The sequence below is a fragment of the Puntigrus tetrazona genome, chromosome 19 (assembly GCF_018831695.1).
Source record: "Puntigrus tetrazona isolate hp1 chromosome 19, ASM1883169v1, whole genome shotgun sequence".
Taxonomy (NCBI): Eukaryota; Metazoa; Chordata; class Actinopteri; order Cypriniformes; family Cyprinidae; genus Puntigrus; species Puntigrus tetrazona.
In genome coordinates, this window is record NC_056717.1 from 9803694 (window position 1) to 9906751 (window position 103058).

General features: G+C 39.9%; 1 protein-coding gene across 4 annotated transcripts; it reads left to right on the top strand.

Annotated features, from left to right (window-relative positions):
- Nucleotides 1–35150: 35150 nt before the first annotated feature.
- runx1t1 (RUNX1 partner transcriptional co-repressor 1) lies at nt 35151–86780 on the top strand. 4 transcript variants are annotated; one of them, XM_043218066.1, is made up of 11 exons: nt 35151–35604; nt 65119–65256; nt 67350–67591; nt 69838–69927; nt 73521–73702; nt 76613–76863; nt 77957–78054; nt 78538–78739; nt 78898–78966; nt 81564–81754; nt 82767–86780. In XM_043218066.1, the coding sequence occupies exons 1-11, from the start codon at nt 35577–35579 to the stop codon at nt 83043–83045; spliced, it is 1770 nt and encodes a 589-aa protein (XP_043074001.1). In that variant the 5' UTR covers nt 35151–35576; the 3' UTR covers nt 83046–86780. The 4 variants fall into 4 exon arrangements, with proteins under 4 accessions (XP_043074001.1, XP_043074002.1, XP_043074003.1 ...); XM_043218067.1 differs by having other exon boundaries at nt 81567–81754; XM_043218068.1 differs by having other exon boundaries at nt 77957–78045.
- Nucleotides 86781–103058: the final 16278 nt, after the last annotated feature.

Here is a 103058-nt window from a genome sequence, read left to right on the forward strand (position 1 = left end):
TATAGTGGCAGAAAAACACTGTGCTTTTCTTTTCATTTTCACCATACTGCAGCTTTTCTATCATCCTCTGAAAGGCATTAACAATTTAGAGCCAAAAATGCATCTTAAATGCAGAAACAGAAATCTGTGCTTCCAGTATTACTAGAAGCTCTTTGCTATTTATGCCTTACGCGAAATGTTCTGGAATATGCTACGTTTGGCCTGATGATATTATATACTGAGGGAGGAATCACGTAGATTAATCCACCGGTTAACCCAGATCAAAGAGGGAATGTGATAATGCAGTACGGATTTGCATAAAGGCATGATGACTTCTGTTTCACCAGCAAGGCCTAATTAATCATATGTGGTTTATGGAAATATAATCGCAGTTCTTCCTTAAAGTCAGGTTTCATTGATGTTCAATAACCATAAGGTCAAATAAAAAAAAAAATCAGATAACAATTTTGCCCTACATAAGATGTATCATTTGTATATCTTACACAGCGTCGTCTTTGATGTGTTAGTCTATAGCAGTGTGATTTTGTGCAGAAGTCATTGCATATGTGATGTTATAAATAGCTAAAACACCTTTTTAAACTTACAGTAGGGGAGACTGGGATAAGTTGACACATAGGCCAGTTGTTACACAATTTTTTTTTTTTTTTTTTTCAATCACATCCAAGTTTTAGTGATAACGCTCAACATATGCTCAGTGAAGAAGTGTTAAATATATATTTATATCCAGATTGATATTTAAAAGTTAACATCAGTGGCAGCTGATATTGTGCCTGACAGTATTTCATTCGGAGTCAAATTCAATATTAGTTATTAAGTACTAATTTTTTAATTGTTACAGTTACCCCAGTGCATCTTTTATTAAATTCATTATTATTATTTGTTATTTCGTTCTGGTGTTTTAAAGTAATATTGTTCTATTAATCATAAAATAACTTTTTTCATAAATAATGAAAAAAATAATATATTAAGACCAAATTATGTGTATTTTTAAAGTAAAGTGTATTTTTAAGAAATTGGATTTGTGTGTGTGCGTGTATGTAGACAGTTTTAAGATACAGTTTTTGTGTTTTCAATATTTAGATTATTATATATATTTTTCTTCTCATTTAAAGGCATGACTTGTCTGGTTGTTCTTCAATTTTGATGTCAAGTGCTTTCTTTAATCTTTTAATTTCGTGGGGGGGGTGGTGCACTTACTTCCCTGATGAACTCGTCTCACGCTCCTTCTTAGCCTGGTGTCGAGCGCTTTTATCCAAACCTTTTTGCTTTTGTAGCCCTGGCGACTTATATGAATTTGATGTGTATTTCATGTATTTCAATGGGGATGTATTGTCTGGCAGCTGTTTGAGGTCTTGTAGACTGCGGCTTGCTGAAACAGTCTGATTGGAAGTGTATGATCAAAGCGTGGAGCGTCTCCTCCGAGGCCAGGGAAGCATACGGCACAATCCTCATTATTCTTTCCCACTCTTTCTGTCTCTTGCACTGTAGAACCAACGATTCGACTGGATCCTACAAGCGCTCTTCCTTCCCAAGATCCTTCTTCTGTGATCAGTGTCATCCTGACTGGAAGAACTAGCTTCCAAATAAACAAAGAGCTCAAATGAATGTCTTTAATGTCTTTAAACACGTACAGACTGATGGATGTGTGCACAATAAATCTCTTTCATATATTAGGCACAGTTGTCTCATGCCAACAAGCTTATATTTATGCATGTATACGCAAGAAGCATCACGTAAAAGGGAAAATATCCGCATGCGTACAGCAACACATATGTACAAAGATTCAATATCATTAATAACGAGTTCATTTTAGAGGACGTGAGCCTCTGATTAACACACATACAAAATCTATCACATCAGTTAGACTTCATTTCATGTAAGCGAAGGCAATTATTTTGGCTTGAAGTCAATTTGAAATCAAATTGACTAAATTTGCTCACTAATATTTGTGGGCTCCTTTTAATTTTATGTTGAAGGTTTTTTAGAGTTTGTTTCTTGTTTGCTTTTAATCAGAAATGCTGTAAAAACAGTAAAAAATTTATTTGATTTAAAATTAAAAATTTTTCTGTAACCTGAAAATGTATTGAATTTAGTTTTTCAAGGTAAGTGATCAATTTATTTTTATTTTTACATTTATTTATACATTTGAATAAATAAGTTTAGTTGACTAACTTTCAACATTTTTTTATGCATCTAAAATAAATAGCTTGCAACCACGGTTACGGTTATTTTAAGGTGTCCTACAGGTGTTACAGTGTAATATGCATTTAAGTACTTAGTAATATTAATTATTTGCATGCACTTGACTAGATGGTTAGGGTTAGGATTGGGATTTGTCTTAGAGTTACTTTTATGTAATTATGCATAAGATAGTGTTATTCCAATAGAAAGTACGTAAAATAAAGTGTAAGGACCTTAAAATAAAGTGTTACCAAAATAGAGAGTCATTTTTTTTCAGTGTAATTGCAAAATTAATTTTCAGCATTATTACTGTGGTCCTCAGTGTCACCTGATCCTTCAAAAATTGTTTTGCTTCTCAAAAAATATTTCTCATTATGAATAATATCATGAACCATGTGCATGTTTTCAAGTCTTTCATAGATTCAAGAATCAAATTTAGGTTGGTAAAAATGGTCATTTTCACCCATGTTTCAGACAGCAAGGTATGTTTATATATATTATTGCACAACACAAAAGAACTGTCTGTATGTGTGTGTTTTGAGTTTATGTGTGCATAATGTGTGTGTGTGTGTGTGTGTGTGTGTAGTGCTGTCCAGACTGTGTCCACTCTCTATTTGTTTGCCCAGCATCCACAGGTGGTACAAATGACCTTTCATCTGTTTCCCTTTTCATTTTTCTATTTTCCACTCCCACTCTTCATAATACCATTAACCTGTCCGTCCTCAAAAGGATCACTGTAATTTACTTTCTATTATTAAATTCTTCTAATGCTAAGCAAAGCGAATAAGCAGCGATTTTAATGGGGAAGCTGTTGTGAATGTGTCCGTTAATATATAAATATATATCTTAGGTGTTTTTCTTCCGCTCTCAAGGCTGTTGCGTATTAAAAGAAGGGTCTTTTAGAGTAGATAATTGTGTTCACGGAGGTGGAAAATGTGAAGTATGAAGCTTTGAAATCATTCAACATCACCAGCACAAAAGCAAAGTGACAAAGTTCTGCCAAACTATCTAAAAACCCAGCTGAAGGCCAAATATCGCGACACATTTAGCCACGTGTGAAGTAAAAAAAAAAAAAGTACAGCCTTGAAATACTCAAAGTACCTTTCAGGTAAATAAAATCCTTTCTAGGTAGAAAAGCCACATTTAAAAAAATGTTTTAATTAAGAAAGTTAAATCAGCCGAGTTTTAATCACCTAATGGAATATTTAAAACTAATGATAGGCAGTAAAAAATGGTTTGTAAATGTTTAATACTTATGTTAATACATATGTTGTCCTCCTTTAAACAAGGCTTTCTTTTTAGGCACATATGCAAAGAAAAAGAAACATCTTCTGCTGTTTCTCCAGTGACACTAATAAAAACCACACACTTCTGTCCGTGTACTTGCCAAGAAATGGAGAAACTTTGAGATTATTTATTTGTTTTCCAAAGGAAACCAGCACTCACCAGTGTGAGGCCTGAGTCATGCTGCCTGTTTATTTGTAATGGGATCCTTTCTCAACACTGTATTATATTTCATCTCTCTCTGCAAAGAGAGCTCATCTGAAAAGTTGCCTCATCGGAGAACATCACTAGAACATTCATAGCTGATACTGCCTTTAGAACAGTTCAGATGAAAAAACAAACACCTTAAAAATAAAGGTGCTTCACAATGCCATAAAAGAACCTTTTTGTCTAAATGGTTCCATAAAGAACCTTAAACATCTAAAGAACCTTTCTGGTTCATATAAGGTTCTTTGTGGCAAAGGAATGTTTTTCAGATTGGAACATTTTTTTTAAAGAACCTTTGATTGAATGGTTCATTGTGGAACCAAAATGGTTCTTCTATAGCATTGCTTTTTTAATACTTAGACTGACCCTTTTAATTCAGTTTTATAGATCTAATTGTTCACAGTTCATGCTTCATGTTTTAAAATGGTTTTGACTTTGTAAAGTTTAATCAAACACGATCTTCTGGTGAAACATCAGACTTTTCCCTGGTGATGTACGCAAGTCTTATCCAATCATTTAGCTCTTTATAAACTTGCTCCTGCAAGCTGCTGCTCAAATACGCAACACATCCCAAAATCCAATCAAAAACCAATTAACAGAACTTGCCCCGTCCTACATTTCTTCCATTACACAAAAACCGCTACACATCGCAATACTAAAGAAATTATCTATACTATATAACGTTAATAGTTAACGTTAACGCCCCCTAAAAAGCTGTTTTTCTTTCACAGGTCTGGTTTGTGTTGCTTTTGCTGGGAACGGCAAAGAAAGAGTGTTATCTACTTACGCAGAGATTCAAATCTCTGAAGCGCAGCTGTTTTCCCTCGTCGTTTCGGAAAACATCTTGATCCGTTTTAGTCTTCTGGTATCCGTGGATGTTTCTTGCTCACTTCTATTGTGTTTTCTTGAGGGAGAGAGAGACGCAAATAACTGATTCTGGTACTGGCTCTTACAATACAGTAAGCTCATTGTATTAAAACACACTGTCATAGACATCTCTGCCATGTCGGGTTCTTTTCAGGTAATTGCTCCCCTATTAGTTTCTGCCCAGTGCATCTGACAGATATGAATTGGATCTTGCCATGCAACCCGCTGATTAATGACATTTAAAATGGGGTCTTAATTGTTGGGGAAAAGTGTGAGGTGAAGGAGAGGAGTGATGTTCCTATCCGCACACCTGTGATTAGAGAGCGTGAGGTGCGTTTGTGTCTGCCCTCCTCCACACATATAGGACGGGTGACCTGGGGGGAGGCGAGGAGCTCCATGCGGCTTCGGTTGGATTGAGAGGACGAAAGAACAGAATTAATACCGTGTGTGATTTAGTGCGCACATCTGTGGTGCGCAGCAAAAGAGGAATTCTATTAGCGCGTGCACGCGGTCATAATTAACCTGATGCTACGCACAGCTGGCCACCTCTGCTCCGAGAGTGGGTGTCACGGCGGAGGCGCTAAATCAATCTGCGCTAATTGCGGTGGCCTTCTGCGTTCTGCCGCAACAGGGCCGAGCGTCCACGGTCAGTGTGTCGTATTTTTCCTTCTCGAGTGCTTTGAATCAAAGTGGACTACCACAACATGAGATGACTGACATGTTTCCATCTTAAATCAGCTTCCTGGATAGCCATGCCACTTCATCGTGTAGTCTAATGATTAATTGTGCTTGTTCAATCCACAGAATGACTAGGATGGTTGGTTAGGTTTTATTTTTTTAATAGTTCACTTTAGACATTCTACTAACTATAAGCAATTTTGCAGCTATATGTCAATTAATGTGCCATTATATGTCAATTAACTCTTGGGATTATGGATTGCACTCTTATGAATTTCACTGACGTTTTTGTAGAAATGTTGTAACAAGCTAGTCTAAAAGTAAGAAAAGATGCAAAAATATGGTGTATATGTGATACGTTTGAATCAAATAATTCCAGATACTTTACTGTCCCGATTTTTCCATCCAACGACTAAAATTTGCAACATGGATGGCAACAAAAGCAGCAGACGGATACACATGTAAATGTATTCTGCATGACAGTAGGTGGTCTTTGGACAAACCAAAAAATACTGCAGTTATCCAGATAACATGAAAAAAAATATTAATATTAAATATTAATACCTTTTTTAAGAAAGTCAGTTCCTTTTTATTCAACCAGCATGCTCCCTGTCTTTCAAGCTGACATTTCTCTGAGCCCTCAGCGAGTGATGTGAAGACAACACATGCGTGTAGGGTCTAAGGTGAAATGAAATGATATTGTATTCCACTTCAGATGTCCACTTTTCAAAATAATGTATTAGTTTTTTAAACATTACATTACAGTAAGCAGACAGCCTACAAATCATACAGTGAAAAATATGTATAAATGTATTTGAAATACAGAAATGTAGTAAAGACATCATTGATGTAGTCCATGTGACATCAGTGATTCAACTGTAATTTAATGAAGCTACGAAAATATTTTTGTGTGCCCTCTACATCGCTGTGTGCTGCCATTAATGAGAGTACTATGAATATTAAGTAATTAATTGTGGCATAGTTGTTGTATTTTACTAGGGAATGCTCTGATAATAATTGACATGCAGTTGCAAAGTTGCTTATAGTTAGTAGAATGTCCAAAAAAGCGGATTACCAAAAAGTGTAACTAAAACGTTGTCATCAATAAATGCTGCAGTTAGCGCTCAAGCTAAGCAAACCAGTGCCTGAACCTAACTTCCTCCATTGATTTCTCCAGCTTCCGTCAAGAATATTTATATGTTTCAAAATAAAACACAACAGGAAATATGAAAACGTGAACAGATGATCATGCCATACCTTGCTGTGTGAATCATCAGCGAAAATCTAAACGTTTTTTCAACCCATTGAGCGTGATTTTTTGAATCTATGCAGTTTGATAAACATCACATAGGTGACCGTGATTCATTCATTTTGCGCATCCTCTTACGTCAGAGCGCAATCAAAGGAAATGCTTCTTGAGACATTATGGCGCTCATAAAACCTCTCATCTCATTAGCTCGCCTCGCTAACGGCACGGAATATTCATATGCGACTTTACAGAGCACACGTGGATAGAAAGCGAATGACGTGATGTGAGACGCACCTCTATCAATCACTCACCTTCCTAACATGGCAACCACGGCCCTGACCTTCCTGTGAGAGTTTCTGCTCCGAATGAGTCTTTCAGCGTTATTACCGAAAGGGCCTCGTTAGCCATTATCCCGAGGGGGGGAGGAAGATATGGGGAGGAATGAAGACATTTGGTGGAGGTCGACCCCATCCTCACGTGCTTGTGATGGAGCTATGGATTAAACAGCTGGAGGGGGATCCCAGGGGGCCACTGAGAGAGACATTCTGCACTACAGCAGTAAAAATCCATCACACATATTTCAATTGCTCTGGCAGCATTAATAGACACTGCTGTTCTTTAATATTTGATGAACTGGCTGGTTGAACCGTATAACGGCGAGAAGAAAAGGGTAATCAAGAAAAAGGTAATAGAGAAGTGAGAGTGGTCTTGTCATCCATTTTTAATCCTGACAGGGGTAAATAACTCTAAAGCTACATGTAAAAAATACATGCACAGAAGCTTGCGTGTATGTGAATATACTTGCAGGAGAAATAGGAGTATGCGTGTTGCGCAGTTATCACAGGGAATAAAAATGTCTGAACTATGATATGAGACCATTTCTATTTTTCCAGAGTCTAATAATTTCCATGTTTCTGTCATTACATTCAGCCTGCCAGGCTTTTTTTTTTATATATATGTAACTGCTGCAATTAGGGAAAGAGCAAACAAGGTGCTGGCGAGGACCCGTGTCTACATATGGAACCTATTCTAACCCCGCACAGTCGTGCCTATATGCTTCACAAACGCTTACGTCCATTTGCTGAAATTTGTCAAAACTAATATGGAATCAGATTGATTAAAACGTTAACACATGTTCAAAAGATCCAAGCGGCTAATTCACGTGCAAACGGTGGCTGGTAATTGTAGACGGGACAGCAGAGCACATTTTGGAGTTGTTCGTTCTTGACATTGAAGGATGACAGCCGCGTGACATTTTGAACCACACACGTATCATCCTCTGGGTTATAAATGGAAGCGCGCGGTACTTGAAGAACGTGAAAAAAGAAGCACTTGTAAGTTTTGCAGCTTTCACTGATAGCCTATTAACTTTGCGGTTATGCTAGAATACTGCTTAAAAAGTTGTATGTACAAAATTTACACTTGATCTGGGACAGAGAAGATTGACTTCTTCACTTGTATTAGTGTGTTCAATATTTGTTCAATGAAATGTGCTATACAATAAAAATGTAGGTAATATGGCTGGTTCGTGTCTTTGGCACAAAAAAGGCTTTTAGCTGTTCAAAAAAGGCACACGTGATGCCTCAATAGGAAACTGAACAACAACAGGAATAAAAACGGTATTCATCACGGGATCTTTTACAAACAGAAACAGATTTTTTGCATTCTAACCGTGCTTCAGTTTTACATTAGTCATATTTGAAACATGTTAGCCATCAAACACAGGTCTCTCGAGTGCCTATTGTGTCTCCAGTCGGTCAGTGCATCCAGAGCCATCGAGTTTCATAACAATTGAAACTAAATTCTGAACAGGCTCTTTTTACTTCATCTGTAATGTTCCTTGAAGACCATTACACCATGTGTGCTGATGGACACAGTTGTTATTGCATCGGTCTGAGTATTGGTGGAGGCCTGGAGTCTCGTTCACTCTCCCACCGCGCATATCCATGATGCAGCTCAGCCTCCGGGAGAGCTCCACAGAATCGGCCTTTCAGGGAGTGTTTATGTAAACCAGGGCAAATTATTCCACCAATTACAGGGTCGCCAGGGTCAGCGCAGCTTGGAAGGGAGCGCGGAATCCAGGCTGGACCGCGCATAGAGGAGTTCAAAACATCTGCTGTGAGGGTAAGGAGTGGAATAGGAGCTGGAAGCTTTCCCTGGCTAAACAGCCAACCCACATGAAGATGCTTTACTTCTTAACTGATAAATCATAGCCGAGGAAGATTTGCCAAAGTAATGACAAAACGGACTGATTTCGATTCCAGGTGAGATGGGGAGGGGACACAAAGAGAGTGAGGGAAATGGGGGAAGTGTGGGAACTGGGAAAGAAGTACTGAATGGGAATTCACTAAGAATGAATTGCACACGCTGATAGAGGTTGGTTTACTCAGTTAAATTGTGTAAAACAGGTGCAAGCATGCCTCAGTCTTCTACTGTAGTTCAGTTCTCGGTCCTAAGGTATAGCTTGTATTCACTGAATATGAAAATAACTGATAGAACGATTGAAATGATCTGTATGAAATAAGGAATTCTGTTTATCGCCTGCTTTCTGTGGGTGATTATAGCGCAACATTAATTGCGGCAGGCAAATAGTGCCTAATTTACATAGAAATTAGACATGTTTGTGCTGAAAAGAACGGCAGTGACTTTTTAATTGTAGTCTGTTTAAATCAGTGTTGTTTTGTGCGCAATTGAACAAAAGGAAAACAAAAATCAAAATTTGAAAAAAATGTAAGTAAAATACAAATAATAACTAACTGGTACTTCAAAACTAAGTAATATAAAATACAATTAAATGCATTAAACATGACAGTAACACTATAAACTGTGATGAGAACGTCAACATTGTTAAACCTTTTTTTAAATTCATGCCTGTTAGCCTATTTACTACAAAAACTAAAACCAAATTAAAAAGGGAAATTGAGGGTTAAACTATTGCGAATACGCGAAAGAGACACAACTGAATTTGCCCCTCTGTTCAAGTGTAATGATTGGTTTCTCGCTGCTCCAGTGCTTATCTCCGTCTCTCTCTTTTTTACTCTTTTCTCTTTTGCTCCTCTCAGCAGTGCAAGGGGAAAATGTGAGAACCAGATGTGAAGCCTTGACTGCAGATGTGCTCGCTTAGAGGCCAAGAAAAAGCTAATCTCAGGACCTCAAAAAAACACGCACTCACAAACCCTCACGAACAGAGACGCCTAGACAAGGAGCATCTCCGAGGCAATACTCCATTTTGAATAATTCATTTAGGAAATGATAATAGCACTGCACTGCTGTCTAATAAAGAGCGTCAGTCTCTCTTTAAAACCAGATCCTGCTCGCCACATTTTAGCCTCTTCCAGGAATCACAGGAATGAGAGATACTGTGTGCTGATTTATTTACTTAGCAGATGATAACCTCTTACCACACACTCTCTCAACAGAGTTAAAAACATGCTCTCCTCGCTCCCGCAAACAGCCTAATGGGTTTAAATGCTCTCAAATATTAATGCCTGTCCTTCAGACGCTACGAGCCAAGCCCATTATTATAACAAGCAGTGGCCTGGCGGACTGGGACGATGCAGATAGAAAGAACTCAGTATTAATGAAATGAGTGTGAACGGTAAAGTTACGATGGGTGTAGAGTGCTGCCGTTTTCCACATGGACTCTCTAAAAAAAAAGGTACAAAACTCTCACTTTGGCAGTACCGTATGTTTAGAAAGCTATACTGAAGGATACATTATGTTAAAGTTACTTATTAGTACTTCTAAAAGTGCATAATAGTACCTTCAGAAAGCATTTTATTATGGCTGTTGTTTAAATATTTATTATAGTTCCCTAAAATAAAAGAAAATTATTCATTCAAAACCATTTTGTGGTTTAATATTTTGTTAATGAAACAAATCTATATACACCACTGTCCTACTGCAACCAGTTTCTATGCTTTTGTGTTTTTTATCAGTCCATGTTTTGTTTTGTTTTATATCATTTTATTTCTAAAGATTCCGTGGATTTTTAAGTGCTTTGATATGCCATGTAAAAGATGCCAAGCTGTAAAATATAGTACTGGGTTTCAGCCGTACAATATCGAAAAATAAACCTTTCGAATTTATAGTGGAAAGAATATAAAAAAGAGGGGGATGTTTTGATTTATTTATCTACCATAAACAGGCTTGAAATCTAGAAAATGCTCAGAGAGAGAGAGAGAGAGAGAGAGAGAGAGAGAGAGAGAGAGAGAGAGAGAAATGAGCCTTCCACCCAATTCTTCTCCCTCATTACTGTTCTATTCATCCTCTCGCTTCCAATGAGTATTGATTGGGCCACATTTGCTATGGAGTGTGCACCTTATGCTGACAGACTGCCTGGTGTGTGTGTGTGTGTATCATTGTGTGTTGGTGCGTGAATGTTTATGTGTGTGTGTCAGATTTGTGGCAGCTGTCAGCTGGTGTCTCCCCAAGATGAGCTCAACACAGCACAACCCATCTCCAGGACCCTTTGACCCCTGCGTTCTCACTGGGGACCAATAACACGTCCCTTGATTTAGTGCAGAGAGGTTACATGGTACTTATGTTTAATAAGCAGCACACAGAGCTGGGCCTCCCCAGCAGGACTTTGGGGGTAATCACCTCATATCCATCTTAGGCTGGTTTGGGAAGGGAGGAGACAGCCAATGAGAGCTCCTGTGGTGGAGGAAACAAGCTCTTTAGGTTATTGGATATTTTATGATTTTAGTAGAGGAAAGTAATTTATGGTCAATTATGGAAATGTGATTAATCAGATTTCTCCATCCATTTTCAAATCTCTTGGAAAGAAGTGAGCATGTCATTTAAAATTGTTGCCTTTAAAAATTGTGTCTGGCTTTTATGGAATTGTTTTATGGATCTGGAATTTGTTGTATCCTTATGGATACTACGATTCATGGAAAGAAACCTATGACTCTGAGTTCTTACAGCAAAAACTGTCAAACACAATCAATGCGTCACACTTTTACCCTGTACCTCCCAATCAACTCTGCACTTTTTATCCTCGATATGACCCTACTCTATGTACGCCTCTCCTTGTTGACCAGAAATGGTGTAAGTTCACTTAAATGTGATCCTTATTTCTTTTTGAGTGCTTTTTAGTTTAACATATATATATATTACTTGTACAGTTTTTCTATGGGAAAATGCTTTTACCTATGTATCTCTTTGTGTGTACTGTAAATGAATATGTTGTGTGTTCAGAGAAGATGGGCTGGCTGGACCAGTGTGTTGAGATACGCATTCCTCATACTGTCAACATTGTCCAAGTGTAGCGCTGCAGTTTCCTACAAAACTGTCCTGCATGATTTATTACAGTATTTCATGTTTCCTCCTTTTATTAAGCACACTATAAACCTCATCAGACTACTCAATCTCAGACAGTCTCGCATAAATAGAATACAGATGGGGACGATCGGGAAAGAAAGAGTTTTGTTTTTGTTTTTTGGAAAGATATCATTGCCTGATTAAGGTAGTCATTCAGCCTGGTGGCATTCTGGGAAATAAAGTGTTCCTTTAATTAATGGGTGTTCCTTTAAAAAAAAAAAAAAAAAAACATTGTTTGGGTTATATGTGTAGGGACCCCAAGAAATATATATATATTCTGTATTTAATACTATTCAAAAGTATTAATGTATGTATTTTATTTTTTTATGTTGGGAAAAAAATTGCAAATAACCAACGTAGTTGTGTTCGGGTTGTCCAATAGGAAAGTGTGTTCAATGTAGGCATGCTAAAGCCAATGACTGTTAAGCTTAATGTTGCGTGGTGGCGTGAGTCACATAATAAGGAAGAACTCATCGCACATGGTGTGAGTGTGTGTTTCTGCAATCTGTCGTCAGTAACAGTCTATAATTCGTTCGAGACTATTATATTTACTAAAATATAAGACCCAAAGCGCTTTTGTGACTATTCTTTTTTGTTTTGTGTTATTATTTAAAGTGTATATTTTATTTGACGCTTTTATCCCGCGAGTCAACACTCCGACATGCCGCGTGCGTGACGCTGGGCGAGCGCCATAGAAAAGTTAAAATCTGGAACTCTCTTCGTGAATCGACCGAACTTCTTGGTGCGTGAGGGACTGAGGTGACTTTTGTGCTTCGCCGCGAAAGTGGATCGCTCAGTTGCGTTGCTCATCGTGTGTTCCTGACGATCGTGACAGGACGTGGAGTGCGTAAGAACGGCGATTGTTTCACAAATTCTCGCCGGAATAATGTAAGTGCCTTGTTTCCGTGAAGGATTACTGTGAATTCATCGCTTGTTTTAAGTGCACCAACTAACTGGGCCCCAACGAAGTACGATCGATCGAACATTACCACTATTTGACTGTTTTGCATATGGTTTGATTTAATTTGCATATTTGTAACATAATAAATATTTGTTATTCTTTTTCTTACCACTTTGCAAATTTGTATTTTATTGTTTTATCAAGTTAACATATTGGGGAATCGGAAAACTGAGTTTACAATAATTAAAGGGAAAGGAAAACCGACCTAATTCACCAACTAATTGTCGGGGATCCAGGATTCTTCTGGGACAAATATTAAATTAACCCCTTAGGTAAAAGAAGGGTTACATTTTTGGAGGCACCGCTGGGATACATTTTTATCACTTTTTTTTCCCTCCTGTTTATCAGTTTTTTCTTCAATTATGGACCTTGCTAAGACTGTTGAGTGGAGCAGAGAAGAGAATGCAAATCTCTCACGTGCATTGTTTTGAGTAACGCCTCTTTAGGCACTAGTGATGACACTATTCAAAAAGTGTTAAATACAGTAAAAGTATTTGGACGCACAAGAATACGTGGTCGCCGTGGGTGACGTAACTGGCAGATGGCTGTTTATTCTAGTGGAAGCCAGTGCTGACCTGGAACCTGATGTTATCCCTCCTGAGATAGGTATAGAAAATGAAGCTGGACCCTGAGTGTCAACTTGGTGGGCAGCCTAGTAGCTCAGGCTCCTGCCTCTGAAGGTGATCCTTTCCAGCCTGCTGCAAGCATTGTTGCAACAAGAGGGCAAATCTATGGACGAGGTAAAGGCCATAATTATGGGAAAGCAGTCTCCCAAGTCGGATTTCAATATGGACCTTGTTGACGCCATAGGCAAATTAGTAGATCGGTGTAACCAAGCTTCCAGTGATAGTCCTGGGTACAGAAAACTGAGGTTGTTTTCTGGGTTGAAACCTGTCCCTCCAGGTGAAGAAGAGTATGAAAGCTGGATGGAACAGGCCGCTCAAATGATTAGTGAATGGCACTGCTCAGAAGCTGCAAAGAGGCAACGCATCGTAGAGAGTTTGCAGGTCCTGCTGCTGATATAGTTAGGTTTTTAAAAGTGACTTCTCCTTCTGCGACTGCAAATGAGTACTTAGCTGCCCTAGAGACTTCATATGGAACTACTGAGAGTGGGCCTGATCTTATGGCTAGATTTCACACACCTACCAGGAAAGTGGAGAGAAGCTTTCAGCTTTCTTTGTACCGCTTGGATAAACTTCTCCACCGAGCCTTGTTGAAGGGTGGGATTGATGCCGCCAGTATAAATAAAGCCAGAATGGAACAGCTAATTAAAGGAGCACTTACCAACGACATGGTTGCCTTGCGAATCCGAATGACGACACTTTGCAGAGTCCTCCATCTTTCCACAGTTGATGAAGGAAATACGTGAGGAAGAACACTGGGTAGCCGCAAGGGAAAATGTCAAAGCTTCTGTTGCTAATGTTGTCTCTACCCAGGCATCTGTTCCATCTGAATTACAGAACTTGAAGAAGGAAGTTAAAGAGCTGTCTACCCAAGTGAGTCAGTTGTTGAACTTGGCTAGTTTGCCATGTGCTTGATTGTACTCCTCAGAAAATATCCAGTAAACGCTCTGAGGGTGTAACGGATAACTCACAAAAAGTTAAGCCTGCTCAGTCCCCTGTGCCTATGATCTTTTGCTACAAATGTGGTGAAGATGGACATAAGAAATGGGAGTGCAAAGCACCTGAGGATCTCAGAAAAGTGAATCAGAAGCTGATAAAAATGCAGCGCCTGCAGGGAAACTTGACAGGAGCTCAGTGAAGGAACGGCATGGGGCTCCTGAGACAACACGCCCACTTGTGATTCATTCATTCTTGATGCGGATAAGTCAAAATTGCCTGAGGGGTTAGTAGGACCCGTCTCCGAAGTGCCTGTCCAGATAGAAGGCATCTACGCCAAAGCCCTTCTTGACAGTGGTTCGCAGGTTACACTATTATATCGCAGTTTTTATAATACTTATCTTAAACATTTAGATCTTCAGCCTGTGGAAAACCTTGAGATTTGGGGTCTAAGTTCGCATAAATACCCCTATGATGGATACTTGCCCCTTAGATTGGAGTTTACGGAAAGTGTTGCTGGAGTACATCAAGTGATTGATACGCTTGCCATTGTATGCCCAGACCCAGTGAATCGGGAAGGAATAGCTATTTTGCTCGGACTAACACCAGCTTAGTGAAGAAATTGCTTAAGTCTTGTCGTGAACAAGCTGGGGAGAGTTTTTTGAATGTGCTCACCATACATCCTGTAATCAGAGAGGCATATGAGACTATTCAACACACGGATGTTTCACAGGATGACCCCAACAAGCATGGAACCGTTTGGTTTGTGAAGTCAAACCCTGTTGTCTTGACACCAAATCAAGTTTTGCAACTTCCGGGTCTGCTAAAGTTTCCTGGTCAGATGACTGAATCTCTAGTGCTAGTAGACAGAGCAGCATTGGGTGATTCAAGCTCTGATGCCCTGGAGGTGAGGCCTGAACTTCATTCAGCATCTGTTGTCTCCAGTCGCAGAGTCATAGTGACTGTGCGGAACATATCTGCAAAAGACTTCTGGGTGAAGCGAGGAACGCCCCTTGCCCATGTTTTTCCAGTCTCTTTAGTGCCACAGCTTCCCACTAAACAGTCACCCGAGCAAAATATTCTGACCGTTGAATCTTTTGATTTTGCTGATTCTCCAATGCCAAAGGAAGCGAAAGAAAGATTGTGTGAAAAAATGATGCGCAGAAAGGAGGTGTTTTCTTTACATGAGTGGGATGTGGGTTGTTCAAAAAGCATCACTCATGAAATAAGATTGAATGATTCACGCCCTTTTAGAGAAAGATCTCTGCCTCTTGCCCCTGCTGACTTTGAAGATGTTCGATTGCACTTACAAGAACTGCAGAGTAGTGGCATTATATCAGAGTCTCGCAGCCCTTATGCATCGCCCATCGTTGTGGTGCGGAAAAGTCTGGGAAAGTTAGAATGTGTGTGGACTATCGGACTCTCAACCAACGGACTGTACCAGACCAGTATACTGTGCCCCGCATTGAGGATGCTCTACATAGCCTTTCTGGAAGTAGATGGTTTACTGTTCTCGACTTGAGGAGTGGGTACTATCAGATACCCATGAGCGAGGCTGACAAGGAGAAGACTGCGTTCATCTGCCCAGTGGGGTTTTATGAGTTTGAACGTATGCCCCAGGGTATCTGCGGAGCACCCGCCACTTTTCAAAGAGTCATGGAACGTACTGTAGGGGATATGAACTTTTTGGAAGTGCTTGTGTACTTGGATGATTTAATCATTTTTGGACGAACCATTGAGGAGCATGAAGAACGACTCTTGAAAGTCCTTGATAGGTTGAGAGATGAGGGACTAAAAATCTCCCTCGACAAGTGTCAATTTGGTAGGACGTCTGTGAACTATGTAGGGCATATAGTGTCAAAGGATGGAGTATCCACTGATCCTTCCAAGATTGAAGCTGTGGTATCCTGGCCTCAACCTCAGACAGTGACTGAACTCAGATCTTTTCTAGGGTTTTGTGGATATTATCGACGCTTTGTGAAGGATTTCTCAAAGTTGTGCCGACCTCTCAACGAATTGTTGCAAGGGTATTCGTCTTCTGCTGGCACTGCAAAGAAGAAAAAAAAATTCACCCGTGAAAAACATAAAACCCTGCTATAAGTCCTCTGAACTGTTTGGATCCCGATGGACTTCTTACTGTGATGCAGCTTTCCAAACTTTAAAAAATTGTTTGACTCAAGCACCAGTACTAGCCTTTGCGGATGCACAAAAGCCATATGTATTACATGTTGACGCAAGCATGGATGGACTTGGAGGAGTTCTGTATCAAGAACATGAAGAAGGATTACGCCCAGTTGCTTTCATCAGTCGTAGCCTTTCCCCTTCAGAGAGAAATTATCCAGTCCATAAACTGGAATTCTTAGCTTTGAAGTGGGCTGTTGTGGATAGACTGCATGACTATCTTTACGGGGTTCCGTTTGAAGTTAGAACTGACAATAATCCTCTAACCTATATTACAAAGTCAGCACGACTTGATGCGACGGGTCACCGTTGGCTGTCTGCATTGACCACCTACAATTTCAGCTTGCATGACAGACCAGGACGCAAGAATGTTGATGCAGATGCATTATCTAGACGTCCTCATACTTGCCCAAGTGCTGATGATGACTGGCAGGAAATTCCAGCTGCGGGTGTAAGAGCTCTTTGTCAGGCTTTGTCTGTGGAGAGAAGAACGGGGAGTGTATCTTACCCATGTGTTGTGCAACATGCAGGGGCTCATATGTCTGCTATTCCCAAAGCTTACTCCCATGCTACAGCTGTAACTGCAGATCACTTACCTGTACTTAGTCCACATGAACTGCAAATGGCCCAGAGAAACGATTCATTTCTTGGAGAAGTGTGGAGCAGTGTGTGATAAGAAACCAGCTAGTAACATCCAGAGTAGCCACCCTAAAATGAAGATCCTTAAACGAGAGTGGGAAAAGTTGTCCGTAGACAATGGAATGCTTTACAGAACAGTTCGGCAGAGTGATCACAGAGTGAAACGACAGCTTGTATTACAAATCAATTCCACAACAGCGTGCTGAAGTCAATGCATGATGAGATGGGACATTTAGGGTTTGAAAAGTCCTATGGCCTAGTTTCCGACAGATTTTATTGGCCACGCATGAAGTGTGATGTAGAGGCTTACTGTAAGACCTGTGAACGCTGCATCAAAAGGAAAACATTGCCTCAACGAGCTGCTCCATTATCTCACATGCAGAGTACAGGACCTATGGACCTTGTCTGTATTGATTTTCTTTCTATAGAAGCCGATTCTCTAAATATATGTAATGTTTTGGTGATCACGGATCATTACACACGTTACGCTCAAGCTTTTCCAACAAGGGATCAAAAAGCTTCTACAGTGGCAAAGACTTTGTGGGAGAAATTTTTCATACATTATGGACTTCCTACTCGAATACACTCTGATCAAGGTAGGGATTTTGAGAGTCAGTTGGTGGCTGACATGCTGACTATGCTAGGAGTAAAGAAATCTCGAACCTCGCCATATCACCCCCAAGGTGATCCCCAGCCGGAAAGATTTAACAGGACCTTGCTGAATATGCTGGGTACCCTCGAGCCTAGTCAGAAAAATAAGTGGAGTCAGCACATTGCGCATTTGGTGCATGCATACAACTGCACTTCCAATGAAGCTACAGGTTTTTCTCCCTATTTTTTGATGTTCGGTAGAGAGGCCAGATTGCCTGTCGACATTTGTCTTGGTGTTTCTGCTGATAATTCTCACCTGAATCATACTCAAGTATGTGTCCAGAATGAAACAGGAGTTGCAGACAGCTTATCAGTTAGCTCATGCTACCTCTGAGAAGATGAATCAGAAAAATAAAGCAAGGTATGACCAGAAAGTTCGCTATCATAACTTGAATGTGGGTGACAGAGTTCTGATTCGAAACCTTGGCCTCAAGGGAAAACAGAAGCTAGCAGATAGGTGGAGCTCAAATCCTTATGTAGTGGAGAGTCAATTATCTGGTATTCCAGTGTATCATTTGAAGCCTGTTGATGGTAATGGACCAGCCAAAGTCATGCACCGAAATCATCTGTTGCCTTTAGGACAGGAAGTGAGGTTAAGTCCTCAGGTGGATCTTGGTCCTACTTTTTCACGTAGAGCTCTGAGGCGTAGGAGAGCAAAAAGAAAAGCGTAAAGTTGCTGAATCAGGAAACTTGCACAGTGTTGTTGATACCTCTACCAGAGAAAGTAATTCTTCAGATTCAGAGTCAGAGTTTGGATGTTATGCTGAAGATGTGGCAACCATTCCTTCTCAGGTGATGGATGAGAGTGAAAACCCTGTAAGAGCTGTAAAAGATTTAGAGGCTGATGATGCTAACACAGTTTCAGAAGTACCAGTAATTTCAGGTCAAAGCGAAATTTCTGATGTTCAGCTGGTAGTTGAAGATAACAATACTGAAGTTGATGAGGTTATGACTGAAGTTCAGGAGAGTACCTTACAGACAACTGTTCCTACTGAAAAAATAACTCAGGCAGAGGTTGTACCTTCTGAAGTTCGCAGATCCAGTAGGGAGAAGAGGCCTAATGTCAGATTTACTTATGACAAGATGGGTGTGCCGAATATACAATCTGTAACATCACAACAATGTTGTATTAATGTAGCAGCTACTAAAATACTAAAAGTTTCTGGGGTTTACGAAAGTTCACATGTTTGGTGGTGTAATCCTAATGCCTTGTGTGAAATATGTAATAACAAACCTGTTCTTGTTCCCTATAAACGGATGGTTACTGTTGAATTAAAGGTATAGTCTGTTTGTAACCAGCATGGGGACATACTGGACTTTTGGTGGGGGGAGTGTGTAGGGACCCCAAGAAATATATATATATTCTGTATTTAATACTATTCAAAAGTATTAATGTATGTATTTTATTTTTTTATGTTGGGAAAAAAATTGCAAATAACCAACGTAGTTGTGTTCGGGTTGTCCAATAGGAAAGTGTGTTCAATGTAGGCATGCTAAAGCCAATGACTGTTAAGCTTAATGTTGCGTGGTGGCGTGAGTCACATAATAAGGAAGAACTCATCGCACATGGTGTGAGTGTGTGTTTCTGCAATCTGTCGTCAGTAACAGTCTATAATTCGTTCGGAGACTATTATATTTACTAAAATATAAGACCCAAAGCGCTTTGTGACTATTCTTTTTTTGTTTTGTGTTATTATTTAAAGTGTATATTTTATTTGACGTTTTTATCCCGCGAGTCAACACTCCGACATGCCGCGTGTGACGCTGGGCGAGCGGCCATAGAAAAGTTAAAATCTGGAACTCTCTTCGTGAATCGACCGAACTTCTTGGTGCGTGAGGGACTGAGGTGACTTTTGTGCTTCGCCGCGGAAAGTGGATCGTTCAGTTAAGCGTTCATCGTGTGTTCCTGACATATCGTGACAGGACGTGGAGTGCGTAAGAACGAAGGATTGTTTCACAAATTCTCGTCGGAATAATGTAAGTGCCTTGTTTCCGTGAAGGATTACTGTGAATTCATCGCTTGTTTTAAGTGCACCAACGAACTGGGCCCCAACGAGTACGATCGATCGAACATTACCACTATTTGACTGTTTTGCATATGGTTTGATTTAATTTGCATATTTGTAACATAATAAATATTTGTTATTCTTTTTCTTTACCACTTTGCAAATTTGTATTTTATTGTTTTTATCAAGTTAACATATTGGGGAATCGGAAAACTGAGTTTACAATAATTAAAGGGAAAGGAAAAACCGACCTAATTCACCAACTAATTGTCGGGGATCCAGGATTCTTCTGGGACAAATATTAAATTAACCCCTTAGGGTAAAAGAAGGGTTACATATGAATATCATTTAAGTAGTGTAATTCCTGTTTGCACTTATACAATGAAAATGGATACTTTTTTTAAAAAGCAATTGCGAATAGACCACAGTTCTGCTACTGACAGAGTAAACTATAGATTGTGAACGTCATCTTTAACTGTGTAGTGAATTTTGTGCTATTATAGGGCAAGTTTTGATTTCAATTAATTTTATCTTCTATAATCAAAAGATACATATCAGTATTATATTGGCCACCCTGCTTTCTGGATATCAGTGTAAGCCATATTGTCCAACCATTAGCTTTTATTACGCCTTACCACACAATTGCATAAGATACAAATCATCTGCATCGATTGTCTCTGGTTTGTTGGTGCTAAGCATTATTCCTTTTAGATATTAAGTCAATACAAGACTAAATCTGGCTTATGAGATGTTGGTTGACACGTGTGTAAACACATGGCAAGACAAGACAAAAGGCATATGCAGTCTTATTAAATGCCTCTTCCAATCCTGACAGGGTGCTAATGTTAAGAAACACCTGCTATCTGCTAAAACACATTACTAAACTCCAATTTACAGTATATCATTACAAAGACTCTGATTCCGATTATCAGATGCAAAACCCAGTAATAGCTTAAATGAACAAGATTTAATTGTGGTACAAAAGGATTTCTTTGAAGAAACGCCTTAAGACACCAATCATGTTTGTGATGTCTTGGAGCCTTTGTTTTTGCCTCAGAGTTTGCAAGACACACATTTTATATTTTATTTTACACTCATATACCCTCAGGCCATCCATGATGTAGATGAGTCGGATTTTGAGAAATGTAGCATTACATCACTTGCTCACCAATGGATCATCTGCAGTGAATGGGTGCCGTCAGAATGAATCGAAATAATCAAAGTAATTCACTCTACTCCAGTCTATCTTGTAAAAAGAAAATCTGTATGTTTGTAAGAAAAAAAATTACAAATAAGTCATTTTAAAATTCAAAACTCATTGCTATTTTTTTTTTACTCTATTGCTTTTTTTCTGTGAAAAAGTTATTTTGTCTGAATAAGGAGGGAATAATCAAAGAAAAACTGTTCCAAACAAATGTGCTGGTGGATTTGATTTGAGAGGACAATAGGGGGTGAACTTTTTCACTGTAAGAAGCGTTGTTATGTATTATGGACTGGTATTTGGACCAAAAGTGATCATCTTAATTTAAAATGCTTTATTGACGATGGAAAGACATAGCTTTTAGTTTCACAAGATGTTTATTGATGGACTGTATTTATATGAATTACCCATAAATTATTGTTATGTTTTTATCAGCTGTTTGAAATTTCCTTTTTTTTCCTGCATGCTGTTTTTAAAATGTTGATTTATATATATATATATATATATATATATATATATATATATATATATATATATATATATATATATATATATATATATACATATATATATATATATATATATATATATATATATATATACATATATATATATATATATATACATATATATATATATATATATATATATATATATATATATATATATATATATATATATATATATATATATATATATATATATATATATATATATATATATATATATATATATATATATATATATATATATACATATATATATATATATATATATATATATATATATATATATATATATATATATATATATATATATATATATATATATATATATATATATATATATATATATATATATATATATATATATATATATATATATATATATATATATATATATATATATATATATATACATATATATATATATATATATATATATATATATATATATATATATATATATATACATATATATATATATATATACTGAAGTTGTTGTGAGATGCACAGACAGGCCTGTGTATCAGCTCTGCTACCCTTTGAATGTCACCTTTCTCCGAAGCCCATAACAGAGGAGTGGTCTCTGGTATGAGGGACTGTCATACACAGGACAGTTTTGTACCAGTCACCTTGTCTTTTCTTTCAGGAGCTAGTGAGCATTTCCTTTCTCCATGAGTGCCTGTGCTTGGCCTGAGGGAAACCTAATGATGCTCTGTCTCTTCTGGTTTGTCATGTTGTCTACACCCCTCCCTAGCTTCACCAGAAACCAAAGCCTTCCCTGCACCATTTCCAGCTGTAATGCTGCGGATTCGCCTGCCCTCCCTGTGCCCTTGAAAAACAGGGCAGTTCAGTTCAGTTCACTAGTAGATGACAGTGCATTGCATTAGAATCAATACTTTATAAGACTTTGTTTCTTTATATCCGTCAAAAATAAATCAAACTGAAAACTTTCTGTTGCAATGAATTTTTTGTAATACATCCTGAGAACAAAAAGTCCTAATTTCACTTTATTCCAAGTGAGAGACACTTTTTTTGCTTTCTTTTTCCTTTTCTTTTTCATTTGGAGACAAAAGAATGGTAAATGCGTAAGTGCCTTGAATTGGCGTTGTTAGTCGAGCTCAGATATGCAGATTTAAATGTGCTTATTACTTCCATTCTGCTCATTTCAACTGTCTGACTGCACTTAATTAAATCAGATTGATTAGACCTTTCCTAGACGTCCCCCACAATCAAGTAATTATGACAAATAGAAGAGTTTATACAAACTCAGGGTCTGAGGGCTTCTCTTCTACTAACAGAATAGTCCTGGTGTCAACTTGTGCCACTGCAGAAGACAAGCACGTCATATTATGGAAATCTCGCGGCCGTTCGGTGCAGAGAGAAAACGCACCAGCTTCACTGCAGGTCTAAGAGGGCAGTCACACAAAAATATTTTAGCATTTTTCTCTGCTGCGTTTTCGTCATTTGTCTGTAAACATGCATTAGACAGATGCCTTTTACTGTTGCACTCGTGTTTTTCCAGCGAGTCTCTCACATGAAACAGTGTTTTAAAAACGCAGCGCTCAAATTTAAAGGAATAGTTCTCCCAAAAATGAAAATACCTCAATATTTTACTCACCCCGAAGCCATCCTAGGTGTATATGACTTTCTTCTTTCAGATGAACACTGATTTTTTTGAGTTTTTAAAAAATTTAGCCTGGATCTTCAAAGCTTGGTAATGCAGGGGTGGATAGCGGCCGTTATTTTAAAGCTCCATAAATCATATATATTTGCAAGTACTGCGAGGTAAAACTAACCTATACACCTTTGGGGAGTTCTCACACATCTTCTGAAGCTTGTTTTTTTGTAATAAATTATTTCTAGCTTTCAAATTATAATGGAAATAACTGACAGACTGACTAAATGCCGAGTTGGTTTCTTGGCTGATTTCTGACTCGACTCATAAGTCATCCAAGAAGCCGAAAGTCAGTTATTTACATTATAATGTAAACATATTTTGGTTATACTAATCTCTCATGCCATTAGACATTTGTTAAAGTCATAGTCATACTAGTAGTAGTGTAAAAACAAATACTACAGGAAGAAAAATGTTATATATGAAACTTACTGTTCATAAATAAATGAAGTTCCCATACTATATACAGAGAAAAACTGTATACGATTTAACCACAAATTTAATGTAACTTTACACTAAAATGCTGTTAATTGTACAGTTTTAAGAAGTAAAATAAACAAATCAATGTATGATTTAGTCGTAATCTCTGTGCACCTTATGCATTTTAGTATATACTTCAGCTTGTGGAAAAGCTACTTTTGATGAAGGTTGATTCTTCATGTGGCTTTCTGTTTTACCATCTGCAATATTATTATGATGGTTGTCATGTTTTAATTTACAGCTTGTTCTGTACATGTGTTTACCATTATTTATTTTTTTTTTTTTTTACTAAATTATTTTGCCAGCCAAATTTTTTTTTACAGTGCAAGTGTATGTGAATGGTTCCAAATCGTCATGATACAAACTGACAGGTCAAAACGTTCACCAAGCCTGAACTTTGGAACACAGCGTAATCAAAGGCTTCAAAACATGAGCTTGTGTTTCCGATCTCTTACTGTACTTTCACATGCATATAAATGGAAGCCGGTGTTGTGGAGATTAAATGGGAAGCAAAGTCTCAGAAATGTCTTGCGATCCGATTTACCCAGACATCAAAGTCAAATGCTTCGGTAATTTAGCAAAAAAAAAAATGGAAAGAAAGCATAACTGAGATCTCCTGTAATTCTCACGAGCCATGAAAGAGTCCTGAACCTCACAGATCCTAAACGTCTAGACAAAGATTCAGTTATTTTTATAATAACTGATAAAAAATGTAAAATTTCTCTTGTCATAAATGTACTGTAATCTGAATAAGGATTCAAGGGTCTGCTCAATACTTCTGCCTGAGCACTTTTGATGCACGCTGTTATTTTTTTGTGCTAAGAGCCTTTGAAGGACGTTTATTGTTCCCAAAATGAAAAACGCCCTCTGTTCAGCATCCTTCAAATTTATGATTAAACGTTAATGTTGAGGATATTGACAGGGCATTTTGCATGACAGAATAAAAGAAAAGATGGGTTGGCAAAAACCAGAGGGATAAAAAGTTCCCCCCTAGGAGCCGTTGAGTTAATATTGTTGCTGAAGTGTTTCGGCAGCTTTGATTGCAATTTTGAGAGGAAATTATCTCACTGGGGGGGTGGCATTGTCCAACTGTGAGTACTGTTCACATTAATACAATCTCTCTCTCTCTCTCTTCTCGCTCTACTCTCCCTCTTTCATTCTCGTGTTTTGTCCTAGTCAGTCTCTGATAACATCCAGCTGGAGAAGCATGATGATGTGACTAAGTGTTGCATGCCTCGGATATTGACCGCATTCATAAATTGAGCTCTTTGTAGAAGCTCTCTCCTTATCTCCCTACTGCACAGCTCTCGCTGCATGAAACGGCGCGATCCACCAGACCAGAGAATAAAAGCTATCTGATAAGAGGCCGAATGCTTCTCTATCAATTCATTCATCCTTTGCAGCAATGTTTGCCTTCATTGTTTCAGACACTCCGCGTGTGGCTGCGTTGCGTATGGTCAGATGCGAGTGATGTTTGCAGCAGCGTCTTAACCTTGGCCCCCTCGACAAACCCGAGAGGCTACACTCAACAAAACGCACTCGATGGTGTGAAGAGTTCATTTTTTTTTTAGTCTTTTCTGCCCTCCCCCAATTGATTGGACAATAAGAGAATGATCTCTTTGTGAAAGTGACTCTCTCAAAGTGGCACGGACAGTTGGCATTCATATTCATTTAATTACCGAGTGCATTATTACCTTCAAAGCATTTTCCACCCTTCTAACGTAATGGCTTTTCACTGATTCTGATGACATTTTCTTTCATAGGCGGCTGCACCTCCAGAAATTGCTCAGGCTGTCTTTGACAGCTCCAGTCTCTCTGCTCACATGCCTGATCAGACAAATCAGCCTTGCCTTAATTGCAACACCATCGTACTGACACAACCTGAGCACACCACACTACCAGTAACTCACCTTTTTTATAGCATTATCACTCCATCGCATTGTCTGGCTCTCTTTCTCTTTTTTTCATTTGGATGAATGCAGATTTTTAAAGCAACCTTGAGCTAGTTTATAAATGAAACTAGTAGTTGTCACAGTCCAGCTACATAAACAGCTCCACACATGTAAATTATAATATGCTTTGATAGCAGAAAAGTGCCAAATGTTGGGATTTGAATGCTAGCTTAATACTGTACTGAATACAGTGAAGTGTACGCCGTATGTTTTTAAAGCTCAATAATACATTATTATTTCATATTTATTTCAAATGACCTCACAATGCTGAAAACTATAAATCTAAGCAAAGTGATATTATTAAATATTTGAATCAACTTAATTTAAGTAAATATGTTTTTATGGCTTAAATAATATTTAAGTTAACAATTACAGATTGCTACTTTTTATATGATTTGGTTAATTCAGTACATAGCCGTTTTAGTTTTACTGAGATATTTTGAATTTGATTTTATTGATTGATTGATTGATTGATTGATTGATTGATTGATTGATTGACTGATTTCCCATTTTCATTAATTATTTAGGCTCTTTTACTTTTTTTTATTCTGTATTTGCAGTTAATGCATATTCCAAGTAATTTCAAGTGTGTATTCTAAGTAATTAATTTCCTTTAATGATTCTAGATTTAATAAAATACAATAACTACTATTAACTATTAACTAACTACTATTTTGCACTTTTATTAAAATACTATTAAAAATGTTGTAACATTTAGCAGTTTGAACAAATATGTTAGGATAAGTAAAAAAAAAAAAAATGCAACAATTCACAACTGATTATTTCTGGTTTGTCCTTCACGTTGGAAATTCCTGGAAAATCGGACTGTCCGATTGAATGCATTGGACTGCAAGGTACAGTATTCAATGCAAAAACATACAATTACCATATATACTTTCACAGACGCAAGAAAGAACAGTGCTTTTTTCAAAACGTAGCCATTATGTGCTTTTCAGAAGCATTTTGTTGGCCGTCATACTATAAACAACACCCAGAGGTCAAAATATGACTACTACAGCTGTTTGTAGCATACAGCGTCTCACCTGCAGCCCATCTGTGCTCTTCTGTGCATGCTTTCAAATGCATTTCCTACAAGTGGGGGGAAGGTAAGAGTGTCCACAAATGTGAGCCATTTCCTCCACCAGACAGCAGATAGACGACGAAGGTCTGTGATGAGGTGGAGATGAAGCATTTGTAAAAGGTTAAGCAGTGATCTGTGACAAAAAAGCTCTTTTCTACATAGTTAAAGCCTGACATTGGATAATGGAGGGGCAAGGACAGTGAGTAACATGCAGCTGTGGGAAGTGACCTCATTTCTGAGAGCAAAATTAGCTTTTAATGTTAAAATGAAAAAAAAAACGTTATTTAAAAACAGGGTATCTGTACAATTACACAAGCTGAACCCAATTTGCCAGACGCTGTAATTAATGCACTATTGATCAACTTCAGTTGGCACTTTGATGTTACACGGGTTTGTTAGCTAATAGATTAAAACGCTAATGATATTGTGTTCAAAGAAGCAGACCAAAACTGATCAAATATGCTATTATTCGAAGCAATTCACATTTACTAAAAAGGTCGTTGTGCATAGGCATACACATGCTTTTAATTAACAGTAGTTACTAATTGTAGATAAAACACTCATTTGATTTGTAGACATAGCTGCTCTCGGAATACTTGAAGCAATGCCAAGCTTAACTGGGTAAAGACATTCCCATTCAAATCAAACAAAAGTTAGAATCCTCCATGGTTACCATAGCTACAGCAACCACTGTCTCTATTAGATATCCACTAAGGCCTCACCAAGGTCATAGAAATAAACAAAGCTCTCACATAAAATGTTTGTGATTACTCAGTGATAAAAAACTGCAGATAGACTCTTTTATTATTGGAATCCATCGCTGAAATGGTGTCTTTATATGAACACTTAGACATGCGTGTTCATGCTGTGTTTAAGTACTGAACAATTACGGTTTACATAAGCAGTTGTGATATGGGTGGGTGTGAGTGGGAGGCTGGGTATCTGAGTGGTGCCGTGATGACCTTTCCGTTGTCACTTCTAGTGTTGTGACCTGACTGTACTCATTAAAACCAGTGTAACGGATCATTCCCCCTAATTGTTTTTGTTGACAAATTAGTCCTCAGACTCAAGGCTTCCACAAAGCCTGCAGCAAGAGCTCCGGCTAATGTGCGTGAGGATACACTGCAGTCTGTGTGTGTGTGTGTGTGTGTGTGTGTGTGTGTGTGAGAGAGAGATACAGAATAATAAACTCTTCTAGCTCTGTTCCAAAACCTAAAAAGCTGACTCACTGCCTATATAGTAGACCTAGACTTGATGCCTTGCTGCCTTATCTGGCAATGACTTCGCAGCGCACTAAGGAGCTTCACGAAACTGATTTTGGACATGTTTCTGAGGCAGCGTAACCGTTTAATGATCTACAAATAGATAGAATGAGCTTTAGTGTTAATTAAGCAAATATTTAATTACTATACTGTTTTCGCGCTATAAATAATATAAAAAAATGCACAGGATTTGTTGTGTCGCACTGTGCCGAGTCAAGCTAAGCCACAACAGCTAAGGTCTGTCTGTAAAGGCTATTTCACACCAAACACGATGACTATAAAGATAACTATAAGATAACTATATTAGCATCCACACCAATGGAGTATTTTGTCTGTTTATGTTAAGCGCTTATCTACCGCTTTAAATTTTCTAGTTTTTTATAGCATGATTGATTCTGATTGGCTGTAGATGTTTTTATCGTTCACCAGCTGGAAAAATTGTTCTGAAAGTGATTCCAACAGTATTGTTCATCTGTGCCTTTATAGCTGTGGTGCAGACTATTCTTTTTATTTTTTGCACCACATCAAGTCTAGACAGCATCACTGATTATAATGGGTTCTATAGTATTTTGTCACATTGCGCCGAGCTGCTCTCATCCGGTGGTCTCATAACTGTGGTGGAATATCTTAGGTAGTTTGGTAGGTTGTATTTACAACAGATTTTAATAGAATTAGCCATCAACTTCATGTGGATACTTTATATTAATATAATATAATTAAAATATGAATTAACCTACATTTATAATAATACTGACACATTTTTCTGAGTACCAAATCAGCATTAAAATGATTTCTGAAGGATCACATGACATTGAAAAGTCGAGTGATGCTGAAAATTCAGCTTTGCAATCTCATGTATGTTCCAGACAGTGGTTGCTGTAGTGTGTTTGTGATGATGCTTTGGATAAAACAAGGCATCTTAGTAGGCAGCATGATTTAGTTTTCTCCCTTTTTTTGAACAGCTTTTACATATGTTGCCTTAAAATGCTGCCTCAGTAGGCGGCTAACTAGGTTTTTTGAGCAGAGCATCTGTGCCTAGTTTATTTTGCTGAAATAAACTGCACCTTTTCTGTGCCTGTCTAAAGGACGGTAATGATTATTTATTTGTGTGGGGTTGGCGTACGGCTCTTAGGGTTTTGAAATCATTGGTATTCAACACAGGAAGCTGTGTGCATTTTTCTATCCTCCACTCTGCTTCAACCTTGCCCCCACTCCACTACGCATGAAGTCACTCCGTCTTTCTCTCTCTCTCTTTCGCATCCACCTGTTCCATGGTCCAGTGGAGGGCTGTGAATGCTATCAGGGGAGAGCGTGGTGCGATGCAGGTTGCCTGGCTCTAGTCCATCACGGGTGCACTCAGGCTACTTTCCAAGCCCGCCAGAGCCGTGCCGCACCGTATCGGGGGCCCAGCTGCAGACCCAACTGCCGCATTACAGCATGACGGATGGCTTCATATCAGGTGTTTAAACCGAGTGGCCGCTCCATCTGCTGAAGGATTTGGGAAGTCTGGAGTTCCCGTGTGATGAATGGTGAGAAGTGATGCTGCCAATCAGGCCTACCTTTGGCAGTGTGGCTCCTCTGCTGTCTGTCTTTTCTCTTCTCTTTTCCTCAGCCAGAGACAGCTCTCTCCTCCCTTACAAAGTCTCTGTTTTCTTTGCTTCTCTTTTTCTGTTTCTCCTGTCTACTAGTGGGGAAAAATACCATGGTGAGTTTAAAAGGATGGTTCGCCTTGAAATGATTGTGTTACCATTTTCTCACCCTCATGTTGACCCAGACTTGAATAATTTTCTTCCATGGAACTATTTTTGATGAATATCTTGGCCACTCTTTACAATTCAATGGAAATGAGGAAAAATAATTAAAATTGGTTCTGAATGATTTGTTCACTCACTCACTTACTCCATAACTCAAGGAACAGTTAACAGCCTACTGAAAAGTTATTTGGGAATAATGACTTTTAGTTTGTTCTTCACACAAAGCTATTGTATGACTTCAGAAAACTTGGAATATAGTACACAATTCGTTTGGGCTACTTTTATGAAACTTTAATCATGTTTTTATGGTGCCTTTTGAAGTTTGACAGTCCCAGTCCTCATTTACTTTCATTATACTGAGTGAACAGGAGTTGCTATTCTTCAAAAATTCACCTCGTGTTCCATGGAAGAAAAGAAAGTTATATGGCTTTGGAAAGACATAAGGGTGAATAAATAATAACAGTATTTTCAGTTTTGGGTGAACTATTCCATTAATAGTAGAGTGTGGGAAGTCTCTAGACTCGAGCAGTCAGCTTGAGAGTCAGATGTGCTTTGCACATGAATTGTCTGCAGAGTTCATTTGGTTCTGATGGCTACTGTGTAGCCACCATCACGTAAGAGTCAGCCAAGTCTAGTTCCGCCTAAAAAACTTGTATTAAATTACCATTTATGTTCTTAGCAGACACTTTTTAGCAAAGCAGCTAACTCAGCACTCAGAATCAGACTCACAGAGCCTTTAAACCATGGAGGTTTATAAAAGCTGTTGGCATTACCTTGTGTACAAATACCAAATTTTGCCATATGTGGTCATGGCCACACTACATACAAACCCTACAGTACTGAGGCATGAATGCCATGTGACTAAGCTGTGACTGGGACAAAAGTCTATTTCGTGCTTTAAAGAATCTCCAAATACTGGTAAAAATTGCAACTCTTATAATGATCATATAAAGTGAATGATAATGACAATTATTATGACAAAATACACACATTTTAATTGGCCATCAAGGGAGAAAGTATTTGTACACATAGCTCAAATTATTGGACAGTGACCAGTGATGACGCTTTACAACTTAATTCTGCCCCTTACTTTTCAAACCCCTCAACTGCAATTCCTGAACACATTTTTTTTTCAGTCTGTCAGTTGATGGATGAAGTCAAGTCCTGCATTCGTCAACTTTAAATATCAAATATAATTCTCAAATACATCAGATTACAGAATAAAAATATGGCTCAATGTGACGTTTTTTTGTCTATTGAGAAGCTCATAACATTTTGCTTCATTTAGTTTATGTGAATTGAGGTAGGCCAAGCCTGTAAACACAAGCTGAAAATACTCCCTTGTTAAAAAACTTATTTGTTGATATCCCTTTCCACTATGGTGATTCATTTATGTTGATGTCTTCTCCTGGTGCAAACAAACACTTCTGTGCCAACAGTGGGCCTTGGCTACCTTAAATCATATTTGTCTAATGCGTTTGTGTGTGCGTAGCGGGTGTCCTCATATGTACTGTATGCCAGAGTGTTTTTATGCTTCCTTTTTCTGGCTTCTTAATTTGTCTGCTTCACAGACAGTAGGCTTCTCCTGATGTGTGGGAAATCCATTTGACTGAGAGCACTTCCAGTTGTTGAAACAAGTCAGGTCTGGGCAAATCAATACACTGTCTTTCATTCTCATGGCACGGCGACGGGGACATATTTCAAGGAGCGCGGTTCAGAAAGACTGTGTGTGAGTGTGTATGTGTGTTTATACATCTGTGACTGACAGGCAGGGCAACGTTACACTTCATATATCTTGTCTGTCAACTTTTATTGCCGAAGGGAGCTGGGCTGGTTGAAGGCACTGAGATGTGTTTTTCACATGTGTGCACTTCAAAAAGAACTGTGCAGATCCCAGCACCCAGAGGACGCTCCCAGATCCCCAAACTTCAGCACTGAGAGACTTATATATCTGCCACTTTGGCCTGATCTGTCTTATGAGATACCCAAGGGCAGGGCTGTGCTGAATTGCTTCTCTCCATATTTTCATTTACACAAAGAGAGGTCTGTTGGTTGATATGTCTGATGAATTGACTGGGGGATTAAAAAAAAAAAAACAAGAGGTAAATGTAAAGGCAAGTGTGATTTGCTAATCTAAAGAGCAAAGGGAAGGTGTGAAAAATCATCTAGCAATATATGGCCTTCTGACAAGAACATAGTTGGGGAATTGGGTGAAGCTCTGGAGAACGGCTCGCTAATTACATTATCGCATAGGTAGAAGCGCTTGTCAATTTCTTCCCACTTAGATTCTCCCCTTCGCTCTCAGGAAGTGGGAGCTGCCAGGCAGAATTTGAATTCAATAATATGTCAAGTGAACCATGAGCCTGTCGTACAGGCGCTGCAGTGGAAAGAAAAATCTCTTATACAGTAAGTCATGACTTTTGCAGAAACAATTTTGTAGCTGCATAGAGTTAACTTGTGCATCCTTGTCAATAATAAATCCATTTCATTTGCTTTGCTAAAGATTGGACAGTGCAAATCAGAACTTTAAATGAGCAAAACAGGACACAACGGCAAAGTGTGCACTTTCAGTTGATATTGACGTTATTTTCCATTAAGGATAATAGCAACTCTGATGGAGGATTAAACTGCACAAGGCACTCTGGAGTTTTAAAGGTTTTAAAAATCCAATATTTCATTGAGTTTACTCTGCTTTTATTCTCTCTTATTTTGTTTTGTGTTCTTTATTGACTAAGAAGATGTCTATATTTTTTTCCAAGAGTTCATAGCAGAAATACATAAAAAAAAAATAAATGCCAGGTATTGCAGGCTCTCCGAAATTCATTTATAAAACGAATAGTTCACCTAAAAGTAAAAATTGTCATCACTCACCCCACCCCGAAATTGCTTCAAACTTGCTCCAAAAACTTGTTACATTTATTTTTTTTTAAACGCAGAAGAAAATATTTTGAAGAATGTGAGAAACTGAGCAGTTGTAGTTTTGACTTTTTTGTTTGAAACTTAATGAGGACAAGCAACTGTTTCATTCAGAACTTTTAATATTTGGCTCTTAACTATCTTGCTGTAAAGGATGTGCTCCATGAATGCGTATAGCAAGCATAACTGTAAATTGGTTACTTCCCTCCTAAGATAAATCGCTTCGTTTTGTTCCTCAAAACACCAGCTAAATTAATAAATCAGCGTCACATTATTGACTTTTGCTGTCGTTTTAGAGCTCTCAGACAGTGGCTTGATTGCATGTATGCCACAGGTGGTTGACCGGTAGGTGGGGAAATGCAGGAAGTCTGTGTGGCCGTTTGTGTGTGTCAGACCCAGCATGTTTTTCTCTCAGCAGAGGCGAGGTATCCTGTATGTGTGCGGCCCGTCGCCCAGGGCGGCTAACTTTCAGGAACCCCAGCGGCAAAAACAGCACTGTGTGTTTCCTGGTCTCTTGTGCTGTTATCAGTGGACACGACACCCGTTTGTGCCCCTGCAGGTTTCCTAAACCACCATCCTTTTTGCCTCCGGTGTCAAGATGTTGCCCTGTGATTGCCACAAGAAGCTTTTCTCTAACACACGCTGTGCACAAAAGAGATCGGATTGAGTCCTTGTGATAACAGAGGGTAGGGTCTGTTTGTGCTGATCTGACACGAGCGTGTTTCATTCAGCTGGCGGCTCGCAGGCTCCCAAATTGAGAGGCATCTCACAGTGTCGTCTTTGTCTGAGGGGAACAAAGAGTCAAACCTGCACATCACGAACTAGTGAGAGAAGTTTTGTCAGAGTTACAGACTTTTTGTGATCTCTGAGACAACTTGTCAAATGAGAAAATAAATACTAAAAATTAAGCTCAGTCTTTGCATGAATAAATCCTCATTTGAGCGGCTGTAACAAGAGGAAAACATTGTTAACATGAGTACAAGACATCATATATTGAGCTCCGGCCGAGTTAATGGTAGTTGCCAGAATGATTTCATAATCTTGCTGCAGTTCCTTATTGTAAAAAAAAACGCCTCTAGAATATACATCTCACTTGAAGCATGCAACCCATGGGTCGAGTTGGGGTTAAAAGTGAGATTTGGGAGAGGGAGTCTGCGATGCATTAACTTCATGAACAGCGTCTGTGTGAAAGAGGCTGTTATCATCGGGCTGTAAACGACGCTTCTGCTTTTCCTGGCTTGGCGGGCCGAGATGAAGTCCAGATGGTCGGGGAAGTGTTTGCCCAAGGATGTAACCAAATATTCCAGATTGAGGGGGGGACCAAATGTAAAAGTTGAAGAAGGGGTCATTGAAAAACTCATATTGATTGACTACAAAATCTGTTTTTTTGGCTTGGGGGTGTTGGGGATATCTATGGCCCTGTTTACACCTAGTATTAAGGTCTTGGGTAATCCAATCGCAGTTGGTCCGCTGAAAAACATCACTCTTTACACTCGGTACTAATGTGTTTCAATGTGTCTCCTTTGTACACTTTCTTTACAGCTTGTTGTGGGGAGGATACCTGTACTACCTGAAGAACGTGTATTATTTAAGCCTGAACTACTTTAGCGTTTCAAAGTAAGCAGTCAGACGCATGGCTCATATCTGATAGCATATGCAAATTCAGGCAGTCAGCGCATGCAAGCTAGAAAGTTTTATACTTGCTTAAAGTCTGCGCTTTTTCTCTCAAATTTATGAGCAATAAAAAATGTCCTTGTACTCATTTAAACTAAACTCGCATGCAACACTTAACCAATTTGCAAACTTGTCAGCACAGGGATCTATTATTTTTGCCAACTCCAGTAGTTTGTTGTTTTGATTTATCTTTTTTTTGACTTTGAAACAACAGCCAGGACTAATTACTGCAAAAAATACAAGTTCAGGGCACATATGCGAGCTAAGCATACAAAGCATGCACTGTTAGAATCAGGTTTTACGCTACAGTGCTGATGACAAAATTTTCATCACCATTTGCCCGTACCCTATACATTTCTCTTGCATGTAACATGCATTAAAAAAGTATGTTAATGTTTTATATAATATATTTGTTTTCAAAAACTAGTTTCGATCGCAGAGCTGTTTCTACATTCTTCCTTGCAGCTTAATATGCCTTTTTCACAGTGTGATTCAATTTTTTCTTTCAAATATTTTCACAATTACCTTTTTTTTTTTTACTTTGAGATGGAAAAAGCTTCCATAATAGATGTAGCGCTCTCCAAACAGATGTTTACACAAGGTGTAAATGGGGCCTGTGGGTCAGTGTTTGCTTTAAGTTAAAGCAAGCTGTGTGTGACAGAGAAAGAGAGAGAGAGAGCGAGAGAGAGAGCAAAGCATCACAACAAACCGTACTCCTATCAACAACTACTTTTATCCCGCTCTATATGGAGTTTATCCCATAAACCTGTGCACATTTATGTCCAGATGCCTGTTGTGTCAGGCTCCGCCCACCGCTAGAGCAAGCCCCGCCCACGCCGCACCTGGGTTTCCCGCCGAAGCTCGCCGACTAGAGGCAAAGGACCACAGCTTCTCCACGCAGCCGGGCAGGCGTCAGAGGCTCTTCGGAAGAAACCGTTTTCCTCACTATTTCGGCGTTCTCCAGATCTCTCCGACTCTCGTCGCACACTAGGATCAAACGTTTGTGCGCGTTTCGCGTTCACGCATTCGGACATTTGAAGGAAAGGCGCGTTCAATGAGTTGAGCTCGAGACGCACAGCATCCTCCTCCCGTCAGGTCGAGCTTCATCCGAGCCTCGAGCTCACTGCCCTCCTGCGCCGGAGCGTCTCTGGAGCTGTGCACTGGAGTTTGACGGACACGTTTTCTCCTTCGTCTTGGAAGTACGCGTTTAAGACTGAGCAACGTATCTAATATATCGACCGGAGTCGAGGACAGGAAATTAATTTTTCTCTCACAACGCCGTTACGCATGGTGGGAATTTCTACCTCTTTTCAGTGTAAGTCGCTCAATTACTGCTTCTATCTCTATTTCCCGTCACCTCAGATGAACACTTACTAGTCTGCACACCGTAGCCACGTTTAATAAAATTATCACGGTGCTTTATTTTACATTTGGGTAAATGACAAACACTTTATGTTATTTTTCTGTCGCAGAATACTGTTAGCGTTGCATCCCCGGTTCGCTTTATGTAATATTATTTACAACGCAAAGCGAATATCAGCTACAAAACATAATAACACACAGGGCTGTCATATTTAATCGTATGGTCTTTAAATGGCCACTTGCATTTTAGTAATGGTTTCGCTGCTACAGATCTTGACAGAATTAACATCGGCAGACATTTACCTCAATTTGTAAACAATGAAAAAAAAACATCGCTGATTCAAGCTTTCTTTCTTTTCAATCTACTCTGAATTTTATGCCATATAATCTTTATCGCTTTTTTTTTAAATACATATAACCGTCCTTTTCATATACATGGAGAATGCATAACATTTTATAATTGCTGTAGATCGCAGTGCAATTTTTAATGAATATCGTTTAGGTGTTTTGTCTCTTTATCTCACGTGCTCCGTAAATTCTCTACAGTTTTGCAAATCCAACGCAAAACTTAGGTCTCAATGCACGAAGCTTCTAGATTTGTTTAGAAAACGTATGCATTTTTTTAAAATATATAATAAGAATAATATGCCACGCATTTAACTTATTCGCACGGTAATTCTTGAAAGCACCCGTAACGATAAATGAAGTAAACCAGTCAAACATTAACCGGCGGTCTGCATGTCATCTGTTGTCCGAGTGTACCGTCGCCTCTCCGTCTATAAACACGTTAACCGTCTCTAATAATCTTGAGTTGATGCTGGCCGGCGCGCGAGGATTTGATCAAATCAAATGTCCGATTGCACGCGCAGGTAAGCATCTGGCGTGAAGCAGGAAGACAATTGTGACGGCAGGATGCATTTAGGGGATGCTTTATAAAATGTGCATAAATAACGTTTTAGAGGACAGGCGGGATGTGACACTGGATTAAAAAGCTGTGTTTTATTGTGACTGAGCAATCAGTCACAGTTGTGACATCACAGTTTAGAAGATGTTTTTTTGGCCGAGGTGATGATATATAGGTTTTAAGAACATCCCTTACAATTGTGGATTAAGACTCATCCGAGAAGTGGGATTTCACAAGGGTCTGTTTAACAGTTGTGACAGCAAATTGGTTGAACCGGTCCACTGACAACTGTGACGTCACAGAGAATTGACAAAAGGAGTCGGCCAGCTGTGATATCAGAGCTGATCGAGAAGCTGCATCGACGACGGCGACTTATCAATCGTCTTCTCAGTCCATCATGATGCGAATAGTCCGCCCTCGGCGCTTATAAGTTCCCTCTTGACTTGAGCCGTTAAAGTTTAAAGACCAGATGGGTAAAAGTTGGAAATTGAAGGGCAATTTTATTTCCCTTTGCCCTCCGTGGCGGTCCGTGTGTTTTTAAGACGGGAAAAAAACCCAAAGGGATTTTGAACAACTGCCGTGTCCTTGATAAAATTTGCTCGTTTTCACATCTTGTGTTGCTTGCGTCCAATGTATGCTTTTTGTTTTCGTATGAGTCGGAGTTGTTTTGCAGTGTTAAAGCATATTTACATTTTATTTTACGAAAGGGTTTTGTTTTACTCCCGTAGTCACGCAGTTGGGGTTTTTTAAGACGTTATTCCCTCGTGTCGGTATGATTCAGAAAAAAAGAGGCCGTGACTGTGACGCTCTCCACTGTGAATTTGTCATCACCTCGTTAAGGTCTCCGCTCCTGTCAGCTGTCGAGATTCGAACCGGAGACCAACGGACAGTGCAGGTAGCAAGCGTACCTTGATTAAAGGCAAACATGGCGTATGGTGGACGGAGGTGAGGGTTCGGGTGAGTGATAAGCGCTGCGTGTGTGTGTGTGTGTTTGGAGACAGCATTAGCAGGCAGCAACATCCTCTGGCTGAGGCCATCTGCACAGCCACCAGCCTGCCTGCCTCACACCTGTTCCCCTCTGCTCCACTCCCACTGGCCTCACGCGGGTCAAACGCATGAAACCAGACACTGCCACGGGATAATGAAGAGATGACTCGACTGCCCACACCAACGCACACACACACACACACACACACACAGCTGTGTGTGAGAGAGAGAGATATGGAAATGCTCATCCATTATTTTTGAGTGCATCTGGGAGATATTGGTTCAAGCTTATATGCAAATGCAATGCATATTGTCTGTAAGGGTGATCTGTAAATATGCACCACGCATCACTAGGAATTAATTAACCACGCAGTATGAATCAGTTTTTTTTTTTTTTTTGTTTTTGTTGCATTCATGAAAGATGAGCATCGCATGCTCCGCTACTGATAAATGTGCTTCTCATTCACCTTAAACGCAGAGCAGCGTAAAAACGTTTGTAGTTAAGTGCTCACCGTGTATTTTAAATGACGAACAGCAGACGTTCTGGCCGAAAGCCAAGCGTGTTATCATTGCAGTAACTCATTTCATTAGTGATGTCATTAACCCCATACATAAACCGGCAGACATTCGCACCAGACACTTGCACAAACACGCGGTGTGTCTCGTGGCTTCACGATTTCTCTTTCACGCGCGTTTTAAATCAAAACCGCGCTCTTTGTGCACGAGGATACAGAAACGCTCGCTGTAAATTTTGCAGCGAGCAACCGGTATGTGTGCAAAAAGGTCTAAGCTGACAGACCATATAATTTCTCTGGATGAATAAAAATTGTAATAACAAAAGGGAAGAAAAACGAGCGAGTTCAGTTACGCGGCATCAGCCAAGTGCATTATATGCGCTCTTAATGTTTTAGCTCTTAAGGGAAACATTCCCAAAATGCATTAGCGTTATTTCACTCGCATCTCTTTCCATTGAGCTATATCATGTATGAGGCTCTTTATATTCATTGAGGGCTACTGTTGGACTTGCTGACACACTCAATCTTGGGCTGTAAATAAGCGACGCGAGTTGTTGGGCTTTGTCAGATGGGAGAAAGGGCCCTTATTTGCGAGGGCTGTAGATTTGACTCGACGTGAGTCTCTGCGGAGGGCAGGCCATGAATGATTGAGGCGGCCGTCATCTCCCAGAATCCATGCTTCGGATCGATAGGGGGCATAATGGCTACAAATTTTTCAACAAGGGGAATTTAGCGTGTGGTTATTGGATTTCATAAAGCATGAAAGTATAATGTGAGAGAGGAGGATGAGTGGTTTTTATTGTATCGTGGGGCTGGAGAGTACAATATAATGAGGCAATATAAAGTCAAAGGGGGATGTGTAAGAATTTACATTGGGCTTTTTTTAGCCGATACAGTTTTTACAAAACAAATTCAACCTAGGTAAAAATTTGAATGAATATAATGATACTAAATTGAAAATGGAGAATTTTATTTTAACATAAAAGATTGGCTGTTTATTGTTTATTATATGTTAATTTCATCGATTATATATTTAGATTTTGAGTGCATATTCTGTTTAATTAATAACAAATTTTTTTAATCCGTGAATATCGATAGTAAACTAAATAGTCCATTTTTGATGGCTGAAAACAACACAAGGATTTGAACTTGAAAATAGGGCCATCATTGCGGTCCAGACTGGGGTTGACTAAACAAACCGCTGCTCCAGCTGACAGGTGTCCACGCCGACAAGCCTTGTTCACTCTCTGCCTTCCTTTCTCTCTGTCTCTTTCACCGTCTCTCTTTCTCCGTTAATCCAAGATTCACTTGCCAATTAACTTCTCTTTTTCTCCCTTCCTCTCTTATTCCAACACGTCGTCTTATTCACTCACATCCATCAGTCGCACTCACTCTCTCTCGCGCACACACACACACACACACAGTCACGCGCACGCTAAACTACCTCTCTGTCTTCTGTCTCTGTCTCTCTCTCTTGCTCGCTCTCTCTCCCCCTCTGTTTATTTTCCTGCCTCCATCTGGACCAGGCTGATATTGTAATCGCCCTAATGCACATTGCCTTCCCCTTAGACACACACACAATGTGCCATCCTGACAAGCCCCTTTATATTTCAGATAAGCCGGGGATGTGTGTTTAATGAATACAAAGCCGCGGTGTGTCGCCGTGCACTCTGCCAGAAGGTAATCTTATTGAATAGGTGCTTTTCAGTGATGCAGAAGACGATAGCGGCGCAGGAGTGAAGATGTAACCTGTTATCTTGCGCCTCCTCTATTTTCCCGTCACAGAATTTACATTTAAAGATTAGCTGTAAAAGGGTAAAAGATTCAGGGTGGCGAAGGTGTCAGGATGAGTGTGTTTGTGTGTGTGTGTGTGTGTTGAGGAGGGGGATGGGATGGTCCAAGAGAGCATGACTTTAGCAGGAAGGAGTGAAGGAGACAAAAAAAACAAAAACAAAAAAACACAGGCTCTGTCATACAGGCTGTATCTGGCCTGCGTTTCAGCCTCACGGCATCGCTATCTCTCTCCAGACCGACTCTCTGCTCCCTGGGAACAGAGATTAGCACATTGTTATCTGTAATTGGGTTTTGTCTGTGGATTCAGGGGCTGCTTTTGCCAAGGAGAAGGTGAGAATGGCACATGACCAACATTACGCTTTGGCATATCAGTGTAAAGGCATGATTGATGGAGAATATGGACTGTGTAATGGCTTCATTAGGGTTTATTTCTTTTTATGAGGTAACAATTGCTGAGGGATGGACTCAGCTCTTGCAGGAAGTCTATAAAGCTTCTCCATAAAAAAAGGTGACAAACTGCCAAAGAGACATCAGAAACACCCTTTTAGTGACATTTTTATCATTTTGCTACCTTTTACAGTAGCTTATAGCTAGGGGTGGGCAGCACGACCAGATCTTACATTCATTTGTTTCATGTCGAGTTGTTGACTTTTAACTTAAGAATCCTTTACATATTAACTAACAGTGTAATTATGCTGGAAATAATGAATAATGTGTACAATGAATAATTCAAGTTCGACTGATTCCATTGTACCTTTAAATTTTTCTTTGATTATTTTTCTTGATGTAAACAGATATGATTCGTAATAGTAATGCACCAAATTTTTTCCCCCATGAAACAAGTTTTCTTTTGGCTAGAAATCAAAGCTGTAAATTTGTAATTGAACTGGTAATTTAATTCTTTATGTTTTAAGGATTAATTAAACCAGTTCTTTTGCAAGGAGCCATCTCAATATTTCAGACAGCAAATTTTACTTATTGCTACCCTACCATAATTTCTAATCATTTTGAAGTGCGTTCACAGTGTTGACATGGTACCTATTGTAGCTTATCCACACGCACACGCAAAAAAGACACTGACACAGTCACAATATGTCTTAAAAATTACTTATTCAGCTGTTTTGGTCATAGATTTTGGCCCTTTAAAACTGCAAAACAAATTAATTATGATGCTTGGAATGAGTGAAGAAATAGACTTGAGACATTAGATGACACTTGAAATAAACAAAGGACTGAAAACAGAAATAGTGACGTTATAAATCGACGAGGACACGTTTCAAACTGTTATAAAGCAAAATGCATTATACCTGAAATGCACCCAAATGAATCAAAATCGATATTTGAATCAAATTGAATTTGGAAATTTGTATCAATAACCAGCACAACTTAAGTCTATTACTGTGTTCTCAGTTTACATGGAGCACAGATGCATTAAGGACTACCTTTTTCTGTAATTTATGGCATCAGAGTGGGAATCTGTCAGCCATATCTGTTCAGTCACTAATGTTTGATTCATGGACCGCTCACGCCCATTAATTTTGATTTATGGATTCTGATATGTATTTATGAAAAGGGCACCCACTCGAGTGCAGCCTCTGTGGCCCAGTAAAGAGGAGTGTAATTAAGATTTGTTTTGAGCCTAGAGGCTTGACTCCTTCAAGAGCTATGGATCAATAGGCAGAGACAGTAGACCCCTGTGTGTTCACTACACATATTGACACGCTCAGTCAATTAGAGCTCCCGAGAAAAGCAGAGAGCAAGCGAGCAGAAAGACGGCGAGAACAAGACGGATCGGTAGAATTGTACTCACTGCTCACACGGTATGAATAAATGAAAAATAAGGTAGTATGCAATTGTGTAACGCTGTGATTTTCCAAAGCACACAATGCCATATGGTGTTCATTCATTATAACGTCTATAGATTCTTATACCGCTAGAGAAAATAACACCTGGTTTTCAATAGCTTCTTCATAAACTGAGTATACAGACTTTTTTGTGAAAAAAGATCTGTGTGTTTTCTTGTCTCTGGATTAGTCCAAATTGTATTGAGGCTATAGTTTGGGCTTCCTGTTGTTGGCAGTTAGTGTCACAGATACTGCGGTGGGACAATAGCTCTGTGGTGTAGCACACTAGAAGATTGTGTTGTAGTTGAATGATCAGCAGGTGCCTTCGAGATAAACGCTCTGTGTCAATTATTTCTAGAAGAGGTGATTCATAAGACCGGGCTGAAGTGTAGGAGTAGAGGAAGACAGAGCGTTGGGGAGCAGGTAAAGAGAAGCGTGCGCCCGGGTGGATGAACCTCTTCGTTTTCAATGCGGCTACGCATAAAAGAGTCATTTTGTTAAACGTCCGTTGCATCTAAGCTTTTGTTAGCCATGAATGGTGGGGGCACCCCTGGCGCATTAAAAGTGTTTGTAGCTGCAGAATGAATGGAGAATTGCGCTGAATTACTTGACATTATCTCCCCATGTTACCATCATCGCTATTGGAAAGACTAAAGGAGGCGTTTTAACACAAAAGTCAAAATATACCAATATATGAAACACCGTAGACCAAGACGATAATGCATTGATTGCTCAATCGCTTATTTAAGCATAATGCTCAGAATTACAGCAGCTAAGATAGTACCGCTTTACTTTCTCCCGACAAACGTGGTTCCTCTCTCGTATGCAGACTTCGTAGAAGCCACGAAATGGAAATGAACCTTGTCTCAGATCCTGTTTATGGCCGTATGGATGTGAGCATGTTTTTTTTAAACAGCTGGGAAGGAATTCACCCTGCCAGGAGCCATTCCTGGTCACTCAGGACTTCCGCCATTAGCAGCATGGCTCCACCGCACGCACATGACCACAGAATGAACCCACAGATGGGCACTGGCCTCGACTGCCACAGACCTCCGACACGACAGTCATGTTTCGAAAGAAGGTACGAAAAAAGATAGCTGAAGAAGATCAACGAAGCAGATCAAGTCCAGCAAAGCAATGTTGCTCTCACGGTAATTACATGACTTGTGTGCTGTGCTATGGTGTGGCTCTTTATGAATCGATAGGGTATGAGTTGAGGGGGTCGGGAGAGGAGGGCAGTGATCCGTACCATTTTAATTTGTGCAGAGTATTTGGGTATAATTAACCTTTATGAGAGTGGCACAGCCTCTAAGGACCCAGATTCTGCCTGCAAAACAATTTGGAGATGTTTGTATTAAGTGTGCTCCATATAAAAAAAGTCTACACTATTATTTTCCTGTTACAGCTGATATGTCTAAATAAATGTAAAGAAATAACTAAGATCAGTCATTTTCAACACTACATAACAACATTGGAAATGTTTAGTACAAGAAATCTATAAGATGTATTTAAGATTACATTTAACAGTCTTTATAAATTATTAAAGATTAACATTGAGTGTTACTAACTGATGTGGATATATTAAAAAATGTCTTATCAGCCGTTAACTGATTTATCATGCATTGTATTTGGACGGGCAATGAAACTGACTATTATTATGGTGAATTTGGTTTTTACAGTTGAAAGATATTTAATTTCTGGATATTACTGGTTATAAATGAGAACCATGCGCATTTTCTGCTGACATCGTCATCGCTGTGTTGGCTTTTGGATAACTTTAACCAGTAGGCATTGTTTGAGTCCCACTCAGTTTTGCAGTTTTCACGTGGAAATTGTATGCCGCATACGTAATTTTATGTTGACTTTAAGACTCGTAATTGCGTGAATTTGCGCCGAGTCTCACAGAAGTGGTGATCTTTGGCGATTTTCAGTTTGGCAGAAAAGTCCCTGAACAATGTATCCAAGCATACACAGGGCTACGTATGGACTGGAATGGCATTATGTGGTATTTCACTGCACTGTGGTCTCTGTCTGATTTATTCCTTTTAAAATACACTTCAGCGCCAGTGTTTTAAATAGCTACACGTTGTGGCGAGCGGTGCAGCTATGGCAAAATTGAGACCCCTCTCCGAATAGGAAGGGGTCTCATGGAGCAATAAAATGGCAGTGTGTATAAATCCATCTCGCCTTATAAGGTCAGAAATGTTTTAAGTTGTTTCAGGACAGTTGTGTGTGCCAGTAATTGTTCTCCCATCTGTCTTAATGTGTCTTTATCAACATCTGGTTTTGTAAGCTATACTTCAGTAACAAGTATCTGTTATGTGTCAAGGGTTCCCAGTCCTGCTAGCACCATTAGCCTAGCCTTGACTACTGCTCCGAGTGCAGCACCACATATGCTTGCCATTACTCCATACCATTCACAAAATGTAATAACTTTTTAGGGGAAAGATGTGTGTATGCGCCTGTTTTTCTTCTTCTCTTCACTTTTTCCATAACTGTAAAGAATTATTTTGGTCTGGTTTTAATGTTCCCCCGGTGACTGGACAAATTACTGGCTCGCAGGACGTTCGGGGCCGCGTGAGTGAAACGTGAATGGCTCATCCCTCTAAGCGCAGCACCTTTCTGCACCTCCCCGCGTACCTTACCAACGCAGAATGCTAGAAAGACGTCTCGTTTGGCGCCTGAAAGGAGAAGCGTCTGTAGCGAACCCATCCTATGCTCTGAGGCGCTGAGCTCAGGAACGTGCGCACACTTTGGCAGCGATGCAAAGATATGATCTTAATCTGCTATTTCCTCTTTGGCAGTATTAAATTGTCCACATAATAATTCACAGCTGCACTGGGATCAAATATAATGGTGCAGCTGCAATTTTATGTTTGCGAATTTTAACTGTTCTTTCTTTCTGTCTCACCGTCTCCCTACAGCCCCGCCTCCTCCCGGCACCATATGGGAGATGCTGCTACAGTCAAATGAAGGGGGTTTGTGCTTTGGATACGGCGCAGAGTCATGTGCAGCTTGATGGTTAGATTGTGTTGCAGTTGCGAGCGCTGTAGCGTGTGCTCTCAATAGAGGGATTAGGAGCTTGTCATGGTTTCATTCACCCTGAGACACTTAATTCCAAACATTTCCGTCCTCCGGAGACCTAATCGCATCGAAAATTTGCGTTGGCCAGGTCACGGTCTGAATGCTCACTCTTTTATAGCTACCTAAAGCTACCCCTGCGGTATTTTTTGTTAGCGATGTGCGAACCTGTATATTTTCAAATTGACTAGTCAGGGAGCTGTCCGATTGAATGCTTAGTATTTTATAAAGTGTAGTCCACACAAAAATCAAAATGCAGTCATCATTTACTCACACTTGTTTCAAACCTTTCACCTGTTTTACTTTATAAATTAAAGAGGCAACAGAAATGAAAACTATTATGTTATTTTAATATTGTACACTATGGACCCTTTACACAAGACTGTGATGATGCTTTTAACGGTCAACAGCATCGTAAATCCTTGAAGGTTTTTCATATTTATATTTTTTTTATATGTATCTATATTGATAACACGATTCTTTGTATTATATTACCTTTGCATCAAATGACGAAAAAAAAAACTGGTTAGGTAAATTTGGTAAATAGTAAATTTGTATATTTATATATATTATATAGTATTTATTAATTGTTTTAAAATTAAATTTCATAATTTTTTAGGATATAAAATTCAGTTTTTCATGTACTACATATTTATTTCAGTGAATTCTCTGATTTCATACAGAATTCAAAGAACATGAGATTAAGTAAATATAAATTTTTTACTTTTGTGTGAACTGTATTCTTTTAAAAACGCCCTTTACAACATGTACAGTTAGACTGGTTTCCGCTTCACCTGGCCCGATCAAACTATCTAACAACTAGGCACAGCATGCCGATTGAAGTACCACTGCCAACTAACAGAAAAAAAGATTTAAATCGTCAACTGTTAGACAGCTATTCAGCTATTGTGATCAATTCTATTTTTAACGCAGCATCCAAATAGATCCTGGGGTGTTTCACCACCATCATCGCGTGCAGCATGGAAGACAGCACTCGTCACTGACAAGGGGGTCCTTCTGGACGCAGCCTCCCCGAGCACTTATTGCCAAAGAGATGATTTGTCATGCACGGCCTCAGGCTATTGCTTTTAATGACAGCGTAAACGGAAAAGTCGGCGGCTGATTAGAGAGCGTGCGCGCACAGCATGCTTATTCAGATCTCACTTTTGGCTCCCGTCTGGTGCTCCCTGTCACTCCACGCCAAACACGACTCTCTTAAAAGGCCCCTTGCATCAGCTGAGCGCTGGAGGCGCCTGTGTGTGTGTGTGTGTGTGTGCACAAGATGGATTAATGCTATAAACAGAGAGTTGGATTTATCTGCGATTGGCACCACGTTTTTCTCCACGCAGGATTTGGAGCCCGAAGAGGAGGAGAGAGAAGAGAATGCCTTTATTCAAAACAACTGTTTGTGAGTAATTAACATATGAAAGGAAGCTTACAGTCTGGCAAATCCCTGCACTTGTTTTCAATTATTTATCCACATTCTGGGAGGGGGAAGGGGTGGCGGAGGTGGGTGTCGATCGCGAAGGGAGGGTGGCGGGTTATCCAGAGCCATGAAAAGAAAAGTGATTTTTTTTTTCTCTAACATAACCAGAGGGCCTCTGGGAATTTGCTATCAGACATGATGAGATGAAAATGGAGTTAAGCCAAAGAGTGGATTATGGGTAACGCAGAGGGTCGATGACGAGCGGACAGTGAAATGGAATGAGAGCGGACTAGAATTCCAGATCAGCGTGATTATTGGATATACCTCGGCTCGTGCCTGCCGTCTCCCTGAGGCATTGATCTTACGAGGACGGATGGGAAAGACAAGGCCACAGCTGACCTCAGGGTGAGATGTTCATAGGACACAAGGAACGACAAAGATAAAGGGAGAAGGACTGGATGGAATAAAGTTTTCACAGGCATTTGTCAGGGTTAGGCTTTCCCAGTGTTCACCGATGCCACAGGCTGGAAATTGATGGACAGGGCTGTAGGCCAGGACTGTATCAGCACCGAGCAGAACTAGTCAAGAGGAAACCAGAGGGAGGAGAAGATCAGGCAACCCTGTTAGAGACAAGAGAGAGAAGGAAGATTGAGAGTGGAGCGCAGAACGATTGAACAGACGTATAGTTGCTGTGCCAGATGCCACAAAATAGAGAAGCAGGAAGAAGTGAGGGAGGAAAAGGAGGAATGAAACAGGAGGAGATGGTCTGAGCAGCGGCACATTCAGAAGCATCATATAGTATCATGTTTTAATCTGCGGATTCGAATCACTCTTGCAGGCTGTGCTTGTTCGCCCATAATCACTAGCTTTATTTATGATGGGCTCTGGAATAATGTCATAATCAGATCGAGTCGTTTATGGATAACGCAGGCTGTTATGTTATACGTTGTACAGGGCAACATAACTTTGCAAATTCATGTCTTTTTTTATTAGGGTGGTGGTGCAAGCCAGTGCAAAATATTTCAGTAGAACTGAACATTTGTGTTAAAAGTGTTGCATTTGTAGTAGAAGCGTGTAGCTGGAGGCTATCAGGGTTCAATTAACTCCCGCTGTCCTCATTCTCGCAGATCTCACTCGTTCAAAGACGTCTGCCTCTGTTCATGCCATTCATTTCAGACTCTGACTTTGGAGTGCCTGACAGTGCCATTGATCTGCTCTCTGCATCTTGATCTCTTGAGTTTCAGCAGTGTGTGTGCAAAGGGATTGTTTGGGTTGTTTTTGTTGTTTTTTTCTAAAACACTTTTAATAGCACATAGTGCTCTATTGATGTGGAATCGTATTCTCTACCCACAATTCCACATTGCACGTGTTTGTGTGTACTGCCTTACTCTTATGGATTTCTGACAGTGCTGGGCTCAAAAATGACTTAGAGTCATGAAATTCTTTGCCAGTAGTCTTTTGTTTTTGTTTAAAAAAATGACATTCAACTATAAATAAGTAATTGTATAAATATAATAAATCTAAATACAATCATAATAGTTTGACCCTATAACTCTACCGCTCTCTATTTTAATTCTATTTGTTTGTTTTTTTTTATTAAAAAGCACTTGACCTTGCACTCTTTATTCTATTTCTATTCTAATTGTTTTCTTTTAAAATAAATAAAAAAGACTCACTAATATTACTAATAACACTAATATTCTCTGTTCTTTTTCTACTCTTTTGGCTCGTTTTATTATTTAAACAAAACTAACATTCCCATTCCTTTTTTTTTATTGCGCTAGGCTAACTGCGCTAGGCTAACTGAGACTTATCTCAGCATTTACATATTAAGCTATTGCTCTTTTGTAGGTTTTGATTGGTTCTATTATCCGTTTTTTTAAGTCGCTTTGAATATCATCATCTGCTAAATAACTCAATGTAAATGTAATTAAAAATAAAAAATTATTTCATTTTTAAAAACATATATATTTTGAATGATTTATCACCATTTAATCATAGCCTGAAGCTTGCAATGGCAATGCTTGAGGCTATTACCTTATAGTATTTAGTAGTATAGCTTCTAGAGTTGTATTGATATCTTTATTAGCATAAAAAGGAAAAAAAGAAATTGGACAAATATAACCTCAGAACTGAGTGCAACGGTTGTGTAGTCCCCTCTCCTCTCCCACCTCAGTCTTCATGCCATCTGTGGGTTTGATTTAGTGGCTAAGAGGCTTTCTGAGCAATGGACAAGTGATGTTAATAGCACACATATGCCAGAGGACTGTTTTAGTTTTATAGCTTTGACACAAGACTGTTTTGATTCAAGCGAGGTTGAGCATAACTCATCTACTGCTGCGCCGGTCACCGTATATTTTATTAACAGCAATGAGTTTCTCTTTTTATTTCCTCCGTATCTTTTTTCTCTTTGTAGTAGTGACGGTAACTTTATTTAGCATGTAGTACACACACAAAAGCACCTCTGCAGGTTGACAGGCTGCTCACCTCACAACATATCTGCAGTGCCCGTTGTCATGGCAACTGTAGCAGGCTGCTGGCGGTACTCTGTGGTCAGAGGTGTGCTGAAGTAGAGCAGTGCTGACCAGAGGGATGCTCAGGGTCTGCCCGGGACACCCGGGGTCAGTGTGCCTCGCATTGCCGGGCCTAGTGAATATTTCATGAGGATGCTGGAAGTGTTTTATCCTAATCTGTGAATATAGAATGTGGACATTTGTGAAATCTATGCCTCAGCTCCTCCTCGAGGGACGGTGTATTGTTTAGAAGAAAGAAGTAAGTGGATTTCCTGTATCCTCACTCCTGTGAATAGAGATATGTGCCACATTGCTCTCGACCTTTGAACAGAGATACGTGCCACATTTTCTGTGGTAAAATGGAGTGATACACTACTATTGGTAGCTGAGCATTTTCAAATAAGCCAACAATTTTTATAGGAAGCAAAGTAATGAAATGGAAGTATCCATTGACTTTCATTGCATTGGAAGAAACTGCTAAAGCCTTCTTCTAAATATCTTTTTTCGTGCTATTCAGAATAAAGAAGGATATACAGGTTTAATATACAGGAATAACACAAGGGTGTAAAAATGATGATTTTTGGTGAACTACCCCTTATGATCATATAAGGGGCAGCAGCATTTGTGAATGACGTGCATTCGATTTCTGTGGAAATCTGTGTAACTTTCTGCCATTAATTTGCCCACTGGGTGTTCCTCAAGAAGGGCAAGAGTCGGGCGGATAGCTGCAGCTTGTTGATGCCCCAGTCATAGCTTGCGGAAGCCTGATAGCGGGACCAACCTCTCGACCAGGACAGTGGAGGTCAGTCTGTGAGCTCGCCCGCCCTAAGGGCTTCCGACTTTAATTACCTGAGGAGCAAAACATCCCGGCTTGCCGGTGGGGGAAGAGTGTGTGAACGTGGGATATCAGTCCCGCAGCAGCGACATCCTGCCCGGGGAGGCCGGGCCCTGTCCGTCCTGGTTCCTGACAGTGGGCTATCTCTGCCGGGCCCGTGGTTCCTTCCATTCTGAAGGCCATTGTGTGGAGAAGGGCTGGGCCAGGAATGACTGGTTCCTGTTGGGCTCGATCTCTCGCTCAGCCAGTTCCGGTCCCACTGACAGATTCCTCCTGTTTTGTTTTGCTCTCTCTCTTTTTGTGTTAGTCACTCATGAGGATACCGAAAGTAATAACAGGACCGAGGAGAGCCTGCATTGTGCAGTTTCTGTCCTCTTTCCACAATATGTTTGCATTACATAATCTAAACATAAGCTGGGACAGCTGGCATCCTCACTTTTGAAAAAGTTGACAAAAACATTCTGAAGCAGGAACATCTTTTTTTTTCTCTCTCGTTCTTTCTCGCTCTCTCTCTTCAGTATTTTCTGGTGAATCTGTCAGTGCGCATCTGGACTCGCCTCTGAAAACCGAACGGCTCATGATCAGGATTTCGAAATGAGACGTAGGTGTTTTTGTTCGTTACCTAAATGCAGAAGCAGACACAATGAATCTGTCACTCTGTACATGTTGGTGTGCGCGTGTATGTGTGAAGATTTAACATCTGAATTGTGTGTATTACTAGCACCACCTAGTGTGCAAACACTAAAGGGATGAACCACGAAGGCATCTCTACCTCTTTCCATGTTATGAGATTAAACAGACTTCAGAATAATGTCAAACTCCACCGCCTAATGAAACATGCTCTGTTTTCCGCAGCGAAGAGAGGCTCAGCTGTCAGACGGTGGCTGGACCGGGCTGACAGCAGAGCCTGGCTGGGGTCCAAATGAGGGGGCTGATTTGTTACTGACGACATGCTTTTCATGAATCAGCACAACTGCCTGTGTCACTTTCTAGTGTGAGCCACACATTCAGATGATACTTGCACACATTATACAGAGTGGAGAGCAGGATCATTCTGCCATCACGGGAGTCGAGGAGGAGGAGGGGTCTCTTTGGACCTGGCTACCGTTGTTGAGCTTGATTGGCATGCACTGTGTGCCGCAGTCATGCTGAAAAGGTGGAGTGGGAAAGTCATGAATAGCTGCGGAACACAGATCTGGCCCCGGCCCTCAGCCACAGCTTGCTCTGGGACTCGGGGACAGCAGAACGGACAGATGGCTTGGGACTGGACACACAAACACGCACACACACTTACAGTACTTCTGCTTTTTCTCTTTTTTTCATGCAGACCCACAACACTAAGGTGGCTAAGAAAGCTGTGGAGCCTAAATTAACACACGTTACATATTAAATCTAGCAGTTGCATTTTTTGTGCAAGTTTTTGTGGTTTCATTTTCAAATGTTTTCAAGTTTTGGTAATTAAATTAGGGTTATAGAACTCTTCATGCTACTCTAGCATCACTTTTGTTGTCAGTTTTTGCTTAATCGTGTTGTGCGTAAAAAGAGAGGGTTATTGGGATCGGGGCATCCATTCATATTATAAATATGTGTGTTCACCGATGCCCACTTGTTCATATTGGTAGCAATTCTACATAAGATGCAACATAAGCACTTACATGTTCACTGTTTGTTTCCAGTGTTTAGCTCCTGCAAGGAGCATCTTCACATGGTTTCTGCTGTCTGAAAAATATTTACACTGATTCATACCTTCTTATTGGACATTCTTGCCCTTTGGAGTTTCGTCTTTGAGACAGCATCATACTGGCTGATCTAATGACCGCCTCTACTTCCACAGTTCCTCCTCTGCTTCTCTTTTTCTGTCTCATTGCAGCCTCTGCAGCTAAGCCATCGTACAAGCAGATCATCAGAGAGCTCTAATGGCTTCCAGCTGTGTGGAAAATCAAGCCCTTTGGGTTGGGTCGAGAAGCAGACAATGCACAAGAAAAACTGAACTAATTTAGGCCCTTTTTCAGCACCAACAGACAACAAAAGACACCGTTCCCCTGGTGTCAATGTGCTGCACAGGTCAAGGGGCAGAGCATATGGGGACACTGCATGTGTGCAACTCTGTCCCGCTTTTCAAGTTAGGACCTTCACCTCACAGAAAAAAACCCTGCAGAAGAGGTATCTGTATGCTCGCTGTCTTTTCATGAATCGCTTAAGCCTGTCGCGAAAAATCTGGTGCTATTGGTCCTTGGAACACGAAAGAAGTGGAATCCCTTCAGCTCACAGTTTCCTCAACTCGCATTGTCTCGTTCCTGCTCTTTCAGTCTGTTAATGCAGCCAACTCTTAAAGCAGGCCTTTATCAAGCCAGCCTGGAAATATATTCTCTTCCCACCGACTCTGAAAGGGTTGTCAGATTGGTTTAAGGGGAGGGAGGGGACGGAAGGGAGTCACAGAAAAGCCTGAATATTTAGTTTGCTACGTTGCCCCTCAATAAAATTCTGGACGTAGTGGCTTTTTAGAAATTTACTAGTTTAGAAGCAAGGGGAATCGATGGATTTGGCTTTGTGCTGAGTGGACGTGAAGGTGTGTAAGCGCTGACGAAGAAAGTTAAAAGGACATTTTCTCACACACCTCATTGCAGGATATAAATGCAGCAAGGGTTGTTTTTTAACCTGATGGTAAGTGATCATCCTTGAATTGTTCAATTATGTTTACATTTTCAGGCGTCAGTGACGAGGTGTTTGAAAGCGTTTCTTTCAGTAGCAGTGTTTTTTCTTTTCTTTGTAGCACACTTTGCCTTTATGGCTTTGATAGCTACACTGCATTTTACTTCAGTATTTAAAGCTGCAGGAAAAAGCAAATGGGGAAACCTAGCATTGGTGGAGTGTTGGTAATGCTCGTAATTTACAAGTGAATGTATCTGCTGCCAATTAAAACAAATCAACTTTGTTTGACGCAGTGCCAGTAAGAACTTCCAGAAAAGTTGTTCTCTTTTTTTTGCCAGTGATTGGAACATTTAAGGTACAATTATCCCAAGTATTGTATTATTACCCATCTCTGTGAAACGTTTAGTGAATCTAAGGAACTGCCTCTGCCATCCTTTCCTCTCGCTCTCTCTCCTGAGTGTTTCCTCCACATGGAGCTCATCTGCTGTTTAAGACGGCTGGGAGAAATGCCTTCAAGCTGACAGGGGCTGAAAGCCCAGACATATGTTAATCACATGCAGTGATGGCAGTCTGGGAGAAGAGAGAGAGAAACAGCAAATCTGAGAAAGAGAGCAGAAAAAGAATGAATGCAGGAGGTGGGGGGAAAGAGAGAGAGAGAGAGGAGGAAGAGCGCCACTCTAGAGACTAAAAACACAGCAGTAGAGGCAGATGCATGCCTTTGTTTGGACTCTCCAAATTGATTTTTCTTGGTTTTAATGAGGTTGTTCCTGCCGCTGCTTGCAAAAAACAGTGGAGGGGGGCTTATTGATGCAGGCAGGACAGCCTCATGCCACTGTTTTGGATGGATCTGAAGCATTCAGGCATCCGCACAGTGAATGTTTAGACTTATTAATCAGAAGGTTGATAACTGAATCTGATAATCTGGACAAAACAAACATGCTGTTCACCTCACATCTATATATATTTTTAATCTGATATGAATGTAGTAGTGCGGTATGAAGTGAATCTGGTTAAGGAGAAGCAGATGTGACTGAACTCAGATTGGCTGGTTGACCAGAAGAAGGTTGTTTTCGCAAGAGCATTCTTAATTCAAAGCATATGAGACTACAGATTCACAGCAAACCTGTATATCAAACGGCACAAATATCTATCTATCTGTGTGTCTTTCTGTCATCTCTCTCTCTCTCTCTCTCTCTCTCTCTTTTACGCGTGCTGTGTTTTGTGTGGCTGCCGCGCATCAGCTGGGAGGGGTCAGTGGAGGAGGCGGAGAGCGTGTGTGTGTGTGTGTGTGTGTCTGTGCGCATTTGCGTGCGCTCTAGCTGTCATTGTCTCAGTCTGCGGGCTCGGGGAGCAAACGTGTGCAGGATATGCGAGGCCCCAGCGGCCACACGTGCCCTCGTTAGTGCAGGGCATCCCTGGAAGCAGAGCAGAACGAGAGGCAGGTCTCCATCTGTCCTTCTCAGGCTCTGGAAGCAGGAGGACAGGCTGCTCGACTCTCTTGCTCAGACCTGGTGTACCGGCCTCGGGGTACTGTGCTACCCCCCTGCCCCTCGCGGAGCGCAGAAAGACGCAAAGAGATTAAGATTACAGGAAAGCTGGCAGAAATAGAGAAAATACCCTGGATTCTTTCACATCCAGATTGTCTCCATCATCCATGATGCCAGGTGAGATTGGGAAGCTTTCAATGTGTGTGTCTTTTTTTTGTTGAGAAATTGTGCATGTTGTTTTTGAATGTAAATATCTTAAAATATAGACAACACTTTGTATTGCTTTTTTGCCTTTACTGATTGCTAATGGAAGTGAAAAAAAGTGCATAAACCTTATATACGTAAAATGTATTTTTTGATTGTGTGAGATCTCACCTGATACGTTTTATGTACTAATGTGTTTTTTGAGAAGCGTAGATGAATTTAGATTTTTTTTCCTGTGCAAGGGAATGCTGGTAAACAGCTTAAAAGCTGTATGTTTATTTTACTTGAAATGTGAATTTTTTTTTTTTTATGCAAAATCTTTTTGCAGCTTTAATATAAATCCATGCACACAATATTGCTAGAAAATAATAATGAATTAACATAAAACATAGCAAAGTCTTGTTAGACTATCACAAATTCATTAGACACAATTGACAACGTTTCATTTATCATAGAAAACCACACATTATGTTCACAATAAATAACAGTTCAAATACAAGACATGCAGAGACAACGCAGCCATAATGTCTCTCTTACATCCTCATTGTTGAGCCCCGTTCAGAAAGATCAGAGATCTGTTCTAGAAAGAGTCAAATTGCTGCACAGGAGCATGAAAGTAAAGAAAGCAGACTGAGAGAAGGAAAATGAGAGAGAAGAGTTGCAGAGGGCAGCTGGCGTGCTGTGTGTGTGCAGGCTGCAGGGAGATCTCAGTGCTGCTCTTCACAGATGGTGTTGTGAGACAAGCTCTGTTGGCACTGCTGCTCTCCTGTGTGCCATGGCCACTACCTCTCTGCCAGCCAACCCGTCTGGTGCCCACCTCTCCGACTCCCCCTCTCCATCTACCCACCCTCGACTTCTCTGTCTGTTTGTTTCTCTTTCTAAACTTGCAAGTGTAACATTGTTGGCTGTGTATTTGGCTCGGAGTTACTGTGGTGGCTTTTCCAACAGGAGTTTGAATGATGACATTTTATGGTTGAATTAATTGAGTTAATTCAAATCTTTCATATCGAATTTCTACATTTGTGCTTCTTTTAGGAACAGTGTGTGAAGAAAGGTCTTTTATTCCCTTTTTTAAAGCGATTTGATCTGGGTTTTTCGATTTTTCTTTTCAAACTGCCACTTAAGACGTGTTTGTTAACATTGGCCTTTGTGTGAGTGTGTGTTTATGAATTGTGTGTGCATGTGTAGAATTGTTCTGGGAAGCTCTGGAGGAAGCAGCTGTAAGCAGGCGCGTGTGCCAGGTCAGGGACACTTGAGCAGAACTGACACTGGGTTATTTCGGACACCCATCTGCACTGGAGCTACCGTTCCTCCAGGCCGCCGCCACGGACAATCTGTTCACTCGCTGGCAGAGTGCCAAACACAGTGCCGTCCATCTGTGGCAGGGACTGAAGCTCTCAGTGCTGAACAGAGCTTGGCTTCTTCCTCTCCGCCTGTAGTTTTATAGCTTTTTTTTGTTAGCAGGAGTGTTTTCGTACAGCATGTTTTTAACGCATGTTCTCAGTTTGCAATAATATGCTACTATAATGAGATAAAGGTCGTTCTTTGTAGTAATATGGAAACATGGCGGCGCTCCTGTAGTTTCATAGTACTTTTATTCCACGTTTAAAAGTCTCTTAATTTGCAGTATTTGGTTGGTTTTTGTTGTTGTTGTTGTTTTTCGGATTATGCATTTTTTTTGGGTACTATAGACACAAACCTTAGTTTGGGTTTTTTTGGCGGGGGGAAGGTTGCATTTTTTTGTGAGATCAAGAAATGTGTGATTTGAACTCGAGATACACAAAGAGCAATTGCGTTATATATCCGTGTGCTGCCCACAGAGCTATCACCACCGACTAGGTGTGATTTTTCTTGAACATATTTCCTAAACATATTCCCTTTGCCATATTTTGCCATATTTTGCCATATTTTGCTTGCGGTTAGTGCTGTTCTAAAATAATTTCAGGATTGTAAGCAAACCTTTTTTATGTGATAGATTTTAAACATGGATTTTTCTGTTGTACTGAAAAGTCATCTTTTTTGTACAGAAATCACACCAAGTGCTTGTATTTTCTGCTTTATAATTGTCAATGCACATTTTTTTTCAATGCATTTTTACCTTCTCAGTTCTCAATATATTGATGGTGCATTGTGATACTATAACAAGAAAAAGGTTGTTCTCTCGGGTAATATGGAAACAAGCTCTTGTCTTGTAGTTTTTTGTGTTTTGTACATTTTCTGATGCATTTTGTCAGTTTGCAATATTTTACTTGTGTGCTTTGCTGCTGTAACAAGATAAAGGTTGTTCTCTTGGGTAATAAAAAACAAGAATCTCTACCTCTTTGTAACTGTTGTGTAAGATATTTTCTATGCAGTTTCTTTTTATGTTTTGTCTGGTATGGCAACAAGGATTTTGACCCAAGTTTAAGCGTTAAAGACAGCCTCTCTAGAGTGTATTTAGTCATTAAGAAGCCACTCAGTGATGGCAGCCAATCGGTTGAGGGGCAGTCATTGCCTGGAGCTACGCCTCAGTTCCTTGTACTGAAAGCCATTAGCAAACTGTTGCCAGTGCCACAATCATGTGCTCACACACACACACACACACACAGAAAAGCGCTCAGGGTGGAAGTGCCCTGACGTTAGGTCATACCCCACCATCTCCTGCGTCTCCTGCCTGCCAGATGTGACTCGAACCATTTTTAAGGTCTCGTGGAGGGGAAGAGGAGGAGGGAGAAAGAGAGACAGAGAAAGAGACAGTTTGTGTGTGTGCACGCAGTAATTGGGTGGGGGCGGGTTAGTTGTTTTCTGAATCTGGTTCTACTTAGCAAATCTCCATCCAGGACTGCGTTTCATAAATTGTCGACATATTTTTCTGCGCAGCGGACTTAACTCACTCTAATTTTGAACACATGGCTTCTGTCATGTGATATTTTCAAAACACTTGCAGACAGAGGTCCCAGCAGAAATAAACCGTCATTCTGCCGCCAGGGTCTTTCTTTTTTCTTGCAATCCACCCCCCAACTGCCTCCTCTATGCCTGTCAGTTATTCTTTTATCACGTAGCTGTGTTTTCAGTTAGCGAGAGCAGTATATTATTAGCTCACATTTTGTAAAGTGTAGTAAAATAGCGTTTTGTTAATGTAAAACATGAGCCTCTTTATTATCTGTCGAAAATTGATTTGGCATCCACCGCCGTGGGCTCGACTCGTCCTAGCATCAGAGACTTTGCCACGCTTTTGTTGCCAAGCGTGGAGAGACGTCCGTTCGTAGCTGCCACAGCCAGTGAGAATAAGTGGCTGAAATGAATAAAGTGAATAAGTGGATAAAGGCCTGCAATTTGCAGGTTTGAGTGGTGCTGAGGGCAATGAGCAGAGTGCAGAGGTAATTGCAGACTGCTTGAGCTACAGGAGAGGACAGGAGCTGTATATGGATATGGATGAAACATCTGATGTATGTTCTCTGAGCGTTCTGAGAACGTCCAGGGTTCTCTGTGGGAACCTCATGAACTTCTTTCAATCTAGACTTCTGTTAGTCTGTCAGTAGTTTCATGTTGACGATACTAATACTTTATATTCAATGATGGTGTACACAAATATACTTACATCTGATAAAATGATGACCACTTGTGCGAGCACCAGTCAAAGCTTTGGACAGTTTTGATAATTCTCTTTAATGAGAAAAAGAGGTTTTGTAGACAAATACAAAATGTGTTATTTTCTTTACAAAATTAAATTACATTTCATAGTTTTATCAAAAGTGTCTTGATGACTTATTTTGAAGTCTAGAGTGATAATAATGAATGAGTAGATGTATCCAAATGTTTGATTGGTGGAGTGTTTACCTAAGACAGCAGATGAGTTTAAATGGAGAGCAGAAGATTTTTGTGTGTCTCATTAACCTCAGAATTTCTAAAAATTTCTAAAAAAGACAATCAGAAGAAATCTCAAGAATAACTTGAACAGTGATTTACCAGGATACCAAAGACCGTGATGAGAAATCTGATGTAATTTGTCTTGGTAGAATATAATGAAAAATGTTGGAGGTCATATTAATTAATATTTCTCCTTTTTTTTATCATTCTTTTGTGTTTTGGCGAATCCGAGCACAGTTTAGGACTTTCTGAATTTCTAGGGGATTATAAGATTTATCTCAAAATAAAGTGTATGGAGACATAAAGTTATTTTCTTTCTGTCATCACATTGCTGTCTAGGAGGGAAAAAATAGATTTTCAGAAAATCAAATTTTTGATTTTTATTTTTATGTCTATTTTATGTTGAATCATTTTTAGGAAACATCTGAGACAAAGTTGACGCCATGACATATCACGGGCTGTTAAAAGCTAAATTAGCTGCATAGAAACGTTTAAAAACAAAGAAGCACTGATAAGTCTGATTGTAGATGATGGAACAGACACAAGGGGAAAGTAACACTATAGCAGGCACAGTTATGATCTCAAAATAGCCCAATGTTGTTCAGTGTATATACATCAGTCTATTACAAGTTGTGAATGTCTACTTTTTCTGGCCATGTGACATTCTGTTTATGTGATGTTGTTTTCACCAAACAAACTTTTTTCAATGACAGAGTGTTGCTTGTGGACCAAGCGCAAATCCCACGAGGACGTGTGTGACTTTAACCTACACGCTGCTAATGAGGGACACAGTGAAAAACACAGCAGTGTTGGTGGATAGCCAGTTAAAGCCATGTGTCTAGGTGCTGAGCCATATTGCATGTGCCGTCTTTCTCTGTTTCTCTCTCTCTGTCTCCCCACTTTTCAGCTGGCATCTGCTCATGCCAGGAAGCTGAGTGAGTCATTGACTTGAGAGTTGGACGAGCTTCATACTAGCGTTTGAGAGCACTAATCTCAGTATGAAAGGCCTTTTATTGAAAAATGCTCTAATTCTGCCTCTCTAGATAAGAAGTCAGTAAATAATTATTTACTGTTTGTTCAAAAGATGCTGGAAATTGCAGTTGTGCTCGTAGTGTAATTGCAGAACCTTCATTGTTCCTGTTTCAATTATGACTATCTGTTTGTAGAAGAGGCTCGAGAGAAGATTACAAGTGTTTTCTATGCGAGTTCCCCTGTGAGGTCTTGCACTCTCACAGCCTTTAAGGATTTATCCTTTTCCTCTTTTTTTAAAGTCTGGCAACAAGATACTGCACAAATCTCTGCGATTTCAACGGATGCGTAACGGCAACCGTGAATCACTTTTATTGTTCCTCTACACTTGTTTTCTTCCTCTGCGCTTCATGCCAACGGGGCCTTATTTCAACAGATGGTTAAAACAGACGTTAAGATAAATCCATTTTGAAGAAGAGGACGAAGGAAAAAAGAGTGACTTCAACTATAAACGCTGCATCTGTTTTATTGGTCAGTCTTTTTTCTTTTTTTTTTCCCTTTGACGCAAGACCATATTTTGAAATGGATCAGCAGATGGCTCCCGGCCTTTTCTATTTACTGCAGAAATGCTCCAGGAACGCATTATCTCACATTATAGCCACACTGTAAAACTAACAGTGCCCACTCGTCAGTGTCCACTTAAGTCGGCACGACTGGCATCAAAGTGGGTAGCTATAGTGTGAAATCACTTTCTTTTAAAGGTTACTGCCATCGGTAACCGATGATGGCATTTACGGCGCGTTTAAGAGGCGGAATGATTCATACGTCTGTTGTAATCCAGAAATAACATCTCGGTTGGACGTGCTGCGGAAAGAGCCTGATGGAAGAGTGCAATCTCTTTAAATATTAGAGTGCACAGGTTGCTGTGCGCTGCGGTTGGTGGTTGGGTAGGTTGGTAACTCTTGAGTGAGCACAGACTGATGCAGGTCCCATCAGCGCATGTCATTTGATGGGATGGAATGGAACGTTGGCACACCACCTGGCGCTGGCCAAGTGGGGCTCAGGAAAACAATTGCGCCTGGGGAGAAGCCTTGAAAAGTGAGGGCTAGGGGATAGAGGGAACGAGACGGAGAGGAGGATGGAGATCCAAAGGGACAGGCTTTGTTGCAGGGAGAATGAGCGGAATAAGTGTTGGGAATGAGTTCCAGGAGGGTGGGGGCATACATACATCTTCCCTGACAAGCCGGCAGGGTTTGATGGGCCACGCTCCGCGCACCGTTCCATCTGGCGAAGATGATTGCATGGTGCATCGGCGTGCACAAGTTCATAATGTATTCATACCAACGCAGCACGCTCTCCCAGTTCACCCTCGGCCTCAGATACCTGAGACGGCACCTGAATTCCAATTATCCGAAGAGTCGATGTTCTCTCTCTGTCTCTCTCTCTCTCTCTCTCTCTCATTCTCCCCACATTACTGACTTCTTCATCTTTAATGCACGGCGGCTCTGAAGCGCAGCAGCTGGTTGTAACGCCACCTTCGTCATCTGCTTTCACGGCGCTATCTGTCCCGCGAGACGTCTCCTGTGAAAGGTGTTCTCTGTCTTTGCCTCCCGCACCTTGTGACCCTGATCTGATGAGCGCGAGTCCGCAATGAGCAGCCATCTTGTCAGCATTAGTATGCAGCTGATTGCGGCTTTAGCACGTCTTGCTTCATGTTAGTGGGCACAGCTTTTCTCAGAGGAGCGAAAGCAATGTTCCTATGGGGAGAAACCTTCCCTGAACTTCCTGCGAACACGTAACGTGTGGATTTCTGCATTGCTGCGGGCACTACAAAAATATAAGGCTGAATCATCACAGCCGATTAGGTTTCACAGAGCTTCTATACTAACTCGCTAAGTGAATAAGCAACTTTAGCTGGTGTGTGGGAGGATGAATGTAGCTGCAGCTTTGCCGGTTTTCACAATGACAAAAACGCTGAGATGCTTTAGTGTGATTCTTAAATTTGTAACGTGTTTGCACACAGGGATGGTTTTTAATACACAGGAAGAAAATGAATGAGATTATCTGTGACCCTCTTTTTTCCTCAAGTACTGCATGTGTACAGATGTCTGTTTATACCCACTGTGGAATGAGCTGAACGTTACTACTTGTGCAGTGAGTGATGTAAGAGACATGTAAGTCGAGCTGTGTGTGTTAAACATACGAACAGTGCCATGTTTTTTTCTGGTTGCGTTATCTGAAGAAAAGATCTAACACTGGTGCATGTATGAAAGAAGCAGACCAGACTAATAAATGAATAACATGAGAATTTTAAAGAGTGATGTTGATACGTAGGATACAAAAGTAAAGACTGTTAGTTTATATCTAATAATATTTTAAGCCAGAAAAACTGTTCATTATCCATTCCAGCACACTGACCAGACTGTAGATTAGATTAGATGTTTGGTTGGTTTGCTTTGGATGTAATTTTGTATTTTAAATATTCTGTGCAGATTATGTATTATTTAGTCTAATCGTCTCCATGAAACAAAATAGTTTTTATCATAATTCTGTATTTATTGTTTAAAAAAGAAACTTTAAGACACCTATGTGGTGTTTCTGATTTATGGCTAGTGGATGTTATTTAATGTAAGTACTATTTAAATGTCTATTGAATCACAAAGTTTTTTTTTGTTTTTTTTTATCTACTTCATGGCTGGCTGTGAAAACAGACAGCAAGCACTGCACTGACTGTTTCGAGCCTAGAGGCAAACTGACTAACTGACCCTGAAGGATGTGACTCAGTTCTGCACCAAATCATGCTGGTTTAGTAGTGGTCTCATAAAATAGTGTGAAAGTTTATTCCTCTTTTACTTCTGTGTGTGTTTTTGCATGCATATTGGGGATATAAGCACAAAGATACAAGGGGAACCAGTCACATCGTAGCAAGATGTTCACTGCCACTGTCGGGTCATGAAAAATGGCCAGGCGTGGAGTGAAGATGAGCGAGTCGGTGCTTTCTAATGCTCAGTTTGGCATGCCGTTTAATGGCGATCTATATTACTCGAGAGCTCTTTTGAAAAGCAATAAAAGACCTTGCCGAACAGGAAAATGGAAAGCACTTCATCGTCCTTCCTGGGAGCCACATTAAATCTCTTGCTGCATCAATATCCGCGGTGGCCCGCCTAATATTCATCTACTGCTCGTCCGCCAATTTCTCGTTTTGAAAGACAAGGTAACTGCCAAACAAATGCACTCTGTGCGTTAACTCCGCACAGATTAACTTTATGAAATCAGGGAAGGATGGATGTGCACTCTGCTATGTTTTTGAGCCTGTTTAAAATGCAAAATTGCTTCTTTTCCACTTCAAGTGGGAACTCATTTGAATTGAGTTATGCATCTCTTTTCCACAACATATTTGCACAGGCTACCACTTTTAGGTGGGTTTAATGTTGTTTTATTGGCAGTACTTTTTACTTTGACTAATAGGAGATAAAATATATAAAAAATACGCACATGTACCCTGCACTCCATACCATGTATGTAATACCTAGTTTTTCCAGACACTCTTGGCCTAATGGAAATAGTGAGATTATAATATAAAAGTCGAGAATGCTTTTACTTGAATTTTTTTTTTTTTCTTCAGATGGTTTTTTACAGTCATGGATTGTTCTTTGTGGAGAATCAATCCATCCTACCAGTATAAATGTGAGATATATTATGGCGATTATTATTTCACTCAAACATGGGATGACGCACACAATGAAAGTGCAATGCTTTTAAGTTGTCTGATGTGTAATATTTCAGGAGAAACAGTGAAGGAAATATGAAGCATAATGGATATGCTGGCTGACATCTGAATGGAAGACCTTCCACATTAACAGTCAGATTTCAGTGTGCATGATTGTGAACACACGTGTGCTTGCAGATTACAACCTGTTTTTTTTGCTCCTATCATCCGTTTCTGTCCGACATGAGGTTTAGACGCCTCCGGGTTGTTTCTCTTTTCCTGATTCCCAATCCAATCCCAACTTTGACCCAGATGTTAATCCACAATTACACATGTACATCCACAAGTTGCTTTTCATGTCGCCCTGGGCTCCTTCTGAGACCATAGCTGAATAAACGTATTTCCCGTACACCTTATCTGTCTTGGACAATTAATATAATTTTTCCCTATTTCGTTTGATATTTTCCAATTACAGCGATCTGACAGGCCTATTGGTTTAGAATAGCTTTCACACTAGTGCTTGGGCTATTTTATTAATTTCAGACTTGTACTGTGGATCTTGTGAATTATAGTGCCTGGACTTGTCACGTTGTTAACATTTCAATTTAATAACTGACCCCATACTGAGATTTTAATGTTGAATCAAGCCAGTTTCCTTTGCCTCATCCCTTTCACTGAATCATTCATTTCTATCATTGTGTTTTTAAATTAATATCATGGACCAAATGCAGAATTGCCTTATTAGAAATAATTATATGTCACATTGACCTTACCAGTAGTGATTTTTAACAGTAGCCTGTCCATCATATCTTCATTCCTTTTTCCTTTTCTTGTTTCTTTTAGTTTTTTGACATAAAAAAAGATAGAATCAGCACATGTGTAGGTGTGAGGCTAAAAAACCCTGCTGATTATTCTGTTATTTCTTTATCAGAGCAAATAAATGGTCGGCTTTGGCGGGGATAAATGGATGCGTTTATGTGTAATATATAAAGCTTAAGCTTCGTTTTTAGCGTGGATGACTCAATTGGGAAAGGATTGAAAGTGCATGGGGAACAAGTATGGGGCAGATTAAGCCTACACAGACACATATGTTTAGGATCTGGTGCACACATACAGCCACAGAGGTGTCTGGGGAATGGGAGGCATACAAAGCTAAAATTCCCACCTCCCATCTCCTGTGCTTTCCTGGTCTGACTGTACTTGCCTAAAAGCACCTGCCTTTTGAGATCATACTGCAATGTGTACATGGCAAGCAAAACAATAGCTGTTATCTTTAGCTGTGAAATATCTTTGAAAGGAGCCATTATCAACTGTCTGGATTTAATATTCTTCTGTGGAGTAAAACTTGCTAAAAAGAGAATGGTGTGTAAAAAAGAAGGTGTAAAACAGGAGCCCCTGCTGTTATTAGAGTCAAAGGGACACCCAGGACAGTTGTAATCAGGAAAGTCTGACTACACGCAGAATGTTCTCACAGCTGGTACAACGTGTGCATGTCTGTATGTAAGAAACAGAGAGAGCAAGGGTGCTGATGGGTCAGTACAGATGCTGATATTGTGAAACAACTAAAAGGAGACCACAGCATTAGTCATGACTTTCTGGAGTAAACAGCATCAAGATGTCACTTTGTGCACTGTCTAGGGTTTTTAAGTACCCTAAAAACTGTCACTGTTGGTGCTTGGCCAAAAACAACAACAACAGCAACAGAGGTTTGATGATTTAGTGCTTTGGACCTTCTCCAAACCAGCTCTGACCAGTGTTCTTTTAGTATTATTTGTGTACTATTTATTTTGAAGTACTTTTTATTGTATACATTGTAATTTACATTTTAATTTATGTTTTAATTTGTATACATTCAGATTTTAGTTTTTTATTATGCAATTTTGTCATTTTGTTATGGTTTTGGCTTTTGTAACATTTCAATGTAGTTTCAGTCTGTTTTTATTTCGGTGTGAGTTTTATTCATTTTAGCATTTAAAGCTCTTTGTCATTTAGCTACTAAAGCATTCTAAGGCATAATTCAAGTTAATATGTATATTTTATTTTAATTTAGCTTTATTAACAAAGGCAGTTTTTTTAATTGTTTAAGTTAACAATACCAACACTGGCCCTAACCCTCTGAGCAATTCGACAGAAGGGGCCAGAATACTTTGCTAGACCAAATTTGAAGAAATACTTACAGATGAGTAACCTCTTACAGAGCTCTCTATCTCTACCAAATGGCCACTTTGTCAAAATAGAGATGCTGGTCGGCATTGTGTTAGTTTTTGCCATGATCAGCTTTCTGTTTGTGAGCTTTTTTACACTGCGGCAGCAAGTTTTGCACATGCAATAAAATTCAACCTATTTCTATTATACTTAACCGTAATCAAGTGTAAAATGGGTCGACTGGCTTTTTAATCTGGAGAAATGGGGTACTTTAGACATTACATGTCTGTTGTAGATGCTGAAGACCTCTGTGGGGCTCCTCCAGATTTCTGAAACATTTTAATGAGAGTATTGCCGGTGTCTTTGATCATTAGGGAAATGGGGATGACAGCTGGAATTTGACTGGTGTTACTATCTATGAACTCTCTAAAGGCGTGTACCGTGTATGTAGCTGTGTGTGTGTATATCTTACAGGAGCTCAGGTGCTGTGGAGAGGCAGCTGTTGGGATATCACTGAGGTCTCACAAGAACTGTTCCACTTTTTCTTCTGCAGATCGCACTGAGAAGCGCTCCACCATGCCCGACTCACCTGCTGATGTGAAAACACAGTCCAGGTTAACTCCTCCCACCATGCCTCCCCCCCCTACCACACAGGGAGCTCCCAGGACCAGCTCCTTTACCCCCACTGCATGTGAGTACTAGCACACACCTGTACATGGACACCTCAACAGAAGACCAATGCATATGAATGACATAGAAGTATAAAATAGTCCTAAAATACCTTAAATTCCCTTTGGTTCTGTACGGTTCTGGTTTCGTCGTACCTTGAAAAGTGTGCGTATAAATAAATTTACAGCCCAAAACAGCCTAGCCAGATCATTGCCATGCAGATTTTCATACTTTATTCATTAAAAAGGAGTTTAAAGATTAAAAAATTGTCCCACGTATTTGTTGTAAAACTGAACATTTGGGCTTTCATGCTGAAATTTGGAAATCCAATCTACCTTCCAGCTTTTTACAGTTCTTGATGTGCCAATATTTTTGACTAGTTAGTAGTAAAAGAAATGTGCTTCAAAAATTAAATCAGTTGTGTTTGCATACAACAGAGCGTTGTACGGCAGCTGTGTTGAGTTCCAGTTGAGTTTTCGGATTCAATTTGAGTTTTGATTGACAGACAAGATAGAGCAGGTTACTTTTGGTATTAAACAAAGTCTCAACTATCACATTGAGCCTTTTTATAAAATATTCAAGCAATGAAATCCGTTTTGCAGATTATTAAGGTGACAGGTCGCTGTAGCACATACAGTCAAACAGTTCAAATGTTCAAATTATTCAAGTCCGTTTACATTAATCTACTCTTCTATCAGTTATGTTTGTCAGACAAAAATTATGTTATGATTGCTCGTCAGTCAAACCCCCTGCGAAGGGTCAACTGCAAATATTTGAATTTTCAAAATATTATTCTTTAAATACTAGTTCTGTGAAATGAGTGAAATTGTTATTTTATACTTTTTTCTTCTAAAAATATGTTTTATATTTTGCTTTATTTACTTTTGTTTAGTTATACATACTTTCATTATTCTCTCATTTTACTATGGTCAATAGGTGCAGGTTGCTTCGTGACGTTCGTGACAAAAAACGTACTTTAATGTCAGCGATAGAGGAAAAGCATCATATATCATTCCTATTATTGCTACTACTAATAATAGCTCCTTTCTAAGTTACTTTACAAAGACAAGGAATGACAGAACAAATCAGAAAATTACAATGCAAAGCAAATACAGAAACAAAAGAAATCAAAACACACAACCATAAACGTTATACAAGGCTTTAAGGCCTAACCGGTTGACTGGTCATTCAGATAATCCATCAGCTTTGATGATTTTAAAGAATGTGTAGTTTTGCACTCCCCTCGTTACAGTTGGCATGATTTCCCCTTGTCTTCTGACCTGCAGATTTTTGCTTCTGCCCGCTGGCTGATGCCACAAAGAGCATCACACATGGCAGCTCAGGGGAGCGCCAGAGCGGCTCGCTATCAAAGCCGTCCGTGCCACAGCCTCCCAGCACCATGTCAGTGTAATTGAGCAGTGGTGTGCTGTCAACAGCAGTAACACATTCCTCTCTCTGATGTTACATCCCTAAAAACAGATCAGTTGGACTCTGCAATTAGCGCTTATGAAAAAAGAGACAAAAAGCAAGCCGGGTCTGAAGCAATCCGGAGGCTTTTTAAAGGCAGACTCTAATTATACATTCTGAAGGTTTAACAAAGCAAGCGCTTTGATTTCCCCTCCATGTAATTGTTACCAGATGCAGCTCAAGTATCTCGTTTCTGTTCTGTTGGAGGGAGGCCAGGCAAACGAGGCTATCACGCAGCCTAATCTCATTAGAGAGACGTTGATTCCAAGCTGCATCCCTCCGTCGCGTATGTTTCTCATCGTGGCACGGGGGGCACTCGACCACATGTATTCTCCTCCTCTGGACTTAATATGTCTGATGTATGGAAGCAAGAACGCATGGCTTCCTTTTCAAAGCTGCCATGGCTGATTCAAAACAAATGTTCCACTGTCACAAGAGCCTCGTTCAAGCACCGTCAGTCACAGGCATTCATATGCCAGTGTCATTTTTGACAAAGGATCGCTTGCTGCTTCTTTTTAGGAATGTTCCTGCCAATGTTTGATATGAATTTTTTTGGTTTAGATCATACAGTGCGCTTGAGTTAAAAATAAATGCCTAAGTTCTCTTTACGGTATGCACTGTAGAAATAATTAACTTTCTGTTTTCTAGTAACGAATGGCACCAGTCACTCTCCCACTGCACTGAATGGAGCTCCATCTCCACCCAATGGTTTCAGCAATGGGCCTTCATCGTCATCTTCGTCCTCGCTGGCCAATCAGCAGCTGCCGCCGGCCTGTGGCGCAAGACAGCTCAGCAAGCTCAAGCGTTTTCTCACGACACTACAGCAGTTCGGCAATGACATCTCACCTGAGATTGGAGAACGAGTGCGTACCCTGGTGTTGGGGCTTGTGGTAGGTCTGCAGTCTCAGTGTGACACTTGCATGTTTTTTTTATTAATTGTCAAAACTTAATCTTTGTGTGAATGATAGGCTTCTATCTGGTGACATATGCAGGACTTCTCCAATCATTTAGACAGCTTAAACCCCGCCTTTGTGAATTTCCATTCATATGTCTCTGAAATAGGGCTGGGTGGTATAGCGACAATTATCGCAATTTATTTTTCTTCTGTTCATCTGTTTAGCATAGGGTTAAAACGACAGCATAGAGCGTTTATTTGCCGCTGAAACAGCGCTGTGAGATCCAGTGTGAAGTTCTTGAATTCAGCAAAGAACACAAATTACTTAAATGATTTAAACTGCTTTAAAGCCAGATGACAGTACTGACAAATAGGAGTAACCATATGGTTACATTTTTACCATGGTATTGAGGTGACCTATATGTTTGGCTTATATATACTAGATATACTAAATATACTAGGCTAAATCGTGTGCACAATTTACTATTTAGTTTCCTCGATTTATAAATTGAGGGAACGTTCATGCACACCATGAAGCAAATCCAGGGAACTAATTAGCAAATAGAGGTAGAGAACTAGTATTTGTGTTAACATTTTAGTAAATCGTGCACACAATTTGCTTTTCCTTGCATGTCATGTAAGGTAAATTAACGGTCTGATTTTCACTTAAAAGCACAAATAGCTTTCACTTAAAAGCAAAAATGTGCTTTAAACTTGAAGTAAATAAAGATTTTAAATTTGTGAAAATTGTTCATTTTGACTGATATAAATGCATTTATTTTTTGTCATATTGCTCCGCTCTCCTCTGAAATCTTAAATTCCACTCAACAACCAATGAGCTTAACCAAGTCCCCGCCCTATAGAACATTTTATTATTTTTTGCTAGTCTGTTTCACACAGATGTACACCACAATATGGAAGAAAATATCTGTTAGTACTTCCATTTCTTCTTGACTTTAACGCAAAAGGATTTTCTAACATAGTGTATATTGTGACTCTTAAGAAAAACAGGTGTCTCAAACCAGATACTAGTCATTGTTGTGTCTCCTGAAAAACTTACAGACAGTAGAAATTGATTTGTTTTGCTTTCTTGCCACCAAAAAGGTTTTGCCACCAAATCTTGTTTGGCTTCCATCATAGAAAATAAAGGTTTGTCCAACAGCAATAAATCAAATAGAACACATCTGTAGCTAAGTATAGCAATATAACAGAAGAAAGAAAAAAATCCACTTGACAAGATGTGCACCATAAGCTGTACCACAGCGTTATTTTCGTTAATATGTAGTTATGGAATAAACAATGGTGAAATAGCAGCCTGTACTAGAGGAGGGCTGCTTTAATTAGCCATTCCAAAGGAAAGCTCTTTTTTTTTCAGCGGGCATTTGTTTATTTTTTGCTGTGTCTACACACAGAGGCTTCCTTGTGTCCCCTTGGCTTCCGTGGCTCTTTTTAATTCGCTCCCCACTCTGCCTTATTGAAAAGAGTGACACACTTAATTAGCGCCGCCGATGCTGGAGAAAAGCTCAGGAGGCTTTCTGGCTGTCAAAACAGGCCGCTGCAATCTGGCCGAACAGATGTAAGCCTAATGTAACAAAATTCAGGTCTGGGAAATGAGGGGAGAAAAAAAAGCCTGTGTATTTTTCTCAAATGTATGACTCCCCTCTCTCTTTCCCATCTTTCCTTCCGCTAGCTCTCTTGGAAATAACATGTAGAAAATTGAAAATAGTGTCCTATCAGTGCTATCAGTCTGTTAAAAGATGATAGAGCAGAGAGCAGGAAAGATTGAAATTAGTAATTTCTCTTTTTTTTTACACTGCCGAGTTTAACAGGGGTGAGATATATTTCAGTTCGGTAGGGAATCTTTTTTTTTTTTTTTTTTTTTTTTTTTTTTTAAAGCCACATATCTTCTGAGTGCGTTACGATGTTTATGCCATGTTTTATCTCGCAGAGCAAGCTGCGCAGCGTGATACTGCATCTGTAGTTTTGTTTGCATACGTGTTTGCGCGCGTGCTTGTTGACGCAATGATGATGCGGTCAGCGCATGCACATGTAAAAGCCTCTAGATCAAACTTCCCCTTACGAGGCCTTTCACCACAGCCATCCATATGCCTCCCATTACAGTCTTCAAATCATTCAATCTTCAGCAGGATATAGTTTTGCCTCCAATAAGTAATATTATCGCATAATGTTTTCCACATGTATTCATGCGTGCACCGTCTTTTTTTCCCTCTCTCCCTGCAGAACTCCACTCTAACCATTGAGGAATTCCACTCCAAACTGCAAGAAGCGACCAACTTCCCACTCCGACCTTTTGTCATCCCCTTTTTGAAGGTATTGCACAAGCAATCTGGAAAACATTTAAACAACTGAGGCACAGATGTACATATTTCTCCCAGCTTTCCGTTTTTTTTTTTTTTTCGCTTCGCTTTTTAAATGGCCTAAGTGGATACGTGGTTTCCTCGTGAGCAAAGAGGCATCAGATTTCTTGATCGCTGGGACCTATTTTTTAATTTCTCATGATGTGAACCTACATTAATCAGTGTAACAGCACTATACGGGCCCGTCCCACTAAGCATTGTCTCTATTTATTCATATGTGCCGACGGACACCCTTGTTGGGCCGTCGCTTTTCTCACGCACCAAATTTTCGGAGGGCAGGGCACATCTGAAACCATTACCACAGTAAGACGATCCGTTGTCTGGGAGAATATCAACCTTTGCCCTCTCTGCTGCCCATTTGTCACTGCGACCCTTATTTCATTACAGTTAAATGTGTCTCAGGGCCTGTTTATGTTGGAGCACTTAACACGAACCATTCAAATAAACACTCTGCATATTATTCTTTCGACCATGGGAAGTATTTGAGTTACACATGCCATACTTTTATATCACATTATCTCGTTTGAATGTAGCCTGCAGAGCGAATGTTTAATTTGTTAATTTATGACATATGTAGCAAATAGACATCAGCGCTTGATAGAGATTAAATTCTCGCGAGCATATGGCGACTGCTGTATTCATCCACCCTCAATCGTTAGCCATTCGTTTTCATCTGCTTGTAAGTGACAGCTATTACGCACGGCGCTCCAACCTACCCGTTCCCCTCCCTCTTTGTCTAACCTTGACCCCCCTACCATCTTTCTCCCTCGCTTTGCTTTCTTCCGTCTTCCTTTCCATAATAATGAAATAAGCGACCAGTGGAGATGGATCAAATCTGTGTTGTTTACTCCATTAGACGATGATGGAAAGGGGTCCGTTTTGTTTTCGCGGCATGCCGTTCGGAGGCATTTCATCTTGTCCACTGCTTGTCCTGGCCGGCTCCGTCTCACAGAAATTGGTCCCATTAGAGGTTGGGCCGGTCGCTGACGGATGCAGAGAAGCATACAGGGACACTTCCCTGACTCTCTCGCGCAGCTCCACGCCATATGGTTACCGTATCATCCAGTCAGGAGGGGTAGTATCAAAGATGCAACTTGTGTTATTTTTTTTTTCTCGCTCCCTCTCTCCCTCTCGTCTAATTTTAGTGGTTTTCCTCAAAGGAGCCTTTAATGACAAATACCATATGGCTGTGGGAACAGGGGCTTTTATAAGTGTGCAGAAGCGCAGCTGCAACAATGTGCATTAGCAGCGTTTTTTCATTAGGCTAATGTTGTCTAGCGACCCTCCCGTCAGAGTTGGGTTTTGCGGGGAAGTGTTTACAGGAAGGGCAGCGTGCATCACGCTAATGATGTAATCCGAATTCGACGCCAGCTGACGGCCTTTGCGGTGATGGCTTTTGTTTATGATTTCTCTAAATGGATTCCTCGTCTGATAAATTTGTAATATTTAGCCGCCGTTTCGTTCAGCGGGCTCCAAAAAGCCTGTAAGCACATGTGTTCCTCTGCGGCTCTGTGCCTCATTGCTCAGAGACGTACTCAGCGTGACACAGTCGGCGCTTCACCACATGCTAGCGGTGCAGAGGAAGTGAGGATTACATATACGTGGCAAACTGCTTTGCGGCGTGTGTTTGATATGCTGCTTTCCAACTAGCTGCGTGCTAATGGACCACACAGGAGCTGGAGAACACACTCAAACATAATTGAAGCAAATGTCAAATCTTTGGATGCTTATAATTTAAAAAAATGGATAATGATAAACAAAAAAAAGCAAACTGGACTGTTCTAACTTTAAGCGTTTCTCATTCATTATCTTGAAATACACTGCAATAATGAATTCTTTCTCAGTGTTTCATCTTGTTTTCCAGTAAAATATCAAAACATTTTTAAAACAATCTCAATTAAAATTAATATCAAGTTTTGTTTTTTTTATAAAATTTGTCAAAATTAGGTGAGTTTAAACTAGAATTTTTCCCACTTTATATTGTATGGCTTTGACTACTATATACTTAAATTTAAATTAAACATTTAATTAATTAATTATTGTGTACATATATATTTTTACATTATACTTATATTTAAAAAAAAATACTTGTATAGTTACATCTGTAAGTAGTTTCTGTAATTACACTATTGACTTATCTCTTACACTTTAACCCACTCTTAAACCAAACCTGTCCCTAACCGGTCCCTCCCTAACCCATATCCCACCTCAATATCAACAGAAGTGTTTTACAGTACAATATGACCACAGTAAGTGTTGTACATTGTACTTATTTTGTGACGTAACAATATAGTAGTTAAGGCCACCTAATATAAAGTATGTATTACACCTAATATATAATATATCTCTGCTAATAGAGTAAAAACAAAACATTTTGTTTTATTTTTCTTACCCCACTGGCAGATATTGTAGTTCTTATTTATAAAGTCACTTAATTTTGATTATTTTTTTGGAGAAAAGTCATTTGCTTCTCAAGTAAATGGTTCTGGATATAAGACTGGGAAGCAAGACAAAAATACTGATTAAGAAAATCATTTTTGCAGTGTATGTTGTATGTGAACTGTCACTAACTATGAGGACCTCCATTTAATGAAAGTCTGAGGTCGCTGAGGGTCAAAGCAATTTCACTAGCCTCTGGTAATTATCATCATAACTACTAACAGACCATTACCTCATACAGCTGGCGACCAGGCAGTCCTTTATAAACAATCCCCTTCATTACCGTCATTAAAATATATCAGAATAACTTTTATTTATTTACATGTTAATGTTTTACTTTTTGGATTTTTGCCATTTAATCTGCATCATGGCCAGCACCTAAATTTTGTCCACGCTTTCTTCAAATTCTGTGCTTTTCGTTGTGCTTCGTTCAATATTCAATCAACGCACCGCTCCTAATTTTAGCCATTACATCACTGAAAAGGCGCACAGTGGGAGTACACTGAAGAATATTCCAGAGCTGAAAAGATGTTTGATTATAGTCTTAGATCAGAGTCACAGGCCATAGAGAAAGAAAAGAAAGAAAACAGAGATGAAGAAAGCACAGAAAGAGAGAAAATAGACATCATCCTCCAACTAACACCTTGTGCTGTTTAGATGCTGCAATAGTCTGACTGTTGCTGGATGGGGATTCACAAAAACCTTTCATCTGCCGTGAAAATGCTCCTCAGTGTGTCTTTGAAGTGGCGAGGCCTCCAAGTGCTTTCGGAGAAAGCCAAGCCAGCTAGTAATCACGACGGAGATGCAGAGGAAATGAGACAGAAAGAAAGCGAACGTTACCCCCCCACCTCCGAACCATCTGCTTTGAAGATGTCACTTTCTATGTTGACCATGATTGCTCATATCAAGGGCCCAGGGCACTAATGCATGTTTCAGGTCACAATAGAGTGCTGCTCGAAACGGGCGAGAGTGTCTTTATTTTGGAAGAATGTACCTGTAATGATAATAATGAGTAAACAAAAAAACGGTGTTTAGAGCCTCTGGCTACGGACAGCTTCATAGTGCTACATCTGCTCAGCACATCCTGACCGCTATCTCCCCCTACAGGCCAACCTGCCGCTACTGCAGAGGGAGCTGGTGCACTGTGCACGGCTGGCCAAGCAGAACCCGGCTCAGTATCTCGCCCAACACGAGCAGCTTCTGCTGGACACAAGCACCACGTCACCCGTCGACTCGTCTGAACTCTTGATGGACGTCAATGAGAACGGCAAGAGAAGAACGCCTGACAGGTGAGCCGAACTGTGAATGAACATCACGATCAATCAGTCATGTAGTTTTGTTGGTATTAGAAAAAAAAAAAAAAAACTAATACATGTGACCCTGGGTATACATATATATATATCACTTGGGTATATTTGTAGCAATAGCCAAAAAATACTGGTCAAAATTATTGATTTTTCTTTTATGCCAAAAATTATTAGAATACTAATAAAAAAATTAAAATAAAATAAAAGTTATTTTGAAGATTTAATACTGTAAATATACTAAAACTTCATTGATTAGTAATATTCAGTGCTACAAGCTCCATTTGGACAACTTTAAAGGCAGTTTTCTCAGTATTTCGATTTTTCTTTTTTCCCTCAGATTCAAGATTTTAAAATAGTTGTATCTCGGACAAATGCAGATAAATTCTATCTTATTCTAACAAACCATACATCAATGAAAAGCTTAGCTTTTAGATGCTGCTTAAATTTCAACAAATTGACACTTATGACTGGCTTTGTGGTCCAGGATATAAATACATTTCTATTGTTTTTAATATTATGTTTTCTTTACAAAAAGACAGCAAATTTACAAATATGACTATCACAAGTCATTGGACAGTTTAAATTCAAAATAACAAAGTTACATTTATCACAGAATTTGGCATGGTATAGTAGTGCATAATCATCTAAAGTGAGTTGTAAAGACTAAAGTGAGTTATAAAAGCTCATAATAATTCATTCTTTGTATAGGATTGTTAGCAAGTGGCGCCCACACACAACTATAGACTAGGAACTGATGCTTGTAAAACAGCTGGAGGGCTGTAGAATTGTTGCAGCAGGTTATGAGTGTCTATATTGTCATGCATCATTTGGATCCTCATCCTTTAATGGAGCAGAACCAAGAGGAACCAGACACATCTGGAGAATGCAGGTAGATTCTGTAGAGGCTTCCTGTTGAGATGAACATGAGTGAGAATTTACAGTATAAAACTAGAGCAAAGCTACATGTCTGTTGCAGCCCAAGAGAAAAGATAAAAAAGCGTTTATATATCAGTTCACTCCCTCGAGCTCAGAATTATTTCTTCCTTTCAGTGAGGAAATATAATTTTTAATATGCTATCTTATATGAATACATATCAGCTCAGGTCCCCACGGTTATTAGAGAAGAATATACAGCTCTCTATTTTTCTGTTTCTTTATACCTGTCTTTTTTTTTTAATGTAATGCCTGCATTTTTGCGTGAGCTCTAATGTATGGCTAGGTGAGCCTGGGGACATGGCTGATAACACATACAGATGAGACTCAGCTCAGATACGGCTGGCTAAGCGCTTCTGTTTCTGCTTAGCTCGGCTCAGCTCAACTCGACTCTCCGCGCTCAGAATGAGGAGGTGCAAAATAAAGAGAAAGCAATATTGGAATTTGAAAGGGAGCAATGCTGTCCTTAATCACGGAGCACAATGTACGGTCACTTCAGTCTGATTAATATCAAAGGAATCGGGAAACTACGGCTACGGAAAGAAGCGCAGCGCACAATGCATTCTTAGTACGACTCTCCTCATTTAGAAGAGAAATGTGTGCCGAGGCTTATTTGAATAAAATATTCCATTGTGCTGCACAACCCCTATATATTTGAAAATCCCCCAAAAAAAGGTGAATTCAAAATGAGGTTCAGATTTAGTTCACAGCTCCACACAGTCTTGTAAACTAAGGTAATTTAGGATGTTACCTGTGATTTTAAAATGTTTACACAGAAGGATTGTACAAAGATTTGTACTATTTGTACCTTTGCCTAAGATTTGTATTTAATATATTTGAAATAAGTCTCTGTTCAATAGTAATAATGTAAAACATCAATAAATAGACAATGATGATAATAAATAAATCATAAAAAGAATACAAATTTTATCTACATAATATATGTACGTGTATTTCAATTTAAAACATTGAAACATTTTCTCCTTATATATATATATATTTTGTATTGTAATTGTTTGTGTAGCAGAGAATATTTCACGCACCTTAAAATGCAAAAAAATAAATAAAAATGAAAAAATGAAGTAATATTGGGAAATTCAGACCTGTGTAATAAAATACAATAAATAAATTGCAAATTAAATAAACTAATGGAACAAAAAAAGACATGGGAGACATGAGCGCATGGAAATCACATACCGTACCTGAATCAGAGACACAAGTTCATGAAGAATAGATTGAATTAGAATTGGTATTAAAATGTATGAGGCCGGGGTAAAATAAGGCAGCTGTGTTTTTGGAGGTGTGGGTGGAGGAGAGAGGTGGCTTTGAGGAGCATATGGATGGTGATGGATGCGCATTAGCAGCTCATAAAAGCAGCTCATTAGGAAGTTCAGTGTTTTTCACAGGTCCGCCTCACAACACACACACACACACAGCGACTCACACGAGCACCAGCATCTGTGAACACCTGGACCCGTGACACATGAAAGTGAAGGGCAGAGCAATGTGAAAGCCCTAGGGTCTAGGTGTGCAGAGCGAGTCCTGTAAGTGCACATCTCTTGCGGTCCTTGTGTGCTCTGTCAAGACCTCCTTTTGCTGACAACAAAGTGCTCGGCGGAGGCATAGAAGCTGCTTTTCTACTTAGCACATTAGATGACAGACTCTTACTGCCTTAGGTGCAGCTTCACATTCTCCCTCGACCCACAGCAGAGGAAACTACATTACATCAATGAACACACTGTCCTCAGAAGACATCTCGGTGTCCGTGTCTGTAGAACACAAAAATAAAAGACAATAAAAGTCTGTCTATCTGTCTGTTTATCTATCTGTCGTATCATTCTATCGATTTTTCATTCTATCATTCAACCGTTTTATCCATCTTAACATTTACATCAGTCTAGTGTTCTAACTGTTCCTTTCTTCCTATTTCTTAGTCTGCATTCTTCTGTCTCGTTCCAGAACCAAAGAGAACGGCTTTGAGCGGGAGCCGCTCCATCCCGAGCACCCCAACAAGAGGCCCTGCACTATTAGCCCCGGCCAGCGCTTCAGCCCCTCCAACGGGCTCTCGTACCAGCCCAACGGCCTGCCGCACCCCACCCCGCCCCCTCCACAGCACTACCGTCTGGACGACATGGCCATCGCACACCACTACAGAGACTCCTACCGCCACCCCAACCACCGCGAGCTCCGCGACCGCCCTCGGCCTCTGGGTAAGAGAGAGATTACAGCAGCATCTGGGGACAGCCATTAATAAGAGCGTTACTGTGCTATGAAAGATTGTTAGAGTCTGAGACGTGCAATATAACCTCCTTCTCCACGGCTGTGGTCACCAGTGCCTCCAATCCTCAAACATTGTGAATAACATATTCCATTTTGATGCAAGACCCCTATAAATTTGGTGAGGGTAAAAACAAGCTTCAAATAAAATGAGGCTCAAATTCAGTTCATAGTCTTTCATAGACACCAGTAATATAGAAAGTCACAGTAAAAGTTTTTTAAAGGAAAAGTTGCTTACTTGATTAAATAAATAGTAACTAGTAATAAAATGTAAATTAAATGTAAAAAAATAATACAGTAGACAAATAGAATGTTACATGTCATTTATTTTACGAAAAAAAGGTACTTAATAAGCAATGATTACAAGCAATGATATTGATGTGTGTGTATATAGTATATCTATTATATCTATTTTTTCCTAAATATACACATATTACAGTATTCACACACATTTAGTAAACAAAAATGTAAAAATGTTTATTTTGTATGTGTATGTGAATTACATTTCTCAGATTATTTTGAGAAAATAAAAGCAACAGAAGCAACATTCTCCGAGGCTGAATTTGCCAATGCCTCAAATCCTCAAAAGTCCACTGCATGCCACTCAGACTCTTAGAAGTTAAACCAGGCAAGGCTTAGTTGGATAAGGAACATAAACTTCTTTAAAATGATTTGAGGTTTACATAAAACCAACTCTCCATATCGGGTTTAAATGTGCTAAAAATACTCAAGCACGTTAGCCAGTGATATATGCAGGAGATATGCATAAGCCTGGCAGCTCTGGTGCTATGTGGAGAGAGCAAGAGAGCGTGCCCGCAGGCTGCATGGGAGAGAGGAGTGAGGGATGAGAGCGTGTGAGGAATGAAGAGTGTGTGAGCGATGGAGGATGTCAGGAAGCGGGTGAGCTATGGCTGTGAAACAGACGGGCACGACATGCTGCTGAGGGCAAGCAAGAGAAATGGAAAACCGAGGCCCAAATAGTAACACGTTTAACACTCGCTCTCTTTTTCTCTCGTTCTGTGTCAGGGATGCACGGCAGCACGCGCCAGGAGGAAGTCATAGATCACAGACTCACAGACAGAGAATGGGCAGAAGAGTGGAAGCACCTTGACCATGTAAGAAAAGTAATAACCTTTTTTATTACTATCCAAAGTATGAGTGTGTGAGAGAGAGAGAGATAGAATATGACACAAGGAGTGTGTTTGCTGGTATGTTTCTGTGTTTGCATGATTTTTTTTCTTTTCTTGCAATCTTCTACAAAGCAACAATGAGATTATATTGAGCTCAACTGGAGATGTTTTTTGCGAAAGATACATTTCTTTAAATTTTTCAAAAATATCTATATTAATTTACAGTTTTGTCTAATGCGTTACAGAAGAAACATCAGTTGTTATTTAAGATGCAACATCTCCTGAGCTATAAAAGAGCAGCTTCAGAGCATTAACTTTTGTCAGGGCTTGGAATCAGTGCTTTAGTGAATGTAAACATATAGAGGTGAACCATCATTCAATGCCAGCCTTTAACATAGTGTTTTTTCATCTAAATTTGTAATTTGTATTTAGAGCAGATGTTGTGTTGGTAACATTCTGCCTGTTTCTCCCCCACAGCTCCTGAACTGCATTATGGATATGGTGGAGAAGACACGTCGCTCATTGACGGTGTTGAGGAGGTGCCAGGAGGCAGACCGGGAGGAGCTCAACTACTGGATCCGTCGTTACAGTGATGCTGAAGATCTTAAAAAGACCAGCAGCTCCAGCAGCAGTCAGTCCAGACAGCAGAGCCCCGCCAGCCAAGAAAGCAATGCTTTAGGTAACACTTATTCAGCATAAGAAGTTAGTATGAGCTGTCTTTATCACCTGAAAAAACGTTCTGAAGATAATGTAATGATCAGTTATTTTGACAGGAAAATTGGTTGTACCATGTATTGAGTTCATTGTAAATGAAGTGTCCTTTCTACTCTCTTCCAGACGTTCATAGGGAGCTCCTTCACAGGCCAGTGTCTGGATATGTACCTGAAGAAATTTGGAAGAAAGCCGGTTAGCATGCCATCTTTTTTTCTTTTTCTTTTTTTGCTTGAACATGCACACACACTCATAAGCACAGGTGGAAAATCAAAGCTAAATTATTCAGACAGAGCTCTTTCAAAGCCTGTCTGTGATTTAAAAGCTCTCTGAAATTCAATCAGTCAGTCAGTTATTTGTATGCAGAACTGCAGAGTCAGGTGGGAAGCTGGTCGGTGTCGCACCAAACTCTGTTGTGATCTCGATATAACAGTTGTTTTCCTGAGATCAGAGTTGTTCTCTCAGGGGGGAAGATTACATTTAAATGCGCAAATTATGCATACATAAAGACGTTGGAACACTAGAAATAAAAAAAAAAGTATAAAAGCATGAATATTAGCATAATATTAATGTAACAGTTAATAAAAATGTTTTAAAGCTACAATTATAGGTTTTTTATGCATATTTGCAAAAACTTACAATAGAAATAGAAGAAAAGTTATCTTTTACAGACAAAAATAAGATTTCGTCTAGCATTTAATTTAAAAACCAACATTAACAAAAATCTTGAGAAGCAGATATAGCACTTGGAAGGTTAAGTCGTCATGTGTTTTGTTTAAAAGATTATTTAAAGCCAGCATGATGAAAAATCTTTAGAAGCTGATAAAACCCTTGGAAGGTTTAGTGGGTTTTAAAGTGTCTGCCTGTTTTTGTGGCATTTTGTTTGACTCCTGTAACGTTCCCCGAGTCGTGTGTTGGGCAGTTCAGTGATTGGCTTCACTGGAAGCACCTCTACACATTCCAACAGTGATGTCAGATCATAAAGCTCTTTTATTGCTCTGGCTGAATAGGACACATAAGTGCTCCCAGCCTTTACAGCACTTCAGCACTCCTGCCATTAGCTGTGCAACAGGCTCTCAGCTCTCCACGGCACTCTGTTTTATCACAGCAGAGGAGCTGGTTAAAAGACGGATAAAGATATTAAAAGGCTTTGTTTAAAGAGCAGTTGATCTGTGTGAAATATGACAAGTGATGGATTCTGTAATAGCAGATTGTTTACCTTGGCCTCGTACACGACAGAGGCATCTGCTAAAGCAGTTTGTCTTTGCTGTGTGGTCTTACCAAAGGCTTTATAAAAGCAAACAAGCCTTTCCATGTAAGCGATGTTACAAAAGCTTGTTCTAGCTAATACGTTGCTTTCGCATCAGTAACGCCCTAAACAAATCACCACAGATTGAAAATCCATCTGAATGGTCATATATAAATGCAATAAAATGTATCAGGGAATGTGGTGCATTTTCCGTGACCTCAGCCCATCAAGAAGACGACTTTGTGCACCAAACCACCATGGTTTCACAATTCAGTCCAATCTTGATAAAAATGTCCCTGGCTCTATAATCCTTCATATTTAAGACCAGGGAGGAGGGTCTGCGCAACCGCAGCCGTCCATTTCTTCAGAACAAGAGACTCCATGACAGTTTGGTCTATTAAAGCTCCTCAAGAACAGCACGCTTTTTTGGAAACCATTGTGTGCCTCTAGTGATGGCTACACAACTCAAGTTAAAAGTGTTTAAGAGTCACAACTGCCTTAAAGCGGTCTTCACAAGTTGCCACAGTGTAATGAGGGGTGAATGTCCTTTTTTTTTTAGAAAGATTGTGTACAGTAGGTGATGAATATTCAAGCCCATTCTCGCACAGTGCCATATCCTGATCTGCATGGGCCTTTGGGGGCGCAATTGAAATGCATAATTTAAATATAAATTGCCCGATTTGCATATGCAATTAGTCAGGCTGCAGCCTTGAACAATGAAAACAAACAAACACAAAAAAACCCTAGTCTGCTCTTGAGATGAGTTTTCCAGCCAGAAGTATTTACGGTTAATGGGATAACAATGTAAAAGTACAGATAAAGTACGAGTTCAAGGAAATACATTTATACTTCAGAGGGAAAAATATCAAGGATTACCTGTAATCTGCCTTGTGCACTACAGTCAAGTCTTTGGTTTGAGGCAAAACCAAAGCACTTTTTCTTGTTTATTTGTATTCAGCTAACACAGAAAGTCGTCTGAGCCCATTCAAATAAAAATTTCTATTTCTAATTAATCCCCAGATTAATCTCTCAGCTGCTTTTGAACAAAACAAGCCAATAGGATCAATTAAACAACATAAAAATAGATTTCAAAATGCGCGATAATTAGCTGTTGAGTTACTTTAAAGGAATTAAAATGTGAGATACTATTGTTAGGTGATTGTGTGTGGGTATGTATATATAAAGAGAGCTTCTTAAAGGTTTTTTGGCATTAAAGTGGATTTCAGTTGTTTAGTTTTTTGTACGCCTGCCATTCATACATGTATACATCTTTGGCTGTTGTTGTGAGATATGAAGTGCATGTGCAGCTATGTATTTCTGCCTGGTCTAACCCTTAAAATTAGCTTGATGTAGACAGGTTGATTTAGTCTTACATTATAAAACCTGTTCATTTAGATGTTGTAGTTTCGATAGAAAAAAATCTGATTTACAATGTACAGCAGATTACGTTACGTTAACATGAGTTATTCTCTCTGAACTACAGAACTGTGGGTTTCTGTAGCCGTGCCCTGGACACTTAAAAGCACTGTGCTCTTTCTTTCAGAAGAGGCTGTGAATGAGGTGAAGAGGCAGGCCATGTCTGAGTTGCAGAAAGCCGTGTCGGAGGCCGAGCGCAAGGCCCACGAGATGATCAGCACCGAGCGAGCCAAGATGGAGCGCACGGTGGCCGAGGCCAAGAGACAAGCGGCAGAGGACGCGCTGTCAGTCATCAACCAGCAGGAGGACTCTAGTGAGGTAACAGCTTGTACGCCTACCGCACATTGTTATTGTATTAGCGAACAGCTGCAGCATTCACGTACTGCACAATGATTCATTGGGATGGAAATGTATTCCATAATTGATTATATTTTGCATTATATATCATCTTGGGGATTTTATTTTATTTTATGTAATGTGCACTTGGCTGGCCTGTTTTAGTTTCGTGGCTTACATTCGATCTCCTTAGTATGAAAATCTTTGGATATCATATGAAAAGCACAGGGGGAAGAGAAGGTGTCCCAGATAATTCCTCATGCAGCCCGGTGTCACGCAGAGCCGAGGAATATAACATTGCATTTATCACCTCAGGCAGAGCGGCGCTTTTCCTTCTCTAAATGAAACATGTGGACAGTTAAGGTGGTACTGATTTGGATGAGGGAAATTGGGAAGGGAGCGCCGAGTGTCTGCGCACAGCGGGGGTACGGCTCGTTTAATCAGTTAGCAGAGAAAGGCGGCACGCATCTGAGTTTAATTGCACGAGCCATGTTTATGCACGTCCCCCCGGAGGATTGCGTCGGTAGCCGTTTATAACTCTGGCTTCTCGTCTCTGGGACGCATTCGAGACTTTGCGATAATTGCTCTTATTTGGCCCAGAGACAAACACAAAGAGGCCACAGTGGTAACCTGAGTGGTTTCTGTGTGATCTTTGAGCGTTTTGCAGTTAACCTGTTACAAATGTGTCCTCACGTAGCGCCATGTGGAACTTGGTAAAATGACTGCATTTTTCCCCAGCTAGCTCATTATTTCCGTGTTTTCAAAGCAGGGAGATCCAAAGAAAAATAAAGCAGAATTCTCTATTTAGACTTAAAGTCAAATGGGAAATGTTTGCTGCTAATGAGCCGAGACTTGCGCTCGTTTTTCTCAAAGGTCTGCGCATCCATTATTTCCTAATTGGGATAATACCCATGGAAAGAAATGCACAATTTTTTTGTTGTTGATTTGAATATATCACAGCTTAAACCTCCCTTCCCCCTCTTTCTCGCCGCAGAGCTGCTGGAACTGCGGGCGCAAGGCGAGCGAGACCTGCAGCGGCTGCAATACGGCGCGTTACTGCGGTTCCTTCTGCCAGCACAAGGACTGGGAAAAGCACCACCACGTATGTGGCCAGACTCTGCAGGCTCAGCAGCAGGGCGAGACCCCCGCCACCGTCAGCTCCTCGGCCACCCCCAGCAGCGGTGCAGGCAGCCCGGCGGATACACCGTCCGCCGCTACCCCTCGCTCGGCTACGCCCGGCACACCCTCCGCCATAGAGACCACGCCGCGCTAGAGCCCCGAGCGGGCCGTTCCTGATGCCTCAGACGACTGGGGACTGACTCACCTGCCTCACTCGCTCCAAAATGCTAAACCTAGCGCACTAACAAAGAAGAGACTGTACTTAGGGCGATCACCCCACAGGAGGTCCATTTCGGGTCATATTGACTTGCCATGATAGAGAACGCAAAGATATTCTTTGTTTGAAATTCTCATTGTTCTTTATTGTTACTACAGCTATTATCGATTACTGTTGATAATGTCGTTTATTGTTGTTGTGGCTCTCTTACATTCTTGTAAATAAGAAGACAAATGGAGTAGACAGCCGGGACCTCTCGATGAGTATATCTGACCTCCCCTTCGTTCCGTTTGTTTGTCATTTTTTTTTCCTCCTTCGTTCCGTTCTCAAAGCTCTTTATCCGGTAGCTGGGATATGAAACTATTTGACCTCATTAAAAGACACTTTAAATGACAAAAACCAAGGAAATACTTCATAGCTGATGTAAGCAAAGACTCTGAATATTATTAAGACAAAAAGACAGCGTTCCTTGTAAAGAAGAAAGACAACACAATGTTGCTGAGAAAAAAAAACACGCCAAGATGAAGGGCATCTGCGTCGGACGTGGTGGAGTAGACGGCGGACGGCGTTTCTGGCTCGCGCGCTGAACTCTGCAGATGTGCAGCAGATTGTGAAGGAACGCAGATGTTCGTCCCTCTCCTGCAAGATAATATCCAGGTCAATGGTCTGAGAAATAAAAAGCTGTTTCACTGAGGAATGTAGGGGCGAGGAGGGCCCGTGCTGGATGTTGAGTACCGCACGGCGCAATGAAGGATGCGCTCTGAGCCCTGATCCCAAATGCACTCCATCAGCTCCCTAAACAGGAAGTGAAGTCATCGGCCCACCAGAGCAGGACTGTCAGAACCTCACTGTGACAGCCGCTGGGAAACAAAGGGCTGAGAAATTACCCATAAATCACTGGCTGTTGGAGCCCTCTCCTGTCCTGCCAATCTCTAGCCCCACCATCCGTCCTCGTTCTGCTTCTTTTTGCCGTTCTAGATCTCATTGTGTTAAACACTTGTGTCCTGTGCCGTCTCCAATGGTTATTTATTGTACATGTGCTGGACAATTGTGACAACGCATTAATAGTTTAAACCACAGTCACAACTTTTTAGTCTTTCTAGGTGCAAAAAGGAAGAACATATTTTCTCTTTTTTTCTCTCGCTCTTTCTCTCTCGCAAGCTGCTTTTCTATTCGTATGTGTTTGTGCTAGTCCCCTTGTAGTTCTCTAAGAAGAAAAAACACTTTTCCCATTGTCCTTCGAAAGACAAACGCTATCTCTCAGAGCTGCTACTTCAGTCTCATTCAGATGTTTTTTCTGAGAACTAGCATGTTACATGGAATGCTAACATAAATGTTTTTGTACATGGGACGTACATAAATGTATTTGCACTGTCACGGTTTCTCTCGGCATGCTTCTTTTTGGCAGTTTTTTTTCCATAGGAGTTTCACTTCATAGGTTATCTTTGGAGTGCTTCGTTACATATCTGTGATTTTCTTTTCTTGTTAAAAAAACAGAGAAAAATCTATGAAAAAAAAAAATAGAAAAAAAAAGAAAATAGAAAAAAAGAAAACAGAAGTATCACAATCTGCTTTTGTTAACATTTTTTTCTAAACATTTTGCTTTGAATAGTTAAGGACAGTGCATGCATATGCATACTGAACGCTATGGTATATGTTGTTTTTGTTTTCTACAAAAAAAGAAAAAAATGTACAAAAAAGACACTAACTTTCCAAATGCAGAGGTGAAAAACAGACAGCTTTAACACTGCAGAGCACCAGGATACACAGTATTACAAAAGAATTAACATGGAAGACAGCCAAAGACAGACATGAAGGACCAAAACCTGATTTTATCCAAGATTTAACCATGACAAAAGAGACTCACTCCAATGCATTCTTGTTTTCTCCACGTGTTTATCAGGGGAAGCCACACTGAGCAATGTTTCCATTCGAAAACCTTTAACTCTCCCCTGTCCAGAGCCAAGACCAGCCCTATTGAGCTCGTAGGGAGGAGGAGCCACTCAAAACCATGTAGCAGTTCCTAAGAAAAGAGGCTTTCACGTGTGGATGAGGCGGTCTGAATGATTGAGCAATAATCGAAAAGTCGGATCCCATATATAGATCCTGCAGGGCGAGTTTCATTGTTGTCTTTTTCTTTCCGTATCATTCCTCGAAACGGATTCGTCGTAAGAACGCCGCTCCGAAAGGCAACCAGCCCGACCCAACCGAAGCTCTTCTCGTTCATGAACGGCGCATAACCAAACCTTCAAGTGTTTCAGTTCAAGATTAAAAGCCATGTGAGAATCTAAAACGAAACAACCTCGTCAATGGCTTAAGAGGAAGAGGGGTCTGAACGGGCACTTAACTGCACTCTGAGGGGCCACACGTCCCCCAAACCATGGTGCTAAACGCTGTGCATTTGACCTCTTAGGAGGAGTGGCTGGCTCTGGACGCACTCCCGGCCTCCTCCGGCATGCTACGGTTATATAATCCAAAAAAACGTAGGTGTAAGACACCTGTCCGCATCGCAAGAGAACCTGCCAGCTAAGCTGTTTTGAAACACTATTTTTAAAAAAAAAAAAGACATATAGTTAGTGTAGTGAGTTCGATCAGGGTGACCTGAATAAAATAAGCACGGACGAAGCGTTAAGTAACTCCTCCTTCTCCTTCCCAATCTAGTACGTCTGTTTTGCTACAACCTTTTTTCCTCGGTGGCAAAAAGTCTCACTCTACCTCTGACAGCACGTTAGGAGCACCAGTCGCTGAGCGGACACTGGTCTAGTCAAACCAAATGGGCACATGAGAACAGGACTTAAACCCAAAGTTAAAAGCTCATATAGCTGCAAACCATATCACTACTTGGTAACAATGCAGACCTCATGAGAAAAAAAAAGAATTAATAGAATACGTAAAATAAAAAAAAAATGAAAAAAATAAAAAAATAATGTTATGTTCATTTTAAGTTTGTCACGTGTACAAATCGCTTTGAGTCAACTCAAAAGGAAAAAAAAAGGATTTCAGAGTGTTGACTCCATTTGATATACACTATAATTAATTCAATCCATGGTCAAAGATGAGAAATCATGTGATATATTCCTATTGCCCTCCTCTTCTTCTGCACCCCCTTTTCCCCCATTTCTGTCTTCTGTTGTGAGACACGCTTGGCCGCTCGTCGGTGTCGTTTAGGTTCGTGTTTATGGGGGATTCGCACCAAACGTGAGCGAAAAGTTACGGCTGGTGAATTTGCGCATGCCTTGTTTGCCAGGTGTTACTTTTTTATTTTCTCCAGTTTGTAAAGTGAATTAAACTTTGGGATAATAATGGGACAGCGGAAACATTAAGTGAAATGAATTGGTCGGGTGGGTTCAGGACGGGCAGTCGTAGGATTCTTCGAAAATCTTTATTGTGAAAAAAACTCATGAAAGTCGTTGTGCAATACTTAACGTAAACATGAACCACAGGTTACAGGTGGGCTGGGAGGGTGTGGACTCTGACGCACCGTTTCCGAATACTCTAGGGTTTTTGAGTCTACTATGTCAGAACTGTGGTTTCTTGTTTAATCTGTTTTCTTTATTTTATTCTCTCATTTTTGGGGGCTGTAGTAAATGGTCTGTCAGTCTGTGAATCTTTGCAGTATGATTCTGGTATTGTTGTACTCTTTACTGTGTAATAAATATGTTCATACCTGCATTGGAGACTGTATTTCATTTAGTCTCTGTTTACAAAAAGCTCTACATGCATACGTTCTGTTTGGATTCATTAATTTAGCAACAAATTAGAAATACAACAGAAATTTGTTTTAAAGCAGCAGGAGCATGTGAAATGCAAAGATTCAGGATTGTTCGAAATGGTACAGTAAGAAAGCACCAGTAAATGAGATGGTATTTAGGGATTTTATCAATATGGTGTCATGGAAAGATTTGGATAGATCTTAATATCTTAAAACCACATGGTAATTTTAATTTTCTATTTTTTATTGAATATTCAGATACAGTGCCTTGTGAAAAGTATTCGTACCCTTTTTTACATTATGTTGCTGCCTTATGCCTTTTTTCACATCAAGCTACAGCAGAACTGTACAGCAAAAAGCAGGTTTTTAACATCTTTGCAAATTTATTAAAAACAAAAAAACTAAAATGATTCCATTTCATAAGTATTCATACCCTTATCTGGGACAGTTGAATTTTAGTTTAGGAGCATTCATATTGCTTGTAGATGTTACTACACTTAGGGTGACGTGAACCTGTGGAAAATTCAATGGGTAGGATTTGGAAAGGCACACATGCCTTAATAAAAGTTCTAACAGCTGATAGTGCATATCAGAGCAAAAACCATACACTAAGTTGAATAGAAACTGCCTGAAGAACTGAGAATATAAAAATAAATATAAAAAAATATATAAAATTTAAAAATATTTACAGTATTTACTAGTTACAGATAAATTAAGAAATAAACTATATATATCTATATCTATATATATATATATATATATATATATATATATATATATATATATATATATATATATATATATATATATAACAACTATACAATTATGTACAAGCCATATAGATATTGACAGTAGAGATAAATAAATAAAGGCACTTGGCGGATTTGAGTGCAAATCAGTGAAAACAGTGCAAATAGAAAGTAGTTCAAACAGCTTGTTAGAGTAAATGTACAGAGAGAGAAGTCCAAAGTTTAACTGGGTTCCTGGAATGTGAGGGGTGAGGGTCAGTGGTGCATGGGTGTAAGGACAGGAGGGTCAGTGGTGAGTGGGGTCAAGGACAGGAGGGTCAGTGGGAAGGGGGTCAAGGACGGGAGAGAGTTTAGCTTCCTGGCAGAAACCACACATAAAAGAAAATAATTAAAAATCTGCTTCGGTGAAAGGCCTCAGAAGCATGTAGTCTTCGCAAAACCTTAATGGAAGAAGTTTTAAACAACCAGGAATCCTCCTTGATCTAGCGTCATGGCCAAACTGAGCAACTGATGGAGAAGGGTTTTGATTAGAGGGGTGACTAAGAACCTGGTGGTCAAACATCACTGCAACACTTCATCAATTTGGGCTTTATGCCACAAAAGAGCACCTAAAGGACCCTCAGCTCTGAGACACAAGAATCTCTGTTCTAATTAACCTCAATTCTAAGCATCCTGTTTGAAGGAAACCAGCTCTGCTCATGACCTGCAGAGTGCCATCCCAAAAGTAAAGTGTGCTGGTGTCAGCCTCATGCTGCGGGGCTGTTTTTCAGTGATATGGACTGAGAGACTCATCAGAGTAGAAGGAATGCTCGGTGCAGCAAAATGTAGAGATAGCTTTAGTCCAGAGCATTCAGAAATTCAGACTGGGCAGAAGGTTCACCTTCCAACAGGAAAACTGACCCAAAGCACACAGCAAGAGTGGCTTGTAAACAACTCTGTGAATGTCCTTAAGTGGCCCAGCAACAGCCTAGGATTAAACCCAGTCACATATTTCTGGAGAAACCTGAACATGTGCATCAGTCCTCCATCAAAGGTGTAGAGAGGAGAAGAGTGGCAGATAATTGACAAATTGCTAATGAGCAAAGCTTGTCGCATTAAACTAAAAAGACCTGAGACTGCAAAGATGCTTCAGCTAAATATTTAGCTTAGGGTATGAATATTAATGCAATGCACTTAGTTTATTTTTAATAAATTTACAAAGATGTTAAAAACCTGTTTTTGCTATACAGTTATGGTGTATGGAGTTTAACATAAGGCAGCATATAACAAAATGTAAAAAAAAATTGTATATTACACTGTATATTACATATGACACTCAACAAAAATTTCACCATATGAAAGCCTATTTGCACTTTGGTAAATCATAGTTATTATTACATTTGAAAGTATACGCTACAACACAATTTTGACCTTTAATCTCAGGATTTTGAGGACGGGGGGTTTCTTGAGTCATAAATGACATTTACCTTACAATTTATACTTTTTTAATGTAATAATCTAGACATATATCCTTTTTTTTGTCTTTTTATCCTATAATGGCTTGTCAGTTAATACAATTCTAATTACAGAGTAATATATATATTTTACTTGTGTCATAATTATTACTTAATATCACATAATTATGATTTCCCAAGCATATTTTTTTAATCTGCAATCTCTATAGAAACCTCAAAGAGCTAGAAATGTCATGGAGCTGGTCAAAATATGCGGGAATTACATACTATGAAGCACTTCCAAGCTCAATTCAAATGGCCTTTTTACAAAAAAAAAAAAGTGTCCAAGCCTAAAACTTTACTCCAAGTAAGAGACATACTGTTAAAGACTGAGTAAATTGTACTTCAGTAAATATGTATACTTGAGTGGAGAAAAGCTTGAGGTGAAATTAGGCTTTGAAAAGCCCTTTGAAATGCCGGCTACTCCCAACATAAGTGGCCTTGGGAATTGAAGACTAACTGCTCTCTGAAGGGAAGCTATTAGCGTGGAAGGTCTGTATTTAAAGTGTCACTTAATTCCCACGTCCCCCATTTTACATTTTACCTAATGTTGAAATGTTAATACGTCCAATATTCTGCCCACTTTGTCCAGAAATGTGACGGCAACATTGACAAGGCAACGCATTTAGTCCAGCAATTACCTCCGTCCCGGCCGAAAGCATTTATAAATGCGACCGAACCCCCCCCACGCCAAAATGAACCCCGGGATTCGTCGATCGCTCAGCCGTGACAAAGCCTTCAGAGAATCGCGTGAAATCTTTCGGGAGGTCCATGCTTTTGTGAAGCCCTCGCGCCTCTTATCTGCGTTTATTACCGTTTAAGAGATCATAAAGCCGAGGATGAGTTGAAACACTGTGATATTCCTGCCACTTACCACCTTTCGCGTTTCAACTCTCGTTTTTTATCAAGTGGCGAGAATTGACAGACCCTCAATTAAGCGAGGTCTGGAGAACTGTTCTCCGCCGATAACAATACAAATGGATTCTTTCAAACAGAGAAAAACAGCTGTCTCTATTATTTGAATGCTTCACCTTTCCCCGCTCCATTAATTGGGTCTTTGATCACAGGCAGAGGTGCAGAGTGCCTGATAAGAAAAAGGTTATTAGTAAAGTAGCCCGGAGGACCGAGCCGCGGCCTAGCGCGGGCTGCGCGAGATGAGATAAGCCCGTAATGCCCGTGTGTGCATGTGCTCGTGAGCGATAGGGCCGCCGTCTGCTCCCGAAACGCTCGCGCGAGGAGAAGAGCAATACTCCGACGAGACGATAGCTAATGCGGGATATAAATTCGGCTTCCAGGGATGGAACGCAGGATTAAACTCCATAAAGAGTTCGCCTCTAAATGGTTTACATTTTTTGCCTCTAAATCAAACTGTGTCGCAGAATTTCACCGTGCTTTTTTGAAGCCGATATGCGGCGAGGAATATTACTGTAGGCCTACAGTGACGGAGGAGAAAATAACGCTCTGCCTTTGAGAGTCGAGTGAGAGTGTCTCTTTGATATGCAGCCCAGCTAAATTTGAGGTTTTTAAATCTGATTTCATCTAAGCCTGTTTATAGTCCCATGTCCACGGATGAGGCGCTGAGTGATTCGAAACACCTCTTCGCAAGACTCTCTTGTAATAGGGTTTTTTTGCTCCGCAACCACAGAGGAATACAACTAGGGGGTACGAGAGAATATTAGGCCGTTATGGTGGGGGCAAAGTGACTCTATGGAGAAAACATTTTTGATTAAATTACAGAACACAAGGTTATCTTTCCCCAGCATATGCCTCACTGCCCCGGGCCTGGATAATCTGTTAATACCATTCAAGCAAAATGACATTATTAAGGAAGTGGAGTACTGCATCTCCACCCAGGCCTGAATGATGCATGTAGCCGACCCTCCATCATCCTAGACAGAGGATGTGGGCCGAGAGGGAGAGAGAAGGAGAGAAAGGCTGCCTGGCAGTGACAAAAGCACTGCTTAAATGTCAGCTAATGGCTCCACGGCACCCTGCTGATGAACAGGGCGAGAAAGGAAGAAAAAAAAGAGCAGAAATATATCTACCGTTTATCTCCAGGGGCTGAAGAGCTCAAGCCTATATTTATCCAGTGAAAAATAAAACAACGTTGCTCTTTCTCACACTGTCTTAAAATCTGCTACATTGAGAAAATATGTAATCCATTAGAGTTCCTGGTGGACATAAAATCTCTGGTTTCGAGAATGTGTAAATCTAGGACCTAGGTTGGGTAAATCAGTTGTAAATCTACATTATAAATCTAGGCCATGGGAAGGTGTGTGGAGCAAAATATGTCAGTGCAGCAAACAAAGATTCATATACATATGCATTTTTGATGTTTTAGTACCAAAACTGGTTAAAAAATCACTAAAACTAATAAACGTTTGTTTGCAAAATGGGCATCGCAAATGTTTGATTAGATCATTGCGATTACATTCTGATTTGTTGTGTTTACTACATATTGAGAGATTTTCCAGAAAGTAGTAGTGTTTCTAGTAGTGTTAAATCTCCACTTGTATAACTCCCCTATTGAACACACCAACAAGCTGATGAGTTGAATCGGGTGTTTTAAATAGCGAGACATCTAAAACATTCTGCTAGGTTTGTCCCGAGGACTGGAGTTAAGAAGTGAAATGCATTAATGAGGACAGGTCATGGGTGGAAAAGCACCTCTGGAAACGCAGAGAAGTAGACACCTGCAGGCCCCCTGAAACTAAACCGGAGCTGGATTGCAAGAAAAGTGCCGATGTGCACATCGCCAGAAGCCCAGAGCTGTGGGTCTTACCCAGCTGAGATGACTGATGGCTAATGAGAGCAAAGTGAGGACCAGGCCGACTGCTACCCACTGTGTGTTTAAAGCGTGATTGATGCTTTTCATGGCTCCCGAGCCCTCTCTTCACAGGAACAGCTTGCTCTAAACACACAGGGCAGCACTTGCTGACTTAAATACAAACTTTGTGTTTACGAGAGCCAGCCTAGTGCACAATAAAACTTTAGGAGGCATATGGAACCCACAACTTTCAGACCTCACTGGATGTGCTCTGCATACTGTTAGCTGGCTTGAATCTGATGCAGCTGTGAAACAGGCACGTGGCTCGTCTTAGGTGCAATAGAGAAATGAGCTAGGCCTCGGTAGTAATGTTTCAATCGACTGGGTCAGTTTGATCGACATAGTTTCGGGAGTTTTCCGTGAACCCACCGGGGTTTTGGCACCAGAAACGTATGAACTCAAGGAGATGGACTGCATGCTATCCATCATTCTGCTAATACAAAGAGGATTTCTCATGTGAGATATCACACCAACACGATCCAGGCTGCCATCGTCGGAATATTGCAGCCAGCTGATACATTTTTTTGTAATCTGTTTTGTAAACTGTTTTGAGAAATACTGCTAAAGAGATCTCAGCGGGCAAGTTTCTGAATAAACAGAGATGCCATACACTGTGTTTTCCAAGTGCTTATTATGTTGATAAATGGTTGCAAATAAATGTGACTTTCAGTTTGCCAGCGAGAGGCGATGCAGTGGAGCAGCTGGGTCAGGTGCTGCCCAAAATATGTGTTCTCCTTTTACAAGAGTCAAGTGTATTTATTGCGTATGCAATGAACATTTATTATTGCTCTTATTAATTCTGATTGAGCTTTTGATATTATTTTTATACAATCACTAAATGCATATTTATTATAAAGGTTTACGTAATAAACAGCGCTTTACACATCTTTAAAACCATTTCACGCCAAGAACGAGGTGTCAAAAAGTCTAATTATTTTGCTGATTTTCCTGTGAGGTTTTATAAAAGGTTTTTATCAATTAATAAGTAAAACAAGGTCAAAGCTTGACAATATTTTGACATTTTGATATACATGTGTAAACTGAACTACTCACAAACCTTAAACATTATTAACCACTTATTACAAGCACACGTTTGTAAAAAAAATAAAATAAACGTAACTTCTTTAAAAAAAATCCATATAAAAAATCCATGTTTATGTTGTAAACGCATGCCTTGTTTTACTCATGAACTGAAAATACTGTATTATAGGCCTTTAATGCCATTTGGTGGCAAAATATGATTCACTGAATCATTGAATAGGTCACTAAAACTATTCCTAAAACACTAAAACAGCCCTTTCACAGTAATATCAGTAAACTGCTGTAAAATTACCAGAATGACTTTACCGTGCTGTTCACACAGGCAACAATGTCTTTTTAAAGATGATTTTGGACCAGTGTTATTAGAAAACATTTCTTTGACTTCCATAAAGAGTATTGAGTAAATTCATTGTCAGTGTCAGAAAGTTATAACTGGCCCAGAGTGAACGTCAAATGTGCTCATGCCTCATCCTGCCGTCACACAGAACACATTACTGGTATTTTACTGGTATAGTCACAAGTTCTCACATCTGTATATTCATTATTTATTTATTTTTGAAGAGGTCCTGTTCACGCATGATCTCTTAATGGTAATTTGCAGGTAATTTACCAATAAAGACCGAAAGGGACTAATGGTTCATTGAGGAAGAAATCATAAGTAGGTCTTTAAATCTTTCAATCATAAGATTCCTTCAAAAACGGATTTATTCAGGAAGGAAATGGCTCATGTTTAATGACTCACTGAATGATTCATTCAACCTATTTGTTCAAAAGTACAGATTAATTCAGCGACAGGGCACTACTGCCGAGTGTAGCTCAGAGGTTGCAAAGGTTGCTGTGGCTTTGTTTAAAAAGCAATGGTGGAGCGGAAATAGACAGTAACTGTTCTTACATATTACAAGATCAATATTACCACAATATTAATATTTTTGTTAACTAAACTAAACAATATCACATTTGCAATCATGACGTAAGCTGTGTTAAAAATTAAAAAAAAAAACTAAGGAAAGCATTTTTAATCTTATTTTAATGTGAAATAGCTATTTGAGACTTACAGTTTATAACCAGTCTATTTTTAATGTAATTTATTTTTACTTAAAAAAATGCTGGGTTAAAAACAACGCAGCGTTTTGGTTTAAACATTTAAGTCTTTATTGGGTTAACCCATTTAACCCAACTGTTGATTGAAAACAACTTAATTGCTGCGTTTGTCCTAGAAATTCACAGATAATTTTTAGATAAATTACTTAAAAAATGATCACAAAAAAATGTATTCAAATGATGTGATAAATACCATTACCATCAAGCTGCATAACAGACTTTTGTATCTTTGTACAGCTGAAATAACCGGAGGCAGCTGACACCGGAGGCCTTGAAACTCTCCTAAAAAACAAGGTGGATAGATTGTTGGGTTGAATTTGAGAGCAAGTCGACCGCAGGACTTCCAACCGAAAGTGAATTGGACTTTTATCTTCACTGGATCCTTGCTCAAATTTCCTCTCAAACGCACACAACTGCGCTGATCACTTAGTGCATGGAGGATGTGAGAAACTCAGTGTGGCAAAGCTGGTGATGTGCCTTTCATTCCACCAAATAAACAACCAGAAAGAGGTCGTAAATCAGCAGGGCTCCGTCTGGCCTTCCCGCCCCCGTCCTGAACACGCAGAGTACGGCGCGAGAAATATAGAGCATAAGAGAGCTAACATAGAAGGGAGAAAAAGCAAGAGAAGGATTGGAGGTGAATAAGTGCAGCTGACGGCCAGAGGAGTGACAGGACACACCTGAGCTCCTGCGCATGATTAATAGTGCTAGAGAGACACGCCGGTGTTAAGTACCCAGAGTTCCTGCGCAATTTATAGCTCCTGCCGCGCTCTCCCCCCATCCTCATCTCTGCCGTCCCCCCACCACGGTCTTCCCCAGCTGTTCCACACCTGGACGAGGGCCCGGGAGAGGGACGAGCCATCCATCTCTCACAGGCCACAGAGGGAGGGGTGAGGGAGCGCGAGCACCCAGCAGGTGCTCCGTGGAGTTCGGGAGGGAGAGAAAGCATCCAAAACGCACAAAGCCGAGCAGCATTGCAGGTAAACGGATCTCGGGAGCGGCAATCACGCATCTGCCGCTTTTAAAATTAGCAAGCTCTCAAAGTCTGCTTATCAGGCCCCCAAATCATATTTCACGCTGACAAGCATCATAGCTCAGATTCCTATAGAGTCTCCGGGAAGCGAATAAACCGCCTCCCTCGGTCACACTTTGATGAGATGTGATAAAAGTGGCCCCTGTTGGAATGGGAATCTGTATGGATGGACGATTCTTCAAAATGTGGAATTGATTTTTCAGTAAATTAAATTTTTTATAGCTTTGAGACTTAAAAGGCACCTTATCTTCACATGGGGATCCCACCCAAGACCCTCGGATGATTCGAAATCACACTGAAATATGCATTTGAGCTCTGGGCTCTCTTAACAAAAAAGAAAAGAGAGGGTGGAAAAAAAAGAATTAATTCCAGCTGCAAGATCATGAAGAGCATACGAGCAAGACTTGTCAGGGTTGGCACAGTGTCGCTGTACTCGCACTCGTTCTGATCAATCCAGTGGCGGGGATGACACCTCTAACCCCTCTTGACACAGATCCGGTCTCGCATGCCACAGCTCTTTCATCTTCACATTCACACGCATTAATAAATGAGCTCATCCTCCAAACCCTCACAGCGCCGAAAAAATACTGGATTTTTTTTTTTCTAATGGAAATGCAAGCCCAACTGGTGCAGAGCTAGTTTCTAGGGCATTGCTATGCGTCTGCTAAAATGATATTGATAATGTTTGGAACGTTTCTTCCACCCTTGCTTGGATATTATGAGGTAGTTGCTTATGGGTTCTGAGGCCAGTTGCGTAAATTTAGTTTAATTTAGTCTTAAGAACTTTGACTAACTTGCAATAAATCTTACTTTTCAGACTCAATATACCAATATATACTTTTTAAGTAGCTGAATTTTAAAAGTTACGACCAGCCTTGAGGAGAAAAAAAAAACTAGATTGCTAAGATTTTAGAGAGGGGTCTGGGATCTGGAAAAGTCCAGATTCGAACTCAGGGTGACTTTAAGGTCACGAATGAACGTAACAATTTCGCTTCGGCCTGTTTGCGTGCCAGTTCATGAAGAAAGGATGCAGAACGACATACTGTGGCATACTTAGCACACAGAACCTGTAGGCAGCGCAGGTCTGCAGCTGTATTCAGCGTTTGCCCTGCGGATACAAGATAAATGTGTGACAGTAGCCCATGTAAATGAGCCTCTACGTGCCAACTAAACCATGTTCTGTTCTCTTCCCTCGGGCGGCTCGTAGCTGCACCCTCACATTCAATGTCATGCTTTCCTTAATCATGCAGAGATTTACTACCCTCTATAATTTCTTCAGTATTATACATCTTTGTTTTTCATAGCCTGCGCTTCCCTCCAGCAGTGAGTCGCTGGGCTCAGCAGTGTGATTTCCTCACCCTCTGTCCCAGCCATCCATCTACAATGACTGATGCCGCCCAGATCTAAAACAAATGTTTGACCAAGCTGTTCCACTGTATTATTCAGCGGTGCGAAGGACCTGACACGTTTGACATAACGCATTTGCCCGTTTAATTATATAGATTCCAGATAAATATTTACAGATGGTCTTTTGTCTGTCTCAGTGAGAGTGATTTATTCAGATGTGCCGAGGAGGTTTCTGCCTCTTTGACTGGCTGGAGTGCATCAAGGATGGAACGTGCTGGAATTTTCTCGCCTTGATTTTTCCTTTCTTCTGATCGTCAAGCTGGCACTTCTAGACGGCTGTATACCAAACCTGTGAATACAGGAAGAAGGAAGATTAGCTGAAGGTGTTCCAGCGAACACATGGACACATACGAAGATGATTAGAACAACAATTCATATTCTAATTATAAAATATATATATATATATATCTAAAAGTTAAATAGAAAAAGTATAAAGTATAAGTTTTAGATAAGTATTTATCTAAATATGAATTAAAAAGTAGTACAATTTTAGGAAAATTACACTAATTACCAACAGTCCAAGTAGTTTGTATAAAATAAATATTTAAATTAAATAATAAATAAATACATACATACATACCTAATATATATTTAGTAGAATTTAGTCTTTATTTCCCAGTTTACAGCAAATATATAACAAGGCTGCCTTTTCATATATTTGTATTAGTTTTAGACTTTTTAGATTATCTTATAAAAATAACAAACATCAAGACACTTGTCACATATTCGGACACTTTTGTTGTTGTTTTCGTGTGCCATGTGCTCTGTGTGCCCTACTTTCTGTCCTGGTAATTGTCTTATTGTGTTCAGGTGTTTTGAGTTAATTGTCATTTACTTTGTGTATTTAATTGCAGTTGGTTTCAGTTCAGTTTGTCCGATCTTGTCGTTCTTATGTGTGGTTTTTGTGGCCTTCCTGCCAGCCAGCCAGCCAGTCTGTAGTATTACTATTGGCTTCGTGTGTAGAAGTTTAAAGACCGTTATGTTATATTCTCGTCGAGTGCTACTTCTCTGAACCACACCGTGACAACACTAATCTAATACATAAACTTACACAACAAATGCACACTTTAAGGTCCAATTCTCATTAACTAAGATTTTGTTTCAGTAAACTCCTAATTTGCTTTTCATTAATAGTATGGTAGCTGTTAAGTTTAGGTATTAGGGTATGAGTAGGGATGTAGAATATGGTCATGCGGTATTTGTACCTTATGAGCACTAGCAAATATGTTAAAAATAGGCATGCTAATAATCAACTAATAAATAGTGCTGGTCCCATACTAAAGCGTTACCTTGCAGCTCTGATATACTGTTACTGTACATTGTTTTGTACATTATTGGCGTATTATTATGGAAATGGTTGTTATTGGTTTAGTAAACTTTAAAACCATTAAAATAAAGCCCAACCTTCCACTGCTGAGCACATAATACTACAAAAAGTTCATCTTAGTCTATTCTAATGTTGTATGTCGTGTGAAATGTGGACTCATCAGCTCTCTTGAACATCGCAGCCTAAAAAATAACCCCCTCAAAATCAAAATGTTCAACCATGCCAGCTCTATTAGCTACTAGATACTAACTAGGCAGTCTGAATATCTCAATGGGTCACAGTCCTCATCGTCTCATTTTGAAAAGGTTCCTTGCGTTACCAGAGCACTAGCATTAATGGGTGGGTTGACTTAAGCCAGGTGCTCCAATTAGGCTGGCTGTGTTCCAGCACATACGGCTGCAGTGCCGCCCGTCACCAGCTATCGGAGCGCTTTCCCTTCCACAGACACACCTGCTGGAGCAAACTCTGCTTCCCATGTGCTGCACTGGAATCCATATTCAGATTTATTGAAAACAAAAACATAACGGTTATGTTTGAAAAACTGTGACCTGCACCGTACAGTGAGAATATTTCATTTAATAATAGATCTGTTGGGATTCTGGGCTAATGTTGAAATCCCGTTTTTATCTTAAGTCTAATCAAGCATGCACATATGAGCCAGACATATGGCAATGTGATAGGGTAAATGTAACATATGACGGGGCAATGACTGATGCTGTGGTGGAGCGTTACTGAAATAGAGAGAGGGAGAGAGAGATTAATGAATACAGCGGACATATTCCTCAAGGACGTTGCTCCTGTCCCTCCATATGAAACAGATGTTGAGCCGGTGGAGGTAGAATGCCACAGGCGCGGCATGTTCCAGAAAAATCCAGAGTACAGATGCCTCTACCTGGGTCGCGCTGGTGTCAGCTGCCTCTCACATTGAGCACCATCCTCGGGCCATGTGAGCCATCAGGGAATGATGGGAAAAACAGACAGCATCTACCCTGGGATGGTCGAGATATTATGCTCACTGGAAAAAATGACACACAACGCTTGATTTCCACAAGCTAAAATAATACTTATGGCAAATGTAGAGGTATTCTTCACCCAAAACAGTTTAAAGGAATTTCTATAACATTTATATAAGCATTAATGTCAAGAATGTTTGCAACCCATTTTTAATATATATATATATATATATATATATATATATATATATATATATATATATATATATATATATATATATAGCAAGGCTTTTGAAGCTTTGTGAGGCTTGAAGGACCACTGACAATGATTCTTTATATGAAGAATAATATGAAATAAACATGTTGACAAGTACATTGGTTCCTTTTCTTGTTTGCATATTCACCATTTTGTTGTGCATATTGTATACTTTTTTCTTTTTATAATTTTATGTTTTTTATTTGAAGTTATTGTTCAGTAAACCTTTCCTGTCAGTGATTCTTAGACTTCAAGAATCATGCCATTTTTGTTTTAATTCAATCTGATTTGTAGATTGGATGGATGAATGTACGTAATAATAATTGCGCACATATTGCCGTGGAACTTTTGTTGGCTTTGACTTTAATGTGACATATATATTTCTGGGTGAAACAGGATATTCAAGGAGAGAGAAAAAACAGGGCTTGGGGGACTTCATCCTGAGACACCGCTGACATCCACCTTTGAGGAGGTCAAGTTCACCCTCGAAAAACATCACGGCGTTCCCAGTGTTAAAGCGGTTATTTTCTGTTACTGAATAAGCCTTACATTACTATTATTAATCGGTGATAAAGAAAAGAAACACTACCTAAAACTAAACGGCATCTAAATATCTATTTTGTTATTGGTTAAACATTATGTCTTGGGCTTACTCTCTTAAAAATAAAGGGTCTTTGTTGCCATTGATGGTTTCTTAATGAACTTTTCGATTCGACAAAAGATTCTTGAGCATAAAAACTTTAGATTTAAAATGTTCTTTATAATGAGGAAAAAAATTACGTTTTAAGGAAAAGAGCCTTTTGGAGGTATCTTTATGAGTGATAGGTGATATACCAAAAAAGAAAGGTCATTCCAGATTGAAGCGCTTATAAACACTGATAAACAGATAAATTATGCATCATGTTTACAACAATTCAGTTTTGATTTCATGTCTGCTTTAAACTGCAGCATGACAGACTTCTAGAATAAAATGTTCACCCTAGTAACTCAAGGCTCATATCATCCCCAGTGTCTTTGCGCAGAATTTGCTGACCTTTTTTCCCATTTCTTTTTCTTTCAACCAAAGCGCATCAAAGGATTGTTTGGTTCAGTGCATCCGCTGTAGTTTATTTCAAATTACAAAACTTGAAAACCAACTTTCAGAGAAAAACAAAGCCTCTGAAAAGTATGAAAGAGGCCCAGGTTCATAATTCCCTATGGATAGTCTACAGTCATTATTGTGACTACTGAAACTCTCAAAGTGCACGAAACAAGATTAAAGCTTATTTGCTCTTTGAAGTTTTTTGCTTCTTCTGTGTTTTCTTGCTCTTAACAACACAAGGTGTTTTTACACTTGGAAAAAGGGGCGAATGACCCAAAACTGCCACACCAAAAGGGCCTTTCTGTGGCGCTCCAGGCTAATGAGCAGAGGACCAATGATGGTATAGCCTCATCTTCACCTCAAAGCCTCCGCGCTTCACTCTGTCTAACACTTACTGCCGAGGAAGAAAAACAAAGCCTTACAAGGCTGGGATGCTTCTGAATGTCTTTTTTTTTAATAGAAAAAAAAAACATATCAATATACCAAATGAACACCACATTTTCTCTTTAAAAAACTGAGCTCTGGATTTGATTTGGGGCACAATTATATTTCAAATAAAATATGACAACCTACAAAGCTTGACGCTCAGTCAAAACCTTCAATTGAAGTCTTTTTGGGCTAAAGCTCTGCCTTGAAAAAAATCCTGTTTTCAGTGTTCCTGATTAATCATATTTTTCTGGTTACATTTTGGCACATCTCCAGCCCTCAGCCATTTTGTTTAGCGTATGGTATTCTCATCCTTTTAGATGCTTTCACAGGCTCTGCCTCGATGCTTTTCAATCCCGTTTGCCGTCGGGACGTTTACCAGAGAGACACATTGCCCCCTAGTGGTGTCTAGAAGTAGTGTGACAGATTGATTGTGCAACCGTCATGTTGACAACGCCTTGGTGCCATGCCAGCAGCTCAATAGGAGAGCCCTCATTCAGCATAAGATGCCAGACAATAGATTTCCCTGATTGGAGAGTGCTCTTCTTAGCTTGACAGTGGTTCACTGCGTGGTATTGAGTAGCTGTTTTTCCCCTTCTCAGAAGCAGGCCAATACACCAATCAATGATGCTAATTTTAATACTTGAACTCAGAAGATAACAGGTCTGGTTGTAGGACTAAAAATCGACCCACACCACTCATATTCAAAGGGGTAGACCTGTACTCCCTAGAGATCTGACATATCCAAGAAACTGATGTATAGAGACAAGTATTGATGTGCAAAAGTAATGATGTGGTCAGAATGTAATCAGAAACCTTTTTTTTTTGTCTTCTTCCACTTTTCTGTGAGGTGAGATGTAATGTACTTACACAAATTGGACATAATAAAGGGAAAAAAGATAAATAGTGTTTTCGCAAGTGCATATTCTTATAATTAAAAAGGGTCATATTCTGTTAACGGCGCTCAAGGACATTCAGGGGGTATGAAGATGGACCCGGGAGAGATGAGCACGGACGCCTCGGGCAAAGCACAATCAAAGCAATCTCATTCCAGTTACACGCGTGTTAAAGATCATGACAGCAATATGGTGCGATGAAACCTTGTTTGGTTGATCTGTCAAAGTCAACAGCGACAATAAAGCCCCGTCAGTGCCATCTCATAAACAATTCACGCTGCGTATATAATAGATAGCGAAGTAATAGACTGCAGGTGAATAAGGCGAATGCACTGTTAATATTTTGGTGCACGGGAAAAATTCTGTTTTCCATTGTAAGTGAGGCTGTCATGCATTACGGGAAAACTCTGAAACGGGTCAAAGAAACCCAATTAAAGAGATCTAATCTTTAACGTAGCTACTGAAGCGTTCTTAATGTGCGCATGTTTGTGTGCGAGGGTTTGATAGGAGCTTAAATAGTCTGACAAAGAAGAAATGCAATAAAGCTCAGGCTTTCCAATAGATCATCCTGAGCGAATTTGCTAACATTACTCTTCCCGTTTCAAGGCTAGTAAATTAAAATTTATGCACACCTACTTTATCTTCCTTTACGTTCCCCATGAGGTGGCGAGGAGATATTCTCACCATAGGCAATATTCCCTTTCAGTAATTATATCAGTGTAGACTTCCTAATTAACATATGGCATACATGTTCGGAGTGTACGGGAATAATGCTCTCGGTTCTCCGCCGCGTCTCCCACTGTGTGATATTTTCTCCGCTGACAGATATTCTGCATTGCTATTAATGTCAATCAAACACATTCTCTCTATTCAGGCGGCACAAATGCCCACAAACAGGGGCTCGGGCACACCAGACGTGTCGTGACATTCCCGCATCAGTGATGTATGAAAACAACAGTGGAGTGTTTGTGTGAAACGAGGTTAGCAAAACAAGGGGAAAGGCTGGGCTCTGTTTTAACAAAGTGGTCTGACAGAGGAGAGCTGCTCATGCACATAGACACATCCGCAAACACACACACACACACACGCACACGCTGACACCAGACAGGGCCCGAGGCGGTCCTGCTGCTCCAGGACCCCAACATCTGCTCTCTGGAATAATGCATGTTTCATTTCAGATGCTCCCTCTCTCTCTAAAATGGAGCGGTGATCTGCCTGTAATGCAAAGGCCACAGATCATGCGGTAAACTCTGCTCTGGTAGCCTCAAAGCTGTCCTCGGGCGCTCAAAATCCAGCTACAGAGATGGAGGAGACTGGTACGCCATTTGTTTCCAGTGCACTGAGTAATGGCTGCCACTGGGCTCTGCCACAAAGGCAGGCTGTTTCAGACTCAAAACACAAAGAAATACTCGGGCTGGTGTGCTTCCTAACGCGCGCACAAATTTAAATGTACACAAACTAATTAACAGAAAGCCCTCCAGCCTGTATGTATTTAAGCTTACACTATGCACTGTAAATGGAGATTGAGATTCTCATAAGAATTGCTTTAATAATACCTTAATTGCTGAATATCGTTATATGAGTTAGGAACATTGCGACACAATACTTATCATACAAAGATTTGGTTCCGGTCATTGCATTTAATCGG

Excerpts from the sequence above, each read along its gene's own strand:
- runx1t1 (XM_043218066.1), top strand. The coding sequence starts at position 35,577 with ATGGTGGGAATTTCTACCTCTTTTCAGT. Across the intron at positions 76,864-77,956 it reads CGACCGCCCTCGGCCTCTGG|GGATGCACGGCAGCACGCGC; the intron begins GTAAGAGAGAGA and ends GTTCTGTGTCAG. Across the intron at positions 78,055-78,537 it reads ACCTTGACCATGTAAGAAAA|CTCCTGAACTGCATTATGGA; the intron begins GTAATAACCTTT and ends TCTCCCCCACAG.